Raw genomic sequence first — 121,896 nt, 5'->3', positions numbered from 1 at the left:
ATTCACCACAGCCTTTCACTAGGAAGCTTAGTGTGCTGCGGTTTCTCCTTCCCTAGCTCGTATACAGTGGAGAACAGAAGGAGTGTGATCACTTATAAAATACTTTTTTTTTTTTTAATCTCTATGTACAAATGTTTAATTTCTATTTCAAATGAATGAATGGGTGGTTCTACAAGGTGAGTGTTTACAATCACTTCAACTCTATAACAGAAGTAATTTTAGAAAAAAAAAATACTTGCTAGTACAATTAAAAACAGTTTCTATTTATTCCACAGCTTTACATAATATGGAACAATACTTTGGTATTAAAGCAAGGGGTATGTAGAAATTTATAGCAAAAATGAAAGCATCTCAAGAAGAAAACAAAAAGAAATATACAATTTTTTTTTTTAACATTTCAGCAGCATTTAAATAGTTCCGGTATAATATTATACATTTGACAGACTTCAACACGGGAGTAATAATGCAGCCATGTTCATTGCTAGCACATTAACATATTGACTGCCAGAATTGCCAAATCACTGTATTCAAAAATCAATGTGTTAAATCTGGGTTTCTATATATCTAGGTCTTTAGTCACCACATCCAAGAATTGTTATAGTCATTACCATCATGTTTTCTAAGAAAGGCAAAATCAGACTTTACCTTTTGGAATAAATATGGACTGCAAGGGTAAATTAAAGTAGAGCTTTGAAGCCAAATGAAATCAAAGAACAGAAATGTAATATATTGTAGCTAACCAAAACTCAGATTTGGTGGCTAAATTCATTTTTTCTTCACCCGATTTTGTCAGTAACACACTTCCTGCCATAGGGTGACAACGCTTACTTATGGTTCTAGATCTATGGCAGATCTTCACCGACTAGGACAGGAAGCGTGCAGAACTCTCCCCCCTCTAAAAAGGAAGGAGCAAATAAGACATTATGGTTTCGGTTTACATACAACTAGGAGGGTGTGGCTTCAAAAGCATAACTAAAAAGTGAAGAAATGGCACAAAGTCTCCATTTTATAAATCTTCAAAGTCTAAGAATAAAAAAATAAAAAAGTTATTACTCGAATAGAGACTTTACAGGTCTCTAAGAAAAGGTGTGGGCATATAAGGCATCTCTTGTGCAAATCCAACTCCTATATTTGCTTATATATATTCGATTTCCAGCTGTCCTTGTCCTGCCTTTATGTCACAGAAAAGTCATTTTGCAAGAGCTCAGTGAGGATACAACATGCCTGAACGCAGACAGTCCAGCTGCAGGAAAAGATCTGAAAATAACCTTGTCCCAGCTAGTTTAAAAAAACTTTTCAAAATCTAAAAACACACATTCTTTTCAGCTCCTCTCACCTGACACCCCATTCAAGATATGCAATACAAACTTAAAATACTGTTCTTGTGACATACAGTTTGCCAGACACAACACCTGTCTGAAATTCTGAATTTTAGAAAATTTGCGTCTCAGACTCCGTTCACTTCGATGGATAGCCAAGTTACAGCATGACAGGCTAATGGATGAGCTTCCCATTATATCAAGGGCTGCTTCTATACACATGTATGGGTACTGCTCTGGAAAATTCTGAAGATTTTGTGCAGTCCTGGACAGGCTACACAGTGAGTGTCAGAGGAGTAGGGTTGTAGGCAAGTATTGTCTGTAATAAGTGTGCTGGGAGAGGGATCTAAAAAAGGATAAGGACATTAAGGGGTTGATTTACTAAAGGCAAATCCATTTTACACTACAAGTGCACTGAAAGTGTACTAGTTGTAGATCACTGTAGATCTGAGGTGAAGTTCTGCTGATTTTATCATGCAATCATGTGCAAGCAAAAATGCAGATTTTTTCCTTGCATGTCCCCATTAGATCTACAAGGACTGCACGTCTAAGTGCACTTGTAGTGCAAAGCAGAGTTACTTTTAGTAAATAAACCCCCTAAATGCATCATTAACTTTTAATGAAACCTATTAAGGTGGCTCTGAAAGAATCAAAGAACATTAACTTTGAGCTAGGAACTTAACATCTGACTTTGGTCTAGAATTCAATGACCTAAACTATAAATATACAGGTAAAGCAGGTAAACACTAAAGGGATACATTCACTAAAACTGGAGTGTTCAAATTCTGGTGCAGCTATGCACGGTAGCCAATCCGCTTTTAATTTAAGCTTGTTCAATTAGCTTGGAAAAACAAAACAAAAAAAACTGGAAGCGGATTTGTCTCAGAGCTGCACCAGATTTTGCACTCTCCAGTTTTAGTAAATGGTAAATCAACCAGTAAGGGCCTGAATTTTGAAACAAATAGTAAAGCAAGAGAAGAGTTAATGTTTCCAAAGATTACAAATGCTGGTTCTCAAACATCGGCATTTGATTACCAAACTTACATTGAACTTGGCCAATCAGATTTAACCAAATCGCTCAAGTTACAAGACAAGGAAACTTTTCAGTATAAGACACCAAAATCTTCATGTGTATTAAAAAACATTTAAACAATACATTTTCATCAAAATTATATATATCTACAGTATATTTAAAAACTAAATAAAAAAGGGAAAAAAAAAAAAGGGGAAAAAAAAAAAAAATGGGAGGACTCCCGTCAACCAGAAAATCCACTTTATATACAAGTTAGTCTTTTTGTAAATGCTGCCAAACCCACATTGGCTACTGGCTATGTGCATCTAAATCTTGTTTGTGTTAGAGCACAACATGGAGTGTTGAAGTCTATAACCCAAGTTAGATCTCATTGGGAGGAACACAGACCACTCACACAGGTTTGGTGGTGCGGTTATATACAAGGTGCTCTGTGTCTTCAGTAGTGGGGATGGCAGTGCTGTTCACAGGAGGCTGCCGCCTGTTACTACTACTTTTTTTCTTCTTCAGATAACAGTATCCAATGACAGCCAAGACAACCAGAATACAGATTCCCAGAAACACTGCAATGGCCACTTCAGCAGAGCCTGAGAATAAAAACACACAGCAAAATATATTAGTCCGCTGTCCACTTGGCATAGAATGCTGTACATTTAGACACTTCAAATGCATTGCTTTAAAATAGACTGCCATACCATTTTATAGAGTTAATCAATCAGTCTCTAAAGCCAGGTTCACACTGGTGCGACAACCGCCCCGACTTAGAGAGCACAAGTTGCATGGCATGTAAAAATCAATGTTTCCCTATGAGAGCAGTCTTAACTTGTCTGACTTTTAAAAAGGTTTCTGCACTACTTTGGTCCGACTTGGGTCAGATTTCAGCCCACTGAATTTAATTGTAGTTGCATCCAAGTCAGATTAGCATCGCAACTGATCCAACTTGCGCTCAGAGGCATGTTAGTAATGTTAAATGTATTAGAAAATAAATAAAAATCAGCGTGGGGTCCCCCCCCCCAATCCATACCAGGCCAGTGTAGTGAGAAAAAAAAAAAAGTCAGTCCTTTATTAAAAATGAATAATGCCCCCTAGGGTAGCTCCAACAGCAATCACAATGTCTTCCCCTGCCGACAAAGCAAATGCTCCTCCTCAAACACTGGCTCCCACCATTCTGTCAGCACCGGTGTCCGACGGTTCTTATGGGGCGTGGCTATCAAGTGACATCAACCGGGAGACCCTGCCCCCTTGTGACATCACTGGGCATGATGGGTCCAGGTCTGGCATGGATATGAAGTGGGGGGCCCCCACAATTTTTTTTTTGTTTGGTTTTGTTTCCCCTCAAATTCGGATCAAAATCTGATTCCGTTCATTAAAGTTGCATGAAAGTCTGATCCATGTCGGACCGAAGTTGCAGGGCGAACTCTGATCAACAGTCACACCAGTGACCTAAGCCTAGACATTTTGGGTGTGGTCTGTTTAATTGGTTTACGGAGTTTTGAAGTGGCAGCCTTGGGGCCAGACAATAGTGCTGGGATTGATGTGGACTGGCCTTCCTAGGTAAATCTATTTTTGGATGAATTGTGGGCTTAACCACTTCAGTGCTAGAGAATTTTATTCATTTTTTGTACACATGTAAAAATCTGCATTTTTTGGCCATAAAATTACCTAAAGCCCCCAGATCATTATATATTTTCTGAAAGCAGAGGCCCTTTTTTGTAATGAATTTTTTTATGCTACAGTATACATCTGTGCATGTTTATGAAAAAAACTCAAATTTTAGTGCACACAAACTCAATAATTGTGGTAAAATATAAAAGTTGAGGTTGCGTCAAGTAAATAGATTCCAATATGCCAAGTCCTAAAATTGTGTGCTCCCATGATAAATAATAATAAAAATGTAAATGTGTCTTATTTCTCCACCACTGTGAATGCATTTGAACATGTTTTTATTCATATTTTAAAAAAATCTACACTTATCAATGGTGCCTTGGTTTTCGCTTTTTTTTTTTTTTTTTTTTTACCTGTAATCACTGTTCAGCTGATAATTTTCCACCCGGCTCACTCAATATTTGAATAGACTTTATTTGCATAGCCATAGCAAGGAATGCACAAAAGATACATAGTGCAGAATAAGGTACTTGTAAACCTCACCTGAACCACCTTCTTCTTGAGCACTCTTGTCTCCCATTCTTGTATCAAAAATATCTTGCTCTAGAAATAAAAAAAAAAACAAATTGTGTTGAATTAGTGTTTGTATATATGAAGCGAAGTGACCAGCTCTCTTGTAAATCATAGACATCACATAAAACCCACCGCACATTGAGGAATGACAAGCCGGATAAAGGATACCAGCACCACGGAGTGGCGAGAGCCTCCAGGCAGCTGTGGTTTCTTATGTCTACCTCCCACTCTGTCAGTGTGTACTGCACAGACTGCCTGAGTGAATCTTGCGGTCAATATAGCAATAGTGTTTGGTCATTCTATAAGAGCGTCGTCTACATCTACAAGTTGGTTGTGTGTCAGTCCATACTTTTGAAGCAAACTTCAACCTAGCCACCCTTCAGCTAAATAGCTGGCATGGAGTGATCTGATATGCTGTCACTGTTAGCCCATCAAAGGACCAGCTATGGACTCACTTACACCTTTGACTGCATACTTACTATAGGAGACCACACAGGAAACCAGATGAGGTATTAAGTGGGACTGAGGTCAATTCATGCATGACCTGGGGCAGAACTCTAAGTATTTACCTTATTCGGCTGAAAACATCCATTTGGATATACTCCACATCAGTGGTAAATCCAACATGAATCCCTAAGGGGGAAAACTCTGGACTGTCTTGAGACACTACCTCAGTGTATTTGGAATTAACACCAGGCTGCAGCCTACAACTTGATTTACCTCAGTGCACTGCTATATACATTTTAAAAGTGATGCGACCTGACACAACCTATTAGTAGCAGCAGCAAGCCTCCATCCCGGATATATGTTCAATATTCAAAACAGGGGAAATGGGACTTTAAATGAGGCGTGTTAATAAATAAATATTTTTTATTCAGCAAGTACAAACCATATCACAAAAAGTGTCTAAGATATAGGACACAAATTTACTTTGCAAAATGACTGTATATTTAAAGAAATGTACCAAAGTACAATACAACATCATTAGCAATACAGATGTGTAGACATACTCATCCATTCATAAAACCAATAAACATTAGCAATTGCTCATAGTAAGTCGAAATGATCTGGGCATCAGTTGGATATATACTCGACGCACGTTTCATGGCTCTTGCCAATCATCAGGAGTACAAATGCTCTGAAATTAGATCAAGCGTATCTATAAATATGGGATAACCTTTAAACGGAGAACCATCTCTCAAGAAAAGGGGGGGCTATAACTTACTGTCCGGCCCAAAGGTGATGCCAAACGTCTGTCCAGGAGATACAGAGGACAGGGATATCGATCTCCCCCGGGGCTGAGGTGAGGAATCGCACCCAAAACGAGGATAGCAGCTGTGTAAAGCCCAGGTGACCATGATAGTATATGATGTGTGCTTACCAGGCCGTACTATTCTGCAGAAATATAGAGATAAAACCTATTGAGATTATTTGCCATTGATGGAACAAATCCATACTTGTAGGTAAATAAAATAAATGAATAATATGCAATTAATGCAATCATTTTAAATGTAATAATTAAACTACAGTAAGAGAAAGTATGCAGTATGTACCCACTATGGGTCACCATAAAACAAGGTGAAATGGTCAGATGGCTAACACAGACAGTGTTAGCTAGCTGACCATTTCACCTTGTTCATCCACACAAGCAGGATTCCAGGCATATCTGCAGCCATAGAATCATACACAAGGTAACTGAGATTTACTTACATTCTTCAGATCACCTTTATATGGGGGGTCCGATTTATGGTGACCCATAGTGGGTACATACTGCATACTTTCTCTTACTGTAGTTTAATTATTACATTTAAAATGATTGCATTAATTGCATATTATTCATTTATTTTATTTACCTACAAGTATGGATTTGTTCCATCAATGGCAAATAATCTCAATAGGTTTTATCTCTATATTTTTGCAGAATAGTACGGCCTGGTAAGCACACATCATATACTATCATGGTCACCTGGGCTTTACACAGCTGCTATCCTCGTTTTGGGTGCGATTCCTCACCTCAGCCCCGGGGGAGATCGATATCCCTGTCCTCTGTATCTCCTGGACAGACGTTTGGCATCACCTTTGGGCCGGACAGTAAGTTATAGCCCCCCCTTTTCTTGAGAGATGGTTCTCCGTTTAAAGGTTACCCCATATTTATAGATACGCTTGATCTAATTTCAGAGCATTTGTACTCCTGATGATTGGCAAGAGCCATGAAACGTGCGTCGAGTATATATCCAACTGATGCCCAGATCATTTCGACTTACTATGAGCAATTGCTAATGTTTATTGGTTTTATGAATGGATGAGTATGTCTACACATCTGTATTGCTAATGATGTTGTATTGTACTTTGCAAAATGACTGTATATCTAAACAAATGTACCAAAGTAAATTGTGTCCTATATCTTAGTTTGTCACTTTTTGTGATATGGTTTGTACTTAATATATTTTTTATTGAGCAACACGCCTCATTTAAAGTCCCATTTCCCCTGTTTTGAATATTGCACTGCTATATACAGTTTTCTTCCCGAAGTGCATCAGGCTTAGAGCCGTGTTTCCAAAGGATTGTATTAAGCTGTAAGGGAGTCAGAAGTGCCAGTAGCTTACAATTAGCCCTGTATGGGGACAAGTATTGCTCAGCATTCTGTGACCCCCCCTACCCAGACCTCTCAGGTATAGATACCAGGAAGTATTCAGAGGAAATTGTAGTATGTTTGCATGTGTGAGTGGCACCATGAAAGTGGTCCAAGCGGATGTCACCCCATCCCCTGCAGTACGGCATGTTTCTCTGGCCAACCATTTTCACCAGCAGTCCCGAGAAACACATTCCGATGCTGTGGCCGGCTGGTCACAGAAGCAGACAGAGACCAGTCATGACATCACTTCCGGTCTAGGGCTGAAGTAAACAGTTTTGGATCTTTTGCTTTTAAGAAAGGTAAAAGGTGAGATTTGGAGTCTTTTTGACCCCAGATCTCTCCATAAATCGGACCCGTCATCTTTTTATTACAAGGGATGTGCACATTCCTTGTAATAGAAATAAAAGTTATATAAAAAAAAAAATAAAGTGACAGTGTAAAAACAAATGTAAGGATTGAGAACACCTCTCATAGAAAAAAAAGCGGTCTTTGCGGGCACATCCGGAGGCAATGAATATACAAAAATTGTCTATTACAAAATAGATTAAGAAAAAAAAAAAACATTAGAACACCACCCTAATATTTGTCAACAGATACCCAATATAGCAAACATGAAGGTTGAATCCTTGCATTAATTGAAAATTCGTGGATTTAGATATACAGCTGTGCTCATAAAGTTTACATACCCTGGCAGAATTTGATTTCTTGGCCCTTTTTCAGAAATAATGAATGATGAAACATTTTTCACTCATGGTTAGGGTTTGGCTAAAGCCATTTATTATCAAAAGTGTTTACCCTTTAGAAATCATAATTACAACAGAAGGGGAGCGTGGTCGCAGCATGCAGGAGAGTGGACATGTGTGAGCTGAGCTGCGTATGATCCGTTCCTTCCTACCGCAATTGCAGCAGCCCAGACCAGCCTCAACATACGCTCCAGCTCACTGCCGCGGCTGGCAGTGGATACCAGCCGCGGGACTCGCAATCCAAGATGGCGCCTTGCGAGTGTTCTCAAGCCTCACATGCAGCGTCTCCCATTCCCTCACCGTGGCTACAGTCCACCTCACCTCCTCCCCCCCTCTCCACCGGGCTCTCCAGGGTCATGGACCCCAGGGAAACCCAGGAGGGCTGTAGTCAGGTGTCACACGCGGGATCCCCCCCCCCCGCTTACATCAAGGAGGTCACCCCCGCCACATCCATCTTCCTCTCAGGACCCCCTACTGCACCTCTGGAGAACATGAACATTACAGAGGCCATAGGGGATGAGGATCTTTGGTCCCCTATTCTTGCCCTCCACACCAAGCGGATCTAGAGGGCTTTGTTACCTGGATGGAAGGGGCCCCTCAGACAAAAACATCAAGACTTTACAGGCTGACACAGCCCACATTGGGGGGAGGGGGGGGGGGGGAGATTGGAGATGCTAGAGGCTTCAGTGGAAGACATCACTCCCACACTACCATGCCAGGGGGGTCCGCCACGTGGACTTTGATGGAGCTAAACTGTCCCCGTTTCAAGATCTCTCCTGGCATACCCTGATGCAGCACAGAGCCCTTACACCCGTGCTGGAAGTCCTGCAAAAGGCCCATTTGGTTTACCACTTGGGAGTCCCCTTCAGCCTTTCCATCACAAAAAATGGCCACCATGCGAAACAAGACTGATCTGCCCTATTCCCCCTCTTGCCTTGATCTACCTACAGGGGGACATCTTGGATTGGCGCACACCCACAGAGACTTCAACATTGGCTCATCCAGCGACATGGCAGCTCTCGACCTCTCCCTCGAGACATTTCTGGATTCTGAGTTGCAGAAGAATTGTCAAAGGATCAGCGGGAAACGATAGTTGAACTGTATAAAACAAGAAAAATGGATATAAAAACATATCCAAGGAATTGAGAATGCCAGTCAGCAGTGTTAAACTAACCAAGAAGTGGAAAATGAGGGGGTTCTGTTGAAACCAAACCACAGTCAGGTAGACCAACTAAAAATTTCAGCCACAACTGCCAGGAAAATTGTTCGGGATGCAAAGAAAAACCCACAGAACAACATCAGGTGAAATAGAGGGCTCTCTGAAAACTGAAAAAAAGATGCACAATGAAGCACTTAAAGATGGGCTGCATGGTCGAGTCGCCTGAAAAAAGTAATTACTATGCAAATGCCACAAAGTATCCCGCTTACAATACGCCAAACAGCACAGAGACAAGCTTCAAACCTTCTGGCACAAAGTCATTTGGAGTGATGAGACCAAAACTGAGCTTTCAAGGAGTCAACAAAGTCTATGACGCAAAGTACGGAGGTGGAGCGCTGAGGTTTTGGGGATGTGTGCGCTACAAAAGGCACAGGAAATGTGGTCACAATTGATGGCAAGGGGGGCGTGGCTTGGCAATTGTGCTGTGAGGCTGCTTGTACAGGAGCTCCGTGCAGTGTTCGGGTGGAGAGCCTTCCTCAGTGTACGGATCCTGCTGAGTTTACATGTCTGCAGCAGACAGAGCCTCAGGGACCCCCGCTGTGTACAGAGGCAAGGACATTTTGGTATACTTCTTGAGTAATTTGGCGACTCCGTCCCAGACACCAGATCCCAAGATGGTGCCGCCATGCACCAACACCGCCGGCACAGTCACACAAAAGAAAAATGGGCAAGGGGATACCCAGTGCAGTACAGGAGGTACAGCAACCCGCCGATCAACAGAATTCTCCGATCCCTTCGCCAGACATCCCGGGGGCAGACTTTACACTGCCCTCACAAGTAGTCGATATGCAGGGTCAGCCATCCGCAGATGCATGGAGGGACATCTCTCTCCTCCCCACTAAGCAGGGCATTGTGGAGTCGGCAGCATCTAAGTACCCTCCAGAGAGATACATGAGCTTAAAACAAAGAATTGCATATCACGCACCCTCTCCTTTTTCAAAGTCCAAGGGCGTCAGTATTCTGATCGCAAAGTTGGTCCCATGGACCCTCGAGGAATGTTTAGACTCACAGGGCTGGTACTTGCCCTTGAGAAGGAAAATTAGAAATACCACAATGACCCAAGTAAATGTGCATTTTCTGAACTCAGATCACCTTACATTCCTGAGGTCTTGAATTCCAACTATATTGAATTTCCGGGAGGGTATCTTCCTGTTAGGCGGGGATTTCAACTACACACAAGAGCCCCTACTTGATGTCTCAAGAAGGGTGTCACACCTCTCCTTCTCTTACCTCAAAAAACTAAAAGCCGAGTTGCTTGGTCTGAACTTGTTTGATCCACAGAGGGTTATGCACCCAGAAGATAAGGACTTATACCTATTTTTCTTCTGTGCATCAGACATATTCCAGGATGGACTTTTCTGACTCAAAAGGACTTACCCATTGTTGCTTCCTCCCAGATTGATTCCATATCTTTCTCACCATGCACCTATCCAGGTGACACTGAATTGGCATGCGAACCCTGCTCCACCCCCCCCCCCGACTTTGAAACTCAATGAATCCGTTGCAAATCCCCCAAGTGCGCAGAGAGGTAGAGAAGACCCTCACAAGCGACTTCTCTGAAAATGCCGACCCATCGTTGAGTCCAATGATATGGGAGGTGCATAAATATGTGGTTCGGAGTGAGTTGATAAGGATTGGGGCTCTAAAGAAAATGGGAAAGAGCTAAGCAATTTGAGTTGCCGATTTCTCAGGTGTGCTCCCTCGAGCTACTACACAGATTCCCTGACGGAAGCTCATCTTATGGCCCGACTGAAGGCCAGAGGGGAGCTGAAAGACTTGCTCTATCATAAGACAGCTCAAAGCTTAGCCTGAACGACACTCCCTATTTGAATTTTCAAATAAACCGGGCGTGATGCTAGCTAGATCCCTACATGGCCCAAGGAAGCGGACCTTCATCCCATACATCACATCTAGACAGGGAACCATAGTACATACCTCCAAGGGTGCAGCGGACAAATTTTGTGCTTACTATTGGAATTTATATAACCTGCATCCTGAAGAATCCACTGAGGCCTTAGCAGCCAAGGAGTCCGAAATTACGACTGAGGAATTTCAGGTAGCTTTAGCGCAAACAAAACCACGGAAGGCTCCGGGACCCGATTAATTCACTTTAACATATTATCATTCCTTTGCGACCTCCCTGACACCACGTTTCTTGGCCGCTTAGTGTGAAAACTACCGTCCAATTGCATTCTTGAACATAGATTTAAAACTTTTCAAAAATACTGTCAAACTGACTCATACCGCATATACAAAAATTCATTCATTTAGATCAGGTGTGTTTTGTGCCAATGACAGAGGCAAGGGACAACACCTTTGGGTTCTTAAGCTAATCCACGTGGTTCACCCGACTGGAAGGCCCTTTCTCTTGCTCTCAACTGATGCAGAAAAGGCCTTTGACAGGGTGGCCTGGCACTTTATGCGGACCACCCTGGATCACATTGGACTTGGCCCCAATATGCTCAGTTGGATTTTATCTCTACACCATCGGCAGCACGGGTAAACGAGTGGCACTCCGATTTTTTCCCAATAGAAAATGGGACGAGACAGGGTTGTCTGAATTTATTTTTTTATTTTGACCCTTGAACCATTTTTGTGCTACATAAGGGGCAACTCAAATATCTCGGGGGTGCAGAAGCCCTCGGGACACCATAAAAAATTGCAGCCTACGCCGACAACTTGATCTTTTTTGTATCCAACCCGCGTGTTTCGCTTCCCAATATTCTAGTAGCCCTAAGGTTATATGGAGAACTGTCAAATTTTAAAGTCAATTTTGCAAAGTCCGCAGTGCTAAATATAACGGTCCCTGATGCGGAGGTCCACAGTATGTGGTAGTCTTTCACGTTTCATTGGGCAGATAAATCAATACGATACCTGGGTAGCGACATTACACCGGACTTGGCGCATTTGTATACCTTCAACCATACACCCCTGCTACACAGACTGAAAGCTGACCTGTGCAACTGGCACTCCCTGACCTTGACTTGGTTCGGGCGGTACAACGCTTTGAAAATGACAGCCCTACCGAGGATTTTATACATATTCCAAGCCATGCCGATTCGGGTTGATGTTTTTCAAACAGCTCTGGGCTATAGTTAGAGACTTCATTTGGGCACTTAAGTCACCTAGGACAAAAAATGCAAACATTATCTAGACCAAAAGAGAAAGGAGGCATAGGACTCCCAGATTTCCTCAAATATTATAGGGCAGCGCATCGGTCAAGGATCGTGGACTGGCATTGCAATAAGTAATTCAAACAATGGGTAGACATGGAGATTGAGGATGCCTCCATTCCTCTTGTGAACTCTCCGTGGTTCACTTCTCCTCCAGTGGACATAAGGAATCATCCTCTGATTGGGGCCACCCTCATGGTAGATAGGTCATCCTTTCACAATACAGTTCTTTCACTGCTGCCCTCCCCTATGACACCTGTAATAGGCAACCCAGATTTTATTCCGGGCCTCACCAGCAGAAGGTTGAGACAATTGAACATAGCGGGGAGATGTCTGATGGATGTTTGGCCGCGGGGTGACCTTCCCCCGCTGTCAACCATTTCTAGCCTCACAGACCCACCATTAGATAGTTTCAGCACTTTTTGCGGTCTTTACAGAAGACCTCATATACTCCATGAGACCTCACTCCCTTTGAATCATTGTGCAGGACGGGGGTACCTTTACGACATACACTTTACCAGCTATACAATTGCCTGACCATCCAGATAGAGGAGCCGATCCTGACGTTTGTTCGACAATGGAAAAAGGACTTAGGGACTCAGCTTTCACCACAGCAAGTGGATAATGTGCTAACTTTGGCACATAAGTCCTCCATTGCGAACCAATACCAGGAGATCAGATACAATTTTTTTTTTTTTTTTGTATCCCGATGGTATAGGGTTCCCTACATACTCCATAAGATGGACAGTGCTATTTCAGATAAGTGTTGGAGGTGCAATACAGTAGTTGGCACCATTGTCCACATTTTCTGGGCATACCTGGTTCCGAGATTGTTTTGGGAGGAGGCAACGACTAACATTAAAAGCTTAACGGCAGTAGAATTGAACAGTAACCTGGCAGCGTGCCTTTTACACCTGATGGAGAGAGGCCCACCCGGAAATACAAAAAGACCCTGACAATGCAGCTCCCCAATGTAGCAAGGGCATGTATTCCCGCACTGTGGAAGCAGCCTCAACCACCAACCAGGGTCCTGTGGTATTCCAAGTCAATTTTATCCTCCGCATGGAGGAACTGACCGCTACTTTCCATAATACCGAGGAACATTTGTATCTCCAGTGGAGGCCCTGGAGATAGTTCACCGGCACAAATGCATATCTGCAGAAGATGGCTAAATCTAAAATTTTAAGTGAATTAAGTAACCACCATTTTGAATCCTATACTGTGACATATGTCTGCAAACTGCATGGGAAGTAGGATTCTGCCTACCCCCGCCCCCTCCCCCTTTCCTTCATCCGCCCTTTCTTTCCTCCTCCCCCTTTCTAAACTACACTTTGACAACTTTTTTGGCTACATTATAAATTCATGTGACTGAGAAACACAAGGATTTTGCAATTTTAAGAGTTTATGTTCTGGTCAGTATGGTCAATGCTCAGGGAGGCATTGCAGGCCTCCTGGTTTCTATATCCATAAATATTACTGTATAGGTAAAGCAATTTTTCATCTGTCAACATTTTTTGTCTTTAAAATTGGTCATATCTGTTACTTCAGGGAATATGTCAACGAATGTATGCGTGTCCAAGACAATGAGGTGACTTATTGTATGTCATGGAACTTTGCCTTACATAATAAAAAGGAATAAAAAATAAAATTAATATTATTAATAATAAATAAAAATAATAGACGGCAAGATTAACGCAGTAGGTTATCAAAAATACCGGAAGAACATTTGCATTCATCAGCCAGGAAGCTGCGCATGGGATGTTCTTGGACATTCCAACATGACAATCATCCAAAACAGAGGCCAAGTCAACCCTTCATTGGCTACAGCAGAATAAAGAATAAAGTGAAGGTTCTGGAGTGGCCATCTCAGTCTCCTGACTTCCATATCACTGAGCCACTGAGGAGATCTCAAAACATGCAGTTCATGCAAGACATCCCAAGAATTTACAGGAACTGGCTTTTTGCCAAGAGGAATGGGAAGCTTTACCATCCAAGATAAAGAGCCTCATCCACAAATACCACAAAAGACTGCCATTGGATGTTAAAGGGGGCAATACACAGTATGTAAACATTTGTTCAGGGTGATTTGACTAGTTTCTGTTGTGATTTTTTATTTTTTTTTAAATCCTAAAGTGTAAATACAGTTGACTAATAAATGGCTTCAGCCATACACTAACCGAGAGTGAAAGAAAAGTTTGTGTTATTCATATTCTCTGAAAAATGGCCAAGAAAATCAAATTCTGCCAGGGTATGTAAACTTAGGAGCACAACTGTAGATATCTGTATAGTAAAATAGGATTCAACAAATCATCCATGCTTGCTTATCAACGCGCTTCTTCAGGACACTGGGTAGGTGCTGATGGACCATCCATCACAATATAAGGGGACACCACACATCACAGACTAAGACTCAGACAATCTTGCCGGGGACACGGTTAAGCTGTTAAGGATGGTCAATATAGCTGTATGATCTCCCAATTTGGTGGAGAATAGTGAAGCATATACAGCCTCCACAAGACCACGATGAATCCAGCAAGTATTCGTTATATGCACAGGTTAGAGCACACAGATGGAAATTAGAGGGACCGCCCAATTCCAATTACTAATCAAAAATCTATATCAGGAGTATAGTGTGTTATATATTCATCAGTCAGCATGAGTTAGCGCTCAATTGGTGAAAAGGCCTTACAACAGGATAGAACGTATGCCTCGTTTTAGGGGTTTTGCTGGTAGAGCCTAGCCCATATGCCCTCAATAGGGTGAAATTACCTTCCCCCCCCCCCAAAGTCTGAATAGCACAGGTGTCCCCACAGCATATCTGCAGATTATCTAAGGAACAAAGTCTTTTGTAGGGGCTTTACCAACGCCTGGTTATAAGTACCATAAATGTAATGTACTGATAAACATTAGACTTTCATATATTTTAGATTCATTACACACAACTGAAGTAGTTCAAGCCTTTTCTTGTTTTAATATTGATGATTTTGGCATACAGCTCATGAAAACCCAAAATTCCTATCTCAAAAAATGAGCATATCATGAAAAGGTTCTCTAAACAAGCTATTAACCTAATCATCTGAATCAACTAATTAACTCTAAACACCTGCAAAAGATTCCTGAGGCTTTTAAAAACTCCCAGCCTGGTTCATTACTCAAAACCGCAATCATGGGTAAGACTGCCGACCTGACTGCTGTCCAGAAGGCCATTATTGACACCCTCAAGCAAGAGGGTAAGACACAGAAAGAAATTTCTGAACGGATAGGCTGTTCCCAGAGTGCTGTATCAAGGCACCTCAGTGGGAAGTCTGTGGGAAGGAAAAAGTGTGTCAGAAAACGCTGCACAACGAGAAGAGGTGACCGGACCCTGAAGAAGATTGTGGAGAAGGACCGATTCCAGACCTTGGAGGACCTGCGGAAGCAGTGGACTGAGTCTGGAGTAGAAACACCCAGAGCCACCGTGAACAGGTGTGTGCAGGAAATGGGCTACAGGTGCCGCATTCCCCAGGTCAAGCCACTTTTGAACCAGAAATTTTGCATGTCATTCGGAAATCAAGGTGCCAGAGTGTGGAGGAAGACTGGGGAGAGGGAAATGCCAAAATGCCTGAGGTCCAGTGTCAAGTACCCACAGTCAGTGATGGTCTGGGGTGCCATGTCAGCTGCTGGTGTTGGTCCTCTGTGTTTTATTAAGGGCAGGGTCAATGCAGCTAGCTATCAGGAGATTTTGGAGCACTTCATGCTTCCATCTGCTGAAAAGCTTTATGGAGATGAAGATTTCATTTTTCAGCACGACCTGGCACCTGCTCACAGTGCCAAAACCACTGGTAAATGGTTTACTGACCATGGTATTACTGTGCTCAATTGGCCTGCCAACTCTCCTGACCTGAACCCCATAGAGAATCTGTGGGATATTGGGAAGAGAAAGTTAAGAGACGCAAGACCCAACACTCTGGATGAGCTTAAGGCCGCTATCGAAGCATCCTGGGCCTCCATAACACCTCAGCAGTGCCACAGGCTGGTTGCCTCCATGCCACGCCGCATTGAAGCAGTCATTTCTGCAAAAGGATTCCCGACCAAGTATTGAGTGCATAACTGAACATAATTATTTGAAGGTTGACTTTTTTTGTATTAAAAACACTTTTCTTTTATTGGTCGGATGAAATATGCTAATTTTTTGAGATAGGATTTTTGGGTTTTCAGGAGCTGTATGCCAAAATCATCAATATTAAAACAAGAAAAGGCTTGAACTACTTCAGTTGTGTGTAATGAATCTAAAATATATGAAAGTCTAATGTTTATCAGTACATTACAGAAAATAATGAACTTTATCACAATATGCTAATTTTTTGAGAAGGACCTGTATATGTTTTTTTAGAAAAGACCCTAGAGAATACAATGGCACTCGTTGCAACTTTTTATCTCGCATGGTATTTGCGCAGCAATTTTTCGAACATGTTTTTCAGAAAAAAAACTGTTTCATGCTTTAAAAAAAAAAAAAATAAAAAAAAAAAAAAAAAAAAAAAAAACACACACAGTAAAGTTAGCCCAATTTTGGAATGGCGCCAAACTTTGGTATTTAAAAACCCCAATAGGCGACGCTTTAAATTTTTTTACTGGTTACATATTTTGGGTTACAGAGGAGAGCTAGGGCTAGAATTAATGCTCTCGCTCTAACGTTCGCGGCGATACCTCACATGTGTGGTTTGAGCACCGTTTTCATATGTGGGCGCGACTTAGTATGCGTTCGCTTCTGTGTGCAAGCTCACGGGGACAGGGGCGCTTTAAATATATATATATTTTTTTTTATTGTTAATGTTTTTTTTTTTTGTTAGTTTTTTTAAGTGTAAAGCTAAAAAAAAAAACAATGACTTTTATTCCTATTACAAGGAATGTAAACATCCCTTGTAATAGGAATATGGCATGATCGGACATATTTACAGTGAGATATGGGGTCAATAAGACCCCATATCTCACCTCTAGGCTGGGAAGAATAAAAAAAAAAAAAAAAAAAAAAAAAAAAAACGATCCTGGCTTCCTAGCCAGATCGGCACCGTTAATTTGAATACAGAGGCCAGGCGTGACGTCATAACATCACGCCCGGCCTCCGAACAATCATAGAGACTCCGGAGATGATCTAGTCCGCCGGAAATCTCTATGGTAACTTGCTGGGGCCGGCGGATTCTGTGACCGACTCACCGATGGAAACAGTGAGTCGGTAGAAGCACCGGAACAGCCGCTAGGATCATTCTTATGGTGCAGGGAATCGCCGGCTGAAAACAGCAATATCTGAATGATGTCTGTAACCTCAGGCATCATTTAGATATAACCACTGAAAGCCCATGACGTCAATAGACGTAGTGTGGGCACCAAGTGGTTAAAAAAGTTGAAATATTACAGTAATGGAACACAACAAAAACCCTAATTCACAAAACAGTTAATGTACCCCCATAGAAGCAATTCTCATAAGATGCATTCTCCATTAAATAGTACCCCCGACCCCACAATAACATAGCAGACCTATATACACCCTCTTGGCATTTTTCGTGTTTTTTTGCTTCACAATCTGGAATTAACACGGATTGTTTGAGGATTTGTATCATTTAATTTATAGAACATGCCCACAACTTTGAAGAGGTTTTTTTTATTGTAAAGCAAACAAATAGGAAAAAAAAAAATAACAGAAAAGGTCAATGTGCATAACTAATTCACTCCCCTAAAGTCAATACTTTGTAAAGCCACCTTTTTGCAGCCACAGCTCCAATTCACTTTGGATAACTCTGAGCTTGCCACATTTTACCACTGGGATATTTGGTCATTCCTCCTTGCAAAACTACTCCAGCGCCTTCAAGTTGGATGGTTTGCCCTTGTGAACAGCAACCTTAAGCCCCCATACACACTATCAGATTTTCTACTGATTTTTTCGTTCAGATTTACCAAAATCATATAATATGAGGTCAAGCCTTAGAAGTTTCAATTTGTATGCAATCAGGCAAGCCCTTTCACTACATGGTTTTGGTAAATCTGAAGGACAAAATAAAAATAAAGTCAACAGAAAATCTGATAGTGTGTTGGGCTCAAGTCTGACCGCAGATTTTCTATTGGATTGAAGTCTGGGCTTTGACTAGGCCATTCCAACACATTTATGTGTTTGCCTTTAAACCACGTGTTGCTTTAGCAGTGTGTTTGGGGTCATTGTCCTGCTGGAAGGTGAACCTCCATCCTAGCCTTAAATCACAGAGTGGTACAGGTTTTGCCCAAGAATATCCCTGTATTTGGCACCATCCATCTTTCCCTCAACTCTGACCAGTTTCCCAGTCCCGACTGCTAAAAATCATCATGGTGTTCTTTGGGTGATGTAATGCGCTTGCACCAGACATAGTATTTTCTTTGATGCCCAAAAAGTTTAATTTTAGTCTCATCAGACCAGAGCACCTTTCCGCCATGCCTGGAGTTTGCATGTTCTCCCTGAGCCTACGTGGGTTTCCTCTGGGTACTCCGGTTTCCTCCCACACTCCAAAGACATGCAGGTAGGTTAATTGGCTTCTGTCCAAAATTGGCCCTAGTATATGAATGGGGACCTTGGATTGTGGGCTCCTTGAGGGTAGGGACTGATGTGAGTGTGCAATGTACAGGGATGGGGACAATTGTAGACACTCACTCAGGTTGAACTGGATGGACTGGTGTCTTTATTCAACCTTACTATGTAGCTTAGCTTTGACTGGCTGGGGTGCTCCCACATCACACCAGTAGGTTATCCATCTTGAATCCGATTTCTATTTCTAATGAAGCTCTACCTTTATAGAGCTTAATTTGGGACAATAAGTGAGCCCAATACACAGAAGCCATAAAAAAAATAAAAAATAAAAATAACTCAAGATATGGGAATTATTTTTTATTAAGCAAAGACCGTGGATGCTTTTTTCTATGAACCTGTCAGTGATAAAACTAGCAATACTGCCATAGTGCAAACACTGCGGGGCCTGCAAGGATATTTCATAATCCTCAAAACATCTGAAGGCCTTAATTCTACTAGTCCAATGTGAGCCTCTACTGGCCTCAGATATAAAAAATAAAAACTCACCAGAAACACCTTTGCAAAACTCTTCACATTCTGCTGCATACATAAAGTTATTTCCATTTCCATGACATCCTCCATAAGTAAAGCCCATACACTTCTGAGAGACAGGATCATAGTACCAGCGGGAGAAGGAGGCTCGACATGAACCAGTCTCTGGCATCTCTACACAACGGGCTGAAGAGGGATGGCAATAGACAAAGTATTATTACATTTTATATTGAAAATACATTCTGTGTATAAATAGCCATACAAAGTGTCATCAGATGAATCTGAAGCGTTAAGCAAAAAAGGAAATCAGCCCCCTTGGCTGTTTACCAGAATAGACTACATTGTTTTCTTCAAAGATTTGACCTTCCCCACTGCACCCAAAATAAAACATTTTGGTAGATTTCTACTTTAAACTGTCATGCGCTCCAGGTACTACTATAAACAGCGAGGTTCTAATGCAAATTGTGACTATCCAAAACATTTAGCTACATCACATTCCTGAAAACGAAGCCTCTGGAGGAGTCTAGAAGCACTTTCAAGATCAAATGACAGTTTACCTAAAAAGTTAACTTGTCCCAACTTACATTGGCTAGATTAAAACTAGATTAGCAGCTGTAAACACGGTGAAAGTTGGGTTTAAGATAATCAGAACTAGGACCGTCAAAACAATAGTCTCAATTCAGTAAGTAATGATGCTCATGTGCTGAAATGAAACGAATCAAAATGGCTGAAAATAGTAATGTTATGGCACACGTTCACTCCATGAATTGAGCCCATTGTCTGTTAGTTACAGATTTTAGAAAACAACTTAAGCAGAGGTTATTGTGGTAGAACTGTGCACAGAGGACATATAGTATGTGCTAGATTTAGGTCTATGTTCTGATCCAGAGAAATAAATATTGTTTGGTGGTTGGACAGCGATCTGTTCAACTGCATCCAGTGCTTATGGATAGCTTTATCTTTGCACATTTGTACTAAATCAAACACATGTACATCTAGTTTACCGTTCTGGAGTTTAATATATTAATAAAGTGCCACTTTAATGGAATGGAGTTTGCTAAAAGTTTTTCAACTGCATATCAAAACACATACCTCTGCTATTGGGAACCTCTAATTCCTGAAGTTTCTTAAAATCTCTATCATCTAGAAAAAAAAAAAAAAAAATTATATAATGAATATTAAGTCGACTGCCCACCCAGGACAACAATAGACTGGCATCCACCTCAGCTTTCCTTGTATAAATTTGTCATTTATAATAGGAGTAAAGGCATTCACCAATGTAAAAATGTAGGCATTGAGAGAGATACATTCAGAAGTGTAACCCTATGAATTTAATCAAAAGTATTAGAAGCGGTAAATTAAAACTAACAAAAAATAAAACTGTCACTTATTTTACCTATTAGGAAAAACGGTTTTAGGTATACAATTATAGAACCCTGATAAATGGAACAATTTTATGATTTGAAGAAATAATCTGCATCTGTATTGTTAAATTAGGTTTTATCCCAAGGAGATTATTCAAATATTAGTATATTCAGTAAATTCTGTATTGTGAAGTTCTAATTGGGCATAAGAGCTACAGTATATGAAGGAAACAAGTCTGCTCACCTGCGCAAGCATACTGTAAACTACACATTAAAGCTGAATTCTAGACAAACTACTAAATACAGAGGAAATGCATATAAAGAAGCAGTTTTACAGGCAAAGAATATTTACAGAAATGTATCTAGCCCGCAAATTTACACAGCTCTGCCACATAGTTCAGCCCTCTCTGGCAGGCCGGGGAGAACCTATTTTTCTCTGCTGAAGTTTGGTAACACATACGGGTCTCACCCACACCTCCTTCCACTTATCTGTCACACTGTTCTACCCCCCCCCCCCCCCCCCCATCAGTATGCTCCTGCCACTGCAGCACAACTGATTGGCTGCTTGTAGTGCTTCTACCTACCCCAATGAAAGTATGTCAGGTGTAAGGCGTCTGATAGGACCACCTACGAGGTACATTTCAGTCCTGAGAAACCAGCAAAAATTCTAACAATTTATGGCCAGCTTAAGTGCTGTAGTAGTACTAGCGCGGCGTTAATGCTTTGCATGAAAGAATGACCCCTTTCACACTGGAGGAGTTTTTCAGGTGTTTTAGTGCTAAAAAAAAAAAAAAAAAAAAAAGCCTGTAAAGCAACTGAAAAAAGCCTCCTCTGCAATCCCCGTGTGAAAGCCCGAGTGCTCTGCGCTGGCAGGACATCAAAAAAAGTCCTGCAAGCAGCTTTTTTGAGGCGCTTATTGAAGTCAATGGGCAGCGCCGCCTTGCGGGCACTTTTAACCCTTTATTTGGACACTAGTGGGGGTTAAAAGCACCCCGATAGCACCTGAAAAGCCCTGCAAAAACTATGGTAAAGCGCCGTTAGAACTGACGCCAGGGCGCTGGCAGTGTGAAAAGGCTCTTACTTGACTATGGTTCCTAACCCCCAATTAACTTTGGCTTCATAGCAATAAACATGTGCGTTAAAATTTGTACATTGTGCACTCACTAGAGAATGTCCAAATAGAACGCAGGTTTTCGTCATCAACTAAACACTAATCAGATCAGACACAGAAATCCATTATGGCCAATGCCTACATTTTTGTTGTCATTACAGGAATTCACTGATGTTTAACCCATTTAGATGCACAGTAGCCGCAGGACTCCCATGTGTCTGAATAGTTGGACATCAGTAGGTGAAGTAATAAAATTGCTACATGTTAAAACTGCTAAATTAAAAAAAGAGAAACATACAGCAAAGATAAGGATGACAACTTGCTTTACTGAATGTTCTTCTCTAACCAAGTAAAAGGAGTGTCCTCATAGAACCAATAGTGAAATATTTAAAATTTCACATGAGACATACTTACATTTATCACAGGATGCCTCATCAGAATGATCGGCACAGTCCGCTGTATCATCACATTCAAGACCTCCATTAATACAGCAGCCATCAGTACAGCGGAATTGGGTAGGGGAGCAGTGCCCATTGCACACTACGAATAGAGAAACGGCAGGTAAAAATAAAAGGAATTCTGAACAATGAGTGAACTTCACAGAAGGTTCAATGACCGCATGAATTATAGCCATAGATGGATGGAATTTTTGGGCCAGTTCAAAAAAAACAAAAAAAAAACAAACACCACACCATGAGGCATCTATGGTTACAGTTACTCTTTAACCTATAACAGAAAAGCTACTTTTATTACACTAAGTGGGGGGCTACAAGAACCAGCAGCTGGCTTTCTTGAGAAAGCAGAAAGGATGGCAAAAGATTAAAGTGATTCTGAAAAAGCAAAAAGGCTTTTACATTAAAAAGGTAAAAAACCTGGGTGCATCGACCCCCCCCCCTCCCCCAGCCCTCCTTATACGTCTCAATCCAGCGATGTGCATGAAAACAGCAGCTCTTCCAGGTCTCTCCCCCCTCATCAGCTCCTGCTGCTTTTCACCACAGCCAGCAAGCCAATGAGGAGAGAACGAGGGGCGGGACCGAGCCACACTGTGTGAATGAACAATGTCCACTCACAAGAGTGTTGCTCGGGAGCAAGCCTTTGCCATTTCCCTTCCTAGCAAGAGACTTGCTATTGGGCGCACTCGGGCTGCTCTGTGCAAAACCAAAAAAAATAGAAGAACCTCCCTGGTCCTAAAAGACACAAGCACACGCGATTCACTTCCTCAATTCAATGTGGTTAATCTATTCGCTTACTTTCTCACACCAGACGGGGGAAAAAAATAAAAAGTCTAAAAGGACTTGCCTTTTGTCTCAGTCACAAATTGGACAAATGTAGGGTCATAAAAGACCTGCACCATTACATATGCAAGCTTCTACTTTGAAGCATGCATGACAAAAACCAAGATACATGTAGTGACTCACGACTGACATACCCTTACAATGCTCTGGGGGGACAGCTTTCCAACCCATCTATATTCCTATACACCTAGATCTGTACAATATACACCGCTAATATTTCTGGTCCATGCTTTTACCTCTCTGGGGGCCTCTCTCAATACCCCTTGGATATTTTCACACTCTTGGGGCCTCTAGCTCTAATGCATTTACATTGTGCTTTCAAACTTCTGTATTCCATCGATTTCGCTTGATATGTTGTTAGTCATCACCTCTCATTTTGATCATCCTTATCTGTGTATTCAAAAAGGTTTTTGCTGTGCCCTGTATATATTAGAGCGTCATATGTGATGTTGTGGTTATTTTGGTTGCCCTCCTTCAAATGTGCTCCCTTACATCTTTTAGTTGTCCACTTCATTGCTGCTGCTCTGGCTGGCGCTCTCCGGCAAGAATAGGTCCCTTGGTGCTCTTCCTCAGGCATCCTTTGGGCTCAGTCAATTGCCTTATGTGGACCGTCCGTAACGGCGGTCCGCACATGTGCACTATGGTCTTGATGCCATCTGACCTTGATGTACCGCCCACCTAGCATGTTGCGACATCTGATGTCACCATGCCATAAGTGCGCAGTGACGCGTTTGTGCTGGGAGATCTTCGGATTCATGAACTCCTGTGTACACCTTAGATACAGGTGATCTGGTTATGCCATCACTGAATGGGCTCCCGATCACCCGACATCTTTATATTCCTCGGAATGGTTGCATCTCGTACACCTTGCTAGACACAGTCTGGTTCAGACTGCAGATAGACAACCTGGAACTTGTGAACATCTCCCTTGATGACAGGACATACATCATAATGCTGTGCTGCAAGTAGGTGTCACTGCATTTGGTTACTACCACTTAACATCTTTAGCTACCCACTTTTTCTCTGCCTTCTTTGCTATACTTAAAAAGGGGAGTTCCAGGCTTTTTAGGTTTATTAAAAGTCAGCAGCTACAAAGTGTAGTTTCTGACTTTTAATAGACACTTACCTGTTCCACGGTCCAGTGATACGGCTGAATGGGGTGTTGCTCCTCTTCACCAGCGCCTCCATTGCCACGCTGGGCACGCACAAGTCGCACTGCGCTCCCGGAGTGGATAGGCGATTTCTTGGGACCCGTCATGTGTTCCAGGAGATCGCCTAAAGGGAGGGGCCATCTAAGGTGAAAGGAGGAGTCGCCTGGGCGTAAGGAGGAAGTGGGACAGGAAGCCCCCCTCCTAATGAAGCCCCCCACTCCCACAAAGGCGCTGTGTCCATCAATGAACGAAAGTGAAATCATGTTTTTTGTGCCAGGACCATCCTCAGACAGATGATCCTTGTGAGCGCCTGTCTGATGTACAAGCTCCTGAGCACATTTTAAACACAGGTAATGTGGTGATGCCATCAATGAATGAGCTCCCAATTACCTGACATCCTCATGTTCCTTGTACTGGGTATACCAATCTCCATGGGTGTATCCCATACACCTTGCTACACCACATAAAGCAGTCGATGACAGACAGACAGACAGACACAATCTGGAACCTGCAAGTGTCTCCCTTGATGGCAGGACATACATATGTTAATGCTGTGTTGCAAGTGTCATTGCATTTGGTTACTATCAGTACCATTTTCTAACATCTTTGGCTAACCGCTCTCTCTGCCTTCTGGAATTTTTTTTTATTCTACTTGTATACTTATCCCTGCTCAATATAACTGCTCACCTATGCTGAGAGTTTCAGAATTATGGCAGTTTTAATTTATTTGTGTACTCATTGCATGCATAAAATCCATGTTACGATCTTTTGCTGCCGCTTACCTGCCGGTAAATTATCCAGTTGTTTTCATGCTTCCGTTTGTCTTTTTGCCAAGTACACTTTCTATAATTATGTATATTTTTCAGGCCAGGGCTGTCCTCAGATAAATGATCCTTGAGTGCCTGTACAGCTACAGCAGTGATATTTAGATTTTTACATTTTCTCATCTCGCCTGTCTTCACTTATTGCAGAGTCTGTTTTTTGGACTTAAAACTCTGCCACCTTACCTCTAGGGGTACTTTTCCCTAGGGCTCAGATGCAAATGGGACAATTTGGAGAGCTTTAACTCATGATCCATGTTGTGTGTTTTTATATCTGTCAATCGTATCATCACGTGAGTATTTTTCAGACAAAAATGCCATTTCCCAGTTATGCTATGTTATTGCCATGCCTGTCTTTACTTGTGTATATGCCATATTTTTTCTGATACTCTGTTATTGTATTACTAGATGTCACAGCTTTTTCTGACAGTCCCCTGAAGAACTAAATAAATGTATATTCCGAAACACGTTAGGATTTTCCTTTGCAGTTATGGCCTCTTACTTTGTGATTAACTGTGTCATAGAATTCAGCTTTATATGGATAGTAAATGATATTCTCGTCTAATGTCAGACGGTTTTTAGCAATAAAATTTGTAATTTTTATTATTCTTCTTTATGCATTTTTCTGGTTTCCAGCCTTTGCCTACAAAGTGCCAGTGGGCATCTCCTTGGTTTTTCTTTCTCAAATTAGGGATGTGGCCATAGGTTACAGTCATTGACTATATAGTTGGCTTTCTTGCTTAAATACATTTTTCCAAACAATTGCATAGAGCGAGTAAATATAAATCGGTTATCCTTTAAAAAAGGAAAACCCAAACCTTTAGAACCACTTTAAATACTTTAGTTGGAGCGAATAGTGGAGTGTAGGGTCAAAGCAGAAGGATGCGCGTGTAAATGATTAGAGTTTAAGGAGAAAATCTGGAATTTATCAGTAAACACTTAAACAGAACTAAGATTAATAAGTAGTGCAATTGCACACCTGTTCAATGCCAGCAATGCTGTTATATGCTGTATCACAACCTCTTTGCTACTGCAACCCATCTGATGGTCTATCAGAGCATCTTACCATGAACAATCTGCATCTAAAAGTCTCTGTATAAGGGCCTTCAGCAAGTTATTGTAAAAATGCACAAAAAAAAAAAACCTGCATATTTTCAGTCTACATTGGAGAAAAATAAATAAAAAATTACCTGGCTCCATCCTCCTTCCTTTGCCAGAAAGGTCTGAAAAAAAAATAAATAAATAAAAAATAAAAAAAGACAGATAAAAGCTGCTTCACATAAAGATATCTGCCATAAATTAATTCATTGGAAGGCATTTCATATTTAAAAAAGGGGTTGTAAACTCTTGTTTTAAAACAAACATATACTTACCTCCACTTTGCAGTTCGTTTTGCACAGAGTGGCCCCGGTCCTCCTGTTCTGGGGTCCCTCAGCGGCGCTGGTGGCTTGCATTGAGTGTCCATGTTGGAGAAGCGCTCTCCTTGGAGGACACCCATGCTGGCGCTCTCCCAGGGACTCGGCCCCACCCCCCGTTGTCGCATCATTGGATTTGATTGACAACAGCGGGAGCCAATGGCTGCACTGCTATCACTCTATCCAATCAGGACACTAGCTGGTGTGCTCGTTCCCGGCCAGGGGGAGATTGGGGTCAGGTAAATAAAACGGGGGCTTGGGAGGGGCTGCAGCACCACAGGTTTTTCACCTTAATGCATAGACTGCATTAAGGTGAAAAACTATGAGGGTTGAAATCCCTTTAAGCTGTGTCCACCACAGTGTATGTGTCCTTCTTTTAGTCTGATGTATAAATCTTATTAAAAAAAAAAAACAAAAAAAAACAAAAATGTAATATTCAACTACCAAAAGTTTAGTACTAGTACTACACTAAAAAAAAAACTAATGGCGGATTTGTCCTATCCCTGTAACAGAAACATTTGTAGGACAGCTTGTGCTTTTGAAAAACCAACAGACTTACTGGCCAGATCACCGGGTGAAAAAAAAAAAAATAAATAAAAAATGCAGCCAACCACATCTAAGAAATGGTAAACCGCAATATAAACTGTCCGATTGACACCTTTGCAAATGTGGGAATACAGAAATTAACTATACACAGTTTTTAGCATGCCTGATCTTGTTTATTCTGTACTTAATATAACAAAACCATGTTGCTCAGAAAATCTTTCAGCAGTTTATTCAGCTGGATCAGCGGTTCTCAAAAGTGGGGGCCACTGGTTGTCCACTAGCCTGCACCAAAAGCAGATTTCGGTCTATTTGTCTATAAAATTTGTCCAGTTTAAACCCTGGCTCCAAATAGAGTGGAGTTCCATGTTGGACTTCCTTACAAACACTTACTACGTATGGACACTATGTGGTTAAAAACCACATAGTGTCCATATGCATATCGCCATACTTCGAGGCGTTTGTACGATGGTTAGAGCTCTTAATCTGCATACTTCTTTCAGGTTGGTGACGTCAAAAGTACTAAATCCACCAGATCAGCATGACAGTCAGAAAATAGGATTTCTATAACAGCTTACCCGCAAAATCCTTTTCTTTGATGTACATCAGGGGACACAGAGCCATAGTAATAACTACGTGAGTTATATCGGACCATCAGGTGCTGGACACTGGCATGCCCCTTAAGGTGTGAACTTCCCCCATATAACCCCTCCCACTACTGGGAGTCCTCAGTTTTGTAGCCAAGCAAAGTGTATAAGAAGGGAGGGACCTCTGTATGTACATCAACGAAAAGGATTTTACAGGTAAGCGGTTATAAAAATCCTATTTTCTTACATCAGGGGACACAGAGCCAGAGCCATAGTGATATGTGGGATGTCCCATAGCAATGGCAACTGAAAAGGGGGGGGGGAACAGAATCAAGGCAACAGGTCAGAAGACTCATACTGCAGCCTGCAGTAAATGCTGTGCCTAAAGGCAATATCCTCATGACCTTTAATATTGATTTGATAAAATCGGATAAACATCTGAACCTAAGACCAAGTTGTGGTCTTACAGATCTGAGCCATAGAGGCCTGATGATGCACCATCCAAGAGGCACTAATCTCCCTGGATGAGTGTGCTCTTAATCTGAGAAGGAAGCATTTTCTTCTTTAAGCTGAAGCTTGAACAATCACTTGACAAATCCATTTGGAAAATAGTGGATCTTGACGCAGACTGTCCATATCTTGGACCCTCTGGCAGTACAAACAAAACCTGTGTTTTGCGAACCTGAGCAGTTGCCTTTAAATAGATTCTGATCACTTTTACTACATGTAGGGACTGTAGTGCTTTCTCTTCCCCAGATTAAGGCTTCTGGGGAGAAAGGAGGAAGAAGAATATCTTGGTTTAAATGAAAACCAGTTACCACTTTTGGTAAGAATTCGGGATGAGGACATAAAACCACCTCATTCTTATGCACGATGAAATATGGCTCTTACAAGACAGTATCGGAACTTCTAGCAGAAGAAATGGCAAGCAAAAAAGATTCTCGCTTGTCAAAGAACCAAGAGAATTTCTCCTAAGTTTCAAACGACTGCTTTAACAAAGTCGAGAAGACCAATCTTAAATCCTAAGGATTTAGAGGTGCCCTGATAGGGAGAATAAACTGTTACCCCCTGAATAAGCTACGCACCAAGAGTGGGAAGCAAGAGGCCATAGGAAAAGACAGACACGGCCTGGATCTAGCTCTTGATAAAAGTCAAGGCCAGTGTCATTTCAGATCCCATATGCAGGAAAACTGCCCATTAACATACTTCCTGGGGTGCCAACCCCTGGACCCATACCATGAAACCTATGCCTTCCAGATTCTATAGTAAGCGATTCTGGAAGCCTGGCATTAGTCAAAGCAGACACTACCGAAGGAGATCACCCATGATCTTTTATAGAGTGAGAGTCAACAGTCAAACCTGTTAAACTCCTTGTCTGTAAAGTAGGATGAAATACCAGACCTTGTGCAAGAAGGTCTGGCTACAATGGAAGAGTCCAAAGGACTCCTACTGCCATCTTTAGGATCTCGATAAATTAAGATCTTCTGGGACCCGCCTGGGGCCACCAGAATTGCCTCCTTCTGTTCCTGCTTAATCCTGCAGAGAAGGAGCGGAAGTAGCAGAGCTGGAGAAAATGCATAGATCAGTGAAAACTGATCCCCTGGGAAGACTAATGTGTCTGTTCTGCCTAGAGCAGACCCCTTGTTTGACAAAGTTGTCGACCTTATTAATGAATCTGGATGCAAATAGGTCCATGTCCGGAGTACCCCATCTGACATATTGCTAGGAAGATGTCTGGGTGAAGAGATTCTCCCCGAAATAATTGTTGGTGCCTCAAGTAGTGCGCCTGAAATATTAAAAATTGCCGATAGGCAAGAGGTGTGGTGTTCTGCCAAAGCTAGATTATTCACCTCTTTTTGGGCTGCACAACTTCTTGTGCCTCCTCTGGTGAGCGATGTAAGCCACCGCCGTGGCTCTGTCAGACTGAATCCTGTCAGGACAGTCCCGTAGTCTGACCACCAAGATTCTATGGCCAGATGTACTGACAAACTTCCAACAAAGTTGATAGGCAAGGTCCTCTAACCTGGACCATATCTTCTTCCAGGGCTGCTTCCCAGCCTAGAAGGCTGGCATCTGTTAACTTGCAGGATAAAGATTTTCCCTCCTGTTGGATAACCACCAATTTAGGCTCTGACCTATGTCGGGAGCCAAGCGTATTGGAAACGAGGCCCGAATCCTCTTTATTCCAGACTGACGGGATGGTGTCTTGAAGCAGTCTTTGAATAAAACTGCATTTAAGGGAGGGCCCTGAAGGAGGCCACCATTTTCCCCTAACAATCTCCTGCAGCCGAATGAAGGAATTTTCCTTTACCCTGATAAGTTGAATTAGTCCTACAATGGAACGGATTCATGACTGTGGTAAGAATACCTTCTTCTGTATGCTATCTATAAGCAGCCCCCAAGTAACCTCCTTGATGGTTTTAAGGAGAATCTTCCTAGGCTGAGAATCCAACCTAGAGATTTCAGATATCTACAGCCGAGATCAGACTTTGGTTTTAGACCTGAGACAGAATGATCTATTAAAAAGTTGATCTTCTAATAGGCTAGGACTGTTATGCCTTGAGCCCTTAACCTGGCTAAAGGAGGTGCCAGAATCTTTCAAAACACTCGTGGTGCTGTGGCTAAGCCGAATGGCAGTGCCACGATTGAAAAAATAATTTTATATTTCAAACCGCAGCAATTTCTGGTAAGCGGGAATCTTTGGCACATGAAGATATGCAACTCCCCTCCTTGCAGGATGGATACAGCCGATCAAATTATGAAGGGATCGGATGTTCAAGTGCCGATTCAGATCTCCGAGATCTAGAATGGGTCTTACCTCCTTTTGGCTCTGGGACCTTAAAAGGTAAGGTTTGAGGTTTTTAAAAAAAAAAAAAAAAAAAAAAACCCTGTTCCACTAAGGGAATCTCTGATATCACCAACTGGAATAACAGCTGATCCAGAGGCCAGAAAGACTTCTCTTTTTGTTTCTCTGGAGCCTTAGGAGCATTCTTTGAGGAGATGGACACTCTTGCATAAAGACTGCTGCATCAGCAGCCCCAAGGATCCCACAAGCAGCACCCAAACAGGACCTGAACCCTGGACCCTCAGATTGAAAGCCGACTGTGCCATCCGGGCTCTTGAAACTCTAGATGTAACCTAGAGAGAAAAAAAAATCCCTCTGCTCTTAACATTGTCCCTGCCAGACTTTGAGAATCGCAGGACCTTTCCCCTCACTCAAACGAGTGGGGGTGCTCCTTCATAAGGCCTTAGCATTCTGCTTTATGGGCTTTCTGCCCCCAAGATCCTGGTGCTGCCCCTGGGAACTCTCTCCTGAACCTGACGATTGAGACTGTTGAGACTGCCTAAAAAGGCAGATACCCCAGGCATAGGAGAGGCTGCACGATTAAAGGAGAACTGTTTGAATCTCCTTTTACTGGTAAAGAGAGCTTTACCCCTCTTGGATGTACGTATCTATTCTAAATAGTCGGAACCCAGGAAGGGACACAGACTGGCTAAGGGTTTTCACCTGGTGCTTTGGCTGATCAATATTTCAGCCATGGACCTCTGCAAAAATGCACTAGTCCAAATATAAGCCATAGGGCTTAACCGATCGAGTCCTTCATAGCATCTGTGAGACACAGTGTGTCAAATACACCAGCTCATTGCTGGGCCTGCTGATCAGGCAGAACTTTCAGGTATCTCACACCTGTTCCTTAACCCCTTGGAGTCCACATTTTCCAATGCATTGGCGTGACTCAAAATGTGCTTCACAAATAGTGGAGCAGATGTTAATGGGTTAATGGACTGAGCTACTCCAATTGCAGCCAGAGCTGCAAAAAACATCCTGTCTTTAAAAGGAAAATCCAAGCTCAACTTGCTGGATCCTTTAACATGAGTGCATTATCCACTGGACATATGAGGCTTGATTGTAGCATTAATAGTTGGAACCCCCCCCCCATTTCTTTCATAGAAACGTTCCTATTTAGAATACATAGCTATGCATGAATACGAAAAACATCCCCAGGTGGGGGAGGTTCAAATGAACCCCATTAGAGGTAGATACCGCAAGAGCCTATGCTGCAGGCAACAAAAGGGTTAAGTAAAGGAGTAGACAAACTCCTGACTTGTGCGGCTACTCCCTCCCTGTTATGATCCTCCAAAGAGGAAAAATAAGTATCTTCCAATGTTTATGAAGATTTACCTGATCCCCAGCCTCCTGCACCTCAACAAAAGGGCCCAGAGGACTAGATGGGACTCTGCTATGTTTAGTTTATGTTGTTTTAAATTGTAGAAGAAAAAACCTGTTTGTATGAAATACACAGGGACAGGCGTGTTCTACCCTTGTTGACTCATCTGACTGGCCGTATTTTTCTTTTTACCTCTCGGGGAGGAAAACATTCTTTTGGAAAGGTTTTTAGTTTGTTGTATACCATTAACCCCTTAGAACTCTTAGAGGAGTTGCTGGTCCATTTGTCACTCACAGCTTACAGTACAAAGCAGAGGCAGTACCAGCAAAAGAATGTTTCACTTGCTAGGTTATAGTACAGTAACCGCTATTAATCCTAGCTATACAGTACAATACTGTCAAAAGGGAAATGCCTGTGTCACCAAACCTGACCAGCAACCACTCTGCTCTGTCCCTCCACCACCAGGCAGCAGCTTCTCTTGCAGAGCTCTAAACTACTTCCTACACGTGTGGCCGGCACCTGATGCCACTTAGCCACGCCCCCGGAACGGAATGCCCTCCCCTTCCTCTTTCAAACAGGGAAGTTGAATCTCCCGTGTGAGCACCGGCATCATGGTGGGCGGCGGGGGTAAATTCTCCACTCAGCGAGCGGCCTGCCAAAAAAAAAAAAAAAACACACACCACACACACACACACACCCTTTTTAAATTTTTTTGTGAAAGAAAAAATAAAAAGGCAGCTGGCTGGCATTCAGACACAAATCGCCAATCTGGGGGCCCAGGAAGTGATCAGACCCCCCCCTTCATACCTGAGGGTCTGAGCTGGCTTGAAGGAGAGGAGAGTGGAGCTTCTGCTTCCAGACTGGGGAGTGCTCAACACAGCCTCCAGTGGTGACATGACATGACATGACATGACAACACAATACATGGAAGGAGAGATTCTTGAGAAAATCTCCCCTACCTTATCCTCGCAGCAGGGTTCATCAGAGATAAAAAAAAACAAAAAAAACAAACACAAAACACACACACACACACACACACACACACACACACACACACACACACACACACTCTTCGCCCTTCACGGTAGGCTCAGAGACCTTAAAAAAGAAACCTTTAGGAACCGGGGAACCTCGGGTTATCCCACAATCCTGGACCTGCGAGAAGACTAGCAGTAAACTTATTGGCCTTACTAGCAAAAAGCACTGGATCCCAGGGCCCAGCTCTCAAAGCATTCGCAATCAAAACCTTGCGTCTTCGGATGACGAGGCCCCGGTACCATTCATTTAGTCCATTACGGAGACATCAGAACAGATCTGGTGGAGCTCAGTACAACACATCCTTACTCGTGCACCTTAGACACTAGCGGAAAAAAAAACCTGAGGACTCCCAGTAGTGGGAGGGGTTATATGGGGGAAGTTCACACCTTAAGGGGCATGCCAGTACCTGATGGTCCGATATAACCCACATAGTTATTACTATGACTCTGTGTCCCCTGATGTAAGAAAAGAAACAAGTATTTTCGGGATGGATGCATGCTGTGGACGTGGCTCACAGCAGGGGTCCGGTGGTCCCGGTTCTCCGTTTCAGGGATGAATCAGGCCCGACTTTTTGCCTGAATTCGGTCCTGAAATTGAGTCAGAATTGCACAGGACCCTTGTGTAATGCGCTCTGCGGGCATCCCAGGGACATGTGAACCGACTCCATTGAGAGCTGGTCACACTCATGTGAATTGAATGCAGGGTAAACCCTCATTCAATTTGCATCAGTGTGAATCCAGACTCCAGAAATGTAATAGTGACAGCCTCCATGCTTTATTACAGATTTCCTTTAAGAGCTCTAAACACCTGGGAACTTTGGCAACCAACCAGTTAGACTTGTATAAACCCTACATATCTTTTACAGTGGATTGTGCTGAAGCAATTTAGATGTACCATTGTATCAGAATAGTTTTCAAAAATTCCAATTACTGACAAAATGGTTGAAATTCTGTTAGAGACACCAAGTACCCATTGACTCACCAGACAAATTGACACATGCCTGCCTACAATCCTCTTTTTGGACATAGTTGTTCTTGTTTGGTTTGCACCCTCCAAACACAAACTCTTCACAGTCATTTACATCTGGGTTGTAGTACCATCTCCGGAAGGATCCACGACATCGACCCACTTTCATAGGAGCTAGACAGTACTCTGCAATCAATATGAAAAAATGTATGGTATGGATTTCTTTACAGCAACAGTGAACCATTTGCATCAGTCTTTATTCCTCAAAGACCCCATAATCTAAATTCAGAGCAACATCGTACTAGGATCAATTCTAGAAAAAAAAAAAAAAAACCCCACACCCCACCAAGGCACAAAGCAAAAACGTGTTTCCATTGTTAGGCCTCATGCACACGAGACGCAGTTAAACGCGCGTTCAGATGCAGTTGGACAGTTTTTTCAACTGCCCCTGAACTCATTCAATGTTATCCTATGTGTCCATGCACACAGTCTCGTTTTTTTCTGTTTTTATGCAGTTGCGTTTAATCTCGTTTTTCCAGAAGCAAAAAAATGCGTTCAGAAGCCAAAATTTCCATGTTTCAGATGCAAAAGGCAGCTAAACGCGGCACCCGCGTTTAGCCGCGTTTATATGCGTTTTTAAAGGTGATCTTTTTTTTACATTAAAAATCTCAAAAATGATTGCAAATGATGAAAAACCATTAGAAAAATATTTTAAACAATTGCAAGTGGACAATCCACAACTTGTGGCAAGTGACATGGCAGGTGGCAAGTGGACAATCCACAACTTGTGGCAGGTGGCATGGCAAGTGATGTGGCAGGTGATGAGACAAGTGGACAATCCACATCTTGTGGCAAGTGACGTGGCAAGTGGACAATCCAAAATTTGTGGCAGGTGACGTGGCAAGTGACGTGGCAAGTGACGTGGCAAGTGGACAATCCACAGCTTGTGGCAAGTGACATGGCAGGTGGCAAGTGATGTGGCAAGTGGACAATCCACAACTTGTGACAGGTGACGTGGCAAGTGATGAGGCAGGTGGACAATCCACAACTTGTGGCAGGTGATGTGGCTGGTGACGTGCCAAGTGGACAATCCACAACTTGTGGCAGGTGGCATGGCAGGTGACATGGAAAGTGGACAATCCACATCTTGTGGCAATTGACGTGGCAGGTGATGTGGCAAGTGACGTGGCAGGTGATTTGGACAATCCCCAACTTGTGGCAGGTGACATGGCAAGTGACGTGGCAAGTGGACAATCCACAACTTGTGGCAGGTGACGTGGCAAGTGGACAATCCACAACTTGTGGCAGGTGACGTGGCAAGTGACGTGGCAGGTGATGTGGCAAGTGGACAATCCACAACTTGTGGCAGGTGATGTGGCTGGTGACGTGGCAAGTGGACAATCCCCAACTTGTGGCAAGTGACGTGGCAAGTGGACAATACAAAACTTGTGGCAGGTGACGTGGCAGGTGATGTGGCAAGTGGACAATCCACAACTTGTGGCAGGTGCCGTGGCAAGTGACACGCTAAATACAAGTACACTGCAGCTCTCACAGCTGCTGCTACTCACTTTGGTCTCACAAAATTGCTGAAATAGTTAATACTGTTTTTTTGAGCTGGGGAGGGTCTATGATGTTAGCTTAACTAAACGCTTCTAGACGCAAACGCGGTAAACGCGGTAAAATGCCGCTAAATCGCGGTAAAAATCGCAGCAAAACACGCGTTTCTAAACGACGGTTTCAACAGGTGTCCAGCAGCGTTTGCATCTGCGTCTCGTGTGCATGAAGCCTAAGGCTGGCCATAGATGGTTCGAATTTCGGCCAGTTCCTTGATTCAAACCATGTATGGGCAGACTGAATGTACGATCAATCAACTTAAGCACAACCAGCCTCAGGAATTTACTTGCAATTAATCGCTAAAATAATCGGTCTTCTCCAGGTGAGGACATGAAATTTTCAGCATGTCGGTAACAACTCATGCAATCCAAACATACATAGAAACCAAAACAAAATAAGTTCAGAAATGAAATGGTGTGTAATAAAATGGAATGACAGGAAAAAAAGGATTGAAAATGCTAAACCGAAATGTATTTAATACTACTTCACACAAAATTATTTGTTGGTAATAGTCAGGCTGTAAAAAGACAAGGCCATGTAGGAAAACAAAAAAACAAAAAAAAAAAAATCATACATACAATCTCATATACCCAATCCTTCACCCACAGGGGAAAAATTCCTTCCTGGTGCCCCGAGAGGTGATCAGATAGCCACCAATTGTGCAAGTTCTCCCACTTAAAAAGATGAGAGTGAGAGGCCAGTTATTGTCATCATAGGTATACCTTAACTATGAGAGACAAAATGTGGAAACAAATCCAGACAATCACATTGTCTGATTTTTTAAAGAATTTGCAAATTATGGTGGAAAATAAGTATTTTGTCAATATCAAAAGTTCATCTCAATACTTTGTTATATATACTTTGTTGGCAATGACAGAGGTGAAATGTTTTCTGTAAGTCTTCACAAGGTTGTCACACACACACTTGCTGGTATGTTGGCCCATTCCTCCATGCAGATCTCCTCTAGAGCAGTGATGTTTTGGGGCTGTCGCTGGGCAACACGGACTTTCAACTCCCTTCAAAAGGTTTTCTATGGGGTTGAGATCTGGAGACTGGCTAGGCCACTCAAGGACCTTGAAATGCTTCTTACGAAGCCACTCCTTCATTGCCGGGCAGTGTGTTTGGGATCATTGTCATGCTTAAAGATCCAGCCACGTTTCGTCTTCAATGTCCTTGCTGATGGGAGGAGGTTTACACAAAATCTCACGATACATGGCCCCATTCATTCTCTTTCATGTACATGGATCAGTCGTCCAGTTACCTTTGCAGAGAAACAGCCCCAAAGCATGATGTTACCGCCCCCATGCTTCACAGTAGGTATGGTGTTCTTTGGTTGTAACTTGGAATTCTCTCTCCTCCAAACACGAGTTGTGTTTCTACCAAACAGTTCTACTTTGGTTTCATCTGACCATATGACATCCTCCCAAACCTCTTCTGGATCATCCAAATGCTCTCTAGCAAACCAAACCTTAGACGGGCCTGGACATGTGCTGGCTTAAGCAGGGGGACACGTCTGGCACTGCAGGATCTGAGTCCCTGGGCGTAATGTGTTACTGATGGTAGCCTTTGTTACGTTGGTCCCAGATCTCTGCAGGTCATTTACTAGGTCCCCCCTGTGTGGTTTTGGGAGTTTTGCTTACCGTTCTTGTGATAATTTTGACCCCACAGGGTGAGATTTTGTGTGGAGCCCCAGATCGAGGGAGATTGTCAGTGGTCTTGTAGGTCTTCCATTTTCTAATTATTGCTCCCACAGTTGATTTCTTCACACCAAGCCGCTTGCCTATTGCAGATTCAGTCTTCCCAGCCTGGTGCAGGTCTACAATTTTGTTTCTGGTGTCCTTTGACAGCTCTTTGGTCTTCACCATAGTGGAGTTGGGAGTGTGACTGTTTGAGGTTGTGGACAGGTGTCTTTTACATTGATAAGTTCAAACAGGTGCCATTAATACAGGTAATGAGTGGAGGACAGAGGAGCCTCTTAAAGAAGATACAGGTCTCTGAGCCAGAAAATGTGCTTGTTTGTGGGTGACCAAATACTTATTTTCCATCATAATTTGCAAATAAATTCCTTTCAAAAATCAGAATGTGATTGTCTGGATTTGTTTCCACATTTTGTCTCTCATAGTTGAGGTATACCTATGATGACAATTACAGGCCTCTTCATCTTTTTAAGTGGGAGAACTTGCACAATTGGTGGCTGGCTAAATACTTTTTTGCCCCACTGTGCAAATATATTTATTTTTAAAAATAATCTGAGCTAGCCAGAACCACCTCTAGAGGGAGTCTATTCCACATTTTACTGTGAAGAAACCTTTCCATATTTGGAGATGAAAGCGATTTTCCTGTCGGACGTAAAGAGTGCCCCCATGTCCTCTGTGGTAACCTAAAAACCAAGTTCACCATGTGGACCCCTTATGCATTTGTACATGTTGATCATATCCCCCCTTAACCTCCTCTTAAGAGAATAAATTCAGTTCCTCCAATGACAACTTCAAGACGTCTCCTGCATGGAGAAACTAGTCCCATGTATTGCTCAGGTGTGACATTGGCCCATTCTCTCTCACACACACACACACACACACACACACACACACACACACACACAAAAAAAAACATTAAATTAAAAAAAAAAGGTCTTCAAATCTTGAAGGTTCCGTGGAATCTGATCTTTAGTTCATTCCATAGATTTTCTATTGGATCCATCAGTCCACCCTCGTTTCATCATCATCCTGGTAGATGACAGCTGATTTTTACCAAGAACAATAGGAAAAAGGAGATGCCAGTTTCAAATCCCCCTTTTCCTCATGGGAGAGCGGCAGGTGTGGGCAGTTTCGAGTTCCCCCTGGGAGACGTGGCTCTTGGGGGGGAGCCAGGTGACTGTCACATGTCCTGGGAGAGGGGTACAGGTGACTTCTCCCAGGTCCTGTGTGGAGCCCGGTAGATTCAAGTTTGAGCCGGTTTGATCCGGCTCTAATAGGGCTATAAAAGAGCTCCAGTGCATCAAGCTCAATCGCCTCAGAAGGCAGGAGCTGTGGTGTTCTAGGAGTTTATCTCCATTGAGCAACAGATCTGCCTGATGCAGCAGCCGTTTGAGCAGGCGGGAGAAGGCAACAGTGAGGACTGGATTCGCCAGTGCCTGAACCTACCTCGCCCGACATGTCAAGAGGCTCCGGTGGGAGCTACAACCGCGGAATTTGAAGTGGGGACAGCGGCGGCCATGGAAGAGCGGCATGGCGAAGATATGGCCAGCTGGGAGTCCTCTGCACATCCCGAGTAAGAACATCAGGAGGTTGCGGAGGAAGTTCCGGCCTGGAGAAGAGGAGGCTCCAGTCCAGCCCATAGGGAAGCAGCTACAAAGAGGAGGTGTATTCCGCGCCGAATCCACTCCTTCCCTGCCAGGAAGAGCTAGGCGCCCCCCCCCCCCCCCCCCCCCCCAGAGCGGAGAAGATCAGCGGGAGGTGGAACCAGAGGCAGCACTGGGAGCAGGGCAGAGGCAGCAGCAGTCTTGTCAGGAGAAGCGTCTGGGGCGGAGTCGCAGGAAGGTCCGTGGGTGGAGCTTTAGGTATGACGAGCAGAAGATCAGCAGGTATGACAGAAGGCAGAACAGGGGGCTGAGCCTTAGAGGAGCGAGCTTAGTCTCAACAAGCAGAGCCGTCTCCTTGGCAACATATGACGCCATCAGCTAGTGATACAGGGGCCGCTGGTGTGTCTGCTGCATTCACTAACCCTGACCATCATTCCCTAACTGCAGGTATGGGTGCATTGACATCTTTTAATGTATTAGCCAACATAGCTGATCTTTTATCTAGAATGGCTAAAGATTTACAGTCTAATAATGGTCAATCTCCAGCTATGCCTAATTGTTCTGTTCCTCCTAATGACATTTCAGCAATGGGAGTTTGGTCACCATCTAGTGGTGTTTCTGCAGATTGCACCCAAACATCTCAATCTATTCCAAACATGTATTTCTTCTATCAGTCTGCTAAATCTCAGAATTTGCCTGAAACCTGCTTAAAAAGGAATCTATTACGTGTGAAGTAACTCCATTGGAGTTTTCATTTATCTCCTTCAGTGAAAGAAAATTTGGCAGGGAGAATTTATTGAAATGTTGTCATTGCTTCCATCTGCCAAAGCATTTTCTAAATCAGAAAGAAAGGAAGAGGAGGATAGACAACCAGTTTCCAAATATTTTAATAATTGGTTACAGGCATTTTGTATTTATTCAGGAATTTTATGTGAAAAATTCCCCGATAAAAGCGCTGGTCTATTTCAGCATTTAGATATGGTTATTGAAGCATTCAGGAATTTCGGTGGTAATGCATGGTATAATTATGAGAAGGCTTTTTGTCAAAAATGATCTGTTCATTCTACACTGAAATGGGGGGAGTTAAGGATGTGGGTCTTTGGCTCAATCTTTTTCTCCCTCAAAGATCAGTTTATACACCAGGCAACACCCAAATTCTCCATCACTAAGCAATTCTGGTTACAAGAAAGGAATCTGTTTCCATTTTAACGATAGCCAAACTCTTGCAAATATAGGTATGAGTGCGCCTTTTGCGCTGGGTGCCATTCTGTGCAAAAATGCTTCAAAATAAAAAAATAAATAAAATAAAAAAAGGTCTGCATCCAATCAGCAGTCAGGCAATTTTTCAAAAAGCTATAACACCGGTGAAGTTAACAAATATGCTTCCATGGCTCAGGGCATTCCTAGACCGCCTGAAGGCTCAACTCCTCATTGAGGGTTTTAGGGACGGTTTTTCTTTACCTTTTTCAGGTCAGGGGTGTACTTTGGTAAACAATTTAAAAATCGGTTGACACATTTCCTGAGATTTTTTTAATTTTTTTTTTGTAAAACTGTATTTAGAAATTCAAGAAAGTAGGGTAGAAGGTCCGTTTAGTTCCCCTCCATTTGATAACTTTAGGATTTTCCCTTTAGGTATTGTATTGTATTGTACCCAAGAAAGAAAAAAAAAATTCCTTTAGACTTATTTACCATTTATCCTTTCCCAAAGGTTTATCTCTTAATGATCAAATTCATGAGGATTTTATCATCAGTTTCCTATGCTTCATTTGATGATGCTTTAAAAAAGCGGAGGGGTTTATGTAAAGGTTCTCTTATGGCAAAGGCTGATATAAAAAAAAAAAAAAAAAAAAAAAAACCTTTTGTCGATTAACCCTTTATGCTTTAACACTTTAGATTTCTTTAACAAAAAAAAAAAAAAATACATTTTGACAAAGGTTTACCAATGGGTTGTTCCCGATCTCATTTTCATTTCAAATCTTTTTCCTCTTTTTTGGAATGGGTAGTTATCTCTGAATCCAGGTCCCAATTATTTATTCACCATTTAGATGATTTCTTGTTTTTATGCCCTGCTAATTCTACAAATGGTTCTACTTGGAGGTATTTTTTTAAATTTGCTCGTGCTTTGGTGTACCATTAACCTTTGAAAAAAAACTGTCTGGCCTACGACCTGTTTGGAATTTTTGGGTATCACCATCGATATCAATTTAATGGAATTTCATCTTCCCGAAGAAAAATAAAAAATAAACTTAGGACTTTATTGATGACCATAATTCGCAAGAAAAAAAAAAAGTGTGTTTAAGAGAAATGCAGTCTCTCCTGGGTCTTCTTGCTTTTGCTTCAAGAATTATGCCGGTGAGTAAGGTCTTTTCTAGAAGACTATCTTTCCATTTTTGGCTTGAAATCTCCATTTTCTCACATCTGAATCTCTCATGATATGAGGGAAGACCTTTTGGTTTGGCTGCAGTTTCTCGCTCACTTTAATAGTAGGGCACTGTGGCAAGAGGAATTCATTTTGGATAAGGATATTTTTCTGTTCACGGATGTCGCTGGATCTTTGGGTTTTGCTGCAATTTGGAGAACCCATTGGTGCGCGCATAAATGGAATCCTAGTTGGCAAGCTAAAGGTTACTTGAAAAATATATTTTTTGGAATGATTTCCTATTATAGTTGCCCTTGAAATTTGGGGACCTTTCTTTGGGAACAAACGTATCTTAGTAAGAACAGACAATAAAGGCGTTATGTATGCCATTGATTGTTTAACGTCCAAGTTATTGTCATGACAATCATTGTCACTGACATCTTCAGTATCAGAGACGATTTTCAAAGGATTCAATTGACCTTTCCTCAGAGTTTTGATTTTTTCTGAGATTGGAGTGGCTTTGACCTTCCTTATTGCACCCCTTTGAAAAAAAATCTGCGGATTAATAAGGCTGTTTCCAAAACTTCTTTCAGGTTTAGGCATGATCTCTTTTAGGCATATGGAGTTAGAGGGAGGTGTTGCAGGTCTTTACAGGTAGGACAAGGTTAATTTATTTATCGGACATTGGTTTAGACATTTTTAATGCAGACTTAAAATTCTTGTGTTGAATTGGCCGCGGTTTGAGATGCTGTGGACAGGTGGTCTTGAAACCACCTGTCTTTTGGGAATTTATTATATGCACCCTGAGTCGTAGTAGCTAGGCTTGCTTAAAGCTTATATCTGCTTTGGTTGATTGATTATTTGTTTGAAACCAATAATAAAAACAGCCACTGCCTTTTTATATCCAACACTTTGCTTGTTATTCATTTATTTATTTATTTAAAGTTGTATTATTTCCTGCCTGCTGTCCCATGTCTTGGTAAATTTTTTCAATCATGCTTACTTACTTCAATGAAAAGTTTACCATTACAGCATGCCGAAAAACCATCCCACACCATGATGTTCCCACCTCCAAAAGTTCATTTTTTTTTTTTTTTTTTTTTTTTTTACACACACACACACACACACACACACACACACACACACACACACACACACACACTTACACTTTGATTTCTGAACGTATTTGTTTTGGTTTCTTTGAATGTATGGATTGCATGGGATTATGGGTGTGTTGAAAATTTTAATGTCAATTTATTTACCAAAAAAAAAAAAAAAAAAACGGTGACGTGTTCAATACTTGTTTTACTCGCTGTATGTCCACAGAATGTACATTTCCAGAGACTGAATTTTTCCTATGCACAAAACAAACATCAGATTTTATAAAAACACAAGTAGTGAAAGGTAGGAGAGAGAACTCCCTCCTCAGTATCCATGCTGCCAGGTCTGCACTCCAGCACACACAGCTCACTCTTATCGTCATGATCAATAAAAGTTGAATTCACAGTTCATTTAAGCATTAACCATGACTAGCGATGACTGAATGTGCTTGGGTTTAACTGGGCGTTTGTCAAACTCATTGTTAATTCTGGAATGTCAGAGTAAAAACATTCTCCTGCTCCAAGATGCTGCTCTCTGGCCCCAATACCAGAAATTACATTTATTCCTGAAATTCCAAATCCCATTAATGTTAATTGGGGGTAAATCTTGATAAATTAATTCTGCCCATTTGCAAGTCTAATAGTCAAGGGATTGTCTAACATGGGACAAGGGGACCTTGAACTGCCATTGGGGGACACGTGTCAATGCAAAAACAGTTTGCTGAATGGTATTCTAGAGAAAGGGCTCTCCGTTTAAGCAAGAAAAAAAAAAAAAAACACCCCACACACTTCAAAATGACATTCTTGGAAGAAACTGTAACCACTTGATGACCGTATATCCAAAAAAGGGACCCTTGGATCTATTCACTATGACTGGGTAGTACATAATATGTAAACCACTGCAATACAATTTAGCACAGTGAATCGAGGGGGGGAGGGTACACTTCACACTTTGTAACCCATTACATTTCACTGTAAATGTAGCACAATACATCCCCATGTATACTATATAGCAGCAACTATCCACCTGAAATCATTCTGTCAGCTGTCTCTATGCGCTCTAACTCCAAATAGGCATGGATAACAGGCTTATGAGAACCCTGGCTTATAGGGAGGGCCTGGCACATTAGAAAGCCCCAATTATTGGCCCTCATACCACCAGTTCAAAGGCCAGGAATTGCACGATTGGTAACTGGTTGCTATGGCCATGAATGATCCCAACTCTTCCCTACACATGATAGCGATAAGATGTCTCATGTCTCGAGGTTACATGTGGTGTCTTTCCTTAATATCCCAAGTTGCTCAAACAGTTGAAGTAGAACCCAAAATCATATTTTTTGGCATATTTAACATGACTTACTGTACAGTTTTTACTGAATTGGTTATTTATTGCAATGGAGAGCCTACCATAATAGGATTTCCTGTTGTAGACCAAAAACGAGGGGGCAGGGGGGGAAGGATATTCTAAATTTCAATTACCAGCAGTAGATAATTATCTTTTTAGTGCAATATGTTGTGAGCAAGACCCTGAAAGCAGGCTTTTAAAAAGGAAGAAAAAAAATATAAAATATAAAAAATAAAAACCACAGGAAGAAAAATAGCATCTTCCCTACACTGACCTTCAGTCTGTTCCTTTGTCAACACAGTGACTGTGACCGTGGCTGAACTCTTGTGATCTGCAGTGTCAGTGACCACCAACTCAAAGATATATGTTCCAATGTGGAGATTGGATACTTCAAGAAACGCTGGCTGATCCGGGGTTTGCTAAAAAGAAAGAAGATATATATATATATATACATCTATATTTTTTTTTTTAAAGATTAAAAACTACAAGTATACCAACATTTTGTAATTACTTCTGAAGAACAAAAGATGCACCCAGAATTAGGATCAGGAGATATTTTTCAGACAGTCCTATTCAGGGCTCAAGTCCTGCGGGAACACATGGGAATGGAGTTCCTGTACTTTTTCCCACAACAGGACCTCCGTTCCCATTAGCAGCCACATCCTGCAAGACTTTGAAGTATGCAAGATGTGTGGCAGGTGCTACACCAGCAGCTGCCGACGCAGCTCACAATAGTAAGTGCCGCACACCTGACCATTCAGGCATTGCCAGTAGGGGGCCCCATGACAGCTTCCGCTTCGATTTACCTGTCAATCACAGCTAGCCGACGGGTAGATCAGGTCCCTGCTGCTAAGAGATTGTATTTAGTCAGACCTCTCGTGATGCGCTCCTCCCCGTCAGCCCCTCCTGATTTTCTGTATCCTCATCCCCCCTCCCCCAGTCTCCTGCATACTTGCTCTGTGTGTCCCGCTGAATCCCCCCCTCCTCTATAGGCCATATGATGAGAGAACCCAGAGGAGGAGCACAGCTATTCTGCTCACAGGACATGCAGGGAAAGAGGTGAGCTGAGGGAGAAATCTCAGGTTTGGGGTGGTAAGCTGAGCACAATACCTGGCAAAGTTTAATGCCAGGGGGGAAGTTTATGTGCAAATATGTGAAGGGTTGGAATAGCAGCAAGTGTGTGTTGGAGCCCTGCAGAGTTTGCAGCCCCCCAAGCTAACATACATCTCCTAAGCAGGAACAGATCACTATCCCCCCCCCCCCCCCCAAGCATTCTGTCCAGATAATGTGCAGTTCATTTATGACCTGTTTAACCCTGTGTTATCCAACCTCTGTTCAATGAAAAGTGTAAACTCACCACATACACTCTATATACAAAATAAAATTCCCCAATAAAGATCAGAACATGCTGTTCACATTTCCATGGAAGCACAATTGAATGAATGCTGATTATTCAGAGAATTACCGTATTTGTTTATTGATTTATTTTTTATTTTTTTATGTACTAACAGTTTAGCTTCATACACACAATACGAAAATTGGATGAGAAATACCACTTTTGAAGCGTTCGTGCATATGAGCGTATCTTTTTTTTTTTTTTTTGGTGGGCGAGTGGATCTTGGGTGGGAGTTCCCACACTTTTTCCCCAGGACTTGACCCCTGCTTCTATTGCATGCATCATACAATGGTTGAACCATGAAGAAAAATGAGTTCCCACTGATGTGAGCTTTTGTGGTGACAGGCAGACACAATAGAATGTGCCTATATAAAAAGGTTTTTACACAAGAGTCCCAATTTAGCCCAGATTCAAAAGTTTTTACAAATTAAATTGAGAAAATGTGAATCCTGTGTGAAAGTTGGGTGAATCTTAACCCCCCTGGTGGTATTCGAGTCTGGCTCGGGGTGGAAGTTTTATACCAAAAGCGGTAACCCCGAGCCAGACTCGGGACCGCATCGCTGAATGCAGGAGGAGTTTTACTTACCTTCTCCCCTGGATCCAGCGATGTCCCCCGCTGTACGAGCGGCTCATCCTCTGCTCGATTTATCACGGAGCCGATCTCCATTCCCTGCGAGTGTTGCAACGCACAGGGATGGAGATCGGTGCCTAATTCAAATAGTGAGACACACAGTATACATACAGTATAATGTTATCTTACAGATTACATTGCTGTATGTAATAATTTCACATCCCCTTTGTCCCTAGTGGTCTGCCCAGTGCCCTGCATGCAGTTTTATATTATAAAAACTGTTCTTTATGCCTGGAAACTGGAGATTGTCCACAGCAACCAAAACTGTCCCTTTACATCAAAAATTATTTTAGACCAGCTAGAAAACAGCGATAATAAATTAGAATCACGCAGAATTGAGCGATAACGATTTGTGGGGACATCCGTCATGAAATATTGAAAAGTAATGACAGTGACAATTCTGCAACTGAGAAAATTTGTGTTTTTGATTTGATTACATTATTGAATAATTTTTATTATTGTTATATTTGGTATAATTATTTATAGTTATTGTATTATAATTTATGATTTAATTTTTCAAACTTTATCATACCCAGGATGTCTGCTAGACTCTGGTTTGGACAGATTTAAGTGGGTTATTCCTTTCAGCACCTAAAATCATCATACCGCCAGGGAGGTTAAAGAAAAACAAACAAACACACACACAGACACACACACACATAGATCCCTTAATGCATAACACGTATAATACATGTAACCACACCATATTGTGCAGTCCATTGGAATTCAATGTCTTTATGCCTTAAAGTGGTTCTTCAGTCTGAAACAAAAAATTTAAAGTCAGCAGCTACAAATACTGTAGTCGCTGACATTTACCTGTTCAGGGATCCAGTGTGGTACCTGATGTTCCCTTCCTCCCCAAATGTAAAGTGGCAAAAAGGTAAAGAGGGGAGAGGAGGCAGACAAGGGGAACTTCCCCTTTTGGGTGAAATGCAGCTTTAGGATTGCTAGGATACTTCACTTCACATATATTGAGAGTTTGCCCAGGGAGGATACATAAACCAGGTACAACTGTTGTACAAACTAAACTATTTCCTACTAACATCACAGGGCAGGGTCTCTGGGGATTGCCATGGATCATCATTGAGGGCAGTCTCACCAGGTGCCACCTCCCCTATGACCTCACAGGATGGGTGACCTCCATCCCTTTGTTTACCTATTGGCAGGGGAAGCGACGTGGTCATTCGGCGAGCGTTAAATGACCGGAGAAGTTGTGTTTGGTTGGCTCCACCCCCCCCCCCCCAATGTCTGTAGAAGGTAGTAAATCGCAGAGGACATTTTAAATTTCTATTCTATTATTGAGGAGGAGGAGGAGGAGGGAGGAGGGAGGGAGGGAGGGAGGGAGGGAGGGAGGGAGGGAGGGAGGGAAGGATTAAAAAAAACAAAAAAACAAAAAAACAAACACACACAAAAAAGTTATAGCGTCTACAAAAACAGGGGATCGTTTTATGGCATTTTTTTTTGGCGGCGATCTGATTTTCACAAAATGTATGGATTACTGTAAAAATGTCACTGGCAGGAAAGGGGTTAACACTAGGGGGGGCAATCAAAGGGTTGTGTTCCCTAGTGTGTGTTCATACTCTGTATGAACAGATGATCTGTCTCTCCTCCTCAGAGAGACGGAAAATGTTTAACACACACACACACACACACACACAGAGATCCCAGTTGTCTTTGTGCCATGATTGATCGCGGGAGCCCAACGGTGATTGCGACCGCCAGGCACTCGCAGCAGCTCCGTGGGCGAGCACCGCTAGTGGCCATAGGGCGAAGTGATGTTATAAAACGTCGATTCACCCAGCCATGCCATTCAGCCACTGTAAAACTGAGATGGCTGGTCGGCAAGTGGTTAAGATAAAAAGCCTCCATGCAGCAGCCTCCTGAGCACCCCCTAATATTTACCTGAGCCCCATCTCTGTCCACGAGTGACTCGGCCGTCTGAGACTCTCTCTCCTGATTGGCTGAGACACAGCATCGGCGCCAATGGCTACTGCTTCTGTCCGATCAGGAGAGAGAGGGGTGGGGCTGAACCGGGGCTTCGCATTGAATGGACAAAGGGAGCTATGACTAGGCTCGGGCGCCCCCATATCAAGCTGCTTGCTGTGGGGGCACGGTACAGGAGATCCGAAGAGGGATTTGAGTAAAGAAGGATCTGGGCTGCTCTCTGTGCAAACCACTACACAGAGCAGGCAAGTATAACAAGATTTTTTTCCCCCCCCATAAAAACAACAAACTTTACAATCACTTGACGTTCCTGAAGACTGATATTGAAAGGTCTGAGGAATAAAACCTATTTTTGTTGCTCGCCTCTGGACCCATTCTACCTTATCTATATATTTTTTGTAAGCGAGGTTCCACATAAAGGTCCAACTAAAGATTTACTTTAGTTAGACCTGCTGCTGGTGATCCCTCTAGTGATGCATCTTAGAATTTGATTTGCTTTTCCCACTGCCTGGACACCCTTTTTTCCCCCCCATTTTACAATCTGAAATAAGTACCCACAAATCTTTCCCCCCCTCTAGTGCTGGCCAACACTGTACCTCCAATAGTGTAGTCTATTAAGGCATTATTTTTTCTTAGGTGCATTATTTTAAATTTATAGGCATTGAACTGCAGTTCCCACTGCTTTGACAAATCTAGCAATGCCAAGTTAAGTTCCATGTTAACGGCACCTCCAGGGATATCAACCCTACTATTGCAGATGCAGACATCAAAAAGACTTACCAAACCTTTAATGTATATTTAAAAGGGGTGTTCTGGAGGCCATTTTTTTTTTTTTTTTTTTTTTAAGTCAGCAGCTACAAACACTGTAGCTGCTGAATTTTAATAAGGACACTTACCTGTCCAGCGAGCCAGCGATGTCGGCCGCCTGAGGCTGATCCGTCCATCGGATCGACTGCCGGCGCCTCCCTCTTAACGAAGGGAAACAGGCAGTGGAGCCTTGCGGCTTCACTGCCCATTTCCTACTGCACATACGCGAGCCGCGCAGCGCTTTGTGAACGGCCCCGTTATTTTCTGGGACACACACACATCCCAGAAGCCAATTGGGCCGCTAGCCGAAGAGGAGGAAGCGCCATGGAATAGAAAGAGGCAGATTAGGAAGACTGCCTAGCAACAACGGTTTCAGGTAAGAACACACCACACAAACACAAGTAAAAAATAATATTTAAGAATTTTAATGCCTTTTTTTATTTTAGGGTGGCCCTCCACTTTAAGTGATATACCTAAAAATTGAAAAGGACCTAGTACAGAGCCCTCTAGTACACTAGTGATAGGTCTCTCTTCAGAATGAACACCATTTACAACCACACTCTAGTTTCTATCCTTTAGCCAACTGCATATCCATGGAACCCCCCAAGGGTTAAGTCCTAGCTTGTACAACTTTATTAGATAATTATGTGGAACTGTATTAAAAGCTTTGCTTAAATCAAGATGGGCAATGTCCACAGTACCACCCTTAAATATTATTGATATAGTTAAAAAGATTCAATCACAATACTAAGTGACCAATTATCCTTTTTAGGAGTAGATGCCGTTAACTTGACTACAACAGATGGTAACCTCATTGGCCTGCAATTGCAAGCTGTTGCCTAGCTACTACTCTTGTGGATGGGTACAATACGTGGCAGCCCATCCACTAGGGGCATACGGGTGCCACGCCCCCCCCATCATCCATGCGTCGGCCCCCTAATCTACATTCGGGGTGCTAGATGCATGGATTTAAATGGGCGGAGGGTGCACACTGTTTTTTCTGAAGCATGCGATTAGGGCCAGAGGCTCGAATAGGCATCAAAATGGGCTCTGGGCGCCAAAAAAAATAAAAATAAAAAAAACAGTCACTGGTTGACAGCTAATATTGTACCTAGTCAGTCACTGGGAACTTCTCCAATTGGAAGAGATTGAGTGAAAAAAAAAAAAAAAAAAAAAAAAGAAGAAGAAGGGGGTATATTCCAACAGCTATACCTTGAAGTTCTCCAATAACTCTGGGGTGAATACCATCAGAACCCATTGAGTTCTTAAGCTTTAACCGAGCCAGTTGCTCTGCTACCCATCTCTAGAAATCCTGAAAATGAATTGTAAGGCTTAGTGTTACACGGGACTTTTTTTTACAACCTCTTCTGAACGATTTAACTTGACAGATAACCCACATTTAAAACATCCGTTTTGCATAAATATGTTTACCAAAAATTAAAACTCCTATAAACGAAATGCGGCTAAATGCAAGTTGCCACGTTTAGAAGCATTTGCCACTTAAAATGCCTCTAAACACACCATCTGAACTAATTGTTTTGCTTTCCAAAAAAGGCCTCTAAACTCAAGTGCCCAAAAAACTACATTAAAAACGAACCTGTGTGCATGTACACATAAGATAACATTGGATGAGTTCAGGGGCAGCTGAAAAAAGCAGCCAATGTCTATCAACTTTCTGGTCTTAAAGTCCAAAGTATAAACACGCAGTAGAAATCCACTTTTAGACGATCCCTGAAAACTTTCCTCTTCCTACCTCCATCTAACAACTGAACTCTCCATTAGCTCATCCCCCACAGCCATTACCCTTTTGTACAACTTGACCCTCCCTCCTAGATTGTAAGCTCTTATGAGCAGGGCCCTCTGATTCCCCCTGTATTGAATTGTAATTGTACTGTCTGCCCTAATGTTGTAAAGCGCTGTGAAAAATAAAATCCTGAATAATAATAATAATAATAATAATAATAATAATAATAATAATAATAATAATAAATAATAATAATAATGGTTTCCTTGTATGTCGATTTTTTCTCCTTTACTAAACTTTTAGTGAACTATATTTTTTCTTCTTCTGTTTACTATTACTAATTAACCTGACGCCTGTAGGCTTACGCCAATCTTTTTTTTTTTTTTTTTTTTTTTATTCATACTCAGCAAAATTTGTCCTTTTGAGATCCAAAACTTTTTTTAAATATGATTTTTTTTTTTAATTCTTGTTATATCAAAACCAAAAAGACACTGGTGGTCACTAGAACAGACATTTTCTCCCACTTTAGCATCAAGCGATCCATATTTGCCAGTGCTTGGTGAAGAATATGATCTCCTTGGGTTGAGCTTTTTGCTAACAGTTACAGAGAAACCTTATTAAGAGCCTCCATTACATCCCTGTTCTGTCTTGTAATTGCAGTTTGAGAATTCCAGTTAGCATGTCAGGCATGTTTAAAGTCACCTATATATAAAGTGGTTGTAAACCCTTACAAACCACTTTGACCTACAGGTAAGCCTAGATTAAGGCTTACCTGTAGGTCCAAGAAATATCTCCTAAACCTACACGGTTTAGGAGATATTTGCCAAAAGACAGGCACCGCTGTCTACGGCGCATGCGCCATAGACAGCAGCACGCAGGCACACTGAGCGCGCCGCTGTCAACTGCGATATGCCGTGAGTGGTGGCTCCCGTGCGCATGCGCAGGAGTGATGTCATCGTGGCTTCGTCGAATGACAGCGGCGGAGCAGCGAGACCCACCGAGAAGATGGATGCTACGGACTACAGGGGACAGCGGTGACATCGCTGGCTCCTGTGTCAGGTAAGTGACACATAATGGACTACTATGCTTCACCTTTTCAGGGAATCAAACAGTAAGTAAACCCATCAGGGTTTACTTCCTCTTTAAAATCTCTCCTTTCATTGCCATCCGAGTGCTCATCAAGCAACAAGTTATCAAATCTTTAGACTGTCCTTGGGGTCTGTATTCTACACCACTTTTAAAAAGGTAAGACCCCTCCTCTGGTTGGAAGCCAAACCCAGAGAGTGTTTCAAGTGGGTAATTTTTTTTTTTTTTTTTTTTTTTTTTTTTTAAACATTAAAATACATCATATGCTAACATATGGCAACTTCACCTCCCCTCTCCTTTTCCGGAATCCTTGAATCATGTCTCTGTAATTGAAAGTCCAAAATTGTCTCTAAACATAAGAGCTTTCAGCTCACAAAACTTGTTGCCCAAATGACAAGCACGTGACAATCCTTGCTATCTATTGCTGTTTTTTGGGGGTTATTTTCTACCAGAAAAACTTTAACTGAACTACCCCATCACCAAGTCCTTACAAACACATACTCTCACATTTGTCTTAACCTGCTTGGGACACCTCACCAATTAAATCCCTGCCTCCAATTCTCAGTTGAAATGCATGTCCAAAAGGGGAAAAAAGAAAAAAAAAAAAAAAACACACCCCACACCCACACCAACTCCTGAATTCCATTCCAAGAACCTCGGTGCCCTCGTGTACATGATGCAGATGATCTCTTTTGTAAAGATCAATATCAAAACCACCTGCAAGTATCATGACGAACATAACCAAAATCTTCAGCTTTGCACCATAATGTTGACCTTTGCTATATGTGCCTTGTGCATTTTGGACAGGTAAGGCCTCTAAAAATATAAGCGTACACCCTAGCTTGTGAAGGTCTTAGCCCAAAATTCATAAAATCCTTCTGTACAAAAAAAAAAAAAAAAAAAAGAAAGAAAAGCATATTCTGCAACAGATTTTTGTATTTAAAGTGTGCCTTTTATCCCTCCCGACAGTATTTATCATTATACAGGATTTATATAGCGCCAACAGTTTAGGCAGTGCTTTACAACATGAGGGTAGACAGTACACATCAATACATGAGGGATCAGAGGGCCCTGCTCATTACAGCTTACAATCTAGAAGGGAGAGAGTCAAGTGGAAACAAATAAGGTATTCACTGTGGTAGGGGTGAGCTGATGGAGAAAATTGGAAAAAATAAACAAACAAAACAAAACAAATAAAAAAATAAAATAAAAAAAATGATGAGCGGACAGCAGACAGTAGCACCAGGTAAATACTAGGGATGCACCGAAATTTCGGCCGCCAAAACATATCGGCCGAAAATGGCCCTTTCGGCAAAAAGCCGAAAGAGAATTTCCGCCGATACTGGTGCCGAAAATGGGGCGGGGCTTGGCCCCACCCCCGGTGCCGCCCATCATGGGGGGGTGTCCTATCTTTAGCTCTCCTGCTCCCCTCCCTCCTCACCTATGCTGCAGTCAGCCTGTGGGGTCTCGCTCTAAAGTCCCCCTCTCCACAGCGGTGGCTGCATATGGCTCCTCAGCCGATGTGTAAATCGGCTGTGCAGGAGCTGGGCACGATGTTCACTGTGAAAGTGAAACCAAAGCAGAGGCGTCTAGCAGTGTGTGCTGTGCTCTCTGCCTCCCCCTAGAGTGCAGTACCCAGCATGGAGATTAATGAAGAGCTGCAGCTGCCAATTTTTAAAAAAAGACTGTCTATATAGGTTTGTATGCCTGTGTGTTGTATGCATATATATATATATATATATATATATATATATACACACACACACATACATACATGTTTATATGTATGTATGTTGTGTGTGCATGTTTATATGTATGTATGTTAAGTGTGTATGTGCGCATGTATGTGTTATATGTGTGTTGTATGTTTTATATGTGTATGTTTATATGCACTGGTGAGGCACAGGCAGGCTACATGGCGGGCACTGGTAGGCTGCTGGCACAGTGAGGCTGCATTGATCTCCTGTAGCATGTCCGCAATCTCTGACCAGCTCCTGTACCATGCCTGCAGTCTCTGACCAGCTCCTGTACCATGCCTGCAGTCTCTGACCAGCTCCTGTACCATGCCTGCAGTCTCTGACCAGCTCCTGTACCATGCCTGCAGTCTCTGACCAGCTCCTGTACCATGCCTGCAGTCTCTGACCAGCTCCTGTACCATGCCTGCAGTCTCTGACCAGCTCCTGTACCATGCCTGCAGTCTCTGACCAGCTCCTGTACCATGCCTGCAGTCTCTGACCAGCTCCTGTACCATGCCTGCAGTCTCTGACCAGCTCCTGTACCATGCCTGCAGTCTCTGACCAGCTCCTGTACCATGCCTGCAGTCTCTGACCAGCTCCTGTACCATGCCTGCAGTCTCTGACCATCTCCTGTACCATGCCTGCAGTCTCTGACCATCTCCTGTACCATGCCTGCAGTCTCTGACCATCTCCTGTACCATGCCTGCAGTCTCTGACCATCTCCTGTACCATGCCTGCAGTCTCTGACCATCTCCTGTACCATGCCTGCAGTCTCTGACCATCTCCTGTAATATGCCCTCAGTCTCTGACCATCTGATGTATGAAAATATTTTTTAAAAACAGTCATTTTCGGTATCGGTGCTGTTTCGGTATCGGTTTCGGTTTTCGGCCTAGTGTATTTTTCATTTTCGGTATCGGTTTCGGCACCAAAAAACCCATTCGGTGCACCCCTAGTAAATACCCATCTTCCTTTGACATTTCCACATGATTTCCCAAAGAAACCCCTATTGAAACTGAATTACCAAACAAGAAGCAGACTTTTTAGGAGCCCTATCCACAACATATGCCTAGTTTGCAACACCAGATACAAAAGTTACTTTTGGCAATGCAATTTCCTTCTCAGGGACCTCCTTCCTTTCCGTTGCCATTCTCACAGACAGCTGTTTGCAACCTTTGATGATGCATCTTCTAGCTCAGAAAGAACACCAAAAGCTACATATTTATGGTCCACATTCCAGACCAAACAGTTGTCCACACTGCCCTTCTCCTGCACGACCTTTGAGGAAGAGTTGGCCTTTTGCAAGGCAGCCCAACAGAATAAAATTGGCTTAGAAAGCCTCCTGATCTCTGACAGAAGGGCAGGAACCAAGCAATGTCACCACACAGACAGGACAAGAACCAGTCTTTCAAATAGATCCACGAAAAACCAAAAAAACGCCAAGCAAGTATTGCTCTGAACTAAACCAAACATTTTAAAAATAATATTTACTCTGAATAAAAAGCGGGTACTACCAAAGATAGTTGGCTGTGTTCAAACTACTGCTGTTCAAATTATGGACTTTTGTTCCGATACGCTCCAAAAAAAGCAAACTTTACAGAGTAAAGTGTACACAGAGTTGAAACATTTACTAAATTCCACACAGATTAGGCAAATAGGATATTAGCTCTTATTTCAGGGGGAGAGAAGAAGAGGAAGGAGGTTTACATTAGCATCCCCTGTCCGACCATCGCAAGTATCCCTGTGGAGATGGAGACCCACGATCGTACTCCTGGGAGGTTCCAACCGGCACACGCGATGGCACGGCGCCAACTTTAAAGGGACATACAGGAACGCCCATCTGCCTGTTCGTGCTATCTTGCCGACATAATGGCGTGCGCCGGTCGGCAAGTGGTTAACTTCCCACCAGGCCAATGTACATATACGGCCAGTTGGGCGCTTTCCTTCTGAATGGATGTTCAGGAATGTCCTTCAGAAGGAAGGGGATAACGCGCGTGCCTGCGCAGAGGCGTGATCCCGATGAGCTCTGGACACGGCCCATCACCGATCGGCAGGAGGGCTCTGTGATTGGACACGGCCGTCATGTGATCAGAAGGGCCAATCACAGTCATGCGATGTAAACACAGAGCCAGTAGCTAGAAAATCAGCTCTCCTCACACGGAAGTTTTCGGTGAGGAGAGCAAATCGCTGCAGCCGGCTGGTGATAAGCGAGTATGAGCTGTTTTTTTTTTTTTTTTTTTTTTTTTTTACAGCTTTTTACTCACTGATCACCAACCTAGTGTAAACACACATGTCCCCACACAATGTCCCCCATATGTCCCAATGATTATCTGCACACATCTGTACATGATCATTTGTGTACATATGTCAGTGATCACACAAACCAATTCTTATACACTTAACAGAATTTTCTTTTACCGAAAACATGTAGCAGAATACATTCTGGCTTAAATTGATGACAAAATTTGATTTTATTGGATTTCTTTTAAAAAAAAAAAAAAAAAAAAAAATGGAAAGAATTTTTTTTCCCCAACTTCCCACTTTTTTTTTTAGCTTGCATCGCAAAAAATAAAAACCGGAATTGTGAATACCCCCAAAATAAAGCTCTATTTGTGCGAACAAAATGATAAAAATTTAATTTGGGTACAGCGTAGCATGACCGCGCAATTGTCACTGAAAGTGCGAGAGCGCTGAAAAACTGTCTGGGAAGGAAGTACCCAGTATTGATGTGGTAAAAAAAAAAAAAAAAAAAAAAAAACAGGCTGGTTGTACCCAAGTCGATGGATGGATTGACGTGTATACAATCAGCCCACCCATAAACGGATCAAATCTTGACAGTTTCCCTGCTGAACCGGCCCAACTTCTATCCACATATGGTCGGCTTTACATATGCTAACTGATGACACCAAGTACCCCAATACTTAGAAACGTACAATACACAAATTACTCCAAGCAATACATTTAGATATTTTCCTAAATATTTTTCCTATTACACAACGTTAGAATCTGACTTGGATGTAGATCATCATGTGGTTAGTGTCATGAAGGTTTCACCAACAGTCAATTTACATAATGCCTAAGGTAATTATGACTCAGCAATGTAGAGCATAGTTTAAGAGTGACTTATCTGAATTAAAACATAATGAGTCATCGATTTACTGAAGTTACTACTTATTCAGAATGTACATTTCTACTGGTGTACAAAACCTGTATACCTATGGTACAGTGAGGAAAATTATTTGATCCCCTGCAGATTTTGTAAGTTTTCCCCACTTACAAAGAAATTAACGGTCTATAATTTAGATCGTAGATGTATTTTAAAATGATCGACAGAATAGTAAAAATCCAGGAAAAAACACTCTGGGGGGAAAACAACAAAACACACCTTGAGTTGCAAGCAAAACATGACTTGGTACTTGGTGGAGAAACCCTTGTTGGCAAGCACAGAGGTAAGATGTTTCTTGTAGTTGGTTACCAGGTTTGCACACATCTCAGGAGGGTTTTTGATCCATTCTTTATAGAGCTTCTCTAAATCCTAAAAAGATTTGACCGTTGCTTGGCAACCCAAAGTTTCAGCTCCCTTCTTAGCTTTTCTATAGTATTAAGGTCTGGAGACTGGCTAGGCCACTCTGACCTTAATGTGCTTCTCCTTGAGCCACTCGTTTGTTGCCTTGGCGTTAAGTTTTGGGTCATTGTCATGCTGGACCCGTCCTCAGCGTTCTGGCTGAGGGAAGAAGGTTCTCATCCAAGATTTTACAATACATGGCCCCAATCATTGGCTCCTCAATGCGGCAAAGTCAGCCTGTAACTTTTAGCAGAGAATCAGCACCAAAGCATGTTTCCACCTCTGTGCTCAACTGCAGGATAGTGTTAGGGTCATAGTCAGCATTTTTTCTTCCAAACACGGCGAGTCGAGTTAATACCAAAAGAGCTCAATTTTGGTCTCATCTAACCACAGCACTTTATCCCAATCCGTCTCTGAATCATTTAGATGTTCATTGACAAACTTCAGACGGGCTTGTACATGTGCCTTCTTGAGGGTGACCTTGCAGGTGCTGAAGGATTTCAATCCATGGCGGTGTATTGTGTTACCAATGGTTTGTTTAGCGACTGTGGTCCCAACTGCCTGGAGATCATTCACAAGCTCATGTGTAGTGCTGGGCTGATCCCTCACTTTTCTCATAATCATCTTTACCCCCATGAGGCAAAATCTTGCAAGGAGCTCCAGACCGAGGGCGATTGATTTTTTTTGTATTTCTTCAATTTGCAAATAATCGCTCCAACAGTTCTCCCTTTCTAAAAGGGGAGGTGCAGAGCGACAAAATTTAAAGTTAGAAGGGATAACAACTTTAATAATAAAACAGGCTATTCCCATAGCCATGCAAAAGGAATGGAATCAGGTCTAAACCCCTGCCACTCACACCTTTGTTAGAAGCCTCAGCTGTGCCTGGTGGAATGCATGGCTGCCTCCGGGTCCTGGAACTCCTGGGATCGGGCAAGCTCCATCCATGGGGATCGATGGAGCTGCTCTGGGCTGATTGCTACTGTCTGGAGGGAGTTGCCAGTTAGACGATCATACTCCACTGCAGGAATAGCACAAGGCAGCTGGTATGGAGATGCTAGGCGGGTGGAAGCTAGAACCCTGGCAACAGGGCTGGGCAGTGGAGCATGATCTACCTGGCAACTCCCTCCTGACAGTAGTAATGAGCCCAGTGCAGCTCCATCAAGGTCAGTGGACAAAACTCATACATTGGGCCAACCCGGAGCAGCTGCTGGGGTTTAACCCTTTACATCCACTTGACTTTTTGGACACATCCATGCACCTGGGTTGTTTGTTTTCAGTTGTCTCCTTCTCGCCAAACTTCTTCCTGATGGTCTTGTAGCCAATTCCAGCGTTGTGCAGGTCTACAATATTTTCCCTGTCGTCCTTTGGTCTTTCCCATAATAGTGGTTTGAATGGAAGAAAGATTCTGTGGAAAAGTGTCCTTTTATATACATGTAACAGGTTGTTAGGAGGACCTTCTTAAAAATTTACAGGACTAATCTGTGTACCACATACTGTACCCAGTCTGTCGGAGCCAGACTTATTGTTGGTTGGTAAGGGATCAAATACTTATTTAATCACTGATCTGCAACTCAAATTTATAACATTTGTATAGTGTTTTTTTCTGGATTTTTGGTTGATATTCTGTCTATCATTTAAAATACACCCATGATAAAAAATGTGACTATTTCTTTGTAAGTGAGCAAACTTACAAAATCTGCAGGGGATCAAAGGAGGAGACAAAGGAGCGGAAGTTTCACTTTTGCGTGGAACTCCACTTTAACTACCAAAATTGCTAAAAGATTTACCCAACCTCTAAATTATTGCTTTTCTTATTTTGAAAAGCCTGTATATATACATATACATACATACATATATATATATATATATATATATATATATATATATATATATATATATATATATATATATATATATATATATATATATATATATATATATATATATATATATATATATACATATACATACACACACACACACACACACACACACACATCACAAAAGCGTAGAGCGTTGCTGCATATTCTTCATGGTCTGCCCAAATGGCAGGTGTGGCAGGGAGGTGTCCTTTGCCTACATTAGTAAAAAGGTGTTGTCCCTCTTCCTCACTTTAGAAAGTCAGGAGATCTGAAGTTTTCCTTTAAGGCACGGTGTAGCCCACTTGGACAAATACTAGTAACAAAATTACTAAAGGGCCATACACACGCTCAGACTTAAACATGCAAATTAGCTGTTTTGGAGCAACATTCGACCGTGTGTACGCTCCATCGGACAAACTTTCAGTTTTCATCAGACTTTTGTTGGCTGTGCAAACGGACAAACTTTCTGGCAACAAAAGTCCGATGGAGCAAAGTCTGATCATGTGTACAGAAAACTATAGGACTTTTGTACAAAGTACAAACATGCATGCTCAGAACCAATGCAAAAGATCAGACAATACAGAAGTTGACCAAAGGTGGCGGTAAAGAGCAGAAAAACCACATGATTTGGTGAAAGTTAGCTGAAAAAGTCCTGCCATGTGTATGCAATACAAGTTCTCGGCCGACACCCTTTGTACAAAAAGCCACAGCAAAGTTTGTACAAAAGTCCGATCGTGTGTATGAGGCTTTATAATCCCCATGTAAATTAGAATATAAAAGAAGTAAACTCATGTAAAAAAAAAAAATGTCAGTTCACTTTTTAACACTGAGATTTATTAAAACATGCCTGCACTTTAAAGAGCTTATTCTTGCCCAACTTCTTTCACTTTGGATTCATAATAACCTTGCCTGTTGAATGTGGGCTCCAGCGAATTACATTTACTTCTTAGGAAATCCCAGATGTTTCAATCACAGAACACAAGTGAGATATGACAACGGGTAGTTGTGGGAGGTTGTCATGAATATGTTGGCAATGATTTGCACTGCCACATTTAAAGCCAAATTATTAACACCTGGTGAAAATACCTATGTAAAATAAGTTATGTAAAAGTACTATATTTGTTTTAACTTCATCCAAAGAAATGTACTGTCCTGCCCTGATGTAGCTGAATAGCCTTGCTTTATAAAATGTCCCTGGATGGTTCATTTTAGGTTTAGAGCCATATTCCGCAGACTGCTGGATGCCTCTACAAGTACTGTTGCTCAAACAATACACACAAATAATTTAAAATATTCCGAGCAAACTATAAAAGTACTTAAAAATTTGCCCTATATAGTTCTAAGCAGTGTGGTGCAGTTCAGCTTCAAAACTACTTAATCTTCAGAGTTAATAGAGGCACTTTCAGTAATTCAAAAAGTGGCACTCCTATATTATATAGATTCATTACACACAGTAATACACTGCAAGCATCTCTTAATTTTGATTATGGCTTACAGCTAGTGAAAATCCAATATTCAAGATCTCAGAAAATTTGATTATTACACAAGACCATTTAATAAATGGATTTTTAATACAGAAATGTTGGCTAACTGAAAAGCCTGTCCATGTACAGTATAGTATGCACTCAATTGGTCAGGGCTCCTTCTGCATGATTTACTGCATCAATGCAACGTAGCATAGAGGCGATCAACCTGTGGCACTGCTGAGGTGTTATGGAAACCCAGATTGCTTTGATAGCAGCCTTCAGCTTGTCTGCATTGTTGGGTCTGGTGTCCTCTTCCTCTTTGCAATACCCCACAGATTCTCTATAGGGTTTAGATCAGGCGAGTTTGCTGGCCAATCATACACCGATACCAGGATCATTAAACCAGGTATTTTTGGCAGTGTGGGCAGTTGCCAAGTCCTGCTGGAAAATGAAATCAACATCTCCATAAAGTTGGTCAGCAGAGGGAAGCATGAAGTTCAAGAATTTCCTGATAGAGGGCTGCGCTGACTTTAAACCAATAGCAGCATACGACAAGGCTCCACAAATCATTACCGACAGTGGGAAATTCACACTGGACCTCTCGCAACTTGGATTCTGTGCCTCTCCACTCTTCCTCCAGACTCTTAGACCTTGATTTCCAAATGAAATTGCAAAATTGATTTCATGCGAAATAAGGACTTTGGACCACCAAGCAACAGTTGTGTCTTTTTTCCTTAGCCCAGGTAAGACTCTGACGTGGTCTGATTCAGGACTGGCTCGACACAAGGAATGTGACAGTTGTAGACCATGTCCTGGATAAGTCTGTGTGGTGGCTCTAGAAGAACTGACACCAGTCATAGGCTACTCCTTGCGAATCTACACCAAAATTCTTGAATGGCCTTTGCATCACAATCCAAGGCTGTGGTTATCCCTGTTGATTGTGCACCTTTTTCTACCACAGTTTTTCCTTCCATTCAACTTTACATTAATATGCTTGGATACAACCCTGTGTGAACAGCCAGCTTCTTTAGCAATTACCTTTTGTGACTTACCCGCCTTGTGGAGGGGGTCAATGATGGTCTTCTGGACAACTGTCAAGTCAGCAGTCTTCCCCATGATTGTGTACCGAACCAGACCCACAGCCCATTTAAAAAAGGCACAGGAAACTTATTAGGCGTTTTGAGTTAATTATCTGATTAGAGTGCGACATCATGAGTCTACAATATTGAACTTTGACAATATTCAACATTTTCTGAGATACAGCATTTTGGGTTTTCACTAGCTGTAAGCCATAATCATCAAAATTGAAAGAAATGCTTGAAATATATCGCTCTGTGTGTAATGAATCTATAGAACACACGAGTTTCACTTTCGGAATTTAATTACTGAAATATATATGAACTTTGAGGATATTTGCACATGTACTTGTATTGCTACAGAATCTTGTCAGCCTGCTAGCCTTTGAATATACAACTAGCAGGTGTGAAGGGCTCATTCATGCAGGTACAGAGAGCCATATGCCATGAAAAACTAGTGTATGTCTGTGCCTAGAAATTAAAAGCTTTTGAATAAAGTTGCCTTTACAAAATGAATGCCAGGCTGTAAGCCGGTAACCACACATCCAAGCATTTACTTGTATACAGGGATGGAGGATGAGGAGGATGATGAGGAGGAGGATCAGCAGAGCTTGCCCCCAGACCTAGAGAAAGTGCTCTCTCAAGTGCACAGTATATTTGCCTTTAGTAAATCAACCCCCTATAATTACACTTTCAGATCCGTGTGGTGAGGATCTTGAATATAGGATGCCTTTCTGGCCACATGTTATCCAGATTGAAGAGGATACTGTGGTGGCTCTGAGGATGGAATGTGTCAATAAGCTAATATCTTTTAGCTTTCTTGTGAGTGCATAGTGGTGTAGTATTTGCACAAGTGGATGCACCACGTTCCTTGTTGTTGCACTGGAAAGCAGCTATTGGAAACAGTGGATGTTATTCTGGACATTTATTGAACCAATGATAGATTTTACAGCATAAGGCACTTTCTGGTCACTCAAGAAGCACTCTATATGTTTACAGTATATGTTTTACTTGCATTAATGTTCAGATGCATTTTGTGGATATATACACTTTTTTGGGGGGTTTTTTTTATGTACTTCATATGAATTTTCCCTATACATTTCAAGTGTGCAGATTATGCATTTTATGCAGATATTTTTACGAATTCTCTTTATGCACTGTTTTTTCATTTACTCATTATTGGTCTTGTCACTTTCTTTTGCTAGATGCTCTAGTCTGAGGACTCACTGCTTCCCCGCCCTTTTTTTGCACTTTTACAGGCACTGGGCTTTTTTTCTGGCAAAAAGCCGCTGCTAGGAGTAAGGACTTTGAGGAGATTGGGAAAAACGTCCTCTGTCCATGAGTCCTAAAGGTTGCTGGAGTCAGGACAAAAAAAAAAAAAAAAAAAAAAAGTTTTTTTTTTTTGTTTTGTTTTTACAGTGTGTAGCAATCTGCATCCATGTGAATGGGTCCTAACCAGTTAGAAACCAATTAAAAATAACGCTAGAGTTTTTGCGATTACTAAGGAGAGTATATTTGAGAATGAACTACTTCACAATACATGCAGCTAGGAGGAGAGGTCAGAAATGGATTGTGTTGAAGCTCCATTACCGCTGCTTAAAGTGATACTAAAGCCTAATTTTTATTTTTTTTTAATAAAAGGAAGGGAGGTTATAATTGGCAATTGTACAGAGTTGTTGCTTACCTGCTCTTCTGGAGTCCCTTGCCACTTCTCCTTCCTGTAGCTGCCCACAACATAGAAAGTCATGTGCTATGGGGGCACCTGTGCAGCCATGCTCCCGAGCCAGGCTGTGAGTGAATAGATGCACCCACCCTCACAGGATTTGAAATGAAGTGAAGGTAAAACACTTGCAATTAGGACAATGCTAAATCGCTGACAGGACTCAAGTAGGTGTTTAGGGTGGGGTGGGATGGGTAGTGGAGAGAGTTTTTACCTTAATGCAGGGAATGCATTAAAAGGTAAAATAAAATAAAAAAAACACCTATTATGCATTAAAAACATTCTAAGAATATATATATATATATATATATATATATATATATATATATATATATATATATATATATATATATATATATATATATATATATATATATATATATTTAATTACATGCCCATAGCCCAAGTACAGATGCATCTAAGGTGATAACAGACATACAACGGTTGCATCAGTGGTGCATAATTTTGGGAGTACCCCATGAATTTACCTCCATAACAACAGCAGAGTCCCCTTCTAACAAGTTCCATTTGTAGCTGGCAATTCCTTCTCTGTCCCAGCTGTCAATGCCACTCAGAACCACGTTTTGCGACGGTTGCGTTTTTACATCTTTGCTTACTCTGGCTATAGGTGGGTCGTCTCCTAGAAGGAAAAACAGATTTATAACATTTGTATATAATTTTTTTAGAATGGTTGATAAATCAGTGTGGAACGAAGTAGAATATAATAGAGAAGACATGCCAAACAGTTGATCTGCGGCCCTCTTGTAGCCCTTTTATTTCCCTATACAGCTCTTTACAAAGTTTTAACGGAGAGGCTGCAGAGGATTCCTGAGGTCTAATGCTGTACCCACTTAATTTTTAAGAGCTGAATGCTTCATATAATCTTGATTTTTTTTTCAGGGATAAAAACACTGCAATGTACAGTTATGACTGTAATGTTGGATTACAAAAGGTGTTGAGAAAAAGGGAAGGCATGTCAGGGCTGCGTTAGTTTGTTGTGCCACATCCAAAAACAATATATACTAGAAGAATCCCCTGGGGGTGGATTTTTAAAGGCACACACAACAATGTTTATAGAATAGTACAAAAAAAAAAATTTTATTTCATAAAACACACAAAAGAAATATAGTATACCGTATACATCTAAAATACATATACAACCGGTATTTATACAGTTATACAGCACTTGATTATGCCATATAGTCATGTAGAGAAAAATCACCCTATCCTTTTCGCTTTTCCCCTTAGGAGCATTTTTGGGTGGAGCATTTTAGAGCTTCAGTCCATTCGGACTCTTTCTGGTCCATATAACCTTTTTTGGTTTACACCATCTGCCTCCATGCAGACAGGTCTTGGGATGTACCTTGAACACTTGCGGAGCCATTCTTACATGTGTGGTCATCTGTAATTACTTGGGTTTTTATTAAAAAATATCTTTGGGACAATATCACCTTCCTTACTAGTATTGTAATTATTTGTAAAGTTCTTGTTTCTGGTAACCATTCACTGTATTTATGCCTGTATTCCTGCCTGGCTAATAATATTTTAATTCTTACACTGTGCCCCCTGTTACTCATTAGATTCCATGTAAATGCGGTATTTACACTCCTGAAGGACATGCTTTGTTAAAGCTCCGAAACGCATAGGGTGATTCTCTACATGCACTATATGGCATAATCAAGTGCTGTATAACAGTATAAATACCTGTTGTATATGTATACCCTTAGATATGCATTTTAGATGTATACTGTATCTTTTTTGTGTGTTTTAGGAAATAAAATAATTTTTTGTACTATTCTATAAACATTGTTGTACGCGCCTTAAAAATCCACCCCCGGGGATTCTTCTTCTAAATTACAAAGGTGTTTTCATTTTTTTAAATTAACGTAGGAATTACTGTGGGGTTTTTTTTTTTCCCCAGTAAATAGACAAAAAAATTCAAAAGATTTCCATACATGCAAAGGTAGGTCTGCATCCTTAAAGCTGAACGTCAGGCAAATCGTTAAAAGCACAGCTGGAATGCATGCTGTATAGGTAAACAGTCTTCCTTTACAAAAACTGAGGGTACTTTTAAAGTGTACAGATCCTTACCTGTGCAGTTAGGCTTATTTTCACAAGCCTCCACCCAGTCTTAGGCTGGACATTGTTAGAATTTTAGCTGGCTCAGCAGGAACAGGCCAAGATTCAAACCGGTAATGGGCAGGCTGAATGTACCAAGTTAGGTACCAAGGGAAGGAGTATTTCTGCCCTTACAATTAAGGGGTTGTAAAGTCAGGTTCTTTTTAGCCTAATGCATCTGTGTGCAACAGCCCCCCTAAAAGCTTACTAGAGCCCCATCTCTGTGCAGCAATGTCCTGATGCTGTTTCTTTAAATGCAACTCTATGGTTCATCTCTGTTGTACTTTTTCCTGTGTGTTGTTTCCTGTTCTTGCAGTAAACAAGGCTTCTGTACAGTAATGGCTGTCTCTTTACATACATCATTTCAAACACAAGTGGTATTGCCATACTCAGTAGTAGTAGTAGAATGTGTTTTGGGGTGCAATTTGTGCTATGCATAAGCTGTGCGTGGGAAATAACCTGCTAATATAACAATTTTGTGAGAAAATTAATATCATCATCATCATCATGATATGAATTGTGGTGAAAACCTCACCATGCCTCTTACTAAATACCTTGGGATGTCTACTTTCAAAAAAAGGGGTCATTTGAGGGTTATTCCTACTTTCCTGGCTTGTTAGGGTCTTAAGAAATGATAGGCCATCAGTACATCAGGTGTGATACATTTTCAGAGATTGGCACCATAGCTTGTGGACTCTATAACTTTCACAAAGACCAAATAATATACACCAATTTGACACACTGACTTTCACATTGGGGCGGTTTTTAGGCAAAGCACCGCTGCGCTTTCCGGGCAGTTTTAATCCTTTTTCAACCACTAGCGGGGGTTAAAAATCACCCTGCTAGCGGCCGCAGACTGCCGCTAAAACAACGGTAAATCGCCACTAAAAATAGCGGTGCTTAACCGCCGACGGCCGCACCGCCCCAGTGTGAAAAGGGGCCCAACTTTCACAAAGACCAAATATACACCAATTTGGGTTATTTTTTACCAAAGAATATGTAGCAGTATTCATTTTGGACAAAATTTATGAAGAAAATCTACTAATTTGCTAAATTTTATAACAAAGAAAATGCATTATTATTTTTTTTAAACAGAATTTCTGGTCTTGTTATAGTGCAAAAAAATAAAATAAAAATAAATAACTGAGTAATTGTCATTCAAAATGTGAGAGCAACAAAAGATGAAAATTGGTCTGGTTAGGAAGAGGGTTTAAATGCCCAGTGGTCAAGTGGTTAAGGTTATAGGCAAAACATTGTTATTGGACGACATAGTCTACTTTCTTTTAAAAGGCAAACTTTTAACATGTAAATCAGTGAAATGCCAATGCCATGCAGAAATGCCTTACTGCACACTAAAGCGGTTATAGACCCGGAAATTAAAAAAATAATTTATATATATTATATATATATATATATATATATATATATATATATATATATATATATATATATATATATATATATATATATATATATACATATATATACATACACACACACATACATTTTATTTTCTATAGTGTATACTAGGCTCAATCCACAACACCTAGTAAGATTCCCATCGTTACCATAAATTAGTCACTTCTGACAGTCTAAACCAAGGGTGGCCAACCAGTGGCCCGCGGAGCCCTTGGATGTGGCCTGCGACCTCCTGCTCTGGAATGGCGGGTTAGCAAGCCCAGATCGCAGGTTGCTGACCCATCATACCACAGCATCGGTGTTGTGAATAAAGCTGGTGGTAGAGGAAGAAAACTGCTACAAAGCAGAGCCCAGAAGCCGATTCTTCATGTACAGCGCCGGCTTTTGCCACAGGCAGAGTCTATGGCAAAGTTCAGTTAACCCACAGCACTACCCTGCACCGGTGTGGGTAATCATTAGTGTGAAAGCAGTTTAGGTCCTGTTCACACAATCGGCCCTACCCAATCGGACCTTAAATTCACCTCTATAGAGTGGCAGATGTAAACAGACATTTGTCCGTTTACTCCCTCCAATCCAGGTCCTAAAAATCTTCCATCTGGGTGGATCAGATCAGAGGGCCTATAGAGTAGCCGCGACCTGTCATCCGCCTGCTCCGCTCATTGTAGCCTGCGACTGGTTACCAAGTTGCTTAAGTGGCCCTCGCTCTTAAAAAGGCTGGTCACCCCTGGTCTAAACCAACACCAAGAAATCCCAGGAGAAGCCCCCCCCCCCATCCAATCCTACAGCGCGCACACACACACACACACACACACACACACACACAGTGACCAACAGCCTCAGCTGTGCAGATTTCCCTATAAGGCTGTATAGAGGAAGGTTGGTTCATCCCTGTGTATCAGCAGGGACTCACTACTTCAGTGGGTAAAATAGCTTATAACCACTTCAAGCAGCTTCGGCAACTGGATTCCATATACATTTTAAGCTTACATGAGTTCATAAAACACCTCCTGTCTCCATTGCCTGTACCTACACCATATGTATTGCTCAATCGTGTCACTATTATACATTCCAGAGCTTCAGCCTAGAACAATTCTTTTCTGGAATTATTCTCAAGAAATCCATCTGCATTGCAAAAATCAGCAGTTGAAATCAACTCAACTCAAGTGCTAACATGAGCACAACCATCTGCAAAGGACAAGAATGCAAACCAACTGGTTCTGAAACCTGATTGTTTAAAATCGTTCTCACGTGTTTAATATTGTCAAACAGGAAGAATAAAAAAATGTAATAAAAAAATGTCATTGATGATCTCACAGAATATACGATTTGAAATACCGCTGAAAGATCTGTTCAAAAATGCAACATGGGCAGTTTAACAGCAATTGTATGTCAGGGAGAATTCACACTACAGGTGTAGTACTTTAAGGGCAAATTAATGCTATGTAAAATGGAATCTAGAGCACCAAGGCTCTAACACAGTAAACAATGCAAACATATAAGTGTAGCAATCTCCTAGAGTAGAGTAGGTTGTTATTTAAATTTACTTAGCTCTTCTGTATTCAGCAGAGCAGAGGTTGATTATTCAGGCCTGCTCAGTGAATCACAGGCTGCTGCTCTGACTGCTTCCACCTGTATTCTAGAATTATAATGGGAGCAAGAACAGCGTAAGCAGCCTATTACTCCAGCCAATCCCTGGGGTGGCGTTGCTACTAAGGGGGGGGGGGGGGGCACGCACGCTCCAAAATAGTCTGGGGCCTGAGAAAGAGCAGAGTCTAGTCCTACTGGAAGAGACCCTTGTGCATGTCCTCTTAAGTGAACATTCAAGCCAGTGGAAGGGTGAATAAAATTCTGTGTGCCTAGCTGTGTGTGTTTAACTAGGGGGAAGGTAAAGAGCTCACCAGCAGCTCTTTTGGGGTGTTCTACATAAGAAATGAGTGGTATTACTTGGTTTACAGGGGGGAGAATGGTCAGGTAATATTTGGGCATGGACCCAAAGGGAAATAAAGGAACAGATGCAAGCTATGCTAAACATCTCAAAACGTTCTACATGGGTCTGGTGTATTTTTGACAGTAAGGCCCATTTTCCAAGGGAATCACTGAAGTAGATTTTGAAATGTACCTACCATTTTGGATGTGTTGACTGCTAGTTTCCCCATTTAGAGCAATTGTAAATGATCACCTTGTAAAAACAACCCATTCAGTTTAAAATAGAAAAGCAAAATATTTATAGATACATTTTTTTTTTTTAAATACCCTTCCCCCCCTTTTAATAAAGCAATACAATATCTGCTGTTCTCAGATGCATAAGAGCTGGTGGAAGAGAATCAGCAGCTCACTGAGCTTCCCAGGGAAAGGCTGTGCAGGGATGGGGTGTCAGGACAAGTCTGATCATTGGAGGGGAGCAGGCAGAGTTCCCAGCATAGCTAGAGAACTGACCACGATGTGTTCTCCTGCTTAGTCTAGTCAGATTGCATTAGGAAAGCAGAGGGACTGGCAAGAACATCAGGTATTTCACACAAAAAAGGGAGCAATACAAAGAACAGGATACTTTTACACAGGAGTGCATGATACAGCAGGCATATATCAGGAATATGAAATGTGGGGTAACAAACACTTTAAAAAGCATGGCAATGTCATGTTGCACGATTTTTCCAAGTACAAGTTACCGTATTTATCGGCGTATAGCACACACGGGCATAACAACATTTATTTTAAGAGGGAAGTTTCAGGAAAAATAAAAATAAAAAAAAAATAAAAAAATTGTAAATAAGGACCTTTGAAGCAAAAGTTTGCAGCCTCGCCATTGCCATCAGTGCAGCAGACTCGCCATTGCCATGAGTGCAGTCAGATTGATGCACATCTGCAGCCTAGAGGGGACAGGGATGGGGGGGGCGGAATGAGCGCTGACAGATTACATACAGTGAGAATCTCCTATGATAGACACAACAGTGGTCCAATGGTGGCCCAGTAGACTTCCTATTACAGAAGGCGCCAAGTAAACAGGAGATTCTGACTTTATGTAATCTGACGGCCCTCATCCCACTCCCCTCCCTGTCCCCTCCAAGGCAGCTAAAATTGAAGTATTGGCACATGCTATTTGCACCCGATTTTCAAGGTGAAAAAGTGTTATACGTCAATACAGTATTTGCCTGGGGTTACTAACTGCTTTGCTCACTAATCAAGAAAATCTGTCATTAGGTTTATTTAGGAATCTTATTATTCCGGCAGGTTTACCTAATAAGTAAACACTACGTGGTTTATAGATCCTAGATTTCTGAGCAGGTCCTAGATGACAGGTTAGGAAAAAAAAAATAAAAAAAAATAAATAAAAAAAAAGTCTGACAGTCGAATGCCAAATCATTTTGAGGCAAAGATTCCTACTGGCCTATCAAGATAGGCTGATTCGCTGGCCAATAGAAATAAGCAGATGGCAGGAAGGGGTGATCAAACTTAAGCACCATCAAGAAGTGCCAAACCCTTGCCTGTCAGAACAGCCTTCAGGTCCAAGGAACGAGTCTAATAAATACTTCCTAAAACATATCCTCTAGGCCTAACTAGCATTAGGCCTTTACTATAAGGGACTGATGGCACCCAAAGATCATTTTTTTCCATAAGCCAACCACAGAACACAGTGGTAACTTCCTGCTCCCAGTCTGCTAAATGGACAGTGAAAGAACACTACTCACTCTGCTCATTCCTCTTATCAGTTTGTGATCATATTTGAACGAAACACCTGACTTAAAGTCAAAATCGGGTATTAATAATTCAGCATTTAAAAAAAAAATAAAAATAAAGTTTAACCACGGACAATTTTGACACATTTTTGGGACCATTAGCATTAATACAGTGATCAGAGCGATTAAAAATGCATTGATTACTGTAAAAATGTCACTGGAAGTGAAGGGGTTAACACTAGGGGGCAGTGTATGTGTTAAGTGTGACATAATGTGTGTTTTATTTACTGTAGGAGGCGTGGCTTGGCGTGTGACATCACTGATCGTCTGTTCCCTGTTGTAGGGAACAACTATCAGTGACAGGCTCACTAGGAAGCACAGGGGAGGGGTTTGTTTACACTTATCTCTCCCCGTTCTTCAGCTCTGTGACCCAATCGTGGGACACCAGCAACGATCGAGTCCCGCGGCTACGGAGCTCAGGACCCGGTCGCGAGTGTGCCACCAGTGGTGCGTGCGACCCGCGGCTGGGCTCTTAAAGGGCAACGTACCTGTACGTGCTTGTGCCCAGCCTTGCCATTCTGCCGAGGTATATCGGCGTAAGGCGGTCCTTCAGTGGACAATGAATAAATTGCTGTGTATTTTTTCTGTAAATTTCTATTTCAGTGATTAGAAGTACAAATTCACAGAACAAAAAGGGAATAAAGTAGAAATAATGAAAAAAGAATCAGGCATCAGGTGGAGAATTGAGATAGGAAGGAGGTGGAAAGGAAAGCCCTGGGATAAGATGACCCAGATATTTGGTATGTATGCAAAGGGTAAGGATTGAGCATAATTATGATTGTACAGTTAATTTATTTCAGTAGACCAGAAGAAGTAACCAGACTTCTTTTTCCCCCCCCCCAACCATGTCATTGAGACTTTATTAGGTATCAAGTAATTAAATGAGTGAGCATCCTGAACAATACCAGGCCACAAGCCCTTAACATGGGTGGGGGGCGACTTATCAGAATCTGGAAGCCCTCAGAAAAAGTCCCACAAAAGTAGATCCAAAACGTCAATCATGTTCGGTGGGCTTTTTCCTTTTCCCGTGCAGGTCAACGTTTATCATGATTGACATTTGATCTACTTCTGGGATTGATTTTTTTTTTTTTTTTGTATATAAAACTTGTCAAAAGCGGTCTTTTTTCCCCCTTTAACATATGCATTTGAAAAAAAAAAAAAAAAAAAAAAAAAGTGTGCATGTCTACTACCCATTACCTTCTAGACAAGCTGAAAGACTTTGGATGAGAATCTTATTTTAGGGCAGATCCACAAATGTATTTAAGCATCTCCACATCTCTGCACCATCTGAAGCATAGGTTCGATATTTCAGGCTATACTTTGCCAAGTGGTAGGGAACCATATACCACTTTAAAGTGGTTGTAAACCCTTACAAACCACTTTGATCTACAGGTAAGCCTAGATTAAGGCTTACCTGTAGGTCCAAGAAATATCTCCTAAACCAATACGGTTTAGGAGCTATTTACCTGAAGACAGCCACCGCTGTCTACGGCGCATGCGCCATAGACAGCGGCGCACTGGGTAAGCTGCAGAATGCGGCGATATGCGAGTGCTGGGTCCCGTGCGCATAAGCGGGAGTGACGTCATCGCTGCTCCGGAGCAGCGAGACCTACGGAGACCCACCAAGAAGATGGACGCTCGGAACTACAGGGGACAGCGGTGACTTCGCTGGCTCCTGTGTCAGGTAAGTGACACATAATGGACTACTATGCGATGCATAGTAGTCCATTATGCTTTACCTTTGCAGGGAATCAAAGAGGAAGTTTACTTCCTCTTTAAGGCCTCATGCACACTGGATGTTAAAATAAAGTTATAAAAACGCCAGTAGCTTTGCAGTCAGTTTTTCAACATTTTTGCAATAGCGTTTATTAGCTTTTTTTTTCAATGGATCAAAAACTTTAAATGCTGATAAATGCTCAAATGCAGCGTTTTTGAATGTTAGAGCATTTTTACAGCTGAAAAACCTCCTCTCAGAAGCCACTAGTTTTGTTTTGTTTTTTTAAAACCAAAAAACGCCCCAACAAAAAAATGCTGATTACAGCATATTGGTGCATGGGCACATAGGATAACATGATGGGGAGTTTGATTGTAAAGAAATGTCTGAAGCCAAAAAAACAGCTGCTGTAAAAACATCCAGCATGCATGAGGCCTAATAGTCATTTAATTGGCTTCTACAAAAGCAGAGTTTATTTACCCTGGGCTGATGTGTCCCAGATTTGCGCTAGTCTAGTTGGAGTGCAGAGCTTATATCATCTTTCCAATTTATGGCATATTCAGGAGGGTGGAGGGAGCCGGTGTTCTGACCAAAAGTGTCCGCCTATCGAATAGTGTCCGGGCCGTACTGCGCAGGTGGAGCACTTGCGCACTACGGAGGACAAAGAGACTCCAAAGAACGGCACCTGTGCACTGAGTTCAGGTTGAAGCCCCACCATCCAAGTGGACATACGGTTGCTCATAGTAATAGGGCCTCTCATGGGGCTCACGTCGCTCGCCACACTTCGGGCACGGCCTCGCTCAGCTATTTTGTATTCAAACTCCATGTCCACTTGGATGGTGTGGCTTGAACCTGGACTCAGTGCACAGGTGCCGTTTATATTTGGAGATGTTCGGCAAGCGCAGTACAGGGCGGACACTATGATGGGGGACACTATCTGATAGGACACCGGCATTGGGAAAGCGGTATATACCAGCAAAAGTTATGGCTCTACCCAATGGATTGTTAGGGCAAATATGCTGAAAAAGGGTTACGGATTTGGGCACGTCATGATGTTTAAGGGTGCATTATGGGGGTAGATTTGAGAGAAGTATTCTGTTGTTATTAAATGTTAAAGCGGTTGTATACCCGCTAATTTTTTTTTATTTTTATTTTTTAACCACCTGCAAAAGAAAAAGGTACTAGCTCATTATGAAATACCTTAGAACGAGGCCCTGACATCTGGCCCGTTTCTTCCGGGTATCGCGGCACTGTGAGTGGCCGGAGCCACGATATCGTCACTCCCGCGCGCGGGAGATTTCATCCCGGCAGTCGAGAATCCCCCTTTGTGCGCATGCCGAGGGGAATATCTCCTAAACCGTACAGGTTTAGGAGATTTTTTTTTTTACCTACAGGTAAGCCTTATTATAGGCTTTCCTGTAGGTAAAAGTAAAAAAAAAAAAAAAAAATTGACTATACAACCACTTTAACTATGTCTTTTGGTCTGGTGTAGATGTAGAGGTGGCCTGAATACATCATAGTCTGACCAAGGGATAGTTTATATATCACAAGATCTAACTTGAGGTAAGAGACCCTCGAATTAGTATATGGAATCTTCTGAACCAGGTGTTGTGGGGTGGGAATAGTGAGTGAGTAAAATCATGTCCATAGGGATGACGGTCCCTCCAGCTGTCCAAAAGGCAGCATTGTTTTAATAGGTTGGTGAAAGGACTACAGGAAGTTGGTAGTGTTGGTGGCTGGGTGGCTGACACAGGAGCATATCCAGCGCTGGGGAAATTTGGTATTAGAGTCTCCATATAGTAAAAGGGACACCCTCAAGTGAATATGAAGGAGATCAAGCAAATTGTGTATGTATGCGTTACTCTATATCTGCCGCTAGTTCAAATTAAAAGCCAGCAGCTACACAGCTTAATGCCAGGAACCCTACTGCGCATGCACGAAGCGCCACTCCTCTCTCCTACTGGCCCAGCGACAGGGAGGAGGAGGGGGGGAGCCCCGCGGGGATGGCACAGGCCGCAGCCCAGACTCACGGGAACAGGATACCTGTCAAAGACCTCTCCCTCTCCAATTGTGGCACTTTTGGATGGAACTCCGCTTTAAAAAGATAACAGGATCTGTTTTTTTTTTTTTTTTTTTTTTTTTTTTAGGGTAACAAACAAACACTTTAATCTATTAGTTAGAACAATTGAAAACAAAAAACACTAAGTAGTTATGCTTTTACATCAGCGGAGGTTGACTAAGGCAGCTAAAAAGCCATTAGACTTTAGACAGGCAAGCATTATCAAACCAACACAAATACTAAAGTATTCAGAGCGCTCCATAAACATGTTATAGGTCTCTGAAGAGGGTACACGTAACTAGGCTGTAAGGGTTAACATCTTTCCTGCCATTTCCAGCTTTGCGTCCTTCCAGTCAACCAATAAAAAGGGGCTGCCTCCAAGCCCCTGGGTTGTTCCCCGGGTAATTTCTGCCAAGATTTAGCTGAACAGTCTGTGCGAGTGGTCACCCTGTTTGGTGAGTGGTAGGAGCCCAATCAGGGTTCCTGGACATACTCCTTTTGTGGATTATTGCCAATCATAGATTTTAAAAGGAACTTGCATGAATATACTTTTGCCTTAAAATGGATTGCTTAAAGAACTTGCCTTCTGCATAAGGTATGCACACACTACGGCTGTTAGAGCTCTGTACAGGATTTGAACTGCTTTGGGAGAACTGTACTGGATTTAGCAACTCTCAGTAAAAGGATCTTTTTGTTTACTTTGCCTGGGCTAAAGTCTCTTAACCACTTTCCCACTGGCCCCTTAAACCTTCTTCCTAATTCAGACCAATTTTCAGGGCTCATATTTTGAATTACAATTACTCAGGTTATGCAACACTGTACCCATATGACATTTGCCTCCGCTCCCCCCCCACACACACAAAAAATAGAGCTCTTGGTGGGATTTGATCCTTAGTGAGGTTTATTTTTTTCTGCTATAAAATGAAAAAATAAAAAATTCCCCCCCCAAAAAAAACTAATTTTTCTTTGGTACATTTTTTCACAATTTAGTAATTTTGGTCAAAGTTTTTACTGCTACATATCTTTGGTAAAAATAACCCAAATCAGTGTATATTTGGTCTTTGTGAAAGTAAAAGTCTACAAGCTATGGTGCCAATTAAAAAATGATCACACCTGATGTACTGATGGCCTCTCATTTCTTGAGACCCTAACAAGCCAGGACAGTACAAGTACCCCCAAATTACACATTTTTAGAAATTAGACAGTCCAAGGTATTTAGTAAGAGGCATGGTGAGTTTTTTTTTAAGTTGCAATTTTTTTACCCACATTTCTTTGCAAAATTAAGATGTGTGCGCCCCTCCCCCCCGCCCCTCAAAAGTTATTTCTCTCACAGCAAATGCATACCACAAATTACATCCCAAAATACACTCTGATACTCCCGAGTATGGAGATGCCATACATGCAAGATTTTTTTACACAGCCTGGTCACATAGAGGTCCAACATGCAGGGAGCACCACCAGGTGGTCGAGGGGCATAAGCTACACATAATTTCTGACTACATCTTACACTTTTGAAGGTCCTGAAACACCAGGACAATGGAAACGCCCACAAAATTACCCTATTTTGGAAAATAAACACCCCAATGTATATTCTGTGAGGCATAATGAGTCTTTTGAACATGTTTTTTCCTCCCCCCCACACATTTTTGGAAAAATGTTGAAAGAAATTCAAAACGCTTTATTTATGCAAAGTTGTCCAATTATAAAAAGATATTTCTAACACATAGCATATACATAGCGAGTATGGCGATACCACATGTGAGACTATTTACACAGCCGCATACAGAGGCCCAACATGCAGGGAGCACCGTCTGCTATTTTAGGGACATACATTTCAAATCCAATTTGACTACCTTTTACACTTTGTGAGGTACCAATAAGCACTGTAGTGGCATTATTTTCGCACAGATGAGCACTGATGCAGCACAGATGAGCACTGATAAGATGAGATGGAGCATGGATTGATGGATGAGCCATGGCTGGGTATGGATGTAGCATGAGCCATGGCTGGGCACAGATCAGCACTGTGGGAACTTCAGATATAGCCCAAAGCGCTGCTGCACCCGGCTCTCCCTCACTCCTCCTGTACCGATCAGCGTGAGCACAGGGAAGGAGTCAAACTAGACATGCTCTGGTTTACGACTGATCACGCCGTCATTGGATGGCATGATCAGGGCCGCTGTCATTTGCCCTTTACACTGATCCGTGACATGCTGGGTCTGAGAGACCCGATGGTCACAGACACTCCCGGGTGTGCACCCCTTTGGGGAAGTGTGCTTCTGGGAGGACATACAGTTCCACTTGTCCCTCACTTGGGCACCCAAGCCCCGCCCACACTTTTTTTTTTACTTGGGTAAGCATGCAAGTTAAAGTAAAATGTGCCGCGCTAAACATTTAATAAATCCTACTGCGACAGAGTATAGAAATAAACACAAATTATAGTACATCATTAAGGAAGTTCCATAAATTATAATAGTTCAATGAAGAAAAATTTCCAAAAGATGAAATACCAGTGCCTAGAGCTGCACAATTAATCGTTAAAAATAAAAAAAATTGCATTTTCCCTTACCGATCTTCAAAACAGCATGTCACGATTCTTTCTAACAAGTGCAGAGAGTTCTCAGTCGGAAGGAAAAAAAAATAAAATACAGGCAACCTGCCAAGTTTTGTCGCAACAATAAGTAGAAACAAAGTATCTTTTCGTTCTTTCAAAGGAAAGAACTTGGCGTGTAAATGAGGGAGGTTTAACCATTTAAAGACCAAACCTTTTCTGACATTTTTTGCTTACATGTAAAAAGCATTTTCTGCTAGAAAATTACTTGGAACACTCAAAACATTTTTTTTTTTTTTTTTGCAGAGAATAAAATGGTGGCTGTCGCAATATTTTATGTCACAACGCATTTGCACAATGGTCTTTCAAAATGCAATTTAAAATAAAAATCGTGCAGCTCTACCACTGACATACAGACACACATGCCTGGCCATGGAAGGCACTGCCACTTCTGGTAGGCAAGGAAACAGTCTGGTTGGGTGCTTTAAGATTACTTTCTATCGGAGCCAGCCCAGTGGAAGTGTCACTCTTGCTGTGTTTTCAGGGAGAGAGTACTTAAGTACTTAAGATACGGATGTTACGCGTTTCGGGGTTCCGGTCCAGAAGTAGGTTCTGACTACGAAGTTATCCAGTGGAGGACTCTTCGGGAGAAGGTCACGGAAGGGTTGGCTTCTCAAAAAGAGTCTGGTAAAGCTGAAGGACCTAAGTGAATCCAATCTCGTGCGGCATTGCCGGACCGGCTGCAAGATACTGTTGCCACACAAAAGTGTTCTACAGGTATTCAAGTTTCCTTTTTCCTGTTCTATAACAAAGTCTGTGGCAGAGACTTGTTCCTGACTCAAGCACCCTGTTGGCTGCTAGGCCTGGTGAGAGAAGGACTATCCAATTAGGGTGAGGATCCAGCCGTGAATGGCTATTCTTTGGAATAGCCGTTTTTCACACCAAGAGTACCTGGACTTTCCAACTAAAACCTCTGATCCTATACTGAGAGACTGTTAGGGATTTTTATTTGCAAAAAATTTAGTTTAAGTGGATCTGTCAGTCTCTATAGTTCTTGGGCCATCTGCTATGGGAAACCCCTAGATGTATACGAGGTGCAAAAGGTAACGATAAGCCCAATAAAACCAGCCGCTCCTTCAGGGGTCAGGGCTACACCAGAAATATTGGACTGTAAATTATGAGTCAGAAGTGTAATGGGATATTTTCTACAATAGGATAGCCTTTCACTCCCTTTCTTCCTTTAAAATTAGTACAATCTCACAACTGATAATGGATAGTTATGCCAACAAGCCATACTTAGAAATTAATCAGCTATCTCCAGTAGTGTAAAACTGGATGGAATTTTTCTTCATTATTCATCTACACTGTCACAGTAGGATTAAACGTTTAGCATGGCAAATTAGAATTACACTTGTCATTTAGAAATTACAGCCAATTGTTTTTGCTAGCAGCTTGCTTTATTTGCCAGCGCAATAATTTTTTGTAATTTTGGATGCAAGAAAATGACCATGAAAGCGGCATGGTGGCCTCTTTATGCCTATTGCAATCCTGCCTTATTCAAAAAAGCCCTTTATTTTCCTTGGCACCAATAGTTATACTTTGCAGAGTGAAACCTCATCACATTCACAAAATACTTGCCTATTGGGCCAATTCTGACATTTCTCTCATACATGTAGAAATCTGCATCTTTTTTGCTATAAATTAATTTATAACCCCCAAATATATATTTAAGCAGAGACCCTAGAGAATAAAAAAATGGTAACCCCCCCAGTATATATATATATATTATATATATATATTTTTTTAAGTAAAATGATTCCCTGTTTTATGCTTCATATTTTACCATCTGTTCAGCTGAAACCTTCAAAATTCCATAAAATAAACCTAAAACATTTTAATATTTTTCTGCATATTTCACAAGGAACAAAGATTGCTTACATCACATGACAAATGTGGCTTGTACTCAAATTTTTCTGTAAAAAAAAAAAAAAAAAAAAAAAAAAAAGTTGTTTCTGCCCATTATTTACACAAGCTGTATGTCAAATATTTTCTCACATACAGTATTTAGTCAAACACTTTAATACCACTGTATGAACTATGGTTGCTATGATCAGTGATGAGTAACAGGAAGCCTCATACACTGTATCTCATAACAGAATGTCTGTAGATTAAGAATTTAATGAATAACCCGTTCAAGGTAAAAAAAAACTTGTGAGGAACTGGGTTTTGCCTGTTCACTGGATGTGTAGAATAAAAAAAATGGATGTTAGTTTTGATAGCATCTACAAACAAATGAAGTCATTCCTTACAAATGCTATGACAACATATTACTCACCGTCTCCCATTTAGTATTAAGTCAATGAACAAATCTGCTCAATAAAATGCCTTGTTCTGCCTTTGCATAATAAATGATGACGTATTGGTTTCTGAAAGACATTGGGGTCAATTCACTAAAGGTTACATCATGCGATATGAAGGTCGTGTGACCCATTTTTCAAAAATATTGCATGAGATAAGAGTAAATCCAAAGTAAAATATCAAATGTGAGGTAAATACCGCAAAAAAAAAAAAATAAATAAATAAAAAAAAAAAACACCCCACACACCACATGAGATAAATCATAATTTCACCCAAAAGTGAGATGTTTGCTTATTTTCTTCCTCCCCCTCTGATGCCACATTTTGCATATTTCAGGGGTAGGGAGGAACTTTTACTTGTTTGACAGGTACCCTTCCCCACTTCTGGGAGACCGCGCCCCCCCTCGGAAATGCGCCCCCCCTCCACCGCGCCAATTAGGATGCGCAGTAGGAAACTGGCTTCACTGCCAGTTTCCCATATGATTAATGGTGGTGGCAGCACCCGACAGGCAATCTGAAAAATCCGCTGGAGTGCCGACATCGTGGGCACCCTGGACAGGCAAGCGTTCATATATTAAAATTCAGCAGCTACAGTATTTGTAGCTGCTGACTTTAAATTTTTTCCCAAGGCGGAATACCACTTTAACCCTGGTTCACATGTCAAATCGCATGCCAAAAATCGGAAGCAATGCCACAGCGATTTCTGAAAGTAGTTTCTGTACTACTTTTGGCAATTTTGGGGTGCGATTTTTATTGACATCTGTCCAGAAACCCACACAGATGTCTCCGAAATCACCCCCTGAAAATCAGGACAGACACGCGAGAATGAAATCCTACGAGTTCAGCTGAACACACACACACACACACACACACACACACACACAGTTATTTATCACCTGGTGTGGCATTTTAGAAATGTACAAAACAATTAGAGGAAATCTGCACTGCACTAGCCAGCAAGTTAAAAGTATGCAATGTATCAGTGGGGGGAAAAAATAAAAATAAAATAAAAAGTTCTTCTATGAGCTCAGGAAGGAAAATAAATTGTAACATTTAATCAGGGGGAGATAGTTTTGTGAATAAAAGCACCCTTGAATGTATTCATAGTTTCAAAAAATATTGCTGTGTGCCTTCTGGTGCAGTGTTTTAGCCCAGAGGTCCCCAACCACAGCCGAGAAGAGAGAGAATGATGCCATCTCTCACTCGCATGTGCCTGCAGCTAGTTTACCCACACTGAGGAGAGGCTGACAGCAGTGCACCTGTAAGTACTCTGCAATGCTGGGGTGGGAGCAACATCCCCATCTGGTAGCAGGCAGCATGGAAAGTGACATCACCATTCGGTGGCAAACAAGTAATTGGCGCAAAAAACGCAGTAATCCAATATAAAAGTAATTTAAACAACAAAATGCTGGAAGAGCATAGAAATACAAAACAAGTCTGTTATGTATAATGTGTGGATAAAAATGAGGAAGTCCATCAATAGTGCACAATAGCAAAAGTTGACATAATATGCTCAATAGCAATGCAAGTACAGGATGGGAAAGGGAGGGGGGAAAAAAAAATTCAAAAAAAAATTCAAAAAAAATAATAAAATAAAAAAGGAGGAGAGAACGGGTATGTAGTAGGGATGCACCGAAACCGATACCGAAACCGAAAATGGCTTTTTTTTTTATATATTAAAAAAGAAAAAAATATTATATAAAATTGCCTTATAGTATTATTCATATTCAACTGAATCATTAATTTTATGAATAAAAGAATAGTCCAGTAATGGAAAATAACAGTACTTTAATAAAGCAACCCAAATAAATTGGACAGTGGACACAGAAGATAAAATCATAAAATCAAATAAAATACAAAATTAAATGATAAATTACTACCGCATATCCTGCAGTGTAGACTACAGTCAGTGCACATTGAACCATAACAAAATAAATAAAAAAAAAATGAAATAATATAAAAAAAAATGACTAAGACTTAGGCCGCGTACACACGGGCGGACTGTTCGCCCAACTTTGTCCGCTGAACAGTGTTTCAGCGGACAGTCCGCTCGTGTGTGGGCTTCAGCGGACAGTCTGACGAACAAAATTTTTCAGAATTTCCGTAAGACAGTCCGCTGAAACTTGGTGTAGGCTTGTTCGACAAACTAAGTTTCGCGCATGCTCAGAAAGGATTTACACGGCGAAGGTTGCATTGCAGTGTATTGGACGTCGTATTTCTCGTCCCGTCGTACGTGCCGTTCACGTCATCGCGCACGCTTTCAGCGGACTGTTCATTCATCGTGTGTGGTCAAGTCCGTTCATGCAAATTTTGAGCGGACTGTTTGTCGGATTGTTTGACGAACAAAGTTGGGCGAACAGTCCGCCCGTGTGTACGCGGCCTCAGACTTTATTAAATTTTCAACTTAAACCAGAAGAACTAGTAGTAATTCAGTTATCTCTCCCTAAGGTGTCAGCGGCTGCATGTGCGATAAAAGTGTATGTAGCTGCAGGTTACATACACAGTCATACAGTAGACCACACTGTTTTCCGGCCCCTGGGTATGAGCAGAGACAGCCTGGAACACAGTCTACAGTCTGGTCTACAGCAGCGGTGCTCAGGCAATCACAGCAAGCAATGTAGACTAGTCTGTTTCTGGAAGTCTCTGCCCATATCTGGAACACAGTTTGGTATAGTGTATAGTACTGGAATATGTAGACAGCCACAGATACAGGACATACAGTTTTGCACATGCAGTGGGCTGAAAGCTTAGGGGGAGAGAGAGAGGGAGAGAGGGAGAGAGGGAGAGAGGGAGAGAGGGAGAGAGGGAGAGAGGGAGAGAGGGAGAGAGGGAGAGAGGGAGAGAGGGAGAGAGGGAGAGAGGGAGAGAGGGAGAGAGGGAGAGAGGGTTTGGCCCAACAGCAACAAACTATGTATGATGTGTGTGTACAGTACTAAAACTGGAGATCTCTTAAATTGAAGAAGTGCAAAAAAACTGTAGAACTACTACAATGAACAAACAACTAATGGCAGTATGGCACAACTAGACAACTAGAACATACTGGTAGTCAGTCATACTATGTTGTATGTTCCAATTGTCCAATGCCAATTCATTTACTATGTTCAACAACATGGTAAAGGAATTGGTCTACGCTACGGATTTATAAATCTATTTCAGTACAAGTGGCAGATTTCGCTTTAAGGACAAAAGTTGCTCCGCTTTCTCACAGGAGAGACGGTTTCGCTTCTTGTCAAGAATATGAGATGCTAGACTGAATAGTCTCACTCTCTGTACTGGTGCTTGGGGCAGATAAATATCTGCGTGCAATCTGTGCAAGGAAAACGTTGTTTGTTGATGCGCCAGTACACAATGGGATTGTCACTTCTGGCGATAGGCTGTTCAGCTAAATAAAATGTCCAGCTGTTTGGTAGCTGCACTTGTTGTTGCACTGCTATGGACCGGGGTGCATTCATGTAAAATTTCTTCAAACATATCAGATATGGAAGGAGCGTGTCCCTCTTCACTTGTATGCAACCGTTTCTTCTCACTTTCCTCTGTGCTACACCTCAAAACTCCTTCACCGGATGCTTCCACCACCTCAATTTGTGCCTGTATCATTTCCCGTGCACGCTGCTTTTTCTCAACATTAAAATAATGCTCTTTAAATCGAGGATCTAGAACTGTTGCAATGCAGTACAGAGGGTTGGACTCGGTGTCTTGAAACCGGTTGGTAACAGCCTCCAGTAGAGTGGTTTTAGCCGTTTTTACGCCATGGTCTGTTTCTATCTCTTTTCCTAGCAGACACTTCAGTGCGGCAATCAAGGGAATAGGAAAAAGGGAAAGGGGAAAAAAAAATGGACAGCGGGACAATATTGGGGATGGAGTCTTGTGTACTGGATGGTCACGGCTCATATAAAGTCCCATTTGTTTAAGTTTTATTTTCATTTTTGTCTAAACGAATTAGGGATGGAAACATTTTGCTTTTCTATTTTTGTTTACCTATTGGCCAGCCATGGGCATGACAGTCATTATAGCTAGTAATTATATAGGCTGCTTTGGTAACTTCCCTGTGTTTATATTTTAGGTCATCCATCACTCTCTGGGGGGGAGGTTTTTCTTTGCCCAATCCCGGGAGCTGCGACGTGCACCGCGGCTATCCTCCACCCCCCTGGCTAGGTTGCTATGGGGATGGTGGCCTGCCATCGCTGCGCGTCGACGCCACGCCATGACGCCGCACGGCGGACGCTGTCTTTCCAATCACGTCCAAACACGAGGAACGCTGAGCTCCCCTATATGAGCGCCAGTCGCTCAGACGTGGATGCTTCTACTCCTTCAAATTGGACATATCTTTTGCGTGACGTCGGTGTACATCCTTGGTGGTGCTACGGACCCTCTTTTTTCCTACACTGCTTTGTCTTTATAAGGGTTCAATTTCGGCTTTAATTGCCCTTACACTTATTTTTCACTCCTTTACTGGACAATGCTTTGTGTAATCCCAGGTAAACCTAACTTCTGGGTTGGGGTTCCTGGGGGCTCTTTATGGTGTGTGTGCCACTTCTCTGTTGGTTATTTTTACCCTAATGTACTAGTTTGCACAATTTGTTCTGTTTCTTTTTTGGTGACCATCACGGATCTTGCTGGCACTCCCCACCTATTCCTTTCCTTTCTTATCTGTCTATTCTACTTTCCTGACTTCACACTTGACTAATATTAGTTCTATATATATTTTTTGTCTTTCACTAGTGTTTCTGGATTCATTTTTATGAGTGCCACCTGGCCGAATGAACCCTACCCACAAGGACCTTTCAAATAATCTTTATGGTCCGGTTGCTAAATCAAGGTTGTCACCCCAGCTCCCGGGGAGGCTACTATACCCCTTCCAATGCTTTCTGATGTAAACTATCATCATTATTCACCATATATTTTATCTGTCATCCATAGGTAAGAGTGGCTAGGACCATTGGTATGCTCCCCCTCTTTGCCTATGTATATAATCAATTACCATTGATTATTGTTCTAATATACGATTTATCATAGGTGTTCCAATATACAGCTGCTCCTGATGAGTGGAGACGATCCACGAAACGCGTCGAGCTCTTTACCAATGAACGCCATGCCCTGGCGGCCATGATTTCACTATGGGTTTGGTCTACTCCAATCATTAATCCATTTTATTGGCTATTATATATACACTTTGGAATGTACTGCTGGTTTACTGTTTACTGTGTCATGTTCATTATTATTATTGTATCATGAATTTTATTGAACTATGCGACCATTATATTAATTATATTATTTAATTTTGTACATCATATACTTGATTACTATTAATATACCTACTGTACTACCTCCCGATGTGTTTCCAATAAAATAGTAATTGATTATATTAGATTGATTGAAGTAATTCACCCCAAGCAATCTGTTTCATGCAAAGTCCCGCTGTCCATTTTTTTTCCCCTTTCCCTTTTTCCTATCCAATATTGGGGATGGAGTCTTGTGTACTGGATGGTCACGGCTCATATAAAGTCCCATTTGTTTTTTAAGTTTTATTTTCATTTTTGTCCAATCAAGGGAATAACTTCAGAAATGGAAGCATTAGTTGAGCTTATTTCTTTTGTTAACTGTTCAAATGGAGATAGAAGAGAAACTATTTTCAACTAACATCCACTGATGTGCACTCAGTGTTGCCGGCAGCTCGTAATCTGCAATGTATGCAGCTAAAACACGCTTTTGTTCAAAAAGACTTTGCAGCATATAGTAGGTGCTGTTCCAACGAGTGGCTACATCTTGCTGCAGTCGTTTCGGTGGCATTCCAAACTGTATCTGCAAAGCTTGTAATCTGGAATAAGCAAGCGGAGAATGCTTAAAGTGACCCACAATTTTTCTTCCTTTTGATACAATATCAGATATGGTGCGCTGACTCAGCAATCCTTCATTCACAGCCAATTGCAGCGTGTGTGCCATACACGGTATTCTTTTAAGTTCACTGTCCTCCATTGCCTTTGCCATGTTCCGCGCATTATCTCGTACAATCAAATGCACTTTAGACTTCTCAATGTGCCAAGTGTCAAGCATGGATTTTAAAGTGTCAGCTATTGCTGCTGCAGTATGTGATCCAACAAACTCACGTGCGTTAAGTAGGATGTTTTGCAATTGAAATTTGTCATCTATCCACTGCGCTGTCAGGCCAAGCATGCTCGTTGGACTGACGTCTGAACTCCAAATGTCGGTAGTAAAACTGATTGCTATGATGTCAGTAGTCATGAGCTCTTGAACGTGTTTTCTAACACTGCAAAACAATTCAGGTAGACAGGTATCTGCAAAGTAGCGTCTGCTTGGTAGTGAGTAACGCGGCTCAATATGTTGCATAAGCCTACGGAATCCAATGTCCTCCACAACAGAGAATGGCTGGTCGTCTAATGCAATAAATTCCATAATTTTATCTGTTATGGCACGAGCTTTGGGACTGTCACTTGCAAATTTTTTTAACCTTTTCAAAGACCGTGGCCACAGATGGTGTTGAGCCTGAGTCACTTTTTGGAAGTGGCACTGTTTTCTTGTAATCTTAATGCTGAACTGGATGTCGTGTTTTCAGATGGTGTATCAAACCTGTTGAAAAATGCCTTGGCACTGTACCCCCTCTTGAAATTTCTGCTGAGCAAAGACTACAGATTGCAAATTTGGGGTCTTTATCAGAAACTTTAAAATACTTCCACACTGCAGACATGGTCCACCTTTGCTGGTAGCGCAGAATAATAGCATAGAATGATCTATAGTGGGAGTGAAATCTGAGGGGGAAAAGAAAAAAAAAAAAAAAAAAGAAGGACGAAATTAATTTTAAAGCTAAACCCCAGGAGGCAGCTTTAAAAAATAACAAACTATCACTTTTTTTTTTTAAACGCTGCAGCTCTTGCCATGCAAGGTAGTTAATAATATGTCTGCACTGCAGTACATCTCCTGACTTGTACCAAAAAGATAATATAATTGCACTGATTAAATTTCATTGCAAATGGAATGGATTGCTTGCATGCAAATTGCAATTGCATGCTATATTAAAATTTTTTGGCGCTATTCTGCAGTATAATATACTATAACTTCATGTGCTTGTTGTTAGATATATCTATCTATCTATCTATCTATCTATCTATCAGGGCTCGACAAAACCCGGGCGCCAGGTCGCATTGGCGACTAGAAATAGCGACCTCGCGCTTGGGGCAGCACAGCTGGGGGTATCCTGTCTCTGTGGACCCCCCCAGCGCGATCGCGTCGGGCCGTTCCGCCGGCGGCCGAAAATTTAGGCCGCGGCTTTGAGGCCTTTTGCGGTCCTATGATTCCTTATGGAATCTGGCGCCCTCTTGTGGTCGCTGTTGGTATGACAAACCAGCAATGCTAATGAAGTTTCCTCTGCCTGTTTTATATTACCTGCCTCTTCTTCCCTTTATTTATAACCCCCTAAACATTATATATATTTTTTATTCTAACACCCTAGAGAATAAAATGGTGGTTGTTGCAATACTGTCTGTCACACCGTATTTGTGCAGCGGACTTTTGTTGGGAAAAATAATTTAGTTAATAAAAAAAATAAGACAACAGTAAAGTTAGCCCAATTATTTTTTATATTGTGAAAGATAATGTTACGCCGAGTAAATTGATACCCAACATGTCACGCTTCAAAATTGCACCCGCTCATGGAATGGCGACAAACTTTTACCCTTTAAAATCTCCATAGGCGACGTTTAAAAAAATTCTACAGGTTGCACGTTTTGAGTTACAGAGGAGGTCTGGGGCTAGAATTATTGCTCTCGCTCTACCGATCACGGCGCTACCTCCTATGTGTGGTTCGAACACCGATTTTATATGCGGGCAGGACAGGGCGCGTTTAAAAATTATTATTTTTTCTGCTTATTTTAATTTTTTTTTTTTTTTCCACTGTTCTTTTAAAAAAAAATGTTGTGTCACTTTTATTCTTATTACAAGGAATGTAAAAATCCCTTGTAATAGAAAAAGCATGACAGGTCCTCTTAAATATGAGATCTGGGGTCAGAGAGACCTCGGATCTCATATTTACACAAAAATGCAATTGAAAAAAAAAATTGTCATTTGAAAAAAATAAATAAAATGTCCATCTAAGAGCTATGGGCAATGACTTGGAGACGGGGGGGGGCGGCGGCGACGGCGCTGCTATCTTCCCCTCACTCGTCTCCATGTCAGGCCAGGGACAGGTCCGGATCGCCGTCACGGACCTGGCTCCTAACTTTTTAAGCTGGCTCCTAGATTCCAAGCAAATTTGTCAACCCCTGATAGAGAATATATATATATATATATATAATTGTTAAATATAATATATTATATTGCGTACTGTCATGTTTTAAAAAAATCATGTGCTTGCTGTCATGTCAGTGTGCTATACTATACCAAAATGACAAATTCAATGACAACAAGGGCATACATTTTATAGTATACTAGACTAGTACTACAGAATAAATAGCATGCCATTCCATTTCAAATCAGTTTTATATAACTTTTTTTTTTGCTACGTCACGATGTACTGTAAGACATATTTAATTAATACCATACTGCATGGCACAAAAGGCACAAAGGCGTAAGTAATACATGTTGTTTGACTGCTATGACAGTTTCAGTAGTATAGTAAAATAAATTAGTTGGATTGTTTGGCAGTTTAAGGCAAAAAGGCAATGCATTGCTCACCGGCGAATAGTAGTAATGGTAGCCATCCAGGAGGGACAGTGCCCACTGTTGTACTTCAGTATGTGCAGCCCTCTACGAAGCCGTCTCGGGTCCCAGCAGCGTCTCTCGGGTCCCAGCAGCGTCTCACAAGCACGAGGAGCGTCCGCGGGGAAGGTGCCAGCATCTCAGCAGGGAACGTGCTTACGAGTGCGGCGTCTTATCCGCGAGGAACGTGCAAGCCGCCCACAGAACGAGTGATGTCATCCGAAGTTTCTCCCACCGGTACTGCGCGATTTTCGGCGACATTATCGGCAAGAATTCTCTTTCGGCAAAATGCCGAAAAGGGCATTTTCGGCCGATATGTTTCGGCGGCCGAAATTTCGGTGCATCCCTAGTATGTAGAGAAGTCTGCGCTCACGGCAGCCGTCCGGTGGGAACAGAACCCATTTTTCCCAGAACACAAAAAAAAAAAAAAAAAAAAAAACACACAACCCACACACCACACACAAGGAGGCTGTATGACAACTTTAATAATAATAAAAAAAATAAATAAAAAAAAAAAAAAACACAATGATATAAACTCACATTTTGGCAGTGAAAATAAGGCATAGAATGGTCCCAAAGACAACAGGGGTCATCAGTGATATATTATACAAAATGAATAAATATACAGACGTAAAAGTATAGAGGGAAATGGTTGTGTATATGAATTTATGAAAGTGACCCTATGGGCATACTAAAATATAAAGAAAGAGAATGGGGGAGGGGAGGGAGAAGGGAAGGAAAAGGAAGGGGGGGGGAGGGAGGCAAAAAATAAAAATTATATACATAGCAACCATACTCACAAAAGAGCCAGCTTACCCCCATAGGGAGAATGAGGGAATGGATGGGGGGGGGGGGGGGGGCGGCTATTGATTATATATGGAAAAATAAATGTCATAAATCATGAAATATGTAAAAATATTATAAAAGCTGAAAACAGATTGGAAAATTCTATGATATATCTAAAATGATGATGGAATGGCTATCTGCGATTTATAAAAAATAAAATCAATAATGGGGGGGGGGGGGACACACAACAAACAACGCCAGAAAGAATGCAGGATTTAAGTGCTAAATATAGCAAAATAAATATTTAACGCACTCAGTAAAGAACGTTTTTTTTTGTGAATTTACTACTTTTGAGATAAATTACGCATGAGTTATTTTAACTAAAAAAAAAAAAAAAAAATGAATGCGGTATTTATCTCTTCATGAATTGACCCCATTGCCTTTTAGCCTTCTCTTCCTCTACTGAGATACTGAGGTTATGCTGCACCATACTCCATCCAGCAGAAGGAGTTCTAAAGCCCAACAAGCCCATAAACTTTCCATGCAGAGCACTGAGAATCCTAGAAGATCCAAACAATGGAGCCAATTGACTCTACACGACAGATCAATAGATATTGTGCAGTAGGAGTGAGAGGAGAGGTGAAGGGGGGGGGGGGGGGATAAAAATAAAAGACTGTCTGAATATTCGCCTGCCAGCTGAAGACCATGCAAATAGAGATCCTAGCCTAATGCTGGCCATACACTATAAAAATAAAAAAAAACAACAACAACAAACACCCCACAATATTTGACTGTGCGAGCAAAGGATAGTGCCACCATGTAATGACCAATAAATAGTTCAGTGCACATAAATGAAACCATTTTTTTTTTTTCGCTTTTTACCTATACCTAGTGAAAACAGTTCAGACAGGAAACACATCAACCTTTCAATTTATCGTTCGTCAGAAAATTTCCAAACTTGTCCTTCGTTTTTTCGGCTCAAAAACATCCCAATGATTATCGATTTTGTGCCCATTAATTGCCTGAAAAATTAACGAACTAGCCAAATGTCGGACGATTTTTCATATAGTGTATGACCAGGGAGAGGCACACCTGCACTGTTGCTACAGGGAGACCAGGGCATTCATTCATCTTCTGCTTCCCACCACTGATCACCGGATCACTTCAGGAAGAGACCCATGCTGTGTCATGATCCCTACCAAAAATCCCTGTGTTTCGTCAGAAAGACATACATCAAATAAAAGTTTAACAGCAGCTTCCAAAACCAAAAAAGTATCTGCAATGAGTTTTACTCTTCCACTTATCTATACAAGTTCTATCTACAATACTTAGCACTTCAGCAGTTACTCCTGATTAAGGATGAGCTCAGGCGTGTTCACAAACAGCACATGCAGAGCCCGCCAGGAAGTCAGCACTGCGGAGCGCTAATCACAGGCAGGGAGACATTTCTCGATCTCTACAGCTGCGCATTGGGACAAAGTCTCCATGCCTGTGATTAGCACTCCGAAGTATCGACTTCCTGGCGGGCTCTGCACGTGCTGTTTGCAAACACGCCTAAGCTCATGCTTATTCCTTATATGGACCCACCAACTACCTGCCAAGTATTTTGACTACAAGCAGCTGCTGGCCAAAGGGGAGCCAATAGATAGTAAGGAAGTGAAATCGTACACCTGAGAAACTTCCGCTAAGCTTGAGTCGCAGCAGGAGTTGAAGGTGTCAAGAAGAATGGTCAGTTGACTACATTTTTTCACTCTTACACAGACACTGTCGCCTAAGGGGATAAAAGACAGGCATGAAACAAATCTGGCTGAAACCAACCCCAGAGACCAGCAGATTATGTTTCATTGTGGAGCAGTGAGGTTTAGAAGCATGGCCAGGTGGACAGCAGACTCTTCTTCCTGTACTTCCATTGCTCATGGCTTCCAACACATTCTCCTACCTAGATTTAAAGTGGTTGAAAACCCCTACATGAAGTGACCAGCCTCAGGTAATACAGAGATTAAACAAATCCTTCTACAGAAGTTGTACCCGCTTAGCCATTGGCTTCTCTACATCTGTTCAAAGTTCAGAATTTCTAAAAGCCTGTCTGAGCTGTCAGGGAGGAGGAAAAAAAAAAAAAAAAAAAAAAAAAAAAAAAAAGGGGGACAGAGCTGAAATGTCACTCTGCAGAGCTCAGTAAAGAGCTCTGACAGCTTATTGGAGGGAAGGGACACATCTCCTTTACATGGCACACAAGAGCAGAGCTGAGGCTGTCAATCACAGGCTGTGTGCTTGAGCTCCTTCCCATAACCTTTTTTCTCTTGGTGTCAGGAAAACTTTTCAGAAGTGATTCATGCTGATAGCAAAGGAACGAAGCAGCAGACCGAAATGACAGTTAATGCTCTTAACTGAGACGACAAGTATATATTATACAGGGATAAGCTTGGTTCCCATTTCATTTCTGAGATTTACAACCACTTTAAAAAAAAAAAAAAAGATACTAAGCCAATTTTGTTATTCAGACAAAACTGTTTTACAGTTTATAATAAAAACCATCTCTTCCTAGACATTTGTGCTGACCAGTTCACACAAATTACATCTCTAGAGCTGCTACACAAAGAGCTCCTCAATCTAAATTGGTATTTGATGTGGAAGGCTGGGTCCCTTGTCAATATTTAACCTGGGAAATGTTAAATACAAAATGTGTGAAGTGTCTTCTAATGACAGAATTGGTGATCTCTCAGATCTTATAGGTCACATGTGCTGTGTCACAGCCAACAGATGAGCTCTTCTCATCAGGCCTGTTGTATAAAAACGAATACTTGACCTTTTGGGGAAAATAAGCGTCTTTGTTTCCCCAGCAAAAAAGAAGAGCATTTATGGGTTTTTTTTCCTCAGGATCATGCAAAGCATTGCACCCTTGATCAGTGTATCACAGGTGCAATGTCAAGCTCCTGGAGACAAGCCCTACAGCTTTCAGCATGTACCTCTGCTCCAGGGCAGTCTTTAGCACAGGGCAAATGGGGCACCTGCCCTGGGATCACACTACCTGTGAATTGGGGCCCCGATGATGGCTTTGCAGAGGACACGGGAGGCTGTATTTGCGTTCTAGCCAGCAGAGAGGGGGCGGGGCCGGGAGCTCCACTAATGCACTGACTCGCCCCATGTTAGAGCAGTGATCGTAGTGGACGCATCAGTGGAGCTCTTGGCCCTGCCCACTCTATACTGGCTGGGGAACAGAGGTCTGGGGGTGGGGCCAGGAGCTCCACTGACGCACCCACTCTGATCACTGCTCCGACTACAGCAGCTCTGTTCTGAGCATACAGGCCATATGGGGCGGGGGTCAGAGCATCAGTGGAGCTCCCGGCCCCGTCCCTTCTCTGCTGGCTAGCGGGCAAATACAGCCTGTGCACTCTGTAAAGCAGTCACTGGGTAATCTCGTGCAGTATACCCGCAGTCTCTAGTAATCCTGTGCAGTATGTGTATTAATGTGTGGCTTTACGTGCCCAATTATTTGGGATTTCTCCACTGCTCAGTGAGTGGTAATGATGTGCATTAACCTATAGCAACCAATCAGTGAGCGCTAATGTGCAGTAACCTCTAGCAACCAGTCGGCAAGCAGAAATTATGTGTTGTAACCTCTAGCAACCAGTGAGCTGTAAGGATAGGCTGCAACCTCTGGTAAACAATTGCAATCACTGCGTGATCTGCTGCAGTCATTTTTGAGTCTGCTTTTCTGAGTCTGCTATTTTTTTTGTATGTCTCAGAATGGAGGGGGCTCCCCAAGAAAATGTTTACCCAGGGCTCAATCAAAGTTAAACGATGGCCCTGCTCTGCATGGGCAGAGTTTGAAGGTTGCAGGGCTTGTGAATGAACTGAGCATCCTCAGCGTTTGAGAATTACAAGCCATCTGCTGCAATGGCAGACAGGACTCTTAGTTCATTCACAGATTTCTGTGAATGAATGATGCAGCTGTGCGTACAGAGCCCCACACAGCTGAGAAGTTTTTGAAAAGCAACAATGGGTGCAGGGAGGAAACCCCCCCCTCCCCCCCCCATCTGTTGTCAAGGGTGGGGGGAAGTTCAAATTGGGGGATGCTGGGGATACTACTGGAGCATATTTCACCTTAAATATGGGTGCTCCAAAAAGGTGAATTAGTCTTAAAGGGGTTGTAAACCTCAAGGTTTTTCACCTTAATGCATTCTATGCATTGAGGTGAAAAACCTTTTGTAGTGCAGCAGCCCCCCAGAGTCCCCCTTTTACCAACCTGAACTCAATCGTTTCAGCGACACGGAGGAGTAGAGCAGCTCCAGCTGCTGTCTTGGGTCCTCAATGGCTGGATTCATAGCAGCAGGGGCATTAGTGCCCGCTGCAGTCAATCAAATCCATTGACAAGGGAGCCGGGGGGGGGGCGGGGCTGAGCCCTGATTGTCTGTCAATGGAAGCAGCAGCAGGACTCGGGAACGTGCTGGCACGAGGGTCCCCAGGGACTGCGGGTCTCCGTGGGGGCACTCGAATAGACGAGGGGCCAGAAGTGCCACTGGGGGATCCCAGAAGAGGAGGATCAGAGCCCCTCTGTGCAAAACCCTTGCACAATCGGAGAAAAAGATATAGATATACACACAATTAGGAGGGAATCGTGATGTGCACCAACACCTCCTCCACTCAGAGTGCTTTGTATTCATTGAAAAGGAGAAGGAGTTTGGACTTTTGGACCAACAGGAAAACTGCTAACCGATTTAAAAAAATAAGCCATACACAGTGAATTTCACTCTGTGGGTGGCCCCCTCAGCATCCTCCCGTCCAAATTCCATTGACTGAAAAATCAAAACCAGGTAGAAAAATTGTAAGCCAGACAACACCTTCAACAAATTAGATGCAGGCGCTGTTTGGGTATTATATCAGCTTGTGGAGCCAGCTATCAGAATACAACAGCCACAGAAGATTCATCCATTGCTGCGGTTTAGCATGGATAAAAAGGAATTGGTTAGATTTTTTATTACTTTTTTCAAAGAAAATACTATACCACTTGTATTAGAGTGCCCCCACTCTGGATGAATAAGCACAGGGGGTACAATTGGACAGCAGCATTGTCAGTCGGGGTGGGGGGAGGGGGGGGGGGGTTATATCTACTAGTAGATTTAAATAAATACACTAACTGAAAGCATTAGAAAAATTATACTAATACTTTATAAGCAGTTACAGCAAATTATTTCTTCCCTTTTGGGATAAAGTTTTTACATAAATATATAAAAGCGGATCATTGTAAGTACCCCTATAAATGTTGACTGGTTTGTCTCATCTCTGATACATTCTGCTGAAGATCTTGTTCTGTTGAAAATCAGACTTACTGGTTGGATTACAGAAGAAAATAGAAAAGAAGAAGAAAACTAATATAGCCATCTTCTCGGTGGGGTCTCGCAGCTCCGCCGCTGTCATTCGGCGAAGCCGCGGTGACATCACTCCCGCGCATACGCACGGGAGCCGACACGCGCGGCAGCTCCGTCGTTGAAAATGCCGTGCTCAGTGCGCCTGCGCGCCGCTGTCTATGTATACTGTATAGGTTTAGGAGATATTTCTTGGACCTACAGGTAAGCCTTAAAGCGGGAGTCCGCCGTTTTTTTTTTTTTTTTTTAAAAGCCAGCAGCTACAAATACTGCAGCTGCTGACTTTTAAAATAATGACACTTACCCGCCCAGCGCGCCCGCGATGTCGGCACCCGAAGCCGATCTCTCGATCGTCTCTCGGGTGCTGCTGCCGCCATCTTGGGTATGGGAATCAGGAAGTGGAGCCTTGCGGCTTCGTTTCCCAGTTCTCTACTGCACATGCGCGAGTCGCGCTGCGCAATAAGGATGGTCCCCGCTGTCTATGGGATCCGTGTGTTTCCCAGCAGGCAGCAGGGGACCTTCGGAAAGGGGCATAGATTCTGCGGAAAGGGGTGTAGCTTCCGCAGAATCTACGCCGGAAGTGGGTGCAGATACCTGTACTGTACAGGTACCTGCACCCCCCTGAAAAGGTGCCAATTGTGGTGCCGGAGGGGGGGGGGGGGGGGGGGAGGGTTCCAACGAGCAGAAGCTCCACTTTAGGGTGGACCTCCGCTTTAATCTAGGCTTACCTGTAGGTCAAAGGGTGTTGTAAGGGATTACAACCACTTTAAGAATGGGCAAGCTGTAAAATAAAAGTTATTTGGGTTTAATACCACTAAGATTAGTTAACACTAAGGCTGGGTTCACACCATGTGCGGCTGTGGATTGCCTAATGGCGAACAGGGTAGGAGCTGGCCAGACATGCTGAGACAATGTAAACTATACATGAACACCTGATCATACACCTAGGTAAATAGTTAGCCCTCAAAAAGTTTACCCCCCCCCCCAAATTGACATTAAAATAATAGAATGCCCCCCCATGGGCATTAAATATGGAGTGCTCTGTCCCCCCCCCCCCCCCCACACACACAGATGCGATCAAATGTACCACTCCCAACTTCTCCCCACCTTGCTATTCCTCCAGGGACAGTAACATGGAGTGTACCCCCGTTTCCCCATAGACAATAATATGGAGTGCACCAACCCCCATGGATATTATTATGGTGTGTCCCAACTTCCCCTCCTGCTTTGCCTGTTCCCTCAGACAGTATGTGTCCCCATTCCCAAGGTGTTCAGTAGGGTTGGGTCATAGCTCTGTGTAGGCAACTCAAGTTCCTCCACCCCAAGGGTCCTCCCCAAACTGTGGTCACAAGGTTGGAAGCACGTAAAATGTCCATGTACAGTTAGGTCCATAATATAGTGAGAATGGAAAGTATTCAGACCCCTTTCACTTTTTCACTGTGTTATATTGCAGCCATTTGCTAAAATCATTTAAGTATTTTTTTTCCCCTTGTTAATGTAAACATAACACTCCATATTGACAGAAAAACAGAATTGTTGACATTTTTGCAGATTTATTAAAAAAGAAAAACTGAAAATATCACATGGTCCTAAGTATTCAGACCCTTTGCTGTGACACTCATATTTAACTCAGGTGCTGTCCATTTCTTCCGATCAGCCTTGAGATGAAAAACCACAAACACCTGAAGGACTCCAAGACGGTGAGAAATAAGATTCTCTGGTTTGATGATACCAAGATAGAACTTTTTGGCTTTAATTCTAAGCAGTATGTGTGGAGAAAAACAGGCACTGCTCATCACCTGTCCAATACAGTCCCAACAGTGAAGCATGGTGGTGGCAGTATCACGCGGTGGGGATGTTTTTCAGCTGCAGGGACAGGACCACTTGTTGCAAATTGAGGGAAAGTTGAATGTGGCCAAGCACAGGGATATCCTGGACGAAAACCTTCCCCAGAGAGCTCAGGACCTCAGTCTCGGCCAAAGGTTTACCTTCCAACAAGACAATGATCCTAAGCACACGGCTAAAATAATGAAGGAGTGGGTTCACAACAACTCTGACTGTTCTTGAATGGCCCTGCCAATTGAGCATCTGGAGAGACCCAAAAAAATGGCTGTCCAACAACATTTACCATACAACCTGACAGAATTGGAGAGGATCTGCAGGGGAGGAATGGCAGAGGATCCCCAAATCCAGGTGTGAAAAACTTGTTGCATCTTTCCCAAAAAGACTCCTGGCTGTATTAGATCAAAAGGTTGCTTCTACTAAATACTGAGCAAAGGGTCTGAATGCTTAGGACCATGTGATATTTCAGTTTTTCTTTTTTAATAAATCTGCAAAAATCTCAACAATTCTGTTTTTCAGTCAATATGGGGTGCTGTGTGTACATTAATGAGGGAGGATTAAAAAAAAAAAAAAAAATAAAAAAAAAAAGGGGAACTTAAAGCGGGGTTCCACCCTAAAGTGGAACTTCCGCTCATCGGAACCCTCCCCCCCTCCGGTGTCACAATTGGCACCTTTCAGGGGGGAGGGGGTGCAGATACCTGTCTAAGACAGGTATTTGCACCCACTTCCGGGCATAGACTCCCACGGGAGTCTAGGCTTCTTCCTGTCCCTGCGCGCTGTCTGCTGGGACACACACGGGTCCCAGAGACAGCGCGGGCAATTCCTATTGCGCTGCGCGACTCACGCATGCACAGTAGGGAACCGGGAAGTGAAGCCGCAACACTTCGCTTCCTGATTCCCTCACCTAGAATGGCGGTGGCAGCAGCCGACAGCCGAGCGATCGATCGGCCTCGGCTGCTGACATCGCTGGATCCTGGGACAGGCGAGTGTCCATTTATTAAAAGTCAGCAGCTGTAGTATTTGTATCTGCTGGCTTTTAATATTTATTTTCACAGTGAAATCCCGCTTTAAATTTTTCACTGTATTTGCTAAAATCATTTAAGGGGGTCTGAATACTTTCCATCCCCATGGTGTATTTGGGCACAGGAACAATTTTAGTTTTTTTTCAGGTGTTTACCAAAAACACATTCAAGCTATGGTTATATAATGGATATGTGGTGCATACTCTCTGGTTTAATATGGGAGAATGGGCAGCCAAAATCAGAGGAAGGGTTTAGAAATGATAGCTCTTAATAGTCATCCCCTCCCTTTTTCAAGGGACCAAAAGTAAATTGAACAATTGAATCAAAAGCGGTTTCGTGGACAGGTGTGGGCTACTCCATTATTTTTTCATCAATTAATTAAAGTAGGTCTGGAGTTGATTCTAAGTGTGGTATTTGCATTTGGAATATATTGCTGTGAAACTAAATCATGCGTTCAAAAGGAGCTGTCCATGCAAGTGAAACAGGCCATTGCGAGGCTTCGAAAATGAAACAAATCCATCAGAGAGATAGCAGCAACAATAGAAGTGGCCAAAGCAACAGTTTGGTACATTCTGAGGAAAAAAAAAAAAAAAGAATGCACTGGTGAGCTCAGCATCATAAAAAGGCATAGATGTCTATGGAAGACAACAGTGGTGGATCCTCTGCATGTTAAAGAAAAACCCATTCACAACATACATTCCAGACAAGTGAAAGGACACACTCCAGGAGGTGGGCATATCACTACCAAAGTCTACAATCAAGAGAAGACTTCACGAGAGAAAATAAAGAGGGTTCACCACAAGCTGCAAACCATTCATAAGCCTCAAAGCGGAGTTCCACACAAAAGTGGAACTTCCACTTTAAGGACACCTGTCCCCCGACATGCCATGGGGGAGTAGGTACCTAGTTTTGACTACTTTTGGGAGGTACCCAGCTCGGGCTGCCACTCCCTCCCTCCCATCTCCTGTCACACAACAGGTCCCACAAGATTGCCCAGCCATTTAGGACACGCATATAGAGTGCACACCCGGCTGTGAAGCCACGAGCAGTCACATTCAGGTGCCCACAGTAGTAATGCCTGCACCGTGGAGAGGCAGGGGAGAGAACTGAGGCTTCGGACAGCTGCATTGCTGGGCCTTGGGTGAGTGTGTGTTTATTAAAAGTCAGCAGCTACACTTTTTGTAGCCGTTACCTTTTAATAAACACAGAAACGGCTGGAACGCCGCTTTAAGAATAGAACAGCCAGATTAGACTTTGCCAAAAAACATCTAAAAAAAAAGCCAGACCTGTTCTGGAAAATCATTCCAAGATTAATCTGTACCAGAATGATGGAAAAAACAAAAACAAAAAAATAAAAAATAAAAAAAAGTGTGGAGAAAGTGTGGAACAGCTCATGATCCAAAGCATACATCTCTAAAGCATGGCTTTGCATGAATTCCAGTACACTGGGTCATTGGTGTTTATTGACGTGACAGAAGCAACAGTACAGTATTGACGGACAATGATCCAAAACACACTGCAAAAGCAACCCAGGGGTTATTGAAGGAAAAAGAAGTGGAATATTCTGCAATGGCCGAGTTAATCCCCATATTTCAACATAATTGAGCATGCATTTCACTTGCTGAAGGCAAACCTTAAAGGCAGAAAGACCCACAAACAGCTGCAGTTAGAGCCTGGCAAAGCATCAGAAAAGGAGGAAACCCAGTCTTTGGTAATGTCCATGGGTTCCAGACTTCAAGCAGTAAACCAGTAAAGGTTTCTCAAAAAAAAAACAAAAAAAAAAAAAACGAACATTTATGATTATATTCATGTATCCAATTACATTTGAGCCCCTAGTTCCTAAAATTTGTACTGGATATTTATGTTCAACTCCTTGAATTAAAGCCGAAATTCTGCACTTGAAATTCCTTTGGCTGGTTTAATTTTAATTTTATTCTAGTGGCATATAGAGCCAAAAGTACTGTATGAAAACTGTGCATGTGTCCTGGACCTAACTGTATGTTGAACCATCAACCATCCCACTCAGTAGAAACCCCATAACGCATAATTTAGAGAGGGGAGGGTTCTTTTACTTTTGGCCATGAGGGGAGAGGGGGAATTGGCTGCGGATTTAAAGAAAATTAGAACCTTGTTGACACATTTCAATTTATATAAGATTTTGGAAATTCAGGAGAAAAATAATAATAGGCATTAGGGTGAATAGAAGCACAGGTGTCAAACTGGCAGCCCTCCAGCTCATGTGGAACTACAGTTAGCATGACTCCTACATGCTAAGGTATGATGGACTTGTAGTGCCACCAGTTTGACACCCCTAATGGAGGAGTTCAGTTCTTGGTGGAGTTATGGGACATATACAGTTGCTGGACTTTAACTACAATTAACAAAAGAAAAAAAAAAAGCTTCAGAAGATATGAGAAGTGTAAACAGAAGGAAGGCATCATGGATCCCTATTCAGTTTCAAATAAAGGTGGAGTGATAACCAGGGAGAGATCCATTCTGTACATTTGTCAGGCAACACACACACACCCCTTTTAGAGCCATTTTTCTTTTCATGCCTCTGAACGCAGCTCTCTATCAGCCAATGTGTCCAGGCACATTGTGACATTTAGATTTAGATTTTAGAGCAGCATTTTAGGACGTGTGCAAATTCAGCCTAGAACAAATGAATATTCTATCCACTAGAATGAAATTACGCAAACGACTGTGTGCACTAACCAGACCAAACATTTTTGTGCTGTATTTTTCTGCCAACTCCAAGCAGAAAGATCCTGCATAAATGTAATTATTTTATTATGCCTGTGTACATTCAGCCTTAAAGTGGATATTTCTGCCCCAAACAAGATTTAGAGCAGAGGTCTGCAAACCAAATCCGGCCTACTGTAAGATTTTGACAGTAGTGAAGGGGGGTTTTGATAGGGACTCCAATAAAAAGGGCACTTTGATAGGGACACTCCGATGTAAGGGGGATCCGAAGGGGACACTGAGGGCCAATTCACACTTTAATCTCACAGGAAGGTGGCCCACATTTCTATGCAATTCCTTAGCCACCCAGTGCAGTGTAATTTCAGCCCATTCATTTGGATGAGCTGAAATACCAAAAGTAGTGCATGCAATACTTTTCAAAAACACACTGCACCAGATTACATAGTACTAAACTACCATTGCGATGTGGTGCAAGCAAACGCACTGAGTTTATAATCTGCGTTTGGAGGATCTTTAGGATTACACGGATACCCGCAGCAGGTTGCACACCCTGTGCATTTTGAATATGATGGGGAAATCCGAGTTCCCCATTTACCAGGTCCTGTTGTGAACAAGCCCTGATGTGCTCAAGTTTATTTGGAATTTGCTTTGTTTACTAAAGTTTTTTTCTCTGTTCTAAAAATGTAATGCAGAAAAGAAAAAGAAAAAAAAAAAAAAAAAAAAAAAAACCCAACCCAACACAACACACACCATAAATCTCCAAGTATATCACATTCACATTTGATTTTTAAAACCGATTTTTTTTTTCAGCCTGGTAGTGAAAGTAAAATATGAAATGTGGCCCTTGTACCGAGAAGTTTGGAGGCCGCCGATTTAGGGAATAGGGAAATTAATTGGGTGGAGGTTTATCATTGTGAAAGTCAAACCATAGGAGGACCCAAAACTAGAAGACAATGCGTCCACATTGGATACAATAAAGTAACCACTCACCTTCAATCACTTCCCATCGTTGTAAATACTTGCTGCTGACGTCCAATAGCACGTAACTGAGAAATCCCTCCTTCCTGGCCAGCTTGCAGACAAACTCCTGCTTGTAAATGCAGTTCAGCAGGAAACAAGATTGAATGAGGTCATCGTGGTCTGGTGTCATCTCCACCAAAGCCAGGTTACATCCAGGGGTCCTACAGCAAGCGTCTATACAGTCCCTGGCCCTGTCCAGGCTGGGGGAGGAAAGGAATGTGGCCCCACTGCTCACAGAGTCATTGAGTTCCAGCACAAAATTAGACTTGCCCTTGGTGAAATTATCCAGGCAGGCCTGGCCATGTAACTCAGATAGTCCCACTTGTAGAGCTCCTAGGAGAGCAGCAAGGAGGCACAAGCGGTACATTATCTTGCTAGAAGTCTCTGAACACTAGTGATACTTGTCTCTGAATTCCTTCTAAGACCAGTGATCCCTACAGAGGATCCCTGTCTTCTAATCCCTGTGTCCTTAGCACCTTACAGAGAAGCCCCAAACCCTGGTCCCTATAGAGGATCCCAAAGCCTTGATCGCTATAGAGGATCCCTGTACACCAATCCCTACAGTGGTTGGCTCCCTATAGAGATGCCCTAAACTCTGATCCCTATGGTAGGAGCCTTGTGTCCTGATCCCCCTAAAAAAAAGGGGCACCAAGCCCTGATTCCTATACGATGGTCTCTGTGTCCTGATCCCTACAGAGGAGCACTAAGCCCTGGTCACTTTACAGAGGTTCCCTGTGTCCTGATCCCTACAAAGGGGCCCTGCTCCTCGATCCCTGTGGCTCAATTCCTCTACCGAGGGTCCCTGATCCTCGATCCCATCTTCACAAGAAAGACACCCCAAAAAGAACTTCAAAGACCACCGAGGTGTGAGAGGTTCTGCCCTCCTACTTGTAGAATTCTCTCTAGTACTTAGCACTTCAGCAGTAATTCCGGATTTCTATGGAGAAGGTAGATGTGTCCATTGGTTCTCATGGGATGGGCCCTTTGTTGGCCCTGGTTCTCCTCTGTGAAGGACTCTTCGATCACTGGTGGTCCTTTCCAGATACGGGGTTCCTCTCCTCTTGATCCCGGAGTCAGCAGTCCCTCTCAGTTCTCCGTAGGTTTCAGATGAAACTAAAATGGGTGTTCCCGATCCACCTTTAACCCTTTAACCACCAGCCAGGTGCGGCAACTACCTGGAGCTGCTGGCCAAGGAGGAGCCCGGAGCGGGAGGAAGTGAAATGGAACACCTGATCCCCCCTCCCCCAGACTTGAGTCACAGAGAAGAGGAAGGTGTGGAGGAGAACGGTCAGTTGACTAAGCTCATTCACTTGTACACAGAACTGTCACCTGAGAGATGGGTGACGTAGTCCTGAGAAGGAACTGGCTGGAACCATCCGGCTCTGCCTCCGTCACAGACATCATTGTGTAGTAATGAGGAGCCCAGGCTGACAGTGCGGACTGCAGACACCCCTCCCCGCCTCACTCTCCTCGTCCCCGTCCTGAATACGCTGCTCCCTCCTTGTGTTGTTGAGACAAGGACAGTTTATACTTTGTTTCCACTAATAGATCTCTTCCTGTTTACCAAATGATAATATTTACATCTCAGCAGCTGCTGCACAGAAAGAGAGATGTTGGAGGAATGGAAGACCGTGAAAGGTGGTGTGACTGCAAGAAAATGGCTTCTGTGGATGAATTCAGTCTTGGGTGGAGATGTGGGACAAATGCTGCTAACATCTCCGGGCTTTAACCAAAATCTAAAAAAATTTAGAAAATATGAGCGTAGGAGAGAAGATAGAAGGTACAATGAACCCATACACACATATATAGCATATATGTGTGTATATAGATACACACACACTATATTACCAAATGTATTGGGACGCCTGCCTTTGCAGGCACATGAACTTTAATGACATCCCAGTTTTGCTCCATAGGGTTCATTATTGAGTTGGCCCACCCTTTGCAGCTATAACAGATTCATGTCTTCTGGGAAGGCTGTCCACAAGGTTCAGTAGTGTGTCTATAGGAATGTTGTTTTTCAGGGGTTGGGCTTGACCCCCTTAGCTCCAGTAAGGAGAACGCTTAAGGCATCAGCACACCAAGACATTTTCATGCTCCCAACCTTGTGGGAAGAGTTTGGGGATGGCCCCTTCCTGTTCCAACATGACTGCGCACCACTGCACAAACAAGGTCCATAAAGACATGGATGATCCCAACCCGATAGAACACCATTGGGATGAATTGACTGCGACCTCACAAATGCTCTTCTGGAAGAAAGGTTAAACGTTCCCATAGACTCACTCCTAAACCTTGTGCACAGCTTTCCCAGAAGAGCTGAAGGTGTTATACCTGCAAAGGGTGGGCCAACTCAACATTGAACCTGGGATGCCATTAAAGTTCATGTTTTGGTAATATAGTGTATGTATATCCCCCCTTCAGTCCATCATGAATGCTGCTGCCAGACTCATCCACCTTACCAAGTGCTCTGTCTCTGCTACTCCTCTTTGTCAATCTCTCCACTGGCTTCCACTCACCCAAAGAATTCAATTCAAAATACCCACAAAGCAATCCACAACTGTGCCCATGGGCGTCCACAGGTAGGGGCAAGTGACCCCCCCCCCTGGAATTGGCAAGGGTCTGCCTTGGCCACATCTGTAGCTGTGCTGGCTCTCTGAGTTTGTGCGAGTTGGCTCCAAGGCTGCTGCAGATCAGGGTCACTGAACTTACAGACCTCTTTACTGCCACCTCTGGCTGCTTGCTGTATGTGCGCCCCTCGTGTTTGCTTTGTTGCTTGTTGTATTTTCACAGGAACATGTGGAAACAGGACAAAGGGAGGATGCTGTTTGTGTACGGGGGGGGGGGGGAGGCAGAGCTGTGTTGAGGGCCGGACATATATACAGATGAGGGGGGCAGCTGAGCTGAGTGCATACAGGTATGATCATGAAGGGGGGTGCCAGATGTAGGAAAGATCATATCATCTGTCCTGTCCAGTATACAGTTTTATACACCCATCTCCCTTTCCTGTATTCCTCCTTTATCACTGACTGCAGATATACATCATCTGTCCTGTATATATAGCTGTATACAGGACAGATGATGTATATCTTCAGTCAGTGATGATGGAGGAAGGTCTCTATATACAGGTAGCTGTATATACCCACCTTCCTTCCGGTATAGAGAGACCTTCCTCCATCATCACTGACTGCAGATATACATCATCTGTCCTGAATACAGCTATATACACCCACCTTCCTTCCTGTATATACTAATACCATCCACCCCCTATATATACACATGTATGTACGATACAGGCCAAATTTGATGGGCACAGTGAGGCTGCAATTTATGGGCACATGCCTGCGCTTTTATGTGATAATGATAAAGCCCCTCCCTTTAATGACATTGTTGGAAAGGGGCGGAGCATGGGTGACCTAAAATTATGCCCTCCCCTAAAAAAAGATCTGCGGACGTCCATGACTCTGCCCCCAGCTACATCATGGACTTAGTCTCAAAATACCAACCTAATCGTTCTCTTCGTTCTTCTCAAGACCTCCTGTTCTCTGCTCTCTAGCTCACTCTAGCCTTGCAAGCATCTGGGCCTGTTGTGGTGAGCGGTCACTTGTCCAGAGCAATATAATGTACTGTTGCCATGTTACTTTGTTACAGACTGCTGGTGGGACTTGTAGTCCCACAGAAGTATTCCCATTCATCCATAGCCTGCATACAGCGGAGCTGCAGGGTTGCTCTCCCCTGTGCTATAAAGTTAATGCTGTATCGCCTTCACTGCTAAGGAGAGAGTATTTCAAGTACCTTCTGTTTGCAAGCGCATCGCTTATACAGTCTGCTATCCACTTGTTTACCTGTTGGATTTACAAATACTGCAGTATAATACCCTGAGCTAGCTGAAGATCAAGAGGACAAGGGACTTCTATCATTTTCCACAAAGCACCATATTGCTTTACTTTGCATTGGGAACATTGCATTAAAAACCTTGAGCACAGGATATATGTACTGTCTTGTACTATTGCATGTTCATAACTGTTATTGCAAATTTGGTGCGTTTGAGGATATTGAGCGTTTGTCTTACTGTGTGCCTGCCTACATACACATGACACTCCTATGGTGGTCATTGAGTTATCAGTTTCATATTCATATTGACTGTTATATATTGTCAACATCTATATTTAAGTTACTAATTTGTTTATTGTGCTAAGTACCTTCTCAGTAAACTTCTTACGTGGTTAATTGACAATTGGTGTGAGACTATATCTATTACTGCAAGTGACTGGTTCCAAGGATATGGTATATACTGTGTGGTGTATCAATACTGTATTTCTCCTTACTGTTAGGTCTCACACTAACATTACCATACAGGTGTGCCAGAGGGGTTGAGTCTGTGCTTGAGATTGATAGGCAGAGTATAGGATTAAACATTTATCAGCAGCTCCTATGGGGGTGAGTGCTACATATATGTATGTGTGTGTGTATATATACATAACCAATCAGCCATAACCTTATGACCATTGACAGGTTAAGTAAATAACATTGATTATCTTTTTACAATGGTATTTGGAGGTCAGTGGGATATGTTAGGCAGCAAGTAAACATGTTATCCCTAAAGTTGATGTGTTAAAGGCAGAAACAATGGGCATTGCAGTTTGTTGTGTATGGAGTTATGTAGCCGCAGACCGGTCAGGGTGCCAATGCTGACCCAGGCGCATAGCCAAAAGTGCCTACAATGGGCATGTAAGCATCAGAACTGGACCAGTAGAAGAAAGTGGCTTGGTCAGATGAATCACGTTTTCTTTTACACCATGTAGATGGCCAAGTATAGGTGCATGTCTGTGTCGCTTATTTGATGAGAAGAAGGCAAGGTGGCAGAGGCAAAGTGATAGTTACATAGTTAGTCAGGTTGAAAAAAGACACAAGTCCATCCAGTTCAACCACAAAAAAAAAAAAAAAAAAATAATATGATACAATCCCATATACCCACATTTGATCCAGAGGAAGGCGAAAAACACCAACAGAGCATGATCGAATTTGCTAAAGCAGGGGAAAAAATTTCTTCCTGATCCCCCCCGAGAGGCAAACGGATTTTCCCCGGATCAACTTTACCTATAAATGTTAGTACCCAGTTATATTATGTACATTTAGGAAATAATCCAGGCCTTTCTTAAAGGGGTTGTAAAGGTAAAAGTTTTTTCATCTTAATGCATTCTATGTATTAAGGTGAAAAAACATCTGACAGTGCTGGCCCCCCCAGCCCCCCGTTTTACTTACCTGACCCCTTGAAAGTCCCGCGCTCGCCTCCGACATCCTCTTCACCGCTCAGCCTGGCCACTGATTGGCTAGAGTGGATGGATTGAAAGCAGCGCAGCCATTGGCTCGCACTGCTGTCAATCACATCCAATGACGCGGCGTGCCGGGGGCCAGGGCCGAGTGATACAGTGAGCGGCTATAGCCGCCAGCTGTATCACGAGAGCGTGCCCTCAAGTACTTCTCGCCATGCGAGAGAGATCGCATGAACGTGAGAAGTACTTGCGGGGGGGAGCCGAGACAGCTGCCAAGGGACCCCAGAAGACTGTGCAAAACGAGCTGCACTGTGGAGGTAAGTATAACATGTTTGTTATTTAAAAAAAAAAAAAATCCCTTTACAACCACTTTAACCACTTCCAGCCCGCGCTATAGCCGAAAGACGGTACAGCGCGGATGTTTCCTGCCGGGAGGGCGTCCCTGGATGTTCTCCTATTTACTTCCCCTCTGCGCGCTCCTGAGAGCGCGCATCGGGGAAGTTCTGTGCTGGCCATGTCCTTTAGACACAGCCAGTCACAGATCACTGTAAACGGCCAATCACAGTGGCCGTTTACAGCGCGATCGGTGTGTCCAATGAGAGATGATCTCATATGTAATCAGACAGCGTGTGAGGAGGGAGAGATGAACGGCTGCAGCGGCGTAAGTAAAAAAAAAAAGTAAAATAAAGTGCCATCTGTCCCCAGTGCTACCTGTCAGTGCCATCTGTCCCTAGTGCCACCTATTGTCAGTGCCATCTGTCCCCAGTGCCACCTGTTGTCAGTGCCCTTGGTCCCCAGTGCCACGTATAAGTGCCATCTGTCATCAGTGCCACCTGATGCCATCTGTCATCATTGCTATATCAGTGTCACGTGTCATCAGTGCAACATATTAGTGCCATCTGTCATCAGTGCCATGTATCAGTGCCATTTGTCATCAGTGCCACCTGTCAGTGTCACGTGCCATCTGTCATCAGTGTCACTTGTCATCAGTGCCATGTATTAGCGCCACGTGTCATCAGTGCCACGTATAAGTGCCATCTGTCATCAGTGTCACGTGTCATTAGGGCCCCATATTAGTGACATCTGTCATCAATGCCACATCAGTGCCACGTGTCATCAGTGCCACGTAACAGTGCCATCTGTCATCAGTGCCACGTGTCATTGTCCTGGTGTTCCAGGGCCTTCAAAAGTGTAATAGGTAGTCAACAATTTAGATGTGTAATTTATGCTCCTAGAACAGAACAGACGGTGCTCCCTGCATTTTGGGCCTCTCTAAGTGGCCAGGCTGTGAAAAAGTCCCACACATGTAGTATCGTAACACTCAGGAGGAGTAGCAGAATTTATTTTGAGGTGTAGTTTGTGGTATACACATGCCATGTGAGAGAAATAACCTATTACAATGACAATTTTGTGGAAATTTTTTTTTTTTAAATCTTAATTTTGCAAAGAATTGTGGGAAAAATTGGCAACATCAAAAACCTCACCATGCCTCTTACTAAATACCTTGGAATGTCTACTTTCAAAAAAGGGGTCATTTGGGGGGTATTTGTACTTTACTGGCTTGTTCGGGTCACAAGAAATGACAAAGGCCACCAGTACATCAGATGTGATCAATTTTGTATGATTCGCACCATAGCTTCTAGACTTTCTAACTTTCACAAAGACCAAATAATAGTCACTAATTTGGGTTATTTTTACCAAAGATATGTAGCAGTATAAATTGTGGCCAAAGAAAAATTAATAATTTGCATAATTTTATCACAGATACAAAGAAAAGTGAATTTTTTTTCAAAATTTTCGGTCTTTTTTCATTTATAGCGCAAAAAATAAAAAATCCAGAGGTGATCAAATACCACCAAAAGAAATCTCTATTTGTGGGGCAAAAAGGACAAGAAATTAATTTGGGTACAGTGTTGCATGACTGAGTAATTGTCATTCAAAGTGTGAGAGCACCGAAAGCTGAAAATTGGTACGGGCAGGAGGGATGTTTAAATGCCCAGTAGGCAAGTGGTTAAATAAATCTACTGAGCTGGCCAGAACTACCTGTCAGGGCTGGCTTAGCCCTTCCTCCTCTGGGCTGGCAGCTCAGCTGTCAGCTAATTGCCAGCTCTCTTCTCTTTCCACAGTTACCAGCTGTTCCCGATGATGCTTGTCTGACCTGCCTATTTAAAGCCTTCCAGCTCACTCTTTCCTTTGCCTTCACGTTGGCCACATCACTAGGAACCATCTCCTGCTGTTTTTTTTCAAGACTGGCTTGCTGATATCCCTCTTGGCTTCTATCCTGCTTGCAGTTGCTCTCCTTGGATCCCTGACGTCTGGACTGGCTAAATTACCCGATCTGGTTTATGAACTTTGGACTGGCTGACTACCCGATCTGGCTACTGGACTCTGGCTATGCTTGACTACGCTTTTTTCTATTTATCTTTTTATTTTTATTAATAAACAAGTGTGATTTGATTGTACTTCTGTCTCAGTCTGATTCATGGTTCCTGTCACTACCTATGCAGGGAGTCTATTCCACATATTCACAACTCTTACTGTGAAGAAACATTTCCGTATTTGGAGATAAAATCTCTTTTCCTCTAGATGTAAAGTGATGCTTTTGTCAATGTTCTGCTGGGAAACCTTGGGTCCAGCCATTCATATGGATGTTATTGACAAATACCACCTTCTTAAACACTGTTGCTGACCAAGTACACCACTTCATGGAAACAGTAATCCTGGATGTTGCCCTGCCACATTGCAAAAATAGTTTGAGGAACACAACAAGTTCAAGGTGTTTTCTTGGCCTTCAAATTCCACAGATCTCAATTCAACTGAGCATCTGTGGGATGTGCTGGAAAACCAAGTCAGTCCCATTTCGCAACTTGCAGGACTTGGGTATGAGTATGGGTTTCCTTTTTGTTTGCTTAAAGTGGAGTTCCACCCAAAAGTGGAATTTCCACTCATTGTACTCCTTTCTCCCTCAGATGCCACATTTGGCACCTTTAGGGGGGGGGGGGGGGGGGGGGCAGGATACCTGTCTTTCACTGGTATCCTGTTCCCACTTCCAGGAGACTCAGCCACCATTATTGATGTCATCGCCCGACTCCCACCTCCTTCCCCGTCTGCTGGGTAAATAGGAGACACTGCCGGACTCCCTTTCTCGCAATGGAGGCGGCATTCACCCGGCATCTGATGGAAACATCAGCCAGGGTGCCGACATCGCTGGACTCCAGGACAGGTAAGTGCAGATTATTACAAGTCAGCAGCTGCAGTAAGTGCAGCTGTTGGCTTTTAATTTTTGCAGTGGTGGGTGGACTCCTACTTTAATCCTAATCCTTATGAGATGCTATTATCTAAAAATCTTTCCTGCACTCTGTGAAGTGCACCGTTTCTGTTAAAATAGAGCTAACTACCTGTGGGAGGGTCTACAGACTTTCTTGAAATGCCATACCCACAATGGGGAGTCTGGACCCCCTACCTGTCATCCTGCTTGATTGAAGTTGGCTCTCTGCTCGTTCCCGAGACTTCACACAACACGCATAACTGCTCTCCCCCCCCCTTCCCTCCTCCATGTTGTAGACAGAACGATCTAAAAACATATTCAGGAGAGCAGCAGGCATTAGTGAGTGTAGAAGTCAGGGCTAGTGCTCTATACAGTGTATCATATTCTACTTTCCTGCTAAAATTATAATGCAAAGAGCTCGACTACATATAACACCCTAATATCTGTCCCTGTTTAGCTTGACCTGGGGACCCCAACTTAATATAATAGAATAAATTACATTTCACTGCTTTTATATAGCAGCTTGTACTCAATTCTGGATACTAATCCCTTATAAGGTAGACAACCATGTTGGTTGTAGCTCAGATTAAAGCCATACAGACCACTACCTTATATATAGTCTGATGTTAGGACTCAAATTATTTTCGCGCACAGTTTGATCCCATTAGGGGTGCATGAGATAATATGGAATTTACAGATTCATTGTTACTCTAGTTTGTTACACTTTTTTTTGGTTTCTTATGAGATGTAGATATGCGACTAATATGACTCCATATATACGCATGTGTTGTTTAACCACTTGCTTACTGGGCACTTAAACCCCCTTCAGTCCCAGACCAATTTTCAGCTTTCAGCGCTGATGCACTTTGAATGACAATTGCGCGGGCATACAACACTGTACCCAAATGAAATTTTTATCATTTTTTTCCCACAAATAGAGCTTTCTTTTGGTGGTATTTAATTACAGCTTGGAGTTTTATTTTTTGCTAAACAAACAAAAAAAGATGCAAAAAAAAAAAAATCATGTTTAATAGTTTGTTATAAAATTTTGCAAACAGGTCATTTTTCTCCTTCATTGAAGTGCGCTGATGAGGCGGCACTGATAGGCTGCACTGGTGGGCACTGATGGGCTGCACTGGTGGGCACTGATGGGCTGCATTGGTGGGCACTGATGGGCTGCATTGGTGGGCACTGATGGGCTGCATTGGGGGGCACTGATGGGCTGCATTGGGGGCACCGATAGGCATAGTTAAGGCGGCACTAATAGGCACAGATAAGGCGTCACCGATGGGCACAGATAAGGCGGCACTGATGGGCAAAGATGGGCACAGATAAGATGGCACAGATGGGTGGCACGGATGGGTGGCACGGATGGGCACTGATAGGTACCACTGATAGATAGAACTGATGGGCACTGATAGGTGGCACTGATAGGTGGCTCTGATAGGTGGCACTGCTGGGCACAGATGGGCGGCACTGCTGGACACTGGTAGATGACACTGATGGGCGCGGATATGTGGCACTGGGGTGCAGCACATTTGTTAAGGCAGATTGTGGGCACTGCTGGGTGGCACTGTGGGCACTGCTGGGTGGCACTGACAGGGGCATTTACTTTTAATTAATGTGTCACTGGCAAGGGGCAGGTGGGCACTGGCAGGGGGCAAGTGGGCACTAGCAGGGCTGGCCGTGATCGGGACTGATGGCCCGATCATGGCCGCCGGTGATCGGCTTTTTTTTTTCTCCTCGCGCTGACAGCGCGAGGAGGAATAATAGCCGATTACCGGCTCCGTTATATCACATGATCAGCTGTCATTGGCTGACAGCTGATCACGTGGATCGACCCGGGATCGACCCCTTGCACGGATCGGTGATCAGGCGAGTCTCGTAGACTCGCCGATCACAGAGCGCGCCGCGCGCGCCCCTCAGGGGGCGCGCAGGCCGCTCGTGCGCGGGACTACGTCAATAGACGTAGTCCCGGAAAAGGAGATCTGCGCTGTAGCCGTCATTCGGCTATAGCGCCGGTCTCAAGTGGTTAAATCAATTTTATCCAGCATGGAGTAATTTCATCTATATGATAGATATTTACAAGTGTGTTTTTTTTGTTTAATTTTTATTTTATTGATCTATGCATTTCTATCTTATGCCAAATATCAATTCATATTGTTGCTTTATTTTCAAATTCTGTATTTCATAATTACAATGATATTCAGATTTATGTTTTACTATGTGTATGTAACATGCAATCTTTGTTTTATCAATAAAAACATTGAAACAAAATTATAATGCAAAGAATAAATTTTTAAAGTAAAATACAACACTAGCTTTTGTTAGCATTGCCTACATTCACTGTAAAACAATTAGAGCTAATATTATGATTATTTCATAATTTTTTACTAGCTATTCAGATTTTTCTACGTGATTGAGGTCATGGAGCCTTCCATGTACATATGCTGGTTTCACACTGCTAGGATTGTGGGGGATGGGGATGAAGGTATTGTATAGGAGTACAGGGGATGGGGGTGACTGGACTGTATAGAAGTGCAGGGGATGATGGGGCCCTATAAGAGTACAGAGGATGGGAATGATGGGCCTGTATAATAGTACAGGGGATGGGGATGACAGGACTGTATAGGGGTACAGGAGATGGGTATGATGGGTCTGTATAAGAGTACAGGGGATGGGGATGACAGGACTGTATAGGAGTACAGGAGATGGGTATGATGAGACTGTATAGGAGTACAGGGGGTGGGGGAAACGGGACTGTATAGGAGTACAGGGGATGGGGTGACCGAACAGTTTAAGAGAACAGGGGGTGGGGATGACAGGACTGTATAGAACTGCAGGGGATGAGAATGATGGGACGCTATAGGTGTACTGGGGATGGGGGTGACAGGACTGCATAGGAGTACTGGGGATGGGGATGATGGGACTCTATAGGCGTACTGGGGCTAGGGATGGTTGGACTGTATAAGAGTACTGGGGGTGGGGGTGATGGGACTGTATAGAAGTACAGGGGATGGGGATGATGGGACTCTATAGGCGTACTAGGGATGGGGATGAGGGGGACTGTATAGGAGTTTAGGGGGTGACAGGACTGTATAGGAGTACTGGGGATGGGGATGACAGGACTGTATAGGCATACTGGAGATGATGGGACTGTATAGGAGTACTGGGAGTGGGGATGACGGGACTGTATAGGAGTACTGGGCGTGGGGATGGGACTGTATATGAGTACAAGTGATGGGATTGTATAGGAGTACTGGGAATGATGGGATTGTATAGGAATACAGGGGATGGGGATGATGGGATTGTATTGGAGTACTGGGGATGATGGGATGGTATAGGAGTGCAGGGGATGGGGATGAAGGGATTGTATAGGAGTACAGGGGATGGGGATGATGGATTTGTATAGGAGTACAGGGGATGGGGATGATGGGATTGTATAGGAGTACAAGGGATGAGGATGATGGGATTATATAGGAGTACAGGGGATGGGGGATAGGGATGACAGTGGGAGAAGGATGGTGGAATCGGTGGCAAAGGGATGATCTGTACAGTGGGGATCGAAACATTAATGTGTATTAATGTGCATAACGAAGCCAAGGAAAAATGGAAAAATCTCCAAATGGCATCAAATTACAGATTACACATTCTTATAATATGTAAAAAAAAAGTTAGATTTTTTTCCATCATTTACACTTTCAAAATTACAGAAAACAAAAAAATGGCGTCTGCAAAAGTTTGGGCACCCTGCAGAGTAAATATCTTGTACTGCCTCCTTCGGCAAGTATCACAGCTTGTAAACGCTTTTTGTAGCCAGCCAAGAGTCTTTCACTTATTGTTTGAGGTATCTTTGCCCATTCTTCCTTACAAAAGTGTTCCAGTTCTTTGAGATTTCTGGGCTGTCTGTCACGCACTGCTCTTTTAAGATCTATCCATAGATTTTCAATAATGTTGAGGTCAGGAGATTGTGAAGGCCATGGCAAAACCTTCAGTATACGCCTCTTGATGTAATCCCCCGTGGATTTTGAGGTGTGTTTAGGATCATTATCCATTTGTAGAAGCCATCCTCTCTTTAACTTCAGCTTTTTTACAGATGGCATCAAGTTACCATCCAAAATTTGCTGAAATTTTATTGAATCCATTTTTCCTTCTACTCGTGAAATGTTCCCTGTGCCACTGGCTGCAATACAACCCCAAAGCATGATTGATCCCCCCCCATGTTTAACAGTTGGACAGAGGTTCTTTTCATTAAATTCTGTGCCCTTTCTTCTCCAAACGTACCTTTGCTCATTCCTGCCAAAAAGTTCTATTTTAACCTCATCGGTCCACAGAACTTGTTTCCAAAATGCCTCAGGCTTGTCTATATGTTAACTTGCAAAGTTCAAACGCTGATTTTTTGAGGTGAGGATGTAGAAGAGGTTTTCTTCTGATGACTCTTCCATGAAGACCATATTTGTACAAGTATCTCTTTATAGTGGAATAGTGTACCACAACTCCAGTGTCTGCCAAATCTTTCTGGAGGGTTTTGAATTGCTTTTCTCACAATCCTGCGAGCTGTTCTGTCTGATATTTTTCTTGGTCTTCCAGATTTTGCTTTAACTTCCACTGTTCCTGATGACTGCCATTTCTTAATTACATTCCAAACAGAGGATATTGACATCTGAAAACGCTTTGCTATCTTCTTACAGCTTTCTCCAGCTTTGTGAGCGTCAACTATTTTCAGTTTCAGTTTTCTAGACAACTGCTTAGAACCCATGGTGCTGATTGTTGGGGCAAGATCAGATGGGTCTGGCCATTTAAAACCTTTGAGATTGACATCACCTGGTCTTCCCAGACGATGATTGAGAACAATCAATGACACTGGCAGGTCTCAGCTTTGCAAAGGGGGCAGTGAATTCTATAAATTCTGTAGGGTGCCCAAACTTTTGCAGATGCCATTTTTTGGTTTTCTGTCATTTTGAAAGTGTAAATGATGGAAATAAAATCTAACTTTTTTTGACATATTATAAGAATATCTAATCTGTAATTTGATGCCATTTGGAGATTTTTCCATCTTTCCTTGGCTTCGTTATGCACATTAACACAAATTTTTACCTGGGATGCCCAAACTTTCGATCCCCACTGTATGTACAATAAAGGAGACTCTGGGGACATATCAGGGGCACTTTAGATGTGGGAGAGTTGTCAGTCTCCCTCTCCTATGTACTGTACACAGGTATGCTCTCTACACATAGCACTGTGTTAATTTCAGAGAACAGACACAGGGCACAGGTCACTATGCTCCTTACCATGTCTTCTCTTCTGATACAGTGCCTTGCAAAAGTATTCACCCCCTTGGATTTTTACCTACAGTAAAACCCTGGTTTGAGAGTAGCTTGGTTTGAGAGCATTTTGCAAGGCAAGCAAAAATTTTTCATAAAGAAAAGAGAAGCGCCTCTAAGCGTAGCAATATGGCTACATTTAATGAAGGTACAACATTTAGCAACTCGCATGGTTGATATCCACATAGACCATCCTCCGCACCACCATCAACAACATCCTTCCACGCTGCGCTCCATGAGCGCTTCAAGCCTTGCTTTCAGATCGCTCTACTGCAGGGTAGTATTCCGGGTCACGATTGCAGACTGACAGCAGTGAGAGCCGGCGGTGTGGGGGATGTTCTATGTGGACAGCTTTACCCCGGATGCCTGCATACTTAGATGTGCCTGTTTTAATCATCAACCATGTGAGTTGCTCAATGTTTTACTTTCGTTAAATGTAACCATATTGCTACGCTGATGCCGCGTACACACGATCGGAATTCTCGTTGGAAAAAGCTCTGATGGTTTTCCCGACGGAATTTGGCTCAAGCTGCCTTGCCTACACACGGTCACATCAAATTCCGATCATTTATAATCTGGTGACGTACAACACGTACAATGTGACTAGAAAAAGGAAGTTCAATAGCCAGTAGCCAATAGCTTCTGTCTCGTAGTTGAATCTGAGCAATGCGTGATTTTTGGCGTGTCGGAATTGCATACACACAATCGGAATTACCGATAGAAAGTTTTTCCGTCGGGAAAATTGAGAACATGCTATCAATTTTTGGCTGGCGGAAATTCGGACAGCTAAATTCCGATGGAGCATACACACGGTCGCATTTTCCAATGAAAAGCTCTCATCAGTCTTTTTCTGGCTGGAATTCCGATCGTGTGTATGCGGCATTAGAGGTGCCTCTCTTCTCTTTTATACTCTGTAGCTCCTGCTGGATTTTGCTTCTAATCCCCTTGTGGAGACTTCCATTTGTGGATGGACATTTTATGGTTACACAACCTATCACATTGCTATAATCTATATGGACTATAAACAGAAAATATTATGAATAAATGGTTGTGGAACGAATCATTTAAATTTCTATTATTTCTTATGGGGAAATTTGCTTTGATATACAAGTGCTTTGGATTACAAGCATGTTTGCGGAACGAATTATGCTTGCTATCCAAGGTTTTACTGTATTTTGTTATATTACAGCCTTTAGTTCAATGTTTTTTTAATCTGAATTATATGTGATGGATCAGAACACAATAGTCTAAGTTGGTGAAGTAAAATTAGAAAAATATATACATAAAACTAGTTTTCAGAAATAAAAAACGGATAATTGGCATGTGCGTATGTATCCACCCCCTTTGTTATGAAACCCATAAAAAGCTCTGGTGCAACCAATTACCTTCAGAAGTCAAATAATTAGTGAAATGATGTCCACCTGTGTGCAATTTAAGTGTCACATGATCTGTCTTTACATATGCACACCTTTTTGAAAGGCCCCAGAGGCTGCGACACCTAAGCAAGAGGCACCACTAACCAAACACTGCCATGAAGACCAAGGAACTCTCCAAAAAAAGTAAGGGACAATGTTGTTGAGAAGTACAAGTCAGGGTTAGGTTATAAAAAATATCCAAATCTTTGATGATCCCTAGGAGCACCATCAAATCTATCATAACCAAAGGGAAAGAACATGGCACAACAGCAAACCTGCCAAGAGAGGGCCGCACACCAAAACTCACATACCGGGCAAGGAGGGCAATAATCAGAGAAGTAGCACAGAGACCTAAGGTAACCCTGGAGGAGCTGCAGAGTTCCACATCAGAGACTGGAGTATCTGTACATAGGATGACAATAAGCTGTATGCTCTATAGAGTTGGGCTTTATGGCAAAGTGGCCAGAAGAAAGCAATTACTTTCAGCAAAAAACAAAATGGCATGTTTTGTGAAAAGGAATGTGGGAGACTCCCAACATGTATGGAAGAAGGTGCTCTGTTCTGATGAGACTAAAAGTTAACTTTTTGGCCATCAAAGAAAACGATATGTCTGGTGCAAACCCAGCATATGACATTACCCAAAAAGCACCATCCCCACAGTGAAACATGGTGATGGCAGCAGTCGGGACTGGGAAACTTGTCAGAGTTGAGGGAAAGATGGATGGTGCTAAATACAGGGCTATTCTTGAGCAAAACCTGTACCACTCTGTGTGTGATTTGAGGCTAGGATGGAGGTTCACCTTCCAGCAGGACAATGACCGCAAACACACTTCTAAAGCAACACTTGAGTGGTTTAAGGGGAAACATGTAAATGTTTTGGAATGGCCTAGTCAAAGCCCAGACCTTAATCCAATAGAAAATCTGTGGTCACACTTAAAGATTGATGTTCATAAGTGCAAACCACCCAACTTGAAGAAGCTGGAGCAGTTTTGCAGGGAGGAATGGGCAAAAATACTAGTGTAAGATGTGGCAAGCTCATGGAGACTTATCCAAAGTGACTTGGAGCTGTGATAGCCGCAAAAGGTGGCTCTACAAAGTATTAACTTTAGCGGGGTGAATACTTATGCACATTGACTTATTTTGTTATTACATCCTATTTGTTGTTTGCTTCACAATAAAAAAAATCTTCAAAGATGTGGGCATGTTCTGTAAATTAAATGATGCAAATCTTCAAACAATCCATGTTAATTCCAGGTTGTGAGGCAACAAAACATGAAAAATGCCAAGGGGGTGAATACTTTTGCAAGGCACTGTATAACACAGTGCTATGTGTAGAGAGTTCACCACTGTTCATAGAAGTGTTCAGTGACTCTCCCCCCCTCCCCCCATCGGCTGGAGGAGATACTGACTTGAACTTTGAATGAGTGAGGGGAAGGGGGAGGTAATTCGGAGGACATAGGAAGGAACATCAAAGCCCAGTGGAGAGGTGTTGGAGTCTCACAGAGGAGAGCTTGCAGATAACAACCAGAGAAAGGTGAGGACTTCACTGCTTGTATCACACTGTCTCTGCTTCCGGGTTTTAGCTGGGGACACGCTGCCATGGAAACAGAGGAACATGAAGAATGTGCTTGTTCTAGATAGCAGCCTGGGTGTGCACCTCTGGCACGCCTACATGTCCTCCAGAGGGAGGGAGTGAAGGAGGGGCTGGATTGTGGAGCTGCATCCACCCCCTGCAAACTTTTGAACTGAGAAAGAACCATTAGAGGCTGATTCTGGACATTTCAAAAGACTATTCTGCAAAAACTAAAGGACTGGGGAAATAAATAAATGCAATTCAGGTAGGAGGGTAGCATGTACTACCTATTTTTGCATTTCCATACTTCTCCTTTAAAGGATAAGTTCACCTTTGTTTAAAAAATAATAAATGCACATCATTTTGCAAGTAGAAAAAAATAGCATTTTTTTTTCATTAGGAGCCTGTAAAGCATTGCACCCATGATCATCCGATCACAGGTGTAATCTCAGGCTACTGCAGATTGTCAGTGTAGCTGTCTGTCAGTATCTCGTATGGGCAGGTAGTTACTGAATTACAGGAAGCATCAATGAACTACTTGGAGCACTCATCAGCACCTTGGTAGTTCATTGAGAACCACAAGCTGTCAGCTGCAATGACTGGAGGTAGTTGTTGTTCTGCCATTCACAGAAATCTGTGAATGAATGACGCAACTGGGCGGGCAGAGCCCGATAAAGCCGCATTTTTTTTAAATTGTGACAGCGGGTGCAGGAAGAAGATCTTCAGCCCGCTGTCACAATGGGGTCTGCTACATCACTAAAACTTGAATATAGGTGTAACATGTTAGGAAAGATGAACTTATCCTTTTGAGACTGGCATCATATCTAAGCCGCATGTGGCTCACAGAAGGGGTCCGGTGCGTCCCCGTTCACCGTTTCACCGTTTCAGGTCCAATTTCAGACCTCATGCACAGGACCCAATGCAAATTTACATTGGAGCCACAGCGGAGATATGTGAACCGGCTCCATGCGAATTGGATATGAGGAACCCACATCCAATTCACACTAGTGTGAACCCAGCCTAAAGCATCTACTACTGACAGCTTGGTTCCAAATACCACAGCACATCTTTAGAGGTCTAGTGGTGTCAGGCTGTTTTGGGGTCAAAAGGACCTACTCAATATTAGGTGGGTGATCATAAAGTTACATAATGGTTACATTATGTTACGTTATCTCACAAAAGTGAGTACACCCCTCACATTTTTGTAAATATTTTAGTATATCTTTTCATGTGACATCACTGAAGAAATTACACTTTGCTACAATGTAAATTAGTGAATGTACAGCTTGTATAACAGTTTAAATTTTCTGTCCCCTCAAAATAACTCAACACACAGACATTAATGTCTAAACCGCTGGCAACAAAAGTGAGTATACCTCTAAGTGAACATGTCGAAACTGGCCAAAGTGTCAATATTTTGTGTGACCACCATTATTTTGTAGCACTGCCTTAACCCTTTTGGGCATGGAGTTCACCAGAGCTTCACAGGTTGCCACTGGAGTCCTCTTCCACTCCTCCATGACAACATCACGGAGCTGGTGAATGTTAGAGACCTTGCGCTCCTCCACCTTCCATTTGAGGATGCCCCACAGATGCTCAATAGGGTTTAGGTCTGGAGACATGCTTGGCCAGTTCATCACCTTTACCCTCAGCTTCTTTAGCAAGGCAGTGGTCATCTTGGAGGTATGTTTGGGGTCATGTTGGAATAGTGCCCTGCGGCCCAGTCTCTAAAGGGAGGGGATCGTGCTCTGCTTCAGAATGTCACAGTACATGTTGGCATTCATTGTTCCCTCAATGTACTGTAGCTCCCCAGTGCTGGCAGCACTCATGCAGCCCCAGACCATGACACTACCACCACGATGCTTGACTGTAGGCAAGACACACTTGTCTTTGTACTCCTGACCTGATTGCTGCCACACAAGCTTGACACCATCTAGGTCTCATCAGACCAAAGGACATGTTTCCAGTAATCTATGTCCTTAGTCTGCTTGTCTTCAGCAAACTGTTTGCGGGCTTTCTTTTGCATTATCTTTAGAAGAGGCTTCCTTCTGAGATGACAGCCATGCAGACCGATTTCATGCAGTATACAGTGTATGGTCTGAGCACTGACAGGCTGATCCCCATCCCTTCAACCTCTGCAGCAATGCTGGCGGCACTCATACGTCTTTTTCCAAAAGACAACCTCTGGATATGACGCTGAGCACATGCACTCAGCTTCTTTGATCGACCATGGCGAGGCCTGTTCTAAATGGAACCTGCCCTATTAAACAGCTGTACGGTCTTAGCCACTGTGCTTCATCTCGGTTACAGGGTCTTGGCAATCTTCTTATAGCCTAGCCCATAGTTATATAGAGCAACAATTCTTATATTCAGATCCTCAGAGTTCTTTGCCATGAGGTGCCATGTTGAAATTCCAGTGACCAGTATGAGAGAGTGTGAGCGACAACACCAAATTTAACACATCTGCTCCCCATTCACACCTGAGACATTATAACACTGAGTCACATGACACTGGGGAGGGAAAATGGCTAATTGGGCCCAATTTGGAGATTTTCACTTAGGGGTGTACTCACTTTTGTTGCCAGCGGTTTAGACATTAATGGCTGTGTGTTGAGTTATTTTGAGGGGACAGCAAATTTACACTGTTATACAAGCTGTACACTCACTATTTTACATTGTAGCAAAGTGTAATTTCTTCAGTGTTGTCACATGAAAAGATATAATAAAATATTTACAAAAATGTCAAGGGTGTACTCACAGTTGTGCTCAAATGTTTGCAAAGCATGGCAGAAATTGTGAAATTTTAGCATTAATATTGAAAATATGACTTGTCATGACAAAAAAAAATATTTTATTTAAAGATAGCATTTAAAGATAGCAATCACGAGAAGCCATTAATTATTACATGGTTTTTTTTTTTTTTTTGGATCCTTTTAAAAACATAATGATTACAGAAATCACCCAAATGGCCCTGATCAAAAGTTTACATACCCTGGAATGTTTGGCCTTGGTACAGACACAGAAAGTGGCACACACAAGGTTAAGTGGCAATTAAAGGTTCATTTCCCACATTTGTGGCTTTTTAAATCACAATTAGTGTATGTATATAAATAGTCAATGTGTTTATCACTCACATGGATGCACTAAGCAGGCTAGACACTGAGCCACGAGGAGGTAGAAAAGAACTGTCAAAAGACCTGCGTAACAAGGTAATGAAACTATACAAAGATGGAAAAGGATATAAAAAGATATCCAAAGCCTTGAATATGCCAGTAAGTACTGTTCAATCACTTAATAAGAAGTGAAAAATGTGGGGATCTCTTGATACCAAGCCACGGTCAGGTAGATCAAAAAAAGGTTTCAGCCACAACTGCCACAGGAACTGTTTGGGATTCAAAGTAAACCTCACAGGTAACCTCAGAAGAAATAAAGGCTGCTCTGGAAAAATATGGTGTGGTTATTTTTAAGGAGCACAATACGATGATACTTAAACAAAAAAAGAGCTGCATGCTCAAGTTGCCAGAAAGAAACTTTTACTGTACAAGTTCCACAAAAAAGCCTGGTTACAATATGCCCAACAATACCTTGACATGCCTCATTGGCTTTTTTGTGGCATTAGCACAGTAAAGGCTTCCTTCTAGCAGCTCAGCAATGCAGCTCTTCTTTGTTCAAGTATGGTTGAATTGTGCTCCTTACAAACAACCACACCATCTTCTTGGAGAGCAGCCTGTAATTTCTCCTGCGGTTACCTGTGTTTTTTTTTTTGTATCATGAGCAATTATTCCGCCAGTTATGGCTGCAATCTTTCTTGGTCTACCTGACCTTGGCTTGGTATGAAAAAGAGCCCCTAATTTTCCACTTCTTAATAAGTGATTTAACAGTACAGACTGGCATATTCAAGGCTTTGGATATCTTTTTATATCCTTTCTCTATCTTTGTAAAGTTTCATCACATTGTTATGCAGGTCTTTTGACTGTTCTTTTCTACCTCCTCATGGCTCAGTGTCTAGCCTGCTTATTGCATCCATGTTAGAGCTAAAAAGCTCATTGACTACTTATACACAGATACTAATTGTGATTTAAAAAGCCACAAATGTGGGAAATGAACCTTTTAATTGCAATTTTAACCTGTGTGTGCCACTTTCTGTGTCTGTACCAAGGCCAAACAACTTTTGATCATGGCCATTTGGGTGATTTCTGTTATTATGATTTAAAAAGGATCCAAAAAACTATGTGATAATAAATGGCTTCATGTGATTGATCGTGCCAAAAAAGTTTTAAGGATAGCAATCATATTTTCAATATAAATGCCAAGGGTATGCAAACGTTTGAGCACGACTGTGTATGTGTATATATATATATATATAACTTTTTTTTTTCCTTATTTATAAAGATTTGTACAGTTTTTATATGGATTATTTTTGGAAATATATGAAAAAGCTGAAAAACACTATTTCAGATTTAGGCTTCTATTGAGGGTGGAGCTGCAGGGGGTAAAGGGGTATAGAAGAGGTTGCAACAGGTTGGTGTATTTGGGAATGATGTTTATTCTGGCTGCACATCACTGCCCCTTGATGATGTTCTTAAGGTATAGGAAAGCGTATTCAGTGACATTATCACACATGCAATCTCAAATTAGGAGATTCATCTCTGTGCACTGTCATTTGAGTGCAATGGCCTACTTTTTATAATTGATATTTATTTAGATTTTACAGAACAAATTAAGGCACAAAATATACAATTTACAAAACACAACCAACAAAAGGCATACTACCAAATAGTCAGGTTTTACAAATAGATGTTACATCTCGTAACAGAAATCATAATGTTTACAAATTCTCACCTTCCTTTATAAACACCCAGGAAAAATTACCAGTATGACCACGAGCAAGAATGTGCAAGAACAGGCAAGGCTTGTCGGTACACAATACCGCATTGAACACCCATCCCAACACTGGTTTAAATAAAGTAATGGAGTAAGATGGATCCAAGGATGGGGCCAGAGAGTGGACAACCAAAAAAACACAATACGCAGTAGATTAAAAACAGAATAAAAACAAATTAAAATAAA

General features: G+C 42.3%; 1 protein-coding gene across 2 annotated transcripts; it reads right to left on the bottom strand.

Annotated features, from left to right (window-relative positions):
• Positions 1-247: 247 nt before the first annotated feature.
• SPINT1 (serine peptidase inhibitor, Kunitz type 1) lies at positions 248-101,366 on the bottom strand. Of its 2 annotated transcripts, XM_077464912.1 has the most exons (10): positions 99,944-101,362; positions 63,059-63,210; positions 43,814-43,958; positions 33,836-34,006; positions 26,293-26,325; positions 22,250-22,375; positions 20,453-20,503; positions 19,376-19,546; positions 4,498-4,557; positions 248-2,936 (listed from the first exon to the last, which is right to left on the bottom strand). In XM_077464912.1, the coding sequence occupies exons 1-10, from the start codon at positions 100,338-100,340 to the stop codon at positions 2,743-2,745; spliced, it is 1,500 nt and encodes a 499-aa protein (XP_077321038.1). In that variant the 5' UTR covers positions 100,341-101,362; the 3' UTR covers positions 248-2,742. The 2 variants fall into 2 exon arrangements, with proteins under 2 accessions (XP_077321038.1, XP_077321039.1); XM_077464913.1 differs by lacking the exon at positions 22,250-22,375 and having other exon boundaries at positions 99,944-101,366.
• Positions 101,367-121,896: the final 20,530 nt, after the last annotated feature.

This window comes from Lithobates pipiens, unplaced genomic scaffold (genome assembly GCF_037356315.1).
Source record: "Lithobates pipiens isolate NorthernLeopardFrog02 unplaced genomic scaffold, aLitPip1_a1.2 Scaffold_30, whole genome shotgun sequence".
Taxonomy (NCBI): domain Eukaryota; kingdom Metazoa; phylum Chordata; class Amphibia; order Anura; family Ranidae; genus Lithobates; species Lithobates pipiens.
This window is presented reverse-complemented; position numbering and strand designations above follow the sequence as displayed.

Coding starts and splice junctions, on each gene's coding strand:
- SPINT1 (XM_077464912.1), bottom strand. CDS start 100,340: ATGTACCGCTTGTGCCTCCTTGCTGCTCTCCTAGGAGCTCTACAAGTG. Junction 34,007..43,813: donor GACAAAGGAACAGACTGAAG/GTCAGTGTAGGG, acceptor TATTGATTGCAG/AGTACTGTCTAGCTCCTATG. Junction 20,504..22,249: donor TGAGGCATCCTGTGATAAAT/GTAAGTATGTCT, acceptor TTTTTTTTCTAG/ATGATAGAGATTTTAAGAAA.